At 57.0% G+C, this 102,463-nt stretch overlaps 9 protein-coding genes across 18 annotated transcripts; 4 read left to right on the top strand and 5 right to left on the bottom strand.

The window, feature by feature from the left end:
• The first annotated feature begins 8,356 nt into the window (after window positions 1-8,356).
• On the top strand, window positions 8,357-36,955 carry SULT2B1 (sulfotransferase family 2B member 1). The gene is made up of 7 exons (XM_026481914.3): window positions 8,357-8,465; window positions 25,000-25,139; window positions 30,550-30,758; window positions 32,382-32,508; window positions 32,909-33,003; window positions 35,112-35,292; window positions 36,759-36,955. The coding sequence occupies exons 1-7, from the start codon at window positions 8,395-8,397 to the stop codon at window positions 36,935-36,937; spliced, it is 1,002 nt and encodes a 333-aa protein (XP_026337699.1). The 5' UTR covers window positions 8,357-8,394; the 3' UTR covers window positions 36,938-36,955.
• A 481-nt stretch (window positions 36,956-37,436) lies between these two features.
• FAM83E (family with sequence similarity 83 member E) lies at window positions 37,437-47,175 on the bottom strand. Its single transcript, XM_026481712.3, has 5 exons — window positions 45,098-47,175; window positions 43,925-44,092; window positions 43,430-43,554; window positions 39,583-40,027; window positions 37,437-38,137 (listed from the first exon to the last, which is right to left on the bottom strand). Exons 1-5 carry the CDS (start codon window positions 45,569-45,571, stop codon window positions 37,862-37,864), a joined length of 1,488 nt encoding a protein of 495 aa, XP_026337497.2. The 5' UTR covers window positions 45,572-47,175; the 3' UTR covers window positions 37,437-37,861.
• SPACA4 (sperm acrosome associated 4) lies at window positions 41,436-41,816 on the top strand. The gene has a single exon (XM_026481713.1). The coding sequence runs from the start codon at window positions 41,436-41,438 to the stop codon at window positions 41,814-41,816; it is 381 nt and encodes a 126-aa protein (XP_026337498.1).
• Window positions 47,176-47,584: 409 nt separating the features above from the next.
• Window positions 47,585-51,342, bottom strand: RPL18 (ribosomal protein L18). The gene is made up of 7 exons (XM_026481913.4): window positions 51,237-51,342; window positions 49,976-50,062; window positions 49,551-49,658; window positions 48,982-49,080; window positions 48,284-48,407; window positions 48,132-48,201; window positions 47,585-47,700 (listed from the first exon to the last, which is right to left on the bottom strand). The coding sequence occupies exons 1-7, from the start codon at window positions 51,237-51,239 to the stop codon at window positions 47,625-47,627; spliced, it is 567 nt and encodes a 188-aa protein (XP_026337698.1). The 5' UTR covers window positions 51,240-51,342; the 3' UTR covers window positions 47,585-47,624.
• Window positions 51,343-51,530: 188 nt separating this feature from the next.
• On the top strand, window positions 51,531-59,857 carry SPHK2 (sphingosine kinase 2). 8 transcript variants are annotated; one of them, XM_048223832.2, is made up of 7 exons: window positions 51,542-51,657; window positions 52,650-52,804; window positions 55,744-56,230; window positions 57,083-57,232; window positions 57,387-57,481; window positions 57,572-57,687; window positions 58,117-59,857. In XM_048223832.2, the coding sequence occupies exons 2-7, from the start codon at window positions 52,766-52,768 to the stop codon at window positions 59,216-59,218; spliced, it is 1,989 nt and encodes a 662-aa protein (XP_048079789.1). In that variant the 5' UTR covers window positions 51,542-51,657; window positions 52,650-52,765; the 3' UTR covers window positions 59,219-59,857. The 8 variants fall into 8 exon arrangements, with proteins under 8 accessions (XP_048079793.1, XP_048079789.1, XP_044234065.1 ...); XM_044378130.3 differs by having other exon boundaries at window positions 51,575-51,657; window positions 52,562-52,804; XM_048223834.2 differs by having other exon boundaries at window positions 51,651-51,983.
• A 177-nt stretch (window positions 59,858-60,034) lies between these two features.
• Window positions 60,035-65,990, bottom strand: DBP (D-box binding PAR bZIP transcription factor). 2 transcript variants are annotated; one of them, XM_026481912.4, is made up of 4 exons: window positions 65,152-65,990; window positions 63,874-64,284; window positions 62,032-62,243; window positions 60,035-60,520 (listed from the first exon to the last, which is right to left on the bottom strand). In XM_026481912.4, exons 1-4 carry the CDS (start codon window positions 65,288-65,290, stop codon window positions 60,305-60,307), a joined length of 978 nt encoding a protein of 325 aa, XP_026337697.1. In that variant the 5' UTR covers window positions 65,291-65,990; the 3' UTR covers window positions 60,035-60,304. The 2 variants fall into 2 exon arrangements, with proteins under 2 accessions (XP_026337697.1, XP_057170519.1); XM_057314536.1 differs by lacking the exon at window positions 65,152-65,990 and adding an exon at window positions 64,716-65,126.
• A 323-nt stretch (window positions 65,991-66,313) lies between these two features.
• Window positions 66,314-72,217, bottom strand: CA11 (carbonic anhydrase 11). 2 transcript variants are annotated; one of them, XM_026481910.4, is made up of 9 exons: window positions 71,194-72,217; window positions 71,031-71,105; window positions 70,150-70,292; window positions 68,446-68,631; window positions 68,131-68,226; window positions 67,895-67,967; window positions 67,642-67,796; window positions 67,233-67,398; window positions 66,314-66,442 (listed from the first exon to the last, which is right to left on the bottom strand). In XM_026481910.4, exons 1-9 carry the CDS (start codon window positions 71,258-71,260, stop codon window positions 66,417-66,419), a joined length of 987 nt encoding a protein of 328 aa, XP_026337695.1. In that variant the 5' UTR covers window positions 71,261-72,217; the 3' UTR covers window positions 66,314-66,416. The 2 variants fall into 2 exon arrangements, with proteins under 2 accessions (XP_026337695.1, XP_026337696.1); XM_026481911.4 differs by having other exon boundaries at window positions 70,150-70,262; window positions 71,194-71,932.
• Window positions 72,218-82,498: 10,281 nt separating this feature from the next.
• On the bottom strand, window positions 82,499-89,090 carry NTN5 (netrin 5). The gene is made up of 6 exons (XM_044378233.2): window positions 88,457-89,090; window positions 85,362-85,550; window positions 85,071-85,220; window positions 84,587-84,640; window positions 84,291-84,371; window positions 82,499-82,950 (listed from the first exon to the last, which is right to left on the bottom strand). Exons 1-6 carry the CDS (start codon window positions 89,088-89,090, stop codon window positions 82,499-82,501), a joined length of 1,560 nt encoding a protein of 519 aa, XP_044234168.1.
• Window positions 89,091-94,746: 5,656 nt separating this feature from the next.
• Window positions 94,747-95,977, top strand: LOC113243340 (galactoside 2-alpha-L-fucosyltransferase SEC1-like). The gene has a single exon (XM_026481909.4). The coding sequence runs from the start codon at window positions 94,768-94,770 to the stop codon at window positions 95,788-95,790; it is 1,023 nt and encodes a 340-aa protein (XP_026337694.2). The 5' UTR covers window positions 94,747-94,767; the 3' UTR covers window positions 95,791-95,977.
• Window positions 95,978-102,463: the final 6,486 nt, after the last annotated feature.

The raw sequence follows: 102,463 nt of genomic DNA on the forward strand, positions 1-102,463 counted from the left end.
CCCCCAAATGGGACGGTGTGTCTCCAGCAGGTCTTCTCACCTGGGCACTGGTGACATTTGGAGCCAGACGACTGTCGTGGGGCCCTCTCCTATGCTGTGGGATGTTGAACCTCACCTCCACCCACTATTCCCAGTAGCATCTCTTACTCCCCCAGTAGGAGTCCCTGGTGGTCAGGCGAGTGGACACAATCCCTCCTCCAGGTACCGTCAACCCGCAGGGGAGACAGGCTGTTACACTTGGGCCCCGGGAGCTTCTGACTTCCTGGACCTGGAGACTGGCTTTTAAAAGCCTCCCAAAGGGATTCTGATGGGCGGCCAGGATGAGAACTGGTGACCCCAAGCTACCGTTAATTAAGCATTTATTGTGGGCCAGGCAATGTGCAAAACTTTTCTCCTTGAGGGGCACCTGGGTGGTTCAGTGGGTGGAGTGTGCGACTCTCCATCTCGGGGTCGTGAGTTCGAGTTCTGCGTTAAGGATAGAGATGACTTTAAAAAGTAATGAAAAAAATTTTAAGAATTTATTTATTTGACAGAGAGAGAGAGGGAGACAGCACAAGCAGGGGGAGCTGCAGGCAGAGGGAGAAGCAGACTCCCCGCTGAGCAGAGAGCCTGATTGATCCCAGGACCCAAAGATCATGACCTGAGCTGAAGGCAGACTCTTAACCGACTGAGTCACCCAAGTACCCCAGGAATGGAAATTTTAAAAAAATGAAACGCACACGCACAACCTTTTTTTCCCTTGATCCAAGCCAATGCCAGGTTCAAATCTTTGCTGGACAAGTGCCATTAGCTCTCTGTGTCTCAGTTCCTCCATTGGTCAAAAATGGGGATAAGAATGGTGCCCGCCATGGAAGGTCATCACGAGGATTCAATGAACAGCTGTGCGGATCTCTTGGCACCGTGCTGGGTGATATGGGAAACAGAGGCAGAAGAAACATTATTAAATTCCCTTACTACCTACAGCCCATTGACAAGTCCTTGAAACAGGCAGAGCGACCTTCCTTTAGGGACTCGGCTGCCTCGATATTAATACTTTGCTAAGGGCAAAGGGCAGTCCTAGCCTGACCTCCCCACCCCAATCCTGTGAGTCTGCTTTAATGCATAAAAATTCCTCTGGAAATTTCCTTTATCTCTAACCCCTCCAAGCATACGGCCCACCGATATACCTCTGAAGGGGCTCATGACTGAGGTTTTCTTAGACGGTAATAAATGACCTTTTCCCAACAATAGCGAGACCCCTCAAGGTCCTGGAAACCTTGCTTCCAAAATTCCTTAGAGACTTACCCTCTCCCTAACCCCCTCCCAACTTGAAAGTATATAATAGGCCACTCCTCATGACCCCGGGGTAGCTCTTTCTGCCTACGAGTCCTTTCCCTGGGCTTTAATAACACTGCCTTTTCGCACCAAAGACGTCTCAAGAATTCTTTCTTGGGGCACCTGGGTGGCTCAGTCGGTTGAGCGTCTGCCTTCGGCTCAGGTCATGATCCCGGGGTCCTGGGATTGAGCCCCGCATCGGGCTCCCTGCTCAGCAAGGAGCCTGCTTCTCCCTCTCCCTCTGCCTGCCAGTCCCCCTGCTTGTGCTCTCTCCCTCTCTCTCTTTGTCAAATAAATAAATAAAATCTTAAAAAAACAAAAAAGAATTCTTTCTTGGCCATCGGCTTTGAACCCTAATGTTCTTTCTTCTATCACCGGGCCCTGAGTAAGTGCGGCGTTAAGGGTTTCACAAATAAAACAGAACTGTGAGTAGGTATCTTGGTATGACTACAGCGTCCCCGGTTGTGTTTGTGTATTGTGCAAGGTGTGTTAGTTTCTCTGAGCCGGGGCAGAGCCTGCCACATCGGGGGAAGCAGTCCCGGGTCCCAGATGGAAACTGGGATTGCACCCAGCTCTCACCATCCTTCCATTCTGCCCCTTGACAGGCATGGTCCCACCTCCGCCCCTTTGCTCCTGCGGACCCTTCTGCCCCTCCCTCCCTCGCCCCCTTCCAGCGCCTGTGCAAAGGTCACCACCTTGGGTTAAAATTGCAATTCAGGGCGCCTGGCTGACTCAGTCAGTACAGCGTGTGACTCTTGATCTCGGGGTCCTGAGTTTGAGCCCCATGTTGGGTGTGGAGGTTACTTAAAAAAAAAAATTGCAGGGGCGCCTGGGTAGCGCAGTCGTTAAAGCGTCTGCATTTGGCTCAGGGTGTGATCCTGGCGTTCCGGGATCGAGTCCCACATCAGGCTCCTCCGCTATGAGCCTGCTTCTTCCTCTCCCACTCCCCCTGCTGTGTTCCCTCTCTCGCTGGCTGTCTCTATCTCTGTCACATAAATAAATAAAATCTTTAAAAAAAAATTGCAATTCAACTCCAGGCCCACTTCCAGTCTCCCAGCGCCCTGACCACCCAGTTAAAACAGTCCCTGGTCCATGTTCTCGCAACTTCACCTGACTTAATTTTCTCCCTAGTGCTTGTCACTCCCCGCCGTGGATGTAATTTCTAGCTGTTTGTTATCTTCCTTTCCTAGGACAGATGTTTCCTGTCGCTGTGGGAGCAAGTCCCCAAAGATGTAGTGGTGTTAACACAACACAAATGTGTTGTCTTGAAGTCCCGAGATCCGAAGTCCGAAGTGGCTCTTACTAGGCTGGAAAGCGAAGTGCGCCCAGGGCTGGGTCTTTTCTAGAAGCTGCAGAGGGTAATCTGTTTCTGGGCCTTTTCCAGCTTCTGGGGTCGCCTGCATCCCTCGGCTCACCGCCCTTTCTTCCATCTCCCAAACCCAGCAGCACAGCATCTCGAAATCTCTCTCTGCCTCGGACGCTCCTGCTTCCCTCTGTCACTTACTAGGACCCTTGTGATGCCATTGAACCCTCCCAAGTAAGCCAGGGTCATCTCGCCATCTCAAGACCCTTCACTTGATCACATTGGCAAAGCCCCTTTTGCGGTGCGAGGTCTTGGATCTGTTCTGGGATCATCGGGGTGTGGGGTCATTACTGAGCTCCCCAAAACGCGTTCTCAGCTTCGGTTCGCCACTGTATTCCCAGGGCCTGGCACAGCGCTTGGCCCAGAAGAGCCGCTCTGTAGGAGTCGCTGAATGAATGAATGGAACACAGGAGCAGGAAGGACAGGACAGATGTTGGTGGAGCAGGTTTTGGGGGACCGAGGGCCAAAGAGGAAGTGCCATCCCCAGGAGGAAGTGGAGCCCCGCCCCTGGCCCAAGGCGGGAGGACGATGGAAGGAGCAGGAGTGAGCAGGACAGGTCGGGCAGTCGGGCAGTCAGGAGGATGAGGCAGCAATTGGGGCACCCTGTTCTCCTGCCTGAGCCCGCCTCCCACCCACCCACTCCCTGCCCGCGCCCTCGGGCTGGGCCCAGGTCTTCCTGGAGCCACGGCAGGGAAGGGGGGGCGGTCACAGGGATGCCTGACTGGCACAGCTGGTTTGGCTGGTCCTGGCATCTTGGCAGAGGAGAGCCCTGGGGACAGGTGAAGATGTTGCTGGGAGCACCTGGGAGGACTGGAAGATGCGGGTTCCTGTGGACCCAACACTCCCAGATCCAACACCCCCACCCCAGAGGCTCACCTGGCTCTGTCGGCCCCAGCCCCAGGGACCAGGAAGCTAAACTCCCCATGCCGGACCCTCTCCCAGACCTAGGGGTCCAGGCCCTCAGCCCCCTCCTCCCTCAGACCCAGGGGTCCAGGCCCCCAGCCCCCTCCTCCCTCAGACCCAGGGGTCCAGGCCCCCAGCCCTCCCCTCCCTCAGACCCAGGGGTCCAGGCTCCCAAGCCTTGGGCTCTCACACATTGTCATCTCCTGGCTTGACCTCTGGGGAGCCCCGCTCTCTGTACACCGGTGCCCCTTAACAACACCCCTCTTCTTTTGTGATCAGGCAGCTGGTAAAGACCCAGCTTCTCGGTGCCCCCGCCAGCGTCCCTCCTCAGTCTCTGGCCAGCTACAGGACCCTGAGTAATGGTCCACAGTCGTCCACTCCCCCACTTCCCCCGCCCGCCCAGGAGACTGGGCGCGGCCGCCCCCACCTCAGCGCAGCCCCGGCCCCGCCCCAGGAGCAGGGTGGGCGGGGCGCCCGGGTGAGTGTGCGGGGTGGGGCCGGGCCTGCAGTATCGGCCCTGGGGCAGGCTCCTCCACCGGGATGGGGCAATCGGGGTGGAGAGCAGAGAGCGAGGTTTCTGCAACGCTGCACACCCCGAGATGGACCCACTGATTAGAGGGGAAAGCTGACGGGAGGGGACACGCTTCCTGTGAGGTGTCAGCTACCCTCCTCCCACCCCACCCAGCGTGATGTCTTCTTTTCCCTCTCCAAGGGGCCTCTAGAGCCTTGGGGACAAGGGCATCCCTCGCCCACGGCCCATCCCTTCCCTAGGTCCAGGTGTCTAGGTGTCCCAGTTTCGTTTCTGTCCAGGTCACGGGAGTCCAGGCCTCCAGCCCCTCCTCCCTCATCAGACCCAACAATTCCTGGCCCCCAGCCCCCTCCTCCGTCAGACCCAGGAGCCAGGACCCCCAGCTCCTGTACTGTCCCCATCCCCACCTCATTCGGATTCTTTATTCCTGACTACAGGATTTGGGAGCCCTGCCCCCAGCCTCCGCCCTCTTGGGAACTCAGCCTCTAAGCAGCCAGAGCTGGCCTGGTCCTCAGCTCTCCCACAATTCCTGGCAATTACTAGCTTTTAATGGAAAGGTCAGGCTCTGGAGGTGACAATGGCCCTGATTCTGTGGAAACATGACCTCATGACCCAGTGACCTCTGTTTGCCCACATCTGAGCTCCAAGAACAAAATGGCATAGCCTGGGGCTTCCCAGGGCCCCAGTGGGGGCCTGGAGAAATACCAAGGAATGGATATGGGGAGGACCCAGAATAGGGGGGCACCGTTGAGACCTTCCCTGATGTCTGAGGCCAGAGGGGCTCCCCTCACGGTCAGTGAACGCACACCGGTGACGTGTTCATCTTCCTGGGGGCGTGCTGGGGCGGAGGGGCATGTCCTGGCCAGCCTAGCCCGTCCTTACCTAGCACTGCTCCCTGCTATCCTTAAACCCCCAGGGACAGGTATGAGCTCCCACCCCAGGGGCCAGAAATGTCCCCTCTATCCCCAGATGCTCCCTCTTCTGACAAAGAACATCCCGTCCAGGTGTCTCTCCAGCATCCGGGCCTTCGTCCCCATCAGACCCTCCTCTTAGATGCTCAGGTCGCTCACCTGGAGAGTGTCCCCTCCTGGGGCATCCTTGTCACTGGAAAGCCATCTCTGACCTCCCACAGATGCCCAGGATCTGGAGGCAGGATACCAACCAGACTGCGTTTGCCCCCGGCCAGCAGACTCAAGTCGGCTAGTATGCTAGCCAGGCGTGTTATTTTAAGCATTCTAGTAGCCACGTTTTTTTGTGTTTTTTTTTTTTAAAGAGACATCCATAAGATTAATTTGAGGAATACGTTTTACTCAATCCAGTGTATCTAAAATATCATCATTTTGGGGCACCTGGGTGGCACAGCGGTTAAGCATCTGCCTTCAGCTCAGGGCGTGATCCTGGCATTATGGGATCGAGCCCCACATCAGGCTCTTCCACTATGAGCCTGCTTCTTCCTCTCCCACTCCCCCTGCCTGTGTTCCCTCTCTCGCTGGCTGTCTCTATCTCTGTCGAATAAATAAATAAATCTTTAAAAAAATAAATAAATAAAATATCATCATTTCAACATGGAATCCATATATAAATTACTCGGGAGATATTTTGCATGCTTTAGTTCAATTGCAATGCTCAGTTTCAAAGGGTTAAATTGGAATGTAATCTCACCAAAGCATTACTGTTGCGTTAATTAAGAGGAAAGTATTTGATGTTGTTTTGGGTTTTTTTTTTAAGATTTTATTTATTTGACAGAGAGACACAGCGAGAGAGGGAACAGAAGCAGGGGGAGTGGGAGAGGAAGAAGCAGGCATCCCACCGAGCAGGGAGCCCGATGCGGGGTTCGATCCCAGGACCCTGGGATCATGACCTGAGCCGAAGGCAGACGCTTAACGGCTGCGCCACCCAGGCTCCCCTGTTTCTATTTTTAAAGTTACGTGTAAGTTCATTAAAATTAAATATAACTGGAAATGTTCACTTCCTGGGTCACATGAGCCACATTCCCAGTGCTCAATGGCCACATGTGGCCGGGGGCTCCTGCGTTGACAACGCAGCTCTAAGCCATGTTTACTTACCTGTCTTGTTTGTGGATGCAATGCCAGGTCCTCAGAAGAGGCCTCCCCAGATAGTTGGAGGGATGAAGGATGGATGGTTGAGGGATGGATGATGAATGGATAGAGGGATGATGGATGGATGGACGGAGAGATGATGTATGGATGGAGGGATGGAGAGATGATGGATGGAAGGTTGGGGGATGGATGGAGGGATGATGGATAATCCCTGCTCTGGGAAGAGCTGGAGGCAGGGAGGCTGGGGTGAGGCTGGGGGAAGGGTGGGAGAGGAGGCCTGGGGGACAGGCAGGGGGAGGGCATGGGATGGAGAGTCCTGGCACAGGAGAGTGAGGCTGGAGGGACGATTCTGGGGAGCCCCTGAGCTCCCACTCCAGCTGGGGATGGTGCATGTCTGAGCCACCTGGGAGGGGCCCAGACGGGATGGTAAGGGCCCTCGTGAGGGGCGTCCTTCTGGGTCCAGGGGTTCCAGAAGCTCATGGAGAAGAAAGTTTGAGGTGCCCTTAGGATCCCTTAGGAACTACAGACATTCAGGTCTAGAGGTGTCTTACAGGTGAGGGGTTATTTGCCCCCATTTTTCAGATGGAGAAACTGAGGCTCAAGAGAGCACCTGACTGGATCGAGGTCACCCACTGAGCAAGGGCTGGGGATGTGCTGGCCCCCTGGATGTGGGGGAGCAGAGAGGAGGGAGTCTCCCAGGTGCCCAGGTTGGGGGTGAGGCCCCCCAGAGGTGGAAGCCCAGAGGAGAGCCCGTTGATCTCTGGAGGGAGAAACTGCAGAACCCAGAGGCCAGGAGAGCAGGAGACAAGAATGTTGAGTGGAGGATGCTGGGGTCTCAAGCAGGCCTGGACAGCCGGTGAGCAGTCTCAGCCCCAGAGACCCAGAGCCGCTGGCAGGCTGGTCCACATCACACAGCCATCAGGATTCACCTCTCTGTGCCCTGGCTCCTGGGTGAGGGAGGGGAGGGCAGGGGAGGGACCCAGACACTACAGCCTGGGGTGGCTGGAGGGGCCCAGAGGGCCAGCGGAGAGACTCCCCTGGCAGTCTGAAAGATACTGGGGTGGGGGGGGATCAGCTAAGCAGCTCGCTGTGTGCTCTTGGGCGGGCCGCCTGCCCTCTCTGAGCCTCCACTTGCTCATCTGAAAACAGAGCCACGGGGAGGGGGTATCGCCAAGGCTATTGAGGATAGGAGGGACCACAGACCCTGGGGTCAGACCAATCGGGTTAGGATCTGCTTCGGGCTGCGTGGTCACGGTCATGGCACTTTCGTGCTCGGCCTCAGTTTCCCCATCCAGAAAGCGCTTATGAGAAAAGCTTCTGACTCAACCCCAGGAACAAAAGGGTCACGCTCAGTACCCTAACCTCTCCTACGAGGGCTGCTGAGTCCAGGGCCCATCCTGTCCTCGGAGCCCCCAGGGACACAGCCTCTGGCTCGGGGACCCAGCTGCCTCCCCACCCCTGCCCACCCCTGCCCACCCCTGCCCACCCCTGCTCTCCCACCCTCCCCCGAGCAGAGCAGGTGGTCCTAACAGTGTCCCATCCCTTAGAACTGCGCCTGGTTGACCCGAGGCTTTCAATAAATATTTCTTTTTCTTTTTTTTTTTTTTTAAGATTTTATTTATTTATTTGACAGAGAGAGACAGCCAGCGAGAGAGGGAACACAAGCAGGGGGAGTGGGAGAGGAAGAAGCAGGCTCCCAGCAGAAGAGCCTGATGTGGGGCTCAATCCCAGAACCCTGGGATCACGCCCTGAACTGAAGACAGATGCATAACGACCGAGCCACTCAGGCGCCCCTCAATAAATATTTCTTGAATGAATAAATGAACGGATGAATGAATGAACTCTGAGAGGAGATTAGCTTTTCGTCATTTGCAAGCGAGACTCCGGGTGGGTATGCCCGGAACCAGTAGCCCAGAAGGTTCCACTCTGAAGTTGGAGTGGCCTCTTAGACTCTGCCCCTGGCCATTGGGGAGATTCCTGAGATGTGTCCACCGGCTCTCCTCCCCTCCCCACCCTCGGAATAGGGTGGCTCCCTCCCAGCCTCTCCCCGCTGTTGGAGGCGTGGGTAGCAGCTGGGAGAACCGGCTGGGTGCTGCCCCTCCCCTTGGGCGGGGAGGTAGGCACCTGGCGGGCTCCTCGGGTGGCAGACGCCACCGCTGCACACACCTGGTCCCTGTGCCGCCTGCTCCCGCGCGTCCTCCCCTCCCTTCCCTCACCGGCCTGCCATGGACGGGCCCGCCGAGCCCCGGATCCCGGCCCTGTGGGACACGCAGGAAAACAATATCTCGGAACTCAGGTGAGGCGCGGGCCTGGGCACGAGCCGGGGAGGGGGGGGTCCCCCACCGCCTGCCCAGAGGAGGTGGTCTGGGGGAGAGCCGTGGGCCTCTGCACTGGGGGCCCCAAGCCTCCTGCTGCCTGAGACCCGGCAGGACCCAGCGGGCTCATCCCTGCTGGAAGTTGGTGGGGACAGGGCTGTGCTGAGTTACTTGCTAGGATGCCTGAGGTGTCCCGGACCACGGTGGGGCCTCAGTTTCTCTGTCTGCCAAAGACATCTTTCTGACACAGGGCTGGGTGAGAGCGGGAGTCTGGCTCACAGTAACTGCTCAGAAACGTAAGGGCCTGTTGTCCACTTTTCATCCTGGACACCCCAGAGGACCTTCAGATGGGGGTGCTTTCCTTCATGGGGGCTTGGAATGTGGCCCCTGCTTTGCTCGGGGGAGGATGGGAGAGCAGGGGTGGGCAGGGGTGGGGAGGCAGCTGGGTCCCCGAGCCAGAGGCTGTGTCCCTGGGGGCTCCGAGGACAGGATGGGCCCTGGACTCAGCAGCCCTCGTAGGAGAGGTTAGGGTACTGAGCGTGACCCTTTTGTTCCTGGGGTTGAGTCAGAAGCTTTTCTCATAAGCGCTTTCTGGATGGGGAAACTGAGGCCGAGCACGAAAGTGCCATGACCGTGACCACGCAGCCCGAAGCAGATCCTAACCCGATTGGTCTGACCCCAGGGTCTGTGGTCCCTCCTATCCTCAATAGCCTTGGCGATACCCCCTCCCCGTGGCTCTGTTTTCAGATGAGCAAGTGGAGGCTCAGAGAGGGCAGGCGGCCCGCCCAAGAGCACACAGCGAGCTGCTTAGCTGATCCCCCCCCACCCCAGTATCTTTCAGACTGCCAGGGGAGTCTCTCCGCTGGCCCTCTGGGCCCCTCCAGCCACCCCAGGCTGTAGTGTCTGGGTCCCTCCCCTGCCCTCCCCTCCCTCACCCAGGAGCCAGGGCACAGAGAGGTGAATCCTGATGGCTGTGTGATGTGGACCAGCCTGCCAGCGGCTCTGGGTCTCTGGGGCTGAGACTGCTCACCGGCTGTCCAGGCCTGCTTGAGACCCCAGCATCCTCCACTCAACATTCTTGTCTCCTGCTCTCCTGGCCTCTGGGTTCTGCAGTTTCTCCCTCCAGAGATCAACGGGCTCTCCTCTGGGCTTCCACCTCTGGGGGGCCTCACCCCCAACCTGGGCACCTGGGAGACTCCCTCCTCTCTGCTCCCCCACATCCAGGGGGCCAGCACATCCCCAGCCCTTGCTCAGTGGGTGACCTCGATCCAGTCAGGTGCTCTCTTGAGCCTCAGTTTCTCCATCTGAAAAATGGGGGCAAATAACCCCTCACCTGTAAGACACCTCTAGACCTGAATGTCTGTAGTTCCCTAAGGGACCCTAAGGGCACCTCAAACTTTCTTCTCCATGAGCTTCTGGAACCCCTGGACCCAGAAGGACGCCCCTCACGAGGGTCCTTACCATCCCGTCTGGGCCCCTCCCAGGTGGCTCAGACACGCACCATCCCCAGCTGGAGTGGGAGCTCAGGGGCTCCCCAGAATCATCCCTCCAGCCTCACTCTCCTGTGCCAGGACTCTCCATCCCATGCCCTCCCCCTGCCTGTCCCCCAGGCCTCCTCTCCCACCCTTCCCCCAGCCTCACCCCAGCCTCCCTGCCTCCAGCTCTTCCCAGAGCTGTCCCTCCCTTCCCCCCAGTCCCAAGGCCCTCCAGCCCCTGGTGGTCTGGCCTCCTGCCTGTGTATTCCATCTATCCCGGTACTTGAGATTCCGGGGCCACTGCCTCACTGTTTTCTGCCCCAGTGCCTTTGCGTATTCATTTCCTCCATGGGGATTCCCAGAGAAGTCTTTTCTAATCTCCAGAGCTAACCCTGGCCATGCCCAGCTCAAGTTCCTTCTGTGGCTCACTAGCACTCATAGTGATGGTTTCTAAAACGTTTTAAGACACAGATTGCTTTGTCCCAGAAGAATCTTATTCTGGAGTAGAAACCCATCATAGAGTTCAAGAGGGAACTGCTCTGGTTCAAAACGGGGGAGTGGGGCTGAGGTCCCGCCACTCATCCTGCTTCTTCTGGGGGAGCTCCCCTCTGTTCCCTAAGCTCGCACCTTCCTCAATGCCTGGGCCCCACCTGCTGGCCTCCACACCCACCCCGGCCTGGATCTCACACCTTCGGGCCTTGCATCCCCGAACATTCCTTGCCCTGGGATGACCTCTCTCCCTGTCTGGCAAACTCCCGTCTCACACTATGTCAGATTCTTGGCCACCACGGAACCTGACCACACTTCCAGCTTCACACTCATCCCATGCACCACACCCGGACTGTTCACAGATCTGGCCAGAGCTGGGCCAACCTCGGGGGGCCCTAGCGAGTCTCTGAGAATGATGTCAAGGAATGAATGAATGGAGATTAGGCATGCTTGTGAGATGAGTCAGGCCCGGAAGGCAGGTGAGCAGGGGCAGGGCAGGCAGGGAGAGGGGAGAGGAGGGGCAAACTGTGGATCGGAGGGACCAACGGGGGCAATGGAAAATTCCCATGGGGACCATTATTACCCACAGTCCAGTTTTTTACGACCCACCCCCCCCGAAAATCAAAAAAGCTCTTATATTGCTTTGGGAATACAGGCATACGTGACAAAACTGCGACAGAATTTCACTGGGATAGCGGTTGTGGGGACCAGGAGCTCAGAGACATCAGCGAGACACGGGGCTCAGAAGGTTCTTTTTCGTGGGGTTTGCGATCAGTCACCCTTTATAAATTTTGTAGTGTTCCGTGTCACTGTGTAGGTATCCAATGCACAAAAGGGGGATATTAAGGGCAAAAATCAAAATTTGAAAAGGAAAACATTAAGAGCAAGCAGGAGGCAGGCCGGCAGTGGAGCCAATGGGGAGACAGGCCCAGGGGACATGAGTCCCTTCTAGTCCTTTCTTATGCGCGGCTTCCCAGCAACTGTCTGAGATTAACTGGCACAGATGATCTGCTATTGTCATCCAGGGTATGATTGAGACCACTGAGGCCCAGAGAGGTTGAGTGAGTTGCCCGAGGTCACACAGCTGCCAAGTGGGATGTCGCCAGGATCTGAACCCAGGCTGCCTGACTCTCACGCCCTGGCTGGCAAAGGGATGAGGAAGGGGAGGAAGCTCCAGCCTGGATGGGAGGCTTGGTGGGTAGTCTGTGCTCTGCCACGTTTCCTGGAGTGTGGGCATGCTGGGCTGGGCCACCACCAGCCCCTTCTGGAGAGAATCAAGGCCAGAGGAAACCAAGCAGGCATCTGGACCTGCGGTTGCCGCCCCTCCCTCCCTCTGATCTTGGAGAACCCGCTGCATAGCCCTTTCTGATCTCTCAGATTTATGGCTGAGGTCTCCAGCCCTGGTTTTAAAATCCCAGCCCCCTCCTTCCTTGGGGAGGGCAGAGCCACTCAAAAGATTTTATTGGCTAGATCCCTGCCAGTCACAGAGCTGCTTTTCCCAAGGAGAAAGGGGCCGCTAATAAAAAGGTTCTAAGCAATAAGCAAATAATAGGACATTGGACCTTGCTGCTGCCTGGGTGGAATTTGGGCAGGCGGAGAGGGGAGGGGACTCTGGGCCGCCGCTAGTAAATAAGGTGCCTTGGGAGATGCTCAGAGCCACCCCGCTCCCCAGCGATGACCCCCAGTGATGACCCAGGCTTGGAGAGCAAAGGGCAGGATGTGTCTCCATTCCCACGTGCTCTTTCCGGGCTGGGGAGTGGGAACATCCTGGAACCGCTTGGAAAGGTCTGAGCAGCTCAGTTTGCGGGGGGGGGGGGGGGGGGGGGGCGCTCTGTGGGAGGGAGAGTGGCACCTCGGTGGACTCTGGTGGCATCGAATGCCAGGGCAAGGAGGGGGGCGCTGGTGTTGCTGGGGAGGCCTGGATCAGAGGCCCCAAGAGAGATGTCAGGACTTTGCCACTGTAGGCAAGAAGGCCAGAGTCCCGAAGTCTGCAAGCAGGCAACCCTCAGTTAAGATCCTGCCCGCGTCACTCGCTGGCTGGGACCCGCGGGGCAGACAGGGGCGCTTGGAGCTGCGCGTCTGTGAAACGGGAGCAGCGGGTGCTGCCCGGGGATGGGCCAGACCCGGTGCTCTCTGCTGAGTCAGGGTTTGTGTGGTTTTTTTTTTTTTCCTTCCTCCTTCTCCAAATCCCGTGACCCCCTCCTGAGCCAGGAACTCAGGTGCCGGGAAGGGTGGGGCCAGGGTGAAGAATGGTGGTAATTAGAACCTTCCGGAGCCTTCAGCATGCGCCAGGCTCCTTGAGGGCTTTGTGTGGGTTAGCTCCTTGGATCCTCTGAACAGCCCTGTGAGGCCGCCCAGGTTGGGATTCCCATTTTCCAGATGGGGACACTGAGGCCCACAGAGGCCCCGTACATCAGAGATGCGCTCCCAGGGCCTCGCTCTGAAGCCCCTGGAGAAAGGGTTCGGACAGGAGTCCTCGGACTGCAGGAAAGGGCTGTCCCCGTGCAGGAATCACCTTCACGAGGGGACCAGTGAGTCGGTGGTCTGTCCGCCTTCCAGACCGACGCCGGAGGGTGGACCACAGAGGGCACGGTGTGAGCCCCCGAGGTAAACATTTTCTCAGGGCCACATTAAAAAAAAAAAAGCGGCAAAAGACACAGGCAAAAATCATTTTAATTCTATATTTTATTTAACCCGATATATCTGAAACACTACCATTTCAACACAGAACCAATAGAAAAAATTATCAATGAAATATTTTACATGCTTTGTACGCGAAGCCTTTGGGACCGAGTGGGCTTTTGCTCCGAGATGCCAACCTTCCATCAGGAAGAGCTGATCTGCTTCTAGATCTCACGGCGTTACAGCTCGAAAAAGCCCATCCCCATCCCCAGGTCTGAGTTGTTCCAAACCCGCCCAAAAAGATTTCTAGTAATTGGAATTGAGTGTCTGGGTGACAGTTGAAATCAATAATAAGCAAATACAATTGAAAGGGCCCCCTGTTGCTACGGCCGCGTTTCAAGGGCTCCGTGGGCCACACAGGGTCCGCAGCTGCCATCCTGGGCAGTGCAGAACGGACTGTCTCCATCATTCCAGAAAGTTCTGTTGGTTGGCGTGGCTGCAGGCTGTGAGTGGCCCAAGGGCCAGGATAGGTACATAGTAGGAGCTTAATAAATGCATGTTGGAAGGAGGAGGGGGGAGCATTACAGAGAAAGGAAAGAAAAGTCACGAAGAGCCTCAGGCTAAAGGCATGGCACACAAGAGATCTGAGAGGCGGTGGAGCATAGAGTGTGCAGGGAACAAGAAGAACTCGGTGGTGGGAACAGAACAGCACTGACCATGCTGGCGCGGGGGCCTTGGAGAGGTGGGGGCTGTGCAAGCCAATGGGGGCGCAATGAATCTGCTGGCCTTTGAGGGACAAAGCCCGGGCAGCAGTACAAAGAACTCTGAGAATTTGAAGAGAGTGATTAATTTCTTTAACTAGATTTGTCTGCATTACTATTATCCTTAGGAAAGTGATATATCAAAGTGATAAATTTCAAATTTTTTTAAAGTTACTTAAAAGTTGGGGTGGATTTGAAATGTGCAAGAAGTGCGGGAGGTGGGGGAAGGAAACGGGGGGGGGGATTTTACCCCATCAGAACTTAAAATGCATGGTTACGAAATGCAAACAATAAGACCCCCACCCTATGACTGAGCAATTCCAATTCCCGGTTATTTGCCCAAGGAAATGAGAACGTTGGGCCACCCAAAGACCGGGGTGGGTGCAGCAGCTTTCGGCATAATAGCCCGATCTGAAAACAGCCAAAAACAGGGAAATGGATTACGCACCCTGTGATTTATTCATACAGAGGAATTCGACTCAGCCACAGAAGGGAAAAAAACTCTAACCTACACACAAACACCCATGAATGTCAGGAACGTTGTGCTGAGCAAAAGAAGCCAGATGCCGGAGTACATTCTATAAGATGAAAGTTCTGGAACACCCAAGACCAGACAACTCTATTTCTGAGAAACACTCGGTACAGAGGTCACGTCTGGGGCAGGGGCGGGGACAGAATCGGAGGAGGCACCAGGAAACTTTCTGGGGCGCGGGGCTCTTCTGTGTCTTGCTAGGAGTTGGGATCGCAGGAGGATATGCGTTTGTCAAAATTCACTTAAGATTAATACGTTTTGTCAAAAGGAAAATAATTTTAAAAGGATGGAAGTGGGATATCTTGCAGCTATTTTTAAACAGAACGAGACGGCTGTAGATTGACCTAAAAAATAAGCAAGGTGCACGGTAAGGCGTAAGGTATGAAATCAATAGTTTTTAGAAGAAAGAGGAAAGGGGGAGGAGGAGGGGGAGGAGGAGGAGCAGAAGGAGGAGGGAAAGGGGAGGAGGAGGAAAAGAGGGGGAGGAGGGGGAGGGGAAGAGGGAAAAGAAGGAGGAGGGGGAGGGGAGGAGAAGAGGGAGGAGAAGGAGGAGAAGGGGGAGGGGAGGAGGGAGAGGAGAAGAGGGGGAGGAGGGGGAAGAGGGGGAGAAATCAGAGCACTCACACTGTGAATGCTTGCATGTGCTTCTATAAGCAGTTAAGTTACTCACCAAACTGGTAGTACTGGGATCCCCTGAGGCTGGCAAAGGCATTGTTGGGAGAGACCCATTAACTTATTAATAAACCCAGATGATCAAAAGATACAGAGATATGATCCAAGAATTTGTTATTTTCCTAATTAGATTTTCTAAAGAGAAAGAAAAGGACGCATGCGCCCTACTAAGGAAGGCTGGCAGACTTAAACATCCTCCCACTTGGGGTGCTTAACGCGGTAGAAATTCATTGAGGGCTCACACCCCAGCCCCAGCCACAAGCGTTTTGGGTCACGGGGCCACGTGTTTGGGGCCCCGGGCTCTGCCACCTGTGGCTCCCACGTCCCCCAAGACGTGTCTGGTCCCACCCGCCAAGGGCAGGGTCCAGCCACTTTGCAAGATATTACTTCATACCTTCTGGCCTTTTGTGATATCTGGGACATCTTGCCAGATAAATACCACCTCCTTACCCCTCCAATCTTTCAGTGTGAAAATGTCCAAACATATTTAAAAAAAAAAAAAACCCTTGGAAGAATTATCCACGAACATCCCTATACCTACCACCGCTAAAATTGTATTTGATGTGTCTTACCACGTATCTGAGCATCCTTCTGTCCGTCCGTCCATCCTTATTTGTGATATGTTTCCAAAGTAAGCTGCAGACATCGGAACATGTCATTGTAAACATTCCCATATTTGCTTAAGGGATTTTCTTCTAATAGAGGGTGTTTACGTTCAGTGTAATGCGCAAACAGGAAGGGCCCTGGGCTTTGAGAAAGAGCCGCGGGAGCCCCATCCCTCTAAAGAAATAACGCCTCCTTTTGAATGGCCGGGTTCCAGGGTTTGTGGGGCCCTGATGTATTTACCCAGTCCTGTGCTGTTTCAAGTCTTGCTTGTAAATGATCTTGCAATAAACATCCTGGTATATATTTAATTGGCACCCCCTCAAGGCCGCCGATCTAATCCGTAAATTTTGGGGGGTCACGTTCACTTGCACCTCCAACGGGTACGATGGGAGTAGTGCCCGAATGTCAGACAATGTTTCTTGGAGGTGGGACACGGTAGGAGTCCCTCCTAGCGCCCCTCTGCGAGTAGGGCCGACTGATTTTAAGAAGTTACTAGCCAAAGAAATTAGTTACTAAGTGTTAAAAGGGCTGCGAAAGAAGCAAACAGGAGGAGGAAATGAGGAACAATGCGCAGACACAGGGGGGTGTCTCCTGCTTTAGCGGAGGTGGTCGCATAATTAAAATGTTGCCAAGTGATCTCCCAAAGAGGTTAGTCTAATTGCTCTCCTGCCAAGAGCAGGCAAGTGAAAAGAGCCTGTTTCTCTGTACTCTGGCCAAGGCGTGAGTCATTGCGCTGGGATGGAGGTGCCCAGGGGAGATGCGGATGCTTGCCCAGATGCGTTCCAAGCGGAATTTCAGGAGGTGAGGGAAAGGTACTCCTGCCACGGAGAGCCACCAAAGACATGGTGGCTAGCCTGGGACCTGTACAGTGTGTTCTGGGAATGGGGCATGTTGAACCCAGCTCAGGCTCAGGGAGGCTTGGCAGCGTTCCCCAGAGAAAGGCAGGTTGACCACAGGCGCCCAGCGTGAGTCAGCAGGACAGCCGGCTGGGCTGCTAGGAGACATCCTGCAGCCAGCTTGCATTCCTGAAGGCTGGGGCCTCGCCCAGGAAGGGGAGCAGCTCCAGCCCCAGGCAGACCCCAGAACCCCAGCCGCGGATCCTGTCACCTCCTTTGCACAGGCGCTTCCCCTGGTTACTACTTCCTGTTCCATGGATCTAAACCTGCAACCTTCTCCAGATGCTCTCTACCCCCCACCGGCTCCGTGTTCCCCATCACCATCCGGCATTCCACATTGAAAACATTGGGGGTTCAGGGGCGCCCGGCTGGCTCAGTGGGTGGAGCGTGCGCCTCTTGGTCTCGGGGTTGTGAGTTCGAGCCCCACGTTGAGTGTCGAGGTTACTTAAAAATAAAATCTTTAAAAAACACACACGCGCACCCACATTAAAACATTTTGGGCTCGTTTTTGTCCATTCGAACACAAATTGCAGTAGGGCTTTTTGGTCATTTCGCTTTGCTCTTGTATCTCCCAGCGCTGGGCTCAGAGTAGGTGCTCAGTAAATACTTGTGGGCTGAACGAATCAATTTGCCCCATCTCAGGCGGAAAGGCCTAAAGCTCCCAGGGATGGAGAGCTCTCCTTGGACATCAGACTGGAAAGTCCCTGGAAAAGAGGTCCCTGTTCCCCCTGCCACTGCTCATTCTTGATAGGAGACCAGAGAGGGCTTGCGAGTAGCCTCAGGTCACACAGCAAATCCAAGGGAGGCCTGTAACATAGGCAGGCGTCCTTCTCTGCCCATCCCAGAGTTGCCAAGAGGGACACTGGCAAACAGGATGTTTTGTTTTAATAACGGCTAATGGGCATTAAGCATTTATATGAACGAGGCCCTTTAAAGAAAATTATAAAGTTGACTTTTGTGTGTGTTTAGGGGGAGTGTATAGTTCTATGAATCTTAGTACACGTGGGATTTGTATAACCATCCCCACCATCAGAACCGTCCCATCATCCCTTTGAGGTCAGGCCCCCTCATCCCCGACTGCCCTCTCCCCCCACCGCGCCCCCCACCCCCGGTTTAGTCTCTGTCCATACAGCTTTGTCATTGCGAAAATGTCATGTTCCCTGTTGTGGCGACAACAAATGACCACATGACAAGTGGCCTCAAGCCATACAAACCCAAGTCCCTACTCTTGCAGAGCTCAGAAGTCTGAATCGGTGTTGACGGGCTCAGATCTGAGGGGCAGCAGGGCGGCGTTCCTCCCGGAGGCTCTCGGGAGAATCGGGTCCTTCTGTGCATTTCCAGCTCCTAGAAGCTCCTAGAAGCCTCCTGCGTTCCATGGCTCATGGCTCCTTTGTCCGTCTCCAAAGCCAGCTGCCCGCCCGCATCTTCCAAACTCTCTGCTCTCTGACCTCGGCTTCTGTGACCACTGCTCCTCTCCTCCTCCCTCCTTCTCAGAAGGACCCTTGTGATTAAATTTAGGGCCACCCGATAATCTCCCCATCTCGAAATGCTGACCAGAATCATAGCCTCGAGATCCCCTTTTCCGTGCAGTGTAACACAGTCAGGCTCTGGGGATTGGGGTGTAGACGTCCGTGGGGGCCGCCGTCCTACGGATGGGGCTACACGGACGTGCCTTCCGGAGTCTGGCTTCTTCCCGCGGCATCTTCAAGACGCGTCCACGCGGTTGTGGGGCTCAGCGGTCTGTCTCTTGTCATTGCCAAGTAGTGTCCCCTGGTGTGGATGGACCGCTGTTGACCTGCTCACCCGTTGGAGGCTGTCTGGGTTGTTCCCAGTTTGGGGCGATTGTGAACAGTGTCGCTATGAATATGTGAGTACAGATGTTTGTACGAACATAACATTTGTTGTTCTTGGGTGAACACCCAGGACGGGAAGAGACTCTGGCTTGAAATCTGCTTGTGTTAAGATAGTTCGGGGGCGCCTGGGCGGTCAGTGGATCGTCCCCCTCTCGGTTTCGGCTTGGGTTGTGATCTCGGGGTCGTGCGATCGAGTCCCGCATCGGGCTCCGCGCTCAGCACGGAGTCTGCTTGGGATTCTCTCTCTACCTCTCCCTCTGCTTCTCCCCCTGCTCTCTTTCTGTCTCTCAAATAAATAAATAAATCTTGAAAAAATATATAGCTCAGTGAGATATATGAATACACAGTATATAATGTAATATTATTCCCCTGGGAGTTAAACACTCCCGTGACCAAGGGGAGGGAGGTGGAGATGGACTCGGAGAGGTTACGTGAGTTCCCCAAGGCCAAACCTATGTCTCCTTGACCACCGCCTACAACCCCTGCCCAGAAAGGAGCACACCTGGGGAGCCCCAAATGCAGGGGCCTAGAGGCGCTACCCCACGGCCCTGGCTGGTGACGGGTCAAACTGTGGGGCCACACTGCTTGGGTTCAAAACCCATCTCTGCCAGCTGTGGCTGTGTGACATCAGCCAAGTGACTCTGCCTCTCTGTGCCTCCATCTCCCATCTGTAAGGGGAAGATGGTAATACCACCTGTCTCCTAGGGGTGTTGAGGGAATAAAGGAAGCCAGGCCCATAACGCCGTGGGGAGTACTGTGCCAGGCAGCGCTCCCAGCATGAATCTGATTTCTTCAACAAATCTGGACGGAGGGGCTGCTCTGTGTATTGGATACACTGGCAAAAAAGACGGACCCAAAAATAAATAAATAAATAAATAATCCCTGGTCTCACGGAGCTTACATGCAAGCAGAGAAGGAAGACAATAAACAATCAAAGAGATACATAAGCCGTGAGAGCGGCCCAGAAGGTGCCCAGCGTGTGAGGAAGACAAAGCAGGGTGAGGGGCTGGGGTAGGGCTGAATTATAAACAGGGTGTCGGGTGAGGCCTCACCGATGAGGTGCAGCGGTGCTGTCTGTGGGAGCAGAGGCAGGAGGTGAGGGTGCTAATCCCAGGCCCGGATGGAAGACAGAGAGGACAGTCAGTGCAAAGGCCCTGAGGCAGGCCTTGGCCTGAGGGGTTGGAGGACCAGCAAGGAGAGCAGTAAGCGAGGGGTGGGGGTGAAAATTAAGGCAGAAGGGTCTGGGCGGCTCTTGTAGGGCCTCGTATTCATGGCGAGGACATTGCTTTTTCTCTGAGGGAGGCGGGGGGGGGGGTTGGAGCAGAAGAGAGACAAGAGCCTACTTAGTTTTTAACAGTGGGGAGAGCTGTTGCCGGGGTGCAGGGCTGTGGAAGCAGGGAGATCAGGAAGGAGGCGACTAAAGTCCAGTCTAGAGGCGGGGTGGCTTTTAATCTTTATCAAGTTCCGTCGAGGGAAGCCTTCCTATCCTCCTCATCCCGAGGCCCCAGAGAGGGTAAGCCATGTACTCAAGGTGCCAGAGCAAGTTGGGAGCAGAGCCTGAGTTCAAATCCAAGTCTATCCAACCTCAGCCCATCTTCCTTCCCCACTGTGGCCTGGGCTGCCTCTGGGGATCTGAGCTGGGCACGGATTTGTTTCTTGCACACCTATTGCGTGCCAGGCCCTGGGGCTAAAACACTGAACGTGACTGGCACACGGTGCTCTAGCCGCAGAGGAAGGGGTGGAGGCTCATTGACAAGTACTTACTGAGACCGCCTAGGAAGACTGCTGTGTGACCTTAGGGAAATATATTAACCTCTCTGGGCCTCCATTCTTTCCGGCTCAAAGTAGTGCTCTCCATACCCACTTCATGGGGTTCTGGGAGAAGTCTGATAACGTATGCCCTTGGCATAGATTTTCTTTATGCGTGGCTCCCCTGCCCTTCCTCCCCTGCTGGGGCCAGAGGGAAGTCAGACGTGGTCTTTCAGGTCGGAGGAGGCCAGAGGAATGGGCAGGCCTGGGTGACAGCGGGCCTTGAGTTCCAGGCTGACGGGCTGCGGCCACATGCCGGATGGACAGGTGGGAGGGACTGGAGGCCAAGGGACGGAGGGGGCTGGCTGGAGGGCGAGAGGGCGAGGAGGAGACCAGAGCTGGAGAGGAGAGCAGAGAGAGAGAGGGCCAGGGCTGGGCGGGGAGGCTGGAGGGTCGATGAGTTGGCCCATTCTTAGAGCCTCGCATCCTGGGGTCTCCCGAGCAGGGTGGACCAGGTCAGGCACCAATGACGGGGCTAAGCAGGTGCTCGGCCAACTTCCCATCGTGCGGCCCCAGCGCTGTCTGCAGTCTCTCCTGCTGCCAGACTCGGACCCAGCTCCATTGTCACCTTCATTCCTCGGCTCCAGTCAAGCGACAGCAGCCAGCCAGGCCCTGGGACGTGGTGTGGGAACAAAACGGGCTTGTCACCCCGGGAAAGAAAAGTCACCCTGGGGCCAGATTTGATTTACAAGCTGGGGATGAAGGCACACAGCACCTGTTAGAGGACACACAGTGAGACTGGGCCACGCAGGAATGGGGTGGGGGCACCCCGGCCTCCGCGCTCCAGCAGACAAGGGCGGGGACGGCATTCCTGGCAGGAGGACCGGCCTATGTGAAGGCCTGGAGTTGGGAAGAGTGCTCATTGCACAGGGGAAACTGCCTGCAGGGTTGAGATTCAAATCCCAGCTCTGCCTGGGACTTGCTTCATGTGGCCTTGGACAAGTCACTCTCCCGTCCTTCCATTGTCCCATCTGTAGCCTCGGCACGAGCAGGGAGGCGGCGTTCGCGCCTCGATTGTTTATTTAATGAGCAATTGGTTGTTCTGGGCGCTGAGGGTGCACTGGTAAGGTCTAGACGCTGCTGGCCTGCAAGGGGGCCCGGCTGTGGGCATCTCTAAAGGGCTGGGCAGGGGATTCTGAAGAGCGGGGTCGCTGAGAAGGGCTGAGGCAGGTGAAAGGACGTCGCGAAAGCTCTTTGACTTTTCCTCGCTTTTTTCTTGGTCAATGCCTCTGTTCCCTCCCACATGCATTCGGTCAGTCAGAAACAGGTGGCGCACCAAGGACGTGGCCCCCTGGGGTGGGGCATGGACCCCCGCTGTGGAGGCTGTCAGTGCTGGGGGCGCTGGGAGGGGGACCCCCTCGTACTTATTCATTCACGCCATCAGTGACTATTTCAGGGACTCCTAAAGGGCACGGGATCTTTTCCCTGTTGGCATCTCCCTTTTCCTCTCCTATCAACTGGGGAGGACATGTCTCCGAGCGGCTGTCAGATCAAGGACGGAAACAGCGCTGCCACCAAAGGGAGCTTCGGCTTCCCCGCTGTTTACCAGGAGCCAGGCGCCTAACTTAGATTGTCCTTTTTATTTTTATTTTGTAAAGATTTTATTTATTTGACAGAGAGAGCACAAGCAGGGGGAGCAGCAGGCAGAGGGAGAAGCCCAATGTGGGGCTCCATCCCAGGACCCTGAGATCATGACCTGAGCCGAAGGCAGCCGCTCCACCGACTGAGCCCCCCAGGTGCCCCTAAACTATCCCTTTTAATCCTCAGGTAGGATGAAAACCCTGAGGTGGAGATGACCATTATCCTCATGGGACAGATAAGGAAACTGAGGCTCAGCGAGGTGAGGAGAGCGGAGAGCGCCAAGACCAAGGCACTTAGCTGCCTATCTGTCTAATGGGAACTGACCGCCTCCAAGCACCCACCCCCTGGGCTAATCTGCCTGGCAACCAGTGACGTCACTAATTCCACGCCCACCCTCACCCTGTAGGGAAGCTGACGTCGTCACTGCGCAGTGACGTCACTACAACGCTGTGCTAAGCAGCCCCTCCTCTGGACGCACGCAATGCCCACCTTTGCCTCTATTACCGTGAATCACAACAATAATGGGAGGCGCGCCTGGCCGGCTCCGTGGTGGAGCGTGAGACTCTTGATCTCGGGGTCGGCGTCGAGTACTTTCTACGTGCTCACAACAACCGTAGGAGGTACTGATTATTACTACCCCCATTTTATGGATAAAAAACGGAGGAGGCACAGAGAGGTCGATTGATTTGCCCGAAGCCACACAGCCGGTGGGACACAGAATTCAAAACCCCATATTCTGGCTTCAGAGTTAATGCCCTTCATCAAGACACTGCTACTTCTCCTGTCTCCCTTTCACCATTGAAGAAACTGAGGCACAGAGGGATGAAGTATGGGGCCTCAGCTCGAACAGGAAGTGCCAAAGCCATGTCCAGCCCCAGGGCTGCACTCTTCCTCAGGCCTGTACCACTGTGGTTACTCAGGGCCTGCAACGCGCCCCCCACAACCTGTGAGGTGACCAACCCTCCCTCCCTGTCTCCATGGGAACTGCCCCCAGTCAGGGATAAAGGGGCCTTTGCCAGCAGGCGGTAGCCCATACACCAGCTTCTCCCCTTCCGGGCCCAGCTCGGGACACTGCCCCTGGGAGACCCCGGCTGGCTGAGCTTCCCCTGGGCTCCCCAGAACCCTCCAGCAACCCCAGGCGGAGGGTACACAGTTCTTTAGCTTCTATTCTTCTCCTCCAAGCCTGACCCTGGTGCCGGCCTTGGAGAAACTCCCCATTCCTCAGATCTCCGAAGCTGGTAGAGGTCTTCAGGAAGGATCTTGCCCCCCGCCGCCCCGGGCCAGTCATAGCCTTCAGTGGACCTCCATTTGCTCAACTGTCAACTGGGCAGAGGAGGAGGAACAGAAAAGGCGTCCCAAGCCAGCTAGGTTTTCAACCTCGTCAGGCCCCGCACTTTGCCTCCTTTTTACCAGAAACAGTTGTTTTAGTGGGAAGGCCTCCCCCCGCCCTTTAATGCCTTATCCATGCATTCACTGAATATTTTGTTAAGGTAAAACTCATAGGACTGCTGTCCACAGAGCTTTGGTCAACAACTCAAGGAATTTTGCAAAGTAGGCACAGCACGTAACCAGCCCCCACCTCACAGTCCACCAAACCCCCCAAAATAAACTGCTGCCCCACCTTCTGGCAACTTCTAGCACCTTCTAGAACCTTCTAGCACTTTTCCTGTATTTGAAGTTCCCATAATTGAAATCATGGGGTCCAGACCCTTTTGTGGCCTGTCCTTCACCCAACGTTGTGTTTCTGAGTTTCGTCTGTGTGGTCCCCAACCCTCTTTATGTAACAGAATATTAGTAATAGCCTCTTCACCATCCCAAAGTGAAATCCACAGACAATATAACCTACTTACACACATACTTTTTTTTTCCCAGTTCAGTGGGTTGTCCTCAGTGTACTTTAACGAGGCATGAACGGAAAGTAGCCCAGCGTGGCGGCTCCGAATGGGCGGCTCGGATTCTGTGGGGCTGGAAGCTTGTACCGTGCAAAGGGGGTTCTCCTGAAGGAAAAGAACGAGTGCGTGTGACTCTGGCCGCAGGGAGAGGGGATGTTTATTTAGGATGAGAAAGAGAATTATTAGCAACTTGCCTCATTTTGAAAGCTGACAAACCCTCCACACATTCCAGAAAAAGGACACAGACTAGCTTCTGGCACTTCAGACGTGGGTCTCCTCCTCCACCTCATCCTTTCCGTGTCAGGCGCCCCACGACAAGCGATGTCGTGATGTGACTCCTGCGAATTCCTGCAGCCAGCCGCCTAGAGGGAACGCAGCCATGCATGGACAGGCGTGACCGCGGACCCCATAAATACCCGGGGGAAGCTCGGGAAAATGTCTCCCCACCTCCACTTCACCTTAGCCAGGGCCCCCCAATACCCACTCCTCTTGACGCGCCAGGGGCAGGAGACCCCGGGGGAGGCCGTCATGGAAAGATACAGCGGATCGAATGGATTGCTCTTAGAACATCTCGCTTTGGAAAATTTTATTTCCGTCTATGGCTTTGTGGACCCATCGCGAGGGTTTTGGAAAGGCAGCTCGAGTGAGGGGCTTGAAACTTGAGACTGTTTCAGTTTCGGGGTGCCCGGCTGGCTCAGCCAGTAGAGCAGGCGACTCTCCATCTCAGAGTTGTAAGTTCGAGCCCCATGTTGGGCGTAGAGATTACTTAAAAATAAAATCGTAAAAAAACAAAACGAAACTGTTCCAGCTTCACGGTAAGCCCTGGACTGGGTTTCTCAGGTGCGCTCTGCCGCTCTGTGGCATTACAGGAAGGAGTGCGCAGGGCACATAACTTCTGCAGCCTCGGTGTCCTTGTTGGTAAAATGGGGGTGGCGACTTAGCCTCTTCCTCAACGGTTGGGGCAAAGAGTCAATGTGGGGAAGCACTTAGCCCCACTTTACAGATGTGAGGTGCTCCGTGTCCCACCGGCTGTGTGGCTTTGGGAAAGTCATTCAACCTCTCTGTGCCTCGCTTTCTTCATTCGTAAAAGGGGGCTAATAATTGTCGTGACCTCATAGGATTGTTGTGGGGTTTGGGCAAACCATCCCCACCTTGCAGATGAAGAAATGTTGTCAGGGTTCCACAAGGGAGTGGGGTGCCCCTCACCTGCCTCTTCCTCACCCTCCCTCCTGCCCTGAGATTCCTCAGCACCCTCCAACCCTCCAGAAATGACTCCTGTCCTCACCTCCTCCCCGGTCCTCATGGTGTCTCCCCCACACTCCTACAGCCAGAAGTTGTCAGGCGAATACTTCAGGTACAAGGGCATCCCCTTCCCCGTCGGCATCTACTCACCCGAGAGCATCCGCATGGTGGAGAACGCTGATGTGCAGGACGACGACATCTTCATCATCACCTACCCCAAGTCAGGTACCTGCTGGGCGGGGCGGCTGGGGTGGCGGCCACTGAGCCTGAGAAGGGTGTGCGGAGGGGAAGGGGAAGCGGAAAGAGCCGGGATGGGGGTGGGGTGTCTGGATCTGCTCAGAACTGGGATGAGCTTGGCCTTTGCACCAGCGGGTCCCTCCGCCAGGTGTCGCTCCTTCCTCCCCGCCCCCATGGGCTCTCCTGTCCTCAGAGAAGCCTTCCCTGACCTCCCAGCTAAAGCAGCGTCCCCACCTTGTCCCTCTCTATCCCCTTAACTAGCTGCTACTTTCCGTCCTAGCACCTGTCGCCACCAGCCACCATACTGTGTTTTAGTTTGTTGATTTATTCTCTGTTTTCCCCACTGGAACATGAGCTCTTTGAGGGCGGGTGGTTTAGTGTGTCTGGATCACTGCTGTGTTCTTTGAGCCTAAAACAGTGCACGGCACATAATAAAATATTGGAGGAAGGAAGGGGGCGGAGAAGGAGGGAGGGGGAAAGGGATGCTTTTAATTTTCTCCATTCCATCACTGAAAAGCTGCTTATTGGTCATCGGCCATGTGTGGAGACACACCTGTGACTAGGGGAGACATTTATCAATTTGCTGGGACGGACAGATTTCATTTCAATATGCAATCACTTATATTACTCTATCATTAGGGTTGGGGTGGGTGCCCCCAAGGAAGGGTACAGAGAACATTGAATGTAGATAATAAGAGATGGTCTGGGGGATGAAGGCAGGCTTTGTGGGGGAGAAGATGTTCATGTCCACAGACCTGGAAGCTGCAGAGGGGTTTGAGTGGGAAAGTGTGTCCTACACAGAGAAGCTGCACATGCAAAGGCCCTGGGGTCAGGGGGAGGCTTAATGAGATTGAGGGGACAAGAGAAGGTCAGTGAGGCTGCGATGAGGCTGAGGGCACATGGGCTGATGAAGCATCCCCTTTGGAGCCAAGGTGAGGCTCTGAGGTGACTTAACTCAAAGTCCCTCGGGGAGCTTTTAGCAAGAGAAGGGACAGACTTCAGCTTTTTCTTCTCTACAATGATGGAGATCGACTACTTTATTTCTTTTTCAAAACATTTTTGAAACATTCCAAAATACGATATTCACCCTCTTCAGCATAGAGTTCTGTGAGGGGTATTGAGATAGAGTTCACACACCATTCGATTTACCCATTTTATTTTATTTTTTTTAAAGATTTTATTTATTTATTCGACAGATATAGAGACAGCCAGCGAGAGAGGGAACACAAGCAGGAGGAGTGGGAGAGGAAGAAGCAGGCTCATAGCGGAGGAGCCTGATGTGGGGCTCGATCCCACAATGCTGGGATCACGCCCTGAGCCGAAGGCAGACGCTTAACCACTGTGCCACCCAGGCGCCCCGATGATTTACCCATTTTAAAGTGTACAATTCTCCGGTAGTCATATATTCCCAGGGTTGTGCAACCATCACTACAATCCATCCCGAAACAGTTTCACCCTCCCAACAAGAGACCCCGTACCCATTCGCCATCACTCCCCAAACCCCACATCCCCGACTCCAAGCTATGGCCACCATTAATCTGCTGTCCAACTCTATGGATTTGCCCATTCTGGACATTTCATATAAATGGAACCCTACAATGTGTGGTCTTTTGAGTCTGGCTTCTTTCACTCAGCGTAATATACTTTGGATTCACCCAGGCTGTTTGGTCTTTGTTTGATTGTTTGTTTTTTTTTTTTTTTAATTTTTTTTATTGCCAAGGAGTATTCCTTTCTCTGGATAGACCACGGTTTATCCATTCATCTGTTGAAGGACATTTGGGTTGTGTCCAGACTGGGGTAGGTAGGAATACAGCTGCTATGCAGCTTTGCATACAAGTCTGTGCATGGAAATATGTTTTCATTCTTCTTGGGTAAATACTCAGAAGTGAGATTGCAGAGTCTATGGGAAGTAGGTTTGCCTGACTTTAGAAGAAACTGCCAAGCTCTTTTTCCAAAGTGGCTCTACCATTTTGCATTCTCACCAGCAACATCGGTGAGCTTGCCAACCAAGTGTTCCTTGCCAACACTTGATATTGTCAGGGGTTTTTTTGTTTGTTGGTTGGTGGGTTTGGTTTTTACGCCGTTCTAACAGGTATGTATTGCTATCTCACCGTGGTTTTAATTTGCCTTTCCCCGCTGGCTAATGATGGGGAACATCTTTCCATTGGCTCATTGGCCAATCACATATCTTCTTTGATAAAGTGTCTATTCAAGTCTTTCCCCCATTTTAAAATCAAAACCATTTGTTTTCTCATTATTGAGTTTCGAGAGAGTTCTTTTTTTTTTTTTTTTAAGTAAGCTCCGCGCCCAACGTGGGGCTGGAACTCATGACCCTGAAATCAAGAGTCAGATGCTCTACCGTCGGAACCAGCCAAGCCCCCAGAGAGTTCTTTATATAATCTGAGTACAAACCCTTTATCAGATATGCCTTTTGCAAATACTTTCTCCCCACCTGTGACTTATCTCTCCAGTGTCTTCTCAAAGCAGAAGTTTCTAATTTTGGTGAAATCCAATTTGTCAATGTGTTCTTTACTGGGTCAGATTTTGATGTCATAGCTAGGAAATCTTTGCTTAACCCCAGGTCATAAAGACGTCCTTTGGGGCGCCTGGGTGGCACAGCGGTTAAAGCGTCTGCCTTCGGCTCAGGGCGTGATCCCAGCGTTACAGGATCGAGCCCCACGTCAGGCTCCTCCACTATGAGCCTGCTTCTTCCTCTCCCACTCCCCCTGCTTGTGTTCCCTCTCTCGCTGGCTGTCTCTATCTCTGTCAAATAAATAAATAAAATCTTAAAAAAATAAAATAAAATAAAGACGTCCTTTGTGTTTCCCTGTAGAAGTTTTATAGTTTCAGATTTTACACTTAAATCGATGATCCATTTTAAGATAATTTGAGTATATTGAATGAAGTGTAGTGTGAGGTTCTTTGCCCATAGATGTCCAATTAGTTCAGCCTCTTTCTTTAATTTGAAATGTATTGATTTTTTTTTTTTAAGATTTTATTTATTTATTTGATGGAGTGAGAGACAGCCAGTGAGAGAGGGAACACAAGCAGGGGGAGCGGGAGAGGAAGAAGCAGGATACCAGCCGAGGAGCCTGATGCGGGGCTCAAACCCAGAACGCAGGGATAACGCCCTGAGCCAAAGGCAGACGCTTAACGACTGCGCCACCCAGACGCCCTTCCTTGTATTGTTTTTAGAGGGGGGAGGGGCAGAGGGAGAGAGAGAGAATCTTAAGCCCCCAATGTGGGGCTCGATCTCATGTCCCGGAGATCTTGACCTGAGCCAAAATCAAGAGTCGGACGCTTAACTGACCGAGCCCCCCAAGCGCCCCTCTTTTTCCTTGTATTTTGACATCATCTCGTCTTAGGACTGTAGACAAAGAACTTCCTTGTTTGTTTAGTCTGTTTACAGTTCCACGGTATTCCATAACCTGGGATGTGCAGGAGTTCTTGTTTAAACAGTTGCTGCCTGATGAGTATTCACTAGTTTGCAACCTTTTGCCTTTAGACACAGTGTAAACTTCACGCACAATGCCGCCCCAGGTGCGTGTAGCATTTGTACACCTGTGCATTTATCCGTAGAAAAAAACTCCTAGATATGGAATTGCTCGGTCAAAGGGTCTGTGAATATGCGATCTTGACGGCCACGGCCACATTTGCCTTCATCGAAGTTGCAGAAGCCTCTTGCCGGAACAGCGGGCTTTCCTCAAAGCCGCTTGGAGCCGGATGGTGATGGTTGCACAACCTCCTGAACGCACTTCGCGCCCCTGAGCTGGACCCTTTAAAAATGGTTACATCGGTACGTTTTGCGTTGTGCGTGTTTTACCGCACAGCCGCAAAAAAGAGTTTGTGAACTAGTCACGGAGGATTAAATCACCAAGGGGGTAAGGAGAACCCCAGGGGATACAGGAAGAGCCCATACAGGGATCGGCCAGCCACTTCCCCTGGGCGGAAGCAGAGCGCCCAAGGAAATCTGCTGGGGGCGCGGGTTGGTGGGGGTGGGGGTGCAGAAAGTGTCGCCGGGTCCAGGGCACTGCCGGCCGCTGTCCATCACGGGAGCCAGAGGGGAGGAGCGCGCGGCAGCCGCGAAGGGAAGCCCATCCTCCCGCAGGGTTCCTCCGGCGCCCTCTACCGGCAGAGGTTACCACTGCGCTGGGCGCCGGAGGAGAACCTGTTCGCAGGGTCCGGCTCCCAACTCCCAGAACAGGGCAACGCAGAGTGGATTCGGAGGCCAGGGGCAGAGCATCGAGAACCGGGGCAGGGTTATTGTTAGAATCCAAGGCAATATAGGGGCGCCCGACTGGCTCGGTTGGTGGAGCGGGGGACTCTTGATCTCCGTGTCGCGGGTCCGAGCCCCACTTTGGTCGCAGAGATGACTTAAAAGCAGACAGACAGGGGCGCCTGGGTGACTCAGTCGGTTAAGCGACGGCCTTCGGCTCAGGTCATGATCCCAGGGTTGCAGGATCCAGCCCCGCATGGGGCTCCCTGTTCCTCTCTCTGCCTCTGCCTGCAGCTCCCCCTGCTTGTGCTATCTTTTTCTCTCCCTTTCTGCCAAATAAATAAATAAAATCTTAAAAAAAAAACAACCAGACAAACAAGACAACAACAAAACAGAGAATCCAGGGCAATATAATACTAATAATAGGTGACTGTTAACATGATGATTATTATTATTTCTCATCTGACTTGCCTATAGTCTCCTGGAATCCGGACCTGAGAATGGGTCATTGATGAGGTCCCTTCCTGCTACATGACATTTGTGGCTCCCCCCAGAAATCAAGGGGCAGTGAAAGGAGCTGAGATTTTTAAGCCCAGACGCCTAATCCCAGCTTCCTGTATGACTAGCGGAATGCTTCTGCCGCACACATAAGCCTCAGGATCGCAGCCACGGAGCCTCCTAGAGCCCTATTTGTCATTCCTTTAAACACCAGTCCGTGCAGGATGCGTGGAGCGAAGTGGGGGGAAATCCATGCAGTCTTGGGCACTCTGGCTCTTTCCGTTTTATGGCTCCGCCATCCCCGGGAGCCCCAGATTGCAGGGGCATCCCTGCATCCAGCCACAGAGAGGGAAGAGAGAGTGGGAGTGGGGGTGGGGGACACGTAGGAGGTGTTTATGGGCCAGGCCTGGAAATGGCTACATGGCATTGCCACCTGCACTCACTTGGCCAGAACTCGGTCACGTGGTCCCTGCATGCACCTGCAGGGGAGGCGAGGAAAGAGTGGTCCCGTCGTATTCCTGGTAGGGAGATGAAATGGGGTTGGGTAGACAGTGAGCCAGTCCCCGCCACACGCGTCTCTTCCCAGCTTTGCCACCTTGGCCGCCTTTGTTTCTTTGAGCCTTGAGTTCCTGCTCTGAAAATCCTGATCTCTTCGGATATCATTTGCCCGATATCTCCCGACAGGCACCAACTGGATGATAGAGATCCTCAGCTTAATCCTGAAGGACGGGGACCCATCCTGGATCCACTCGGTGCCCATCTGGAAGCGGGCACCCTGGTGTGAGACCATCATGGGTGCCTTCAGCCTCTCGGACCAGCCCAGCCCCCGCCTCATGAGTTCCCACCTCCCCATCCAGCTCTTCACCAAAGCCTTCTTCAACTCCACGGCCAAGGTGCAGGAGGCGGGAGGGGCGTTGGGGTGGGGGAGAGAGCATGCGAACTGATGGGTTCGGCACGTGTTTATTGAACACCTGCTCTGTGCCTGGCCCCGATCTAGCTCAGTAGTTAATAAGCACACGGTAACGTAAGCCCACATGCTAAGGGGTAACAGGCAGACAATAGATAAGGACGCTCTTTAAGACGCCAAGATGATAAATTCACATCGGAAAGGAGCAGAGTGTGGGGGTGTCCGGGGGAAGAACATTCCAGGCACAGGAATGCAGGTGCAAAGGCCCCGGGGTGGCTGTTGCGCGCCTGAGGCTGGCAAGGAAGCCTGTGTGGCCAGAGCCAAGTGAACGAGGGGGAGAAGGGGAGAGGTGAGGTCAGGGAGGTAACAGGGTCTCAACTGTGCAGGGCTGCGTGGGCTGTGGTGGGAACTTCGCTGGTCCCCTGAGGGACGCGAGCCAGGGCAGGGCTCTGAGCAGAGAAACAGGAGCCCATTCAGGGTTTCACAGGCATCCTCTGGACGCAAAGTAGGGAACAGACCGTGGGGGTGAGGGCAGGTTAGTCCAGGCGGGAGGCGACAGTGGACGAGACCAGGGTGGTGGCCGTGGAGGCGAAGGAAGCGGGCTGGGTTTGGGGTGTGTTTTGAAGGTGGATCTGGTAGCCGGATTTGGTGACAGATTGGGCGTGGGTGTCAGACAGATGAGTCAAGGGTGACTCTGTGGTGTTTGGCTTAAGCAGCTGGGAGGATGAAGCTGCCATCCCCTGGGATGGGGGGCTGCGGGAGGGGAGGCTCAGGGGAAGGTGGGAGCTGTGCTGTGGCCCATGGGCATCCGGGTGGGGGTTGCCAGTGGGCAGGGAAGTAACTGAATCAGGATTTGCTAGGACAGATCTGGGCTGGACACGCATCTCTGTAATTTGCTGATCGATGCAGAGATGGAAGGAGTAATTAAAGCCAGGAGACTGGTGTGATCACCAAGGAAGTGAGTGGCTGACCGTAATCTTGGGGAAGGAGACGGTTGCCAGGGAAGGACATATCCAAAGGGGCTGGAGGGGGCTTGGTTGTGGAATATGAAGCTGGTGAACACAGCGGTGGCAGGTGATCAGGACCTTGAATGCCAGGCTCAGGGGCTGGGACTCTTCCCGGGGGTGCTGGAGAGTCAAGGAGGGCAGGGTCAGCACTGAATGTAGAAGGACCCTCTGGGGCCATGTGAGGCTGGGAGGCTGGGGAGGAGGCTGAGGTGAGGGACCAGGCAGGAACGGATGAGCTAGGGCCTTGGCTATGGGATTAGGAAGGAGGGGCAACGCCTCTCACCCTGATCTCCCCCATCCTGAGCCCCATGCCTTCCTCCTCCAGTGTTTCTTTATTCCCTGAAGCCAAACTGTCACTCTGCCTGGTCCAGGAACAGTCCCTCTCTCCTCCTAGAATGTGTTTGCAGGGAACTCTCCCCATCCTCTGGGATGAGGTGAACTGATCTAAGCTTAGCGGGGCAGTCCCCTGAGAAGTCTACCCTGAGTCCTTCCTGCTGTGGGATCAGAAGAGAGAAGTCTTGGTTGGGGACCATGCAGCCTTTGGGGCTGGGGTCCTGCCTGTGTCTGACGCCTTCTCGCCTCTCCCCAACATCCACACACAGGTGATCTACATGGGTCGGAACCCCCGGGACGTGGTGGTCTCACTCTATCATTACTCCAAGATCGCTGGGCAGTTGAAGGACCCCGGCACGCCTGACCAGTTCCTGCAGAACTTTCTCAAAGGCGAAGGTGAGGACTGGGGCAAAGTGAGGTGGGGGGCGCCCCTTGGGGACCCAGACAGGAAGGGGGCAGGGGAGGGGTAGGAAGGAGAGAGAGGCAGAAATACAGGGTGTTACTCACAGTGATGGAGATAGGAGAACAGAGAGAAGGAAACAGACAGACACACAGATAGAGAGAAAGAGGGAGAAAAACAAAAAGAGAGAGACAGAGATGCAGAATAGGGACAGAAACAGAGAGATGGGGAGACAGGGGTTTTCGGGAAGCCAGGTGTGGGAGGTTTGGGGGAGGTGTCCAGCTCTGAGGGGCCAGGCCTGGGGCCACGTGGGCCAGTGAGGCCCCCCTGAGCCCTGAGCTCCAGCAGGAGTGGTCTTGCTGCCCGGCCCTCATCCTCCCGCCCCTCCGCCCGCAGTGCAGTTCGGCTCCTGGTTCGACCACATTAAGGGCTGGATTCGGATGCAGGGCAAAGAGAACTTCCTGTTTATCACCTACGAGGAGCTGCAGCAGGTAACCCCCCACCCCGCCCCAGCCCGGCCCAGCGCCCCCCACTCCTCCCCTGCTCACGCCCGCTTCCCTTCCCGCAAGGCCTGGTCTGCTGCCCAACGCACCAGGTACTGGGGGCACAGCAGTGACAGAACAGAGTCCTGAGCCCCTGAGCCGCAGAGGGGGCCACGGACAGATAAATAAAATAGACGCAGAGCGAAGGAGAAAAGGCAAGCCGATACAAGCCGAGGATAAGGAATGTGTGGGGGTGCAACTCTAAATAGGGTGTCAGGGAGGCCTCTGGGAGAAGGTGACACTTAAGCAAAGATCTAAAGGAGAAGAAGAGCCCTGGAGGTATCGGGAAAAGTGTCCTGGGCAGAGGGAACCTAACGCCAGTACAACGTATGCCACAGCGTTAGTATAAAGTAAAGTACAAGTGACTAGGTTCTGAGCAAGGGCCAATCTGATTAATAGTAACAATTAGTGTGGCAATTAGTAGTGTCCCCTGAGGGTGACCTAGGCGGTGGATCAAACACCACACGTGGCTTATCCCACTTAATCCTCGCCAAGTATGGACAGGTGAGTTACCTATTAGAGCGAAGCACGTAAACTTGCCAGTATTTGGCCACATTTTATATGGTTCACCCCAATATTGTTATTACCCCCATTTTATAGAGGAGGAGAGCCTGGGGATTTGGAACCTAGAGAGAGTTGGCAACCTACCTGAGGTTTGTTTTTCTTTTTTTCCCCACCCTGGTAAATCTCTGGATGTTGGAAGATCCAGAGAAGATTTCGGCATTACCAGCCCCCCACACCCACTTTTTTTTTTTCCACCTAGCTTTATTCTCCAAACCAAAAACTGGGCCATGCAGCCTGACAGAGCTTCTGGGCTGCCCCTGGGTGTGAGGAACTGCCAACATGTTAGAATTTCTGGGACACGCCAGTGGTTCAAGACGATAAAGGGATGGAGGGTTATGAAACCAGGAATGACCTGGAAAATCGGAGCCATGGGGTTGGTGGAGCTGACCAGAAGGCTGATTGCATTTCAGGGAAGGCAGAGAGATAGAGGGGGGCGGGGAGGGGTGGGGCTTCGGGCATTTAAATCTGAGCTCCTCCCTAGCTGTGTGACCCTAGACAAGTGTCTTCCCCTCTCTGAGCCTCCATTTTCCAATTGGGGTAATGACACCTTTCTGCAGGGCTATTGGCATGCTTGGCACAAATATACATGAGAGGCTTGGACCAGAGCTTGGTACACAGCAGGTGCTCAATCCCCAGTGGCTTGAACCGTTGTTGTCAGGAGGGAGTGGATATTCGAGCTGCGTCTGTGTCTGGGGAGGTTTGCCAGGTGGAGGGTAGCGGCACGGGGCATTCTTGGCAGCCCATGCCGAGGCTGCAGGGAGGAAAGTGCAGGGAATGGTAAGTTCTGGAAAGACAGGATGGGGGAGGCCAGACTTCTGTCCTTAAAAGTCAGGTCTGGGGGGCCGGGACTCCTATCCCCGGACACAAGGGAGGCACATGAGGACTGGGAGTACGGAGAGCTAGGGTCAGCTCTGGATATGGGGGCCTGGAGGCAAGGAGGCCAGGGAGGAGGCTGCGGAGGAGGCTGGGGTAAGGAGTCCATAGGGAGAGGACTAGGCCTGACCAGTGCTAGGGCTGAGAGCAGAGGAGGAGATGAGCGGAGACAGGCGACAGGGGTTTAGGGGCAAGGGGAGAAGGGGGGTGAGGCCGGGCTGGGAGTCTGGCCTGGGACTGGCTCAAGGAGGCCACGGTTGCGGGATGGGGACGTGGGGGTGGGGGTGCAGATTTGGGGCACAGACAGGCTGACTCCCACTTCTAACCTGAGTGAGGGTGATTCTGCATAAGGGTACCCACCTCTGCTCCCTGCTGTGACCTCCGCCCCGTCCCTCCCGCCCACAGAACCCTCCAAAATCCCAAACTGCAAAAACTCTCGGAAGCCATCGCCCAATCCCTCAGCTTGGAGGTGGGGAAACTGAGGCAAAGGAGCAGAGTCACCCGGACAGGTCTGGGTTGGGACTCAGACGTCCAGAATCGGGGTCTGGTTGGTGCTCCTTCCTTGCCTGGGGTCCCACCTCCGTCCGCCTGGCCCCGCTGACCCCTTGCCTTGCCTGCAGGATCTCCACGGCTCTGTGAAGCGCGTCTGTCAATTCCTGGGTCGGCCGCTGGGTGAAGAGGCGCTGGGCTCCGTCGTGGCGCACTCAGCTTTCGGTGCTATGAAGGCCAATGCCATGTCCAACTTCACGCTCCTGCCCCCCAGCCTGCTGGACCAGCGCCACGGTGCCTTCCTCCGGAAAGGTGCGGGGGCTCTGGGGTGCCACTGCCTGGCTGTGTGGCCTGGGCCAGTCATGTAACCTCTCTGAGCCTCAGTTTTCCCGGCTGAAACATGGGGTTGCTGCAAACAGAACCGCCTTCACAGGGTCGCTCTGGACCCAGGATTGACCCCACACACAGGGCTTAGCCTGCGGCCGGGCACGCTCCGTGGGGCTACATTCGAGTCTTCACGCATCTTTCTTAGCATGAAGGGTTCACCCCAGAAATATCCAAGTGTTGGATTATGGGGTGCGGGTGGGAGGGCACTACTTCCCGTTCCTGCTAAAATACCACAAATGTAGCGGCTTCACACAAGCCACGTTTATTCTCTTATGGTTCTGGTCAGAAGTCCAGAATCAGTGTCCCTGGGTTAAAACCGAAGTGTCAGAAGGGCTGTTGCTTCCGGAGGCTCTAGGGGGGGAATCAGTTCTCTGCCTTTTCAGTTTCTAGCCCCGCGCGCATTGCTTGGCTCGTGGCCCCCATTCGTCTGAAAGCAGCAGCGAAGTATCTTCTAATCTCTGACTTTGACCCTCCCACCTCCTCTTATCAGCACCCTTGTGGCTAAATGGGGACCCCCTGGATAATCCAGGATCCTCTCCCCATCTCCAGGTCTTTAACAAGGACACCTGCAAACTCCCTTTTGTTGTGCAAGGTCACATAGGCATAGGTTCCAAAGACTAGGACAGGTTGACGTCTGGAGGTGATTATTCAGCCTACCACAGGGAGCCCCCCCAGACCTCACAAAGGGCATCATGTAATTTGTGGGGTGTACGCTTGCTAAGATTCAAAATACCACCATCTGAATGACATTGGCCCCAGGATTCCAGGTTAATGCCCCATGATGAAGTGAGAAACGTGAGGCTTGGAGGGATCCCCGCGCCTACCTGGGCACATGAAAGGGGCAGAGTTCATGCCCCTTGCCTGCCCGGTTGCTGTGAGTCAAGGAGTGAACCCCACGAATCCAGGGTAGCCCTTCGGTCCGTCCCCTGGCACCGAGTGTGGGAAAGCATTCATTCCCACTGTCAGGGCCATAATGGAGGTAGTGTAGCGTGTTGCAGGAGCCCTGGGGTGAGGAAGCCCTGTTCTAGCCAGGAAGGTGAGGGACGGGCCATAGTGACAGGGTCACACAGGTGACACGGAGGCAGGAATGCTGGGTGGGGAGACGGATGATCTGGGCAGAGAGATTTAAGGGGTCAAGGGGTAAAACAGAGCAAGGCAACAGGTCTACTGGGGGGACAGGTAGGATGGGGGGAGCCAAGGGAGGGAAGGCGCAAAAATGGGGGGGTGCAGAGGCAGCCACCATAGGAGGTAAAGGAGGGTAAAATGGAGATGAAGGGGGGTGGGGAGGTGCTTCTGGCAAAGGCCCCAGGGGTGGGAAAGGGGGTGCTGGCACGTTGCGGGCGGGGAAGGTTCCCATGTTCCTCACCTCGCCGTCCCTCCCTCCCCTCCAGGGGTGTGCGGTGACTGGAAGAACCACTTCACGGTGGCGCAGAGCGAAGCCTTCGACCGTGTCTACCGCGAGCAGATGCGGGGGCTGCCCACCTTCCCCTGGGACGTCTCCGAGGACGCCAGCCCGGACCCCGATCCCAGCCCCAGCCCCCCGGAGGCCTCCGAGCCCCCCAACCCGTGACTCAGAATAAACGCTGCGCTCCTGCCCCGACTCTCGCTGCGCTGTGGAGGGGGCTTGCCGCGGCCGGCCGGCAGGGGGCGCGCGAGGGAAGATGAGGCTGGGGGTGGGGCCCCGCCGCTCACCCAGGGCCTCCGGAGAGGACCTGGTCTTCTTCCGCACCCGGCACGCCAGTGGGGTCGGTGACTCAGAAGCCCCGGCCGGAGGCGAAGGTGCTGCGGGGAGGCAAGCGCTGGGCACCTGCCTTCCCCCAGGGACGGGGCGCTGCAGTCGGGACTTCTGGGTGCGAGGGAGGAGGGGGCCAGGACTGCATTCCTGGGTCGTCTGCTAGGCTGTGGCAATGCAAGGTTCCGCCATCAAGCAGCTTTATTCTGAGCAGAGCTAAAGGGAGACCCCAGCAACCCAGCCCTTAGCACCCACAAAACAGTCCCAGGGCCCCTGGCCCTGACCCATTCCCCACCCGCTGTGTGCCCCCCACCCCCCACTTCCAGGCCCTCATTATTCCGCCGCACTCCCTGGATTGGATTCTCCTCTGCCAAGCTGTTTATCCACAGCTCCTGAGCATGGTGGGTACTGAAAGCTCCCCTCCTTTGTCCCAGGGACTCCCCACCTTCACCCCACACAATTCCACCCCGGGGGGCCGCTCAGCCAGGCCTGGTCGCAGAGAAGTTCTGACCAGGCCGCAGTAGGATATGTGCTGTTCTAGGACCCCAGCTACTCGAGACTTTCTGCCCGTTTCCTAAACTGTGACACTGGCCACTAGAGTGGGCCCTGGGCTTGCCCCGGTTCTAGAACAAAGAGAAAAAAATCCCTTCCGCTTCCCAGACAGACACCCAGGCCAGAAGCCTTGTCTAAGCCATGACACACAGAGGCAGGGGGCTTGGAGCTGCCTGTGGACAGGCCGACCCGGTGCGGCTTTGGCTCCTGTCAGGGTCGCCCCCTGAGTCCTGCCTGGGCAGCCCGATCGGGCTGCTGGACGCCTCGGGGTTCCAGAAGTTTGGAGGCAGCATCTTCACCAGACCTCCTTCGGGTCGGGGACAGATAGTGGAGGCGGCTTGCGGGGAGGAGGGGCAGGGGGCCGCCCCAGGGCTGGGACCGGCTCAGAGGACGGGGTTCTGTCTCACCCCTGGGGGCCCCTCCAGTGCCCCGCTGCCTCATCAGGGCCTTGGCTGGGGTGTCCTTGGAGCCCCAGGACTTCTTGAGCTGTGGAGGGAAAGAGGAGGAGGTGAGAGAAGGCCCTGGGGACTGAGTCCAGGAAGGGTGTGTGGTGTGTGTGTGTGACTCTCAGGGCAGGTGAGAAGGCCCCTGAGCCTCTAGAATGGGGAAGGGAAGTGAGCCCGGAGGCCTGGGGCCCCCAGACTCTCGGAAGGCCGGCTGCTGTGTTCCCCCCTGCAGCTTTGTCGTTGGGGAGGAACAGGAAGCTGCCAGCAGCTGTCTGGGGGGAACAAATATTTGCCAAGGGAGGTGATGGTGGGTGAGGGCAGCTCAGGACCGGATGGAGGCGAGAACCTTGCCCCTGCCCTGCCCATCCCCCTTCTCCCCTGGACTGGAACTGAGGGAGGTGATTCCTGGGACATTTCTCCCTCACCCTCAGAAAAGGTCCCCACTAGGTCCCACGTAGCAGATGGCGAAACTGAGCCCGAGAGGGGCACAGCTCACAGAGCAACTGTACCCCGGGTCTGCCGACATCCAGGGCGAGGCCGCCTGCGTGTCCCACATGGCTCTGCTCTTACCCTCTCGACAGCCCACTTTACCGCTGAGGGCACAGAGTTTCCGCCCAGGGTCCCAGAGAATTAGGGCAGGCTCTGTGGGAACCCAGCGTCTCAGCAGCTGAGAGGAGGGGCGCAGAGACCCCTCGGAGCTCGCCAAACCCCCTCCCCAACACCCCGACGACACTCGAATCCGGGAGGCCAGGGGCAGAACATTTAAAAGCTGCACCATGGAGGCCACCAGGGCCGAGTTCCAATCTCTCCCTCGTGCCTCAGTTTCCTAATCTGTGAAACCGGGTGGGTGGAGAGCTGTAATAATAACCACTTCAGAGGGTCGTGGCAAAGGTCCATTTCAGCCACCTCTGTGAGCGCGCCTGGCATGTGGCACGGTGCCCACGATAGATGGTTGTTTTGACCTTAGGCAAGTTACTTGACCTCTCTGAGCCTCAGTTTTCCCATCTGTAACCAGGAGCGTGAGAAGAGTATTACCTCACTGACCTGGGATGAGGATCTCATGAAAGAAATCCAGATAAATTCCACAGCGGGGATTTATTGTAATGCTTAGTGTTCTAGTTAGTTCCTCCTCCCCTCACTGACTCCTCCTTCCCACAGAACCGAGACTGGGCACAATTGCTGGGCCCATTTGCTAGATGAGAACACAGAGGTTCAGAGAAGGCAGATCTCTGCCCGGCTCTCCCCATTAGTGGGTCATGCCAGGATTTGCACCCAGGGTGGCTCTCGGGGTCCCTGCCCCAAGCCACCCAGCACTCCCCTGCCCAGCACGCAGTAGGGCTACAGGAAATGGTCACTGGGATCATGGACTCAGGTGGAGTCCCCCGCCCCCACCCCCAGCCCCGTTCTGGGGCCTGGCCCATAGTACGCCCTCAGCTGCCCCTTCCTCTTCCTCTTGTTTCTCCAAGGCCAGCCACCAGCTCTCACCTCGCTGTCACCGTCGCTGGAGCTGGACAGCTGGGACAGGCGGCTCAGGTCCCACAGGGAGCGGCTGGGTCGGGCTGGGGGACCGCTGGGGGTCCGGGCGCGCTGGACACTCCTCAGGATGTCGCTCAGCGCTGGCCCTGGGGCAGCTGCAGTCTCCCGCCTGTCGCCCTCAGAGACCTGGCAGGTGGCCAAGCGTTGGGCCAGCGGGCCGTCGGGTGGCGGTGGTGACATGGGGGCCACAGAGCGCCGGCGGGCCACGCGGTGGGGGTTGTGAGCCAGCTGCAGCCCCCCCACGGTGCTGACGAAGGGACCCTGGGTGGGCGCGGACGGGAGTGGCCAGGAGGCCGCGTACAGTGTCCGGAACTCTCGGCTGAAGGCGTCGGCAATCTCGCCGGTCAGCAGGGTCACCAGGCCGCGGTGCAGGCGAGAATCACTCCATGTGAAGCTGGGGCATGCAGTGAGGGGTCAGGATCTCCGGGCAGCCCCGGGGGCCCGGCCTGGACCCCATGACCCGTCCCCACCTGGTCCCAGGACAGGCTGTGTGACCTCGGGCACGTCCTGCAAACTCTCTGGCCTCAACATCCCCCTCTGTAGAATGAGAACCACCCAGGTATCTCCCCGGAGGGCTGACATGACAGGAGTTAAGACACTTAGGGGCTCCTGGTTGGCTCAGATGGTTAAGCATCTGCCTTTGACTCGGGTCATGATCCCAGGGTCCTGGGATTGGGCCCCGCGTCGGGCTCCCTGCTTGGCCTGCTTCTCCCTCTGTCTCTACTGCTCCCCTTGCTTGTGCTCTCTCGCTCTCACTGTCAAATAAATAAATAAAACCTTTAAAAAGAGATTTAAAAAAAAGAGTTAAGATACTTAAATTATCCTCTGGACCCGGCCTGAGCTTAAACAGGGACGCTGCCCCATACCCAGCAAAGGAGGCGTCACTGCCTCAGTTTCCCTCTCTGACCCCCGTGAAGCCTGTCTTAAGACTCAACTGCTTCCTATATAATGACTGCTGTTTATTAAAGGCTTGCCGTGTGGCGGGCACTGCCGCTGGTGTGCCTCAGTTTGCTCATCTGTAATACGGAGCTAAGATGTAGGAAGATTGGAAAGAGAGAACAAGGGGTTGAGCTGCCTGCAAGGCACCTGGCCCGCGCCCAGCTGGCGGTGGTGACCAGGGCCCCTGCTGTCCCTGTCGTCACAGTGCTGGCATTTAAAGCATCTAGCTCACGCCTTGACACACAGCAAGTGCTCTTGGGAATGAAATGAACCAGGACTCTAATCCTGGCTCTGGGGACCGTGGCCACATCCCCTTCCCTTCCTGAGCCTTGGTTTGCCCATCTGAAAAACGGGCTCACCATGGGTTATGCGCCCCAGTGGGCACGGCGCCCGGAGAACTGATGCGTCAGCCACCAGGATGGCGAGTGCCGGTTCAAGCATCCTTACCTTGGCGGGGTAGCAGTGTCCTCGCTCCCTGGCAGGTTGGCGAGCCCGTCTGCCTGCAGATTGTGACACCCCTCCCCCCACCTGTGACCTCACCCCTGGAGGGGCCAGTGGGAGCCCCGAGGGGTCTGTGAGGTCACCCCATTCCGCTCCACAAAGAGTGTTGTGGGGTAGCGGCCGCTGGCTTGTCTCCGTTCTGGGGAAGCTTCTGAGACCCGAGGACTCGAGAGCCATAGTCACGACGGAGCTCCTGAGAGGGACACGGGGCGTTGGGAACAGAGGACCCTCTGAGCGCTGACCCTGGGAGGCCCAGACCAGGGGCAAAATTCTCGCGGGTGTCAGGAGCGTCATTCGGCAGTTCCGGGAGGCCCAGGAAGCCCACGGCCTGGCTTGGGCACCGTCACCGCCGCCAGGCCACCATGGTCCTCGGCTGGCTGCTACTTCTGGTAATGGCTCTGCCCCCAGGCACCACGGGCGCCAAGGACTGTGTGTTCTGTGAGCTGACCGACTCCAAGCAGTGCCCGGGCACCCACATGCGCTGTGGTGACGATGAGGACTGCTTCACGGGCCACGGGGTGGCCCCGGGCGTCGGCCCTGTCATCAACAAAGGCTGCATGCTGTCCACATCCTGCGGCCACGAGGAGCCGGTCACCTACATGGGCGTCACCTACACGCTCACCTCCACCTGCTGCTACGGCCACATGTGTAACAGGGCCCCCAATCCCGCAGGCGGCCGGACGGAAGGGGTCGCCGCCGGCCTGGCGCTGGGTGTGCTGCTGCTGCTCCCACATTTGCTGTGACCAACCCGACGGGCAGGGCCTGGGACTGGTCTCCCGGCTCCGCTGCTCCCCGAGCCCCCTGCCTCCACCCCTCCCCCCCCATTAAATGGCCAGAGGCCCTAGACAACCTCTTGTGGCCCCGGCTTCATCCATTCCAGGGCTGTCCACCTGGAGCCCAGGGCTCGGCGAAGCATCCTCAGGCCTGACTCAGTGGTGGGGAGCCATGCTTGGTGGGTTTGGCTGTACCCCTACTGTATTTCATGGGTTCTAAGACGCGTTATCTTTTCACATGTCAATCAGGATGCTCTTTTCCACCGGTGGCACCTTAGAGTCGATGAAATATGGTCAAAATGAACAATGACGATAATAAATGACAGCTGACGTTTACGGAGCGCTGCTTCTGTTACGTGCCAGGGCACCTGGATCTCGCTGAACCCCCAAACAGAGCCGGGAGGGAAGGTAGATGCTTTCTGAGACAGGGCCCAGTCTCCACGGTAGCGGTTCTCCCAAGTGTGGTCCCCGGCCCAGCAGCACTGGTATCGGCCGGGAGCTAGCTAGAAATGCCAATTCTCAGGCCCTCTCCCCAGCTGGCTGAATGGGAGCGGTGGTGGTGGAGGTGGGAGGGAAGGCGCCCGAAATCTGTGTTTTTAAGGAGTCCTCCATGTGGTTCTGATGATGCGGGCAGGCCCAAGATTGAAAACTGCTGGTAATCCACTGGGCATGTCCGCCACCCCACCACCCCGGGGGGACAGGTGGCAATGTCTGGAGACACTTTTGGTTGTCCTAATAGGGGAATGGGGGTGCTACCGACATCTACAGGGTGGAGACCAGAAATTCGGTGCAGCCTTAAGGTGCCCAAGGAAATGCCCCCCCTGCCCCCCAGCACAGATTCATCCGGCCCCAAATGTGAGTAGCACCTTTGTCCAGAAACCCTGCTCTAGAGGCACTAACCGTATCACCTCGTTCTGTAGAGGGGGAAGGGAGGCACAGAAAGGTTAAGTCAGTTGCCCAAAGTCACACAGCCAGTAGCCGGTAGAGCCACAGTTCGAAGCCAGGCCACCTGACCCAAGTCCATGCACCGCGCACCCTCCCACGCCATGACCCTGTGAGGCAGGTGCTGTCATTATTCACACTTTCCAGAGGGGGAAACTGAGGTACAGAGCAGAGGGAGGCACCGGCCCCGTGTGTCACAGAGCTAAGAAGTTGAGGAGGCAGGATCCAGGGTGGGGCAGACCCCAAAGACAGGAGAGGAGGGACGAGGGCCAGTCTGAGGGCCAGGTTCTTTTCATACCAACTCTTATTTTTTTTATAGATGCTTAGAGAGGTGTTGTTAACTCAAGGCAGAGCTAGGACTCCCATCCAGGTCGTCCCGGTTCTGAAACCCACACACAAACTGTGGGCCCTGTTTTCCAGATGAAGAGACACAGGGTCAAAGAGATGAACCCCTCCCCAGGCCACAAAGCTGGCCCCCGGGCAAGCCTGGCTCAACCCCAAGCGGGTTCTGCCCCTCGGTACTTCCTTTACCAGTGACCCATTTCACAGACCAGGAAAGAGAGGCTGGTAAAAAGGGATGCCGACTGCTCTCTGAGAGCTGGGGATAGGACCCGGGGCGGGGGGGGGGGGGGCAGCCACACCTGTAGGATCCAGAGATGACCCTATGGCCGTCCAGCAGCACAAACTTCTCCCGCACATTGCCGGTCACCTGCCGTTGCCAGCGGCTCTGGAAAGTGCAGCCCCGCACAACACGGATATCTAGGTTCTGGAGCAGAGGGGGCACACCCTAGCTCAGGCCAACCCCACACACCTCCACTCACTGCCCCAGGCTTGGGGGGGTCCCTCCAGGCTGGTTAGGGCCTGGGTGGCCCATGGCTCTGTAGAAAGGTCTGTCCCAGCTTCCCCAGAGCTACCAATATTGGGCTTGGGGGGTCTCTTGGAGATACCCCTAAGTCAGAGGGACTGCGTGGGAAGGCCCACCTCTAATTCTCCCAATGCCATGGACATCAGATCTCAGAGGACCCTCCCAGCTGGCATCCACCTCGATGAGCTAGGATGCTGTGGAAGGGTCTGCCCCCCCGCTGGCCCCAGCGCCAGGAGAATGGGGACTTGGGTCCCTCCCTCCAGGCTCCTACCTCGGTGGCCCAGGGGTTCACCCCCAGCTGCTGGGCCAGCATCAGGAAAGCAGGCAGCTGCTGGCGGTCCAGGAGCAGGTAGACAGGCACCCAGCGGCGTGTGGCGGTGTCTACCAGGTCCAAAAGCAGGTCTGGGTCAGTGAAGATGTCCATGACCACGGCCACAAGCTGGGGGGTGGGGAGAGGGGCTGTGGATGGAGCCTGGAGCTCTGGGGACATTCAAGGGGTGGGGCCCTGGGGGTGAGTTTAAAGGCCCGGCCTCGATGAGATGCTCAGGGGGGCTGCAGGAGAGACCCCCAGACACGCACTGCTGTGCATACAGAGCCTACAGGTGAATGAGGAAAAGACCGTCCTTCCTGGAGGCCGAGGCCTCTGCTGTTGGAAAAATTCTCATAATCACGTCTGCAATGGCGAACGGTGTCCCGTGCACTGTGACACGGGGTGGTGGCCCTGCTCCAGGGCACTCTGGACAACTGCCCAGCTGGGTCCTTGGGGGTGCCCTGGATACCGGGGTGGGGGAGAGAGGGGTGACCTGCTCAGCCACGCAGGGGAGCTCTGGGGACTGGGGGTGCTGAGGGCTGGATCTTGCAGGCAGAAGAGTGTAGCAGTGATGACTCCTGACCCACTGGCCAAAGAGCCTTGGTTTGGAACCCCACTCAGCCACTTACTGGTGAGAGACTTAACCTCCCGTGCCTCAGTTTCCCCATCTCTCCTCACTTGGTATAGTAAGACTCTCTTGACGATTATAAATGTTAACCCATGTAACGCACTGAGCATGGGAGCTGGCAGGACAAAGCTGTTAGATTAAGAACAGTCTCTCTGGGGAGCTGTAGGGAGGACTTCTGGGCCCTCCGTGGTAGGGAGGGTTGGAGACACCTACCCTCGGGGTGGGGGGGAGTGTGGTGGGATAGATGATTGAGACCAAGGGGTCATAATTAGGTCCAAGGGGCATGGATGCCCAGGGGGACCCAGGCCTTGGAGAGAGAGTGAGGGTGAGGTCTAGGGGATGTGGACACTTGGAACCTGGGGGTTGAGAGGTGTGGACTCACGAGTCCCAGGGGGGCATGGGGGAGACGCCTGGGCCCCAGGGATGCGCCACTCCCAGTTTCGGAAGCTGGCATGTGAGGATGTCTGGGTTTGATGAGTGGACAGCAGGCCCCCTGAGACCCCCACCTTGCAGGCGGCCTGGATTTCCTGGCGCACAAGCTCCTTGAGGGGCGGGTGGCCCTCGTCGGGTGGCTGGGTATACAGCTGTGCCCGGGTGATTCCCTTCCAGGTCGGGTCCTCTGGCCAGCCCAGCCGCAGCGTGGGCGCCAGCTCGTCTGACCTTCCGGGCCAGTAAGTCAGGCTGCCCGAGTCCCGATCGGTGGCGGTGGCTCCCTCTGCCGCCCTGCCCGGCAGCTGCTTGCATGCAGTCCAGTCCTCGGCCGCCGCCGCCAGGCTCCGGAGCTCTTCCCCGCTCAGGAAGGGCCGCAGCCCCTCACGCTGCACGCAGGCCTCGAACGCCTCCGCGCCCTTGCTCAGCAGAGCCTCCAGTGCCAGCCGCTGGCCCTCGGAGTACAGGAAGCCGGGGCTGGCCTCGGTCAAGGGCAGCCCCCCGGCCCCCGACTCCTCTCCTTCCAGTGCCGCCAACTGGGAGGCTGCCATGGGGCTGCTCGGTGGGAGGACCGTGAGGCTGGCTGGACGAGGCTTTGGCCACCTCCGGGGGACTGACCATCTGCGGGTCTCCTGACAGGCAGATTCTATGTGGCCGGCCGCTCCGTGAAGGTCCGGGTGGCTCCCTGTGTCCCTGGCTCACCGTCCTGACAATCACACTGTCCAGGGCGTGGGCTGCTCAGACCGACCACCTGCCTGCCTCTGGCCGCCACGCCGACAGGCTGGCCATAGGAACTCCCTGCCAGCTGTCTCGGGTAGGCCGGCTGACCCTGCCGCGGGCCCCGCGTGTGGCTCAGGCTGTCCCTTCGACACTGTTGCCGGCTGTGGGACCCATCAGCTGCTCCTCTGCACACTTCAACCTCCAGCCTCCTGGCCCCTCGAGGCCCCCACAGACCCGTTCGCTGGTTCAGTCTCGGTCAGGCTGAAGGTCCAGCTGACTGGCCAACTGTCTCCAGGCAACAGCCACAGGCTGTCCGCTTGTCTCCTACCACCGGAATGTTCCTAACTAAAGGCAAAGTGGGCTGCCTATTTGCCCCTGACCGATAGCACATATAACTGACCCTCTCCAGTCCTCTTCTTGCTCATTTGGCAGACATCGTCTGCTTCCAGCTGACAATGTCCATATCTGACCGCCCAGTGGAGCACGCCGCCGGGTCCAGCGGAACTTTTTCCTGACAACTGGTGGCTGGCTCACGGGCTCTCACAGACTGACCATCCCGGGCACCTCCCCTTTGGCCCTGCTCTCTCAGTTTGGGAAGAATGGGCTCCAGCCCGAAGTCTGGGCATCACCCTCCGCAACCAGGGAAGGAGGTCTGTCTCTGTTGCTTGGGGGCTCTGCCCCTGGGGTTTCACACCTACTTGGGCTGCTACAGTGAAGGATACACTCAACAGGGGCTTTCATTACCATGGAACTGGCCCATGACCTCAGCGGCGCATCTAGATGGAGGGCCTGACTAGCCACTGCTGTTCCTTGGACCGGCTGCCTGCCCAGTCTCCCAGCCAGAATTGTCTTGGGCTGCCCTCGGATCTATGCTGATCCCTGGCAGAGCCGACCTGTCCGGGTTTCTGCCTGAATCCCACTAGCTCCTGCTAGCTGACCATCCATCCACCTCTTCCTGGCCGAGGACCACCCTTTGAGGCTCCTGACCCACCCTCTGGCCTGTGGACCCCTGATCCCTGCCAACCAGCAGCCCTTCCTTCCAATCACACACCCAGACAGCTTTCTTCCTCCACAGCACAGCGGCAAGGCCTACAAAGAGAAGAGGAATAGACCCAGGACTCCCTCTCACCCCATCCAGCTCCCCCGTGTCCAGACCCCCTTTCCCTCCTTGTCTTGCCTTTTTGGAGGTCAGAATAGGGGTCTGGAAACCTCCTGCTTTTATTTCTGCTCTTCTTCCTGCCGTCTGGCCTCATTCATCAGGTTTTAGCCTGGGATCCGGGGAACCCAGCCCCTTGTGTAAACAGAGGAGGGCCCCACACGGCAGGTGCCTGGGAAAGGCCTAAAGTGCAGGTACGGGAAGGCCCCAGCCCGGGGAACACACTCATCGGGTTACTGGCCCAGGGTCCAATAGCCCGCCAGACTCAAGCTTCGGGGAAAAGGGGAGCAACTCACCTGTTCCCACGTACCCCTCCCCCACTGCGGTCCCGCCCCCTCTGCACTTCCCGGTCCACACCCCGCCCACCGGCCCTAGCTGAGAGTAGCAGGTGTAGCTAATCCGGGGGGCGGAACAGGTGCGGAAACACCTGTCACCGGCTTATTAAGGGGGCGGGACTTTGGCCATAGGGGGACCGCAAGGGTCCAAGAGTTCAAGATGGACAAGCACGCACCAAAGCCGCCAGAGGGCGCCTGCAGGTAGAGTTGGACTCCGCCCCGGCAGAGGGAAGGGCTCCTCCCCGCTGGTCTCCATGGAGATGGACACTGCGTCCTACTCCCCGACTCGCCCTAAAGCTCCCACCCCCTCCCATCCCCCCTCCCCCCTCCCCCCCTAAACAGAGAGAACCATCAGCATTCAAAATCTTTTTAATAACAAGGCAGGATCTGGGGTTAGTTTTTGTAGCCGCGGCTGGCCCTCCGGCCTCTGGCGCGCTCGAACTTCCGGCCCTTGGATCTCACGTAGGGTCTGTGGGGAGGGAGAAGAGGGTGAGAGTGTGCCCGCGCCAGAGTCACGGACAGGGCGGGCTCACAGGCTGAGAAATTCCTAAGCAGCTCTCACAGAGCAGTACAGGGTCATGGGGGGAGGGTGACACCAAGTACGCTGCTGGGAAAGCTGGGAAGGGCAAGAGGCTGACTCCATCTGGGAGATGCAGACCGCAGCCTGGCACAGGCCCTGAACACTGCATTTATAGGGCTGGCCGTGCAGACATCTCAGCAACAGGGAGGAACAGCTTTAAGCCAAGCCTTGAGGAAAATGCGGGGAAGATGAGGTGGGGAGTTCTAGGGAGGGCTGGGGCTGGGCCAGTGTGAAGGGGCCGGAAGCGTGGCAAGGCCGAGATCCACAGGGTGGGGTCCCGGGAAAAGCCAGAGCCAGACAGCAGGGCTGGGCATACTCACTTGGTGTGGCTGTGCGGGGTTCCCGGGGCCTTGCCGAAATGCCTGTACACCTCTCGGCCCTTGCGTGGACCTGGGAAGAGGAAGGGAAAGATGGGATCAGGCAGGGACCCAACTCCAAGAAGTCACCATGGGAGCCACTAAACATCACTCACCAGAGAGCAAGACAGTGCCACAGCCCTTGGGGGAGTCCAGGGCCAACTGGTCAAAGGTGAGGATCTTGCCTCCAGCTTTGAGGATGCGGCTCCGGGCACGGCTGCTCACGCGCAGCGCGCACACCTGGGGGACACACGGGACAGGCACGGTCAGACCCCCCCCTAAGGCCCCCCAGGGGCTGCTGGGCCTTCCTCTCCATGGCCCTGGCCCAGGAAAGGCATCTAGCTGCTTGTGGAGCCCAGTAACACCACTAGAGAGAGCTTCCCCAGCTGACAAGAACTATTCTTACCAACTTATATCCAAAACCCCCTTTGAGGCTCCAACAACCCGAACTTACTACGGATAAGGAAAGAGAGACATTAAAAAGCTTCAAATCGAGATTTCTCGGCCAGTTTGTGTCAGGCTGTTAAGGCCTGAGAACCAGCACCGCCATCAGGGAGGGACCCAGAAGGGTCCTGCCCGGGAACACCCACGACGGCTAATGCCAAGGACTATCTCCCTCCAATCCTGCGAGCCACCTGGACTAGTAGGTGTGATGCCTGCCGCGCCCAGAGGAGAGAGGAGACTGGGGATGCACAAGCCTCGTGGCACCTCTGACAGGGGCGTCAGCAGAGTGACGACATGAGCAGGTCCACAGACCCCGCTTGTGAGCCTGGGCTCCTGCCCACCACCACGCTCAAGCCCCCTCCATGCTCACCTTCAGTTTGGGCACCTCCTGGACGCGCACGTCGTCGGTGATGGTCCCTACAACCACGGCGGTTTTGTTTTCCCGGCCCGGCAGCTTCATCTTCCGGATCTTTGGGGGGGGGGGGGACAAATACACACTAAGGAAGCTCCTTCTGGTGTTTAAGTCCAACCCCACTGCGTCAGGCTTCCCGAGGATGCAGACGGTTGGGCCCTGAAGGGGATAAACCCACCCACGCCTCACCTCTCAACCAGCACGGGCCTAATCTCGGGTCCAGCCCGGGAAAAACTCCGGAGACAAAATGCAAGCACAGTCCCTTCAACAGATCTCTCCTTCGAGAGCTTAGGACATGTAAGACCGGCCTCAGTGACATGAAGCCACCACAACCGCCCCACTTCACAATGAGATGAGCTCAAGCCACTCAAATACCCACTGCTGTTCAGCTACAACCCCAGGGTCAAGGGTCAGAGCTCTGTGTCCACCAGGGGTGAAGTAAACCAGCTGATGTCCAGGCCCCAAGCCCCCCTCCCTGAGCCCAGCTCTAAGACACAATCCAGTCGTTCCCCCAATCAGCCCCTCACCATCCGGGAAAGGGACAGAGGTGGCCGGTTGGTACGACTCATGAACAACCTCTTCAACACGACTTGGTTAAAGGTAGAGTTGGTTCGTCTGGCCAGAAACCTGTAGAGCTGGAGGAGAGAAAAGGAATGGGAACCCAGGGCAGCCCACACCCCTCCCCCACAACCTTCAATTGAAAGACAAACATGGTTTGGGTTGGCAAGGTTTTTATGGCTTTCCCCCCATCCCACTGAGCCGCAGAGAGCCCCCCAAATTCCCTCCCCCGTCCCGAGCTGTATGCAGCCCAGAGGCTGAAAACATTGAACCTCCAGAAGCCTTGGGCAGAACCACAGATGTGCGCCTGCCCCGCAGGCCCCTGGAGCAGCCCGGGGCCCAATACAAGAACGCCAGTTCTCGAAGCTGCAAGGGTCTCAGGCCTCAGCCTCACCTTGACCAACAGTCTCAGGTAGATGTCCTGGCTCTTGGGCTCCTTGCGCCGGACCTTTCGGTCCTTGTTGTGGCGGATGTCGACTCCCTGCAGAGTTAAGAAGGAGAGACCATGGACCCAACTCTGATCTGGCAGCTCACTCGCCCCCAAAACGACTGTATTCTTCTTCTCCGAGGAAAAGCTAGGGCCCCAGTTCCCAAAGAGACAACAAATCCCAGGTCCGCCCGGAGAAGACGTAAAGCCACTTAAAAAACTTTCTGGGCCTCAAATGACCCCAATTTAAGAAAAATATGAGTTCTACACAAAAAGTCTTCAGCACATGGCACCCTGAAAATCTTTAACACAGCAGTTGCGTGAACTAAGAATTTTTAACTCTTCAGAAGGTGTTTTTTGATAACACAGGCCAAGAGCAGACTCTACCTAATAATACAGCAAAGAACCTTTATGTGGAACTTACTCCACACAAAACCAATACTAGAATCTTCCATGCACGACTTCTTTCAATCCAACAGCCTTATGAGGCAGTTCCCCACTTTAGCTGAGAAAACCGAAGGAAGCCACAATTTCCACCACACCCAGCTGCTGTCCTGAGATTCTCTAACAGGCTGTGTTAGGAACTGTAAAGAACTACTAAACTCTTCGTAGCTCCCTTCTCTCCGGCACTTAACGTATGCAGTAATCTCTGATGTGTGCTTCCTACAACTTCTTCCCCAACGCACATCTGTGACAACAGGATTATCGCGTCCCCAATGTACAGACCAAGGAACTGGGGCTACAAAAAGGAAAAGCAAGATCACAGGCTGGACAAGGAGCCTGGCCGCAAAACCCGGCCACTGTACGGTGGAGACCCTCCCCCCCCCCCCCCCCGTCCCCCGAGAACCCAACGTTCCAGGCCAGGGGAGTGACAGGTCCAGGTAGAGGCGACAAAAGACAAGAGGTCAAGATGTGAGGCCAGGCTCCGAATCCCGGCTCTGCTATTTCCTGGCATTGTGACCCCGGTCGCACCACTTAACCTCCTTGCGCCTCTATTTGGTCACCTACTCAACTGGAGCTTTAATAATAAAAGGGGACGGGAGAAGCCGGAGGCTGCTAAGACTGATCCATCCCTGGTCTTCGAGCCCCAAAATTGTCCCCTCCACCGAGGGAGTCGCCCCCTTCGAACTCCCCTGACATCCCTGCTCGCCTCCAGGACTCCCCCAGCCTAAGAGCGCGACGGATGGCGGCGGATAGTCGACCCCGGAGCGTCTCAAAGCACGCTCACCATGATGGCGCCTCCTGCTCAGCCAGGTCCGGAAAGAGAGAACAGAACCCGGCGTGGGCGGGGAAAGCCTTCAGCTAGTGGCGCCTGCGTGACGTCACACGGCCGCGACGCGGCGCTCTACTCGAGTCGGGCCTCTCTATGGCGAATCGCAGAGCGGCGGAATGGGCGATTCCGGAATAAGTGGAAGAACAACCCACCAGGAACAAGCGCTACGTCAAGGACTAGGGGTGGGTGGAGAGCCGTCGGGGGCCTCTCTGGCCCTACCCAGTCCCTGTTCTCGATAGTCTTCCGGAAAAAAGGGATTTGGGAGCTAGAGAGATGTCGCTCGGCGCCAGGAGGTCGCGGCGTACGGTGACGCTCTGGCCCGACGGCGACGGCCTCTCTGTGGCTCCTGGAGGACCCGGCGGGCCGCGTATTGGAGGTAAGGAGGCGGAGCTGGCGGGGCTTGTCAGGACCTCAGGAAACCTCTGACCCCACGCTTCAGGCGTTTCCTTATCAGGCTCACCTCTCTTATCTCGTGCGGCGCTTCTTAGGCGCAGCCGCTGCTCTGGAAGTCCTACCTGAGATCTAACCCGGGAACTTCTTGCTGCAGCCCAGTCTATAGCATCCTCTATTTCCAATTTTTATATTCGTCTTCTCCCCCTGCCCCTTCTCTGACCCCTCCTCAGCCTCTACCACTTGAGGGCTGCTTTTCCCTTCCGGAGAGATTCGAGTGGCCCCGCGCGCTCTGTGTGAGGGCTTTGCACGGTACTGGAATGCGAAGGAGGCGCACTGAAGCCGCAGGCTTGGGGTGTGGGGTGCAAAGGGAATGGGTAAAAGGCTCCTGAAAGAGAAGGGAGAAGAGACTTGGAAGGAGATAAAGATTCAGAGGGGAGGAGGATTGGAGGCCCAGAGCGGGAGTGGACAGAGATGGAGAGTGAGGGGAATGGAGACTCGGGGGGTGAAAAGGAGACCTAGAAAGAGAGGGAAGATGGAGATTCGGGGAGAAGCACAGACATAGAAAGATGGTGAGATGGGGTCTTGTCGGCTGTAGCCAAATTCAAATTCTGGCCGTGCTAATTACTAACAACAGTGTGACCTTGGGCAAGTCGCTTAACCTGTCTGTGCCTTATTTCCTTATCCGCAAAAAGGGGATAATAGGCTTGGCACACGGAGTATTTTCCAGCTTTACATAAGTTAGTATAAATGCTTAGAACAGTGCTTTGTATATAAGTGCTCAGTACAAATTAGCCTCCACTCCTATTGTTAGCCTATCTCGGGTAGGACCAGATGGACTGGCTGGGCCGTAGCGAAGCCGACCTGTCCCCTCTTTTCTCCTTCCTTAGGGAAGCCCTGCCCCTTTGGCCTCCAACACATCCAGCCCGGCCTGCAGTCTGCTCCTGATGCTCATACTTACTCACCTGTCCTCCACAGAGCCTAAGGCCAGGTCCCCGCTGTGAGGCCTGACTTCCTGCCCGTACCACCCTCCCATGGCCTGCCACCCAGGACCAGGGTCTTGCTGATGTGGTAGCACAGCAGAGAGCCAGCAGATGAATGGACACCTTGAAGCAGAGGAGCAGCGGGATCAGGTAAGGGTCCCTCTGAAAGTTAAGATCTCCACAGCATGGGACACAATTTCCTCCTTGTCTCTGTTCCCTTGCCTTGGTGACTTGGTCTCTGTCTTTGAGTCCCAGCATCTTTGTCGGTCCAGTGTGACTGCTTTTCTTTCTCCCAGACTAAGGTGTGTATTTCCCTGTCTCTCCTTCCTGGGTTTCTGTCCCCACCCGCCCTCTCTGGGTATTTCTGTGGCATATATTATCTGGTGCTGTTGCTACTCTGGGTTGAACACAAGGTATGTTGTTTGACAATAAAAGAACGTCCTCCATTCATCGCTTTCTAGCAAATTCTGTCCCTGTCTCTTTCTGCATGTGTCTTTCTACCATTCTGTTTCTTGGTCTCCTGACATTATTCTTGCCTTGCTTTCTTTCCACCTCACTATGTCTTTGCCTCTCTATGTCTCTCTGTCAACATTTTTGTTTTCTGTCTCTCGGGCTCACTTCCTCTCAGCATTGTCCTCCTCGAACATTGTCTTCCTCCCTTACCCCTGGCCTAGAAGTCTCTCTCAGATACTGTTTTCCCCCATCTCTCTCCTTGTTTCTCTGTCTTGCCATGTTACTGGGTCATTCACTAGGCAGATGTCCATGTTATGCTGCCTCAACTCTGGTTTGAGTCCAAGGCAAAGAGTTGGTGAATTAATGGGAGCCTCTCCTCCCTGATTTTCATTCCAGAAGTATCTGTCTCCATCTCTGTGTCCATCATTTTCTGGGCTTTCTTGTGTCCTTAACCTTGCATATTCTCAATTCTATTGTCTTTGTCTCTTTGTATATATCTCTGTTTGTCTGACTTTCTGTAACTATCTGAAAAACAGACAGCACTCTCTTTCTCTAAGTCTCTCACTGCCTATGATTCTGCTTTTTTGGGTCTCTTTTACTAACTCCATTTGCATAGCTCTGGGTCTTGTTTACCTGTGTTAGGGTCAGTCTCTGTCTGCAGCTGAAGATCTCCTCCGTCCTGCCTTTTTTCTTTTAAAAACTCAATGGATGGGGCAGGGCTACCACTTGCCCTCCACAAAGATGGAGCCAGCGGCGCTGGCTGTGGGGTCGTGACGCCGCCTCTGCTGCGCGTGTGCCCTCACTTACTATGGCAGCTGATCTCGCGAAGCGCGATGCCCCGCCCAGTTCTCAAGCTCGCCCTGGGCAGGCCCCTGCGCCAAGCTCGCGAGCTGGCCGGCCCCGCCCCCCGCGCGCCCTCACTGGCGCGGCTCAGACCGGCCGCGCGCCCATTGGCTGAGCGGATGCACACCCTCCCCCCACCCCTGGGTCTGATGGGGGCGGTTGGTGCTGATTTGAGGGGCCGCCTGGAGGAGGACTCGGCGTGTGAGGAGGGTGCGGGGGTAGGGTCAGGGACCTGAGTCTGGGGGACCGCGGGACCAAGAGGAACGGAGACGCAGGCCGGGACTGGGGTATCAGGGGTGTGGGATGGAGATGGAGAACCAAAACCGGGACTGAGGGATCCAGGAATGGAAACCCAGGTCTGGGACTGGGTTCTGGAAATGGGGTGGGGATGGAGGGACCGGGATCGGAGAAACCGGAGACAGAGACTCAGGCTTATGGAGTTGGGGGGGCGGGACCTTCTGATGGAGACCCAGGCCCAGGTCTGGGGGACCAGGGTGGGTGGAGAGAATGGAGACCAGGCCAGAGATTCGAGGACCTAGGGACAGAGGCTCAGGCCCAGGACTGGAGGAGATCTCGGACTTTGTATCTAGGCCTGATTAGAGCTCAGGGATGGGGGCGCTGGTCAGTGCAAGCTTAGGGGCGGGGCCCGAGGGAGCTGCCCAGGGCAGGGAGCAGAGGTGACTCCTGAGGGTGAGTCCACAGATGGGGGTGTGTCTGGGGCAGCACTGGGCCTGGGAAGGTGAGGGGCAGGACTGGCAGCTGGCTGGGTGGGCGGGGCGGTGGGGAACAAAGGTGAGCTGGAAGGAGACAGAAGCTGGGCAGAGGGCAGGGGGAAGGCCTCTGGGGAGGGGACCTCAGGCCCGGCTCCCACCCCCTCCCTGGAGAGCAGGCTGCCAGACGCCCAGGTCAGTGCTCGGGGTCCAGCTCTTGGCCCCTGTCCCTCGCAGGCGCCTGCATGTGGCTCCTCTAGCTCTCTGACTCCCTAGTTCCTCCATGTCACATGCCTTTCTTGGTCTCTCCAGCCGTCTGCACCCCTCCGTCCTGCCCCTCCTATCTGCTCTTTCTCTCCTTTGTCTTTCTGACCCTCAGAGGACCTCCTGGAGCCCCTGAACTCTTACTCTCATCATCCTGGGTTTCATCTCATTGAAGCTGGTTGTCTCCTTCTCTCGGAGTTTCTCTGGCTCTTAGACCTTATCCCTCTCTTTCTTTGTGTCCAAGTGTCTCTCCCGTGTAACTTTCTCCATCTGGAGATGACCGTGCGCGCGTCGTGCATGCGTGTGTGTGTGTGTGTGTGTGTGTGTGTGTGTGTTGTGTTCTCTGTCTCTGCGTATCTCCACCATCCGGCTCTCTCTCCTCTGCCTTATCCTTCTCCAAAGCCCTTACTATCCAGCACACTATATATTTGACTTCTTTCTCTTGTCTTTCTGTCTTCTGACGAGAATATGAACTCCATAAAGGCAGGGATTTTTGTCTGTTTTGTTCCCTGCTGTGTTTGCTGGGTCTGGCACTGTGATTGGCACATAGAGGGTACTGAGTAATTATCTGGGAAATAAATGAATGAACATGTGCATGCCTGGCTGTCCACCCTCCAGGATGCTGGCCTTCCTGTTCAACGGGCTTCTGCCCTGTGTCCTCAGGGTCTCCCCACACTTGTCTGAGCCTGTCTGTCTCTGATGCTCCCATCTCGCTGTCACCACCCCTTGTTGTCTCCTGTCCACAGGCCCTGCCCCTGCTTCTCTCTACCTGCCACAGGGGTCTTGGACTCTGACTCCTGCCCTCCTCCCTCCCCACAGAGGCCAGACCAGGAGCTGACCTGGAGCTGGGGCCACAGGCCTAGAAGCGCCCTGGACAGGGCTGAGGCCATGGCCCCCCCACCACCGCCGCCATTGGCCGCCAGCACCCCGCTCCTGCATGGCGAGTTCGGCTCCTACCCGGCCCGGGGCTCCCGCCTCGCGCTCACTCTCACACCACAGGCCCTGCACATACAGCGGCTGCGCCCGAAGCCCGAAGCCCGGCCCCGGGGCGGCCTGGTCCCGCTGGCCGAGGTGTCAGGCTGCTGCACCCTGCGGAGTCGCAGCCCCTCGGACTCGGCAGCCTACTTCTGCATCTACACCTACCCGCAGGGCCGGCGCGGGGGTCGGCTCGGGGGCCGGCGCAGAGCCGCCCGCACTTTTCGGGCCGACGGGGCAGCCACCTACGAGGAGAACCGCGCTGAGGCCCAGCGCTGGGCCATTGCCCTCATGTGTCTGCTCCGTGGACTGCCACTACCTGGGGACGGGGGTGAGGCACCACGCAGCCGCTCTGTCCTAGGGCCACCTTAGTGTCTCTGTGGATTTCCCTCTGTGGACACCTCTGTCTCTTCTCTACTGTGTGTCTGTCTGTGCTGTGTCTCTCTTGGTCCGTATTGAAAGAGTGATAGACACAGGGATGGGGTAGAGAAGGAAGAGAAACCACAGGCAGAGAAAAATGATTTGTGTCTGCTGCTCTCATAGATTTTTGTCTCTGTCCCCTCCCCCGCTTCCATGAGCCCTGACCACACGGATGAGTCAGAGCTCCACGTCTGGTGAGAGCAGCAGACTGAGACATGATTAGTCACCACCCAGGGTGACAGGCACTCACAGAAGTCCCCTGAAGCGTTCCAGGAGCCCAGAGGTCGCATCTAATCCAGCCTCTGAGGGTGGGGGGGAGTCAGAGAAGGCTTCTGGGCAGAGGCCCCCACCCAGGCTCCTCAGTTGAGCCAGGAGGTAAAGGGTCAAGGGTCTGCATCTGGACCCTGCTGGCTGTCTGGGGGCCCTTAGGGATGGTGACAGTGAGGGAGCCTTGCACAGCGGAGTAACCTGATCCTGGATTCCAGGTGTTTGAGGATAAAGTGGAACCCACAGCTCCCCTTCCTACTCCCACACATGGGTCCAAAGGGCATGGGGATTAGACACGCGAGCCCTGCCTTTGTCTCAGCCCCTGGGAGAGGGGGGCGGGGCTGCACACCGGAGCCTGGGCACCCGAAGCCCTGGAGAAAACCTGAATTCCCAGCAGGCTGCTGTGCCTGCTCCACTGGGCTGTTTGCAGTTCCAACTTCCAAGGGGAGGGGCCTGGGTCTGTGGCCTCTGTAGACTCCTTCCCCTCTCTTTGCAGAAATAACCCCCGAACTGCTGCCAAGGCCCCCCCGATTGCTCCTATTGGTCAACCCCTTCGGGGGGCGGGGTCTGGCCTGGCAATGGTGTAAGAACCATGTGCTGCCCATGATCTCTGAAGCTGGGCTGTCCTTCAACCTCATCCAGACAGGTAAGGGCCATGTCAGGATGGAAGTAAGGGCCAGGCCCGGGGCAGGGGTGGGGGGGTTGCGGGCAGGGGGCAGGACTCCTGAGTTCTGAGTCCTGGGGAGTGGTGGTGGGACAGAGTGGAACAGCCTGGCTCACCACCTTGTTCCCCACATTAGAGCGGCAGAACCATGCCCGGGAGCTGGTTCAGGGGCTGAGCCTGAGCGAGTGGGACGGCATCATCACAGTCTCGGGAGACGGGCTGCTGTTCGAGGTAGGGCAGGGGCACCCTGCCTGAGCCCTGGGGGATTCTGGAGGCTGGCTCTGGGACCAGGACCCAGGTGGCCGGTGTCCCACCCTGCAGGTGCTGAATGGACTCCTAGACCGCCCTGACTGGGAAGAAGCTGTGAAGACACCCGTGGGCATCCTCCCCTGTGGCTCAGGCAATGCCCTGGCTGGAGCCGTGAACCAACATGGGGGGTAGGTGGGGTCCCAAGTCCGCCAGCCTGGGACCTGAGGGGAGGGATGAGCCCTCCTGCAACCTGGCACGGCTATCCCCACATCTCCCCCAGACAGTCCACGGTCAGTCAAGTCGATCAGTCTTGACTGGGCTGCTCCCCTCACCCCCGCCCCCGCCCCAGACATGTCTGCCTGTCCGCTCCCAGCTGTATGCCTAGTGCCCAGAACTGTGCCTGCCTCACAGGTGGCACTGAGTGAATGCTTATGGACGAGAGAACAGACAGGGAACCTGGCTCAGTAAGACGAGTCCATCTGGAGGTGGCCAAACGGTCCCCCTGCTGTCTGCGCCCCCACCTTTCCGTGTCTTTCTCCTGCCACCCTGCGCTCCATGTCTCTCATGCCACCCCGTTTACTCTTTCCCCCTGTGTCCGTCCATCTCTGGATGTGAAGGTTTGAACCTGCCCTGGGTGTCGACCTGCTGCTCAACTGCTCGCTGCTCCTTTGCCGGGGTGGCAGCCGCCCGCTGGATCTGCTCTCTGTGACGCTGGCCTCGGGCTCCCGCTGTTTCTCCTTCCTGTCCGTGGCCTGGGGCTTCGTGTCAGACGTGGACATCCAGAGTGAGCGCTTCAGGGCCCTGGGCAGCGCCCGCTTCACACTGGGCACGGTGCTGGGCCTCGCCAACCTGCACACCTACCGCGGACGCCTCTCCTACCTCCCTGCTGCTGTGGAAACTGCCTCCCCCACCCCTGCCCATGGCCTGCCCCGTGCCAAGTCAGAGCTGACCCTGGCCCCGGCCCCGGCCCCGGCCCCGCCTGTGGCACACTCACCCCTGCATCGCTCGGTGTCTGACCTGCCTCTGCCCTTGCCCCTGCCCAAGCCTGCCCTGACCTCCCCTGGCTCACCTGAGCCCCTGCCCATCCTGTCCCTCAATGGTGGGGGCCCAGAGTTGGCCGGAGACTGGGGTGGGGCTGGGGATGCCCCACTGTCCCCAGACCCCCTGCTGCCCTCACCACCTAGCTCCCCTAAGGCTTTACTGTCACCCATCACCGAGGGGGTCCCAGAAATGCCAACCACCTCTGGGCTCCCACCTCCCACCCCTGATGCCCCGGGAGCCATCTCTACCAGGGGCCCACCTGACCACCTGCTCCCTGCTCTGGGCACCCCACTCCCCCCAGGCTGGGTGACGCTGGAGGGGGACTTTGTGCTCATGTTGGCCATCTCACCCAGCCACCTGGGGGCTGACCTGGTGGCAGCTCCCCATGCGCGCTTTGACGACGGCCTGGTGCACCTGTGCTGGGTGCGTGGGGGCATCTCGCGGGCTGCGCTGCTGCGCCTTTTTCTGGCCATGGAGCGAGGTAGCCACTTCAGCCTGGGCTGTCCGCAGCTGGGCTACGCCGCGGCCCGTGCCTTCCGCCTGGAGCCTCTCACGCCTCGCGGCGTGCTCACTGTGGACGGAGAGCAGGTGGAGTACGGGCCACTGCAGGCGCAGGTGCATCCAGGCCTCGGTACACTGCTCACTGGGCCTCCGGGCCGCCCCGGTCGGGAGCCTTGAACCTAACGAAGCTTGCAGCCCGCCGGGGGCGGGGCCGACATTCCGAGGAGGCGGGCCCTGATCTAGGGGCGTGGCCTAGCTGCTAGAGTTAGGGCGAAGGCCTCACACGCAGGGACCCCTGCCCCGTCTCAGGATTGCGCCCGCCCCCAGGGGACCAGAGGTAATGTTGGATGGAGTGTGGCCGGAACTCCAGGGCGTCGGGGTCATCACGGTTACCGACAAATGGGCTGGCCCCGAGGATAGTGCCTGACCAATGAGGGCCGGGCTCGGTCCAGGCCCTCGCTTCCGGCTCTTGGGGGGCCAGGTCCGTTGAGGGCGGAGACTGTCCTACGCGTTGTCCAATGACGGGACCTGGCATGTACGGGCTGGGGAGGCCTTAGTTAATTGGCCAGTCAGGGCCCGGGTCTCGCCCTATCCACTCCCGTGCCTCCACTTAACTGGCCAATCAGCCCAGGAGGGGCAGGTTCCCCCGGGCCGACGCTCGGATTTGCACTAATGTTCCTCCCACCACCACCCCCCGCCGGTGGGGGCGGGGAAACAAATTTCTCCTGTCTTCGGTCTCTTGTGCGTCCCCTGATCCCAATCTTCAAAGCAATTGAAAAGGTCTATGCAATAAAGGCAGTCGCTTCATTCCTCTCAGACCGTCGCCCCTTCTGCATCCGGCAGCCCGTGGGAGGGATCCAATTCTAGGCGCTTCCAGTAGCTCCTGCCTTTTATGGACCGAAGCCCAGACCTGCCCACAGACCGCGGCCAGTGTGACCCAATGGCCTTGAACTGGGGCCAGGGAGCTGCCTCCTCCCCCACAACAGCTGGCTCTGGGGTTCTCAAGATTTATTCAGGATGTGTTAACGGAGGCGGTGGGAGGATGGGGTCCCCGAAGTGGCAGGGGCACACACACAGGACCCTCCCCGCCCCCGCGAGGGAGGGGGGAGGCTCGCTTTTTCTTAAAAATATAAATGTATTTATCTGCATCATCACGTCCCTGGGGCACCCAGCTGGCCGGCCGGTGGGCCACAAGGCGGGGAGGGAAGAGGGCGTCAGGGCGCAAGTCTGAGCGAGGCCGCCGGGCAGGGGCGGGGGACGGCCTCACAGGGCTCCGTGCTGGGCCTGGTAGCGGGACAGCACGGCGCGGTAGTGGGACAGCTCCTGGCGCACGGCCACCACTTCCTGCCGCAGCAGGGCGTTCTCCTTCTCCAGGAAGGCCGCCCGTACCGATATCTGGTTCTCCTTGAGCCGCCGGGCGTCTCGGGACCTCTTGGCTGCCTCGTTATTCTTGTACCGCCGGCTCCAATACTTCTCGTCCTGAGGGTGGGGTTTGAGAAGGCACTAAGGGCCAGAAGGGCCAGGAGGAGCAGCTTTCCTTGTGCCTTCAAGGACCAGGGGGCAGCTAAAAGACCCTCTGGAGTGCTTCTTGCCCAGCAGTGGGGCCCAAAGAATACCAGGGCTCTCCTAGGATGGGTACCCAAGGGCCTGGTTGCTAAGGAGAGTAGGCCCCTAGCAACAGCTAAGGTGTGAGAGAGTTCTCCCCACTCCAAGCAACTGGGCTTCAAGTCTCCACTGTGCAAAGCGGACCCCACCACTGCTTGCTTGACAAAGGGCCTACAGTTAACCCCTGGTTGCTAAGGATGCTTGTTCCCTAGCAACGGGGCCTTCAGGGTCTGAGGGCTTCTCCCAGTAAAAAGCACTGCTTTATGCACCACGTTCTCAGATCCTGGTTGCTAAGGAAAGCCTAGGCTCCCTAGCGATGGGGTTTTGTGTCCCATAAATCCTCCCTGAGCTGGAGCCTTTTGACCTGGTTGTCAGGCAACTTCATCCTTCCCCAGCAATCTAAGCGGTCCCAATAACTGCTGCTAGTCTCTGACCCTCTGGCCTTGAATAGAGGCCAGAGAGCTGCCTTCTGCCCCACAGGCCCTGATTGCTAGAAGCGCTGTCCCTTAGCAAAGGAGCCCATCCTGAGACCTCCCCACACCATTACACTTAGGGTTCCCCAGTCCTAGAATCTGGCTGTGGAGGAGGACCACTCCTTAATAACAAGGACCACCCAGAGCTCAAAAAGATGCTCTCCTCCCACCCCCATTCCATTAAAGCCTAGTTCCTGCTTACTAGGGTAAATCCCGTTTGGGCCCTGTGACAGGAGAAACCACTGGTCTAGACTGGGTTTACAGGTCAGTCCTCGGGGCTTCAGGTAATTATGGTGAAGTCTGGTGAGAGGAGCCCAGGCACCCCTTACTAGGGGAGACCCCAGAACTGGCCCAGGAAAACAACAACAACAACAAAAAAAAAAAAAAAAAAAAAAAACGGTAACTGCCCCAAATCAGAACGCGGCTCTGGCTGCTAATGGGAACTTGAAGGCTCTCACCCAGGAGCAGCCCAGGCCCAGAAAGCAAGGCCCAGAGGGGCTGGCAAAGTCTGCATCCTAGGCAGATCCAAGCACCCCGAAGAGTGCCCCAAATTAGAGATCAAAGGACCAGCCCCAGCCTGGCTAGGGGCTTAGAAGAAACAGACTGATACTGCTGCTCAGAGATGCTGTCCTTAGCAACAGGGCCTGGTCAAAGCTCCAAGCCTATCCTAGTGGGTCCAGCAGGGCTAGCTGAGTCTGCACCTCACAGTGATACCATCTTCATAAATCTCAAGCCCAAACCTTGGCACCTTGGCACCCCATGGCTGTGGACGACTGATCCTTGGCTGCCGGTTTCAGAGAACCTGAGAGCTAAGCGCAGTGAGAAGCCCAGGCGTGTCTATGAGGAAAGGGCCATCCCTGGCTGTGGGACCTGTAAGGGCCATGCCTGCATCCTACATCCAGCAGTGCTCACCTTCTGCTCCTCTGGCACCTGGATCTTCCGGGCCTTCTTCATGATGGGCTGGGGCTTAAGCTCCTCCTCTGAGAAGCGATGTCTCCGAGGGTCAAAGGTCTCGTGGCCAGGAATGCTTGACAGGGCTAAATCGGCTGGGTCGGGTTCAAATGTCATCAGCACCTCCACAGTGTCTGGATCCACCGGGCTGGGTGTGTCCCGAGAGGTCAGGCCTTAGGGAAACAGAATGTGCTGCTTGAATGTGTATTTGGGGGAGGAGGGGTTCACAGAGGCTACCCCCTGCTCAGGTATCTCTTCCACCACAAGGAAGCCCCTTATGAGGTTTACCACAGAGCCCACCAGAGATCAACCTCTCTAATATAAAATATGAAGGTTCTCTAAGCTACAAAGGTGCTCAGACATCATGGAACCAATTCCACTTTTACAAACAGGGAAACAGGCCCAATTATAACTGACACACCATAAGTAACACCGGAGCCTGCTCTATTGCTTCTGAAATCTCAGGCCTTCAGATTCGCAGTTAGCTCCTTCCCCATTATCTAGCCTGAATTCTGCTTACTGAATCCCTGACCAAAGCCTAGATCCTGGGCTGTTCAGGGAAAAGAAATCCAGTGCACTGAAAAGACTTCAGGTGAGCCGCTTAGGAGCTACCGGCCCCGAAGAGTAAGGGAAGAGAAGCAGAAATGACTGAAGTTTTTGGAAGGTTGGTTCAAGAGAAGGGGCAGGGGCGGCCTGTGCCTTTAAGAGCGAGCAAGCCGGGGTCAGCTGAGGACACAGGTTCAGGGCCAGTCACGTGCGGGCGCCTGCTTTCCCGCCCCGCCCCCCCGCCCCCCTCCCAGCCGCCACGGGCGCCCTCTAGCTCCCCAGGCCACGCCCCCCTTCGCGTCACCGCGCGTGCGCGAAGTGAGGACCAGGGAGGAGGGAGGAGACGACTCACGTGGCGCGGGAATGTGCGCTGGGTACCGGAGGGCCCTCGTTCTGCCCCGAGGTCCGGCCAAGGGCAGGTGTGTCCAGGAATCCCCAACCTGCAGTCCGCCCGTGGAGACCCCTAAGTGCCCGAGGGAGCACACTTTTCCTTTTGCTCCCTGGGGTCTCTCAGCTCCAACCTCACAACTTCCAAAGATCCAGGCCCTCCTGGTCTCTGGGGAACACGCTGACAAACGGACCCCTGGACCTTCTCCGTCGCCACTGGGACACACATGATTCTGGGATCCCAGGCCCTTCCTCTCCCAGGAACATAGGAAGCTCTCGGTCCTCGCCTCAACGGAAGACCCAGAATGAAGATCCCCGACTTTTTCCCCTCCAGCAGACTCCGGGACGGACCCTAGCTCCTTTCCACTCGAGGACCCAGCAACTAGGGCTGTCAGTCTCTTATATCCTGGTGAAACAGAAGTCTGTGCCCGGACCTTGCTTTCTCCCCTGCAGAGGTCCTAGGAGCTACGGTCCTTCCCCACTCCACCGATTCCGGGCCCAGATTCAGGAGCGCAGTTCACTCCCCAGTAAATAATTCCGGTGTTCTGGAATCCCAATCCCGGCTCCTCGAGTATCCGGACCCTCAGTCACCAAGTCCCACAGCACAGTCCACACTACCGCCCGACGGGGCAGGCTTCCTGGAATTTGGGATCCCAAGTCCCTCATGTCCAATGGATCCAGGAGACCCAGTCCCTGATGCATTAGGGACAAAGAATCCGGACTCCTCTCCCAACATCTCGCGCCTAGGTAGACCCAGAATTTGGGCGCACAACCCCAGCCCCACCGTCCCGGGACCAAGTGCCGCACAGCCCTGCCCCTGAAGCTCAAGCCCCGCCCCGCCAGGGCCCTGCCCCGCCCCTGCCGTCGCACCTGCGCGGTGGCCGCCCGCGGCCCCGAGGGCAGCCCGGGTGGGGGCGTGCCCTGGGGAGGAACGAGGGGAAGCTGAGCCGCAGGAACCGGGCCCCGGGGAGGGTGCGGGCGTGCGCACCGGAGAGGGCGCCGGTGATGGGCCGCCGGGGGGCGGCGGGCTGGGCGGAAGCCCGTGCTCCAGCAAGAAGGCGTCCAGGTCCACGTACTCCACGTCGCCGAACGGCAGCGTCCGCTCCCACAGCAGCGGCGCCAACAGACCCGGGCCAGGCGCGGCCCCTGGGCGCCCCCGCGGGGACCCGCCGCCCACCACCGCCCCAGTTGGGGCATCCGCCGGGCCCGCCGTCTCCAGGCCCGGCCCCGGGACCGTGGCTGCCGGCAGAGCCGCCTTGCGCTCCTTTTCCTTCAGGAGACCTGCGGGCCAGGGAAAGACCGGGCGGGGTGGGAAGGAAGAGATGGAGAAGAGATCCCGAGACAGAGATACACGAAGAAAGGGGAGATAGAGTCCACGGGGCGGAGATCCAGAGAAAGAGGGGACAGGCGGGGGAGAGGGAGAGATAGGAGGGAAGGCAAGGACCCAAAGAGAAGAGACAGAGACTCAAGAGAGGGAAAGAGACCCAAAGAGAAGGTACAGACGGGGGCGGCAGAGACAGAGAGAGGGGGACAGAGACCGAGAGAGGGACAGCGACTCAGAAAGAGGGGAGGACAGGGACCCAAAGAGGGATAGGACACAGAACAGGGAAGGGATAGACAGAAGGGGGACGGAAGTTCAGACAGAGGTAGGTGGAGGGTTGAGCAGGTGAGAGGGAAAAAAATGACAGTTCTGTAATTTCTCTGTAGCCTACCCTCCAGCTCACTGTAGCCTCTTCTCCCCACCCCCACACTCTGTAAGGGGCAGGAAGGGGCTCTATTCCTGGGGCACATTCCTCATCCCTAGACTCCATGTGACCCCAGGAGGCCCCGCCCAAGCCCGTGTCACTACCGTGTGAGCATCCGACACACCCCCTCCCTCCTCCCTGGACCCCAGGGGTCCAGACTCTCAGGACCAAAGGAAGCGGGGGCTGGGGCCCAGACTCTTGGGTCCTCGGAGAGGAGGACTCTGGGGGACTCCTGGGTCCTCCTGGTGGAAGGACTTGAGCGCGGGTACTTGGATCCTGGGTGCTGAGGGATCTACCTAAACGCCTTAGTAATTGGGTAGACGACGATTGGAGGATGGACTCTCCGCACGTAGGAGGTAGCCCCCCGCCCCAGCACTTGGGATAGATGGGGGCTAGAACTCACAGCTGGCTGGCTCTTTGGGTTTGCTGGTCCCCTGCAGAAGGCTCCGCAGCCCAAGCAGCGCTCCCCCGCCAGGGGGGGCCCCGGCTGGGCCGCCCAGCAGCAGGGGGGCCGGGGTCCTGTCGCTCACGGGCCGCGCCATCACCGGGCACCTGCCCGCAGGCTCACGGGCTCATGGAGAGGCGAAGAGCTGGCCTGTCAGTCAGCGGCACACTCCAGTGGTTCGGGCGAGTGCCTGCCCAGGGACGGGCGAGCGTAGCTTGCAAGCCTCCAGTATCCAGAACACTGCAAATCCTAGGAGTGACGGGGATTTGCAGTCCTCAGTGCAGAAACGTGCAACTCAGGAGGGTCCCTGAAGACCATGCAGTCCGAGTGAGGGGCTGATCAAATCAGGCAGCCGGCTCTTTGCAACCCAGAGTTCAAGGGGACACAAGGCTCCTTCTACAAGGTGGGCGAGCCTGGCTCTTGCAAAATCTGCAGCTCTCTCAGCGGAAGGCGCTTTGCAATCTGCACCAAGAGGTGTGCGCGGAGGGGCGGGGGAGGGGGCAAGAGGAGGCGGCCGCCTTGAGGCGTGGCCAACGCAAACTTCTTTCGCGGAAAAAAAAAAAAAAAAAAAAAAAGCCAAACCAAAACACCCGACGCCACAGCGCGCACCCCTCCTCTCGGCCCCCGCCTGCCTCTTGGGCCAAGCACCCCAGCCGCGTGCCTCCCTCCGGCTGAAAGCGTGGGCCAATCGCGTCTTGACCCCTCGAGACGCACGGCCAATGGGACCCCTGGATCCGCCAAGGCCCGGGAGGGCGCGTGAGGGGTTCAGTGCGTGAAGTTGCAGTGCCTTTAGGTGGGAGGCGGGACCCTGACCTACATTTGCCCAATGGGAGACGGCACTGGGGGCGGGACCGTGACCCAGTTCGGGCCAATGAGGCAGGCGGGAGGGGGAAGCACATGGCTCTGCGCGTGCTGCCCGACGGGGAGGGTGAGTTGGGGGGGAGTGAAAGAGGCACCGCTTAAAGGAGCCGCCAGTCTAAATGACGGTTTTGGGAAACAGGAAGCCAAAAAAAAAAACCGAGCAGTGAGGTTTAGGAAGAGGGAGACTGGTTTCTAGAAGAAGGCTGCTTCTTCAGTACCCAAATGTTTCCCCGCCGCGCCTAGAATCAGACCACTAAGAAACAGGAAGTATTCTGTCCCTTTAATAGCTTTGTTTTGGGGGTGACTCCCCTCCCCGTGTGGGGAGACTTGGAAAGGACAGGCGCAATCCTCGATGGGGAGTCTCAGCGACCGTGGGGGGCACCATCCACTGTAAAACAGACGACACCGGTGGGGGAGCGTTAGTTTAGGGCACGATAGGATGGACCCTGCAGAGGGTTTGCAGGGGGCGGGGGCTGGGCCGCGTAGGGCTCCTACCACAGGGAGGCCGCGAAGGGGGAACCCAGCCTGTACCAGGTCGAGAAGCTGGGGGGAACGCTCAGATTCTGGACCGGCACTGGATTTAACCAGCAGGAGGCAGCAGGAGGGTGGAATAAGGACGTCCAGCTTCAGCATCGGACCGAACTACGTGAAGGTATTCATGGGGTGGGGGGGTCTGGGCCAAACCATATTGAGAAGCTAGAGAGGTGGCCGTGAGATCACAGGGTCGAACCACAGGGAGGCAGTAGAAAGGGAAGGGGATTGTACCATGTTGATTTTCAGGAAGGGTGTGTGTGTCAGATTATGGAACAGCATGAGATTGTACCACATGGAAACAGGGAAGGGATCCGGGCTGTACCATTTTGGAAAGCCATCGTGATAGAAACCACGGCCCAGTAGGAAGCCAGGGAGCTCGCGTTATATACCAAGTTACAAGTTGCAAGCAGTGAAAAGGAAAGACAAATCACGGACCAGCAATGGTCTATGGCTTTGAGGTGGACTGTACCATTTTGACACATACGTAGAGGGGAGAAAGCGAGTGCGAGCTCAGGAGGCTGGACCATACAGAAACAGCAAAGGGGTGGGTAGGATTGTATCATATTGAGAAAAGAAGGCGAGACACATAGGCGAATTAGACCAAGACGTGCGGGGGAGGGGGGATGGTGCAGACTGGACCATACCATGCAGTCGGTAATTGGGGCCTCGGCAGCGCCTCTCGGGGTGCCGCGGGTCCCTGTTGCCCCTCAAGGCCCTGTGGGCCAAGGGCTGCAGGGGCCGGCCGTTACCGCTGAGGCTCTGGAAGATCTGGGACGGAGGATTCTGGCTCAGGAGTCTCAGGGAGTGCATCTGCCGCGGAACGGGGTGGGAAACCGAGAGTGAATAATGCACGGTCCTGGCGAATGGTCACAGAGGAAGCCCCGCCCCCGGAGCAGGTGGGCGGGGTCTTATTCGGCCCCCGCCCAACCCCAAAGGTTGTGTGACCCTCCTAGCAGCCAGACAAGGAAGGAGGAGGAGCGTGGGTGAGGCCAAGAGGGATGCCCAGGCCAGGGAATGGGTTGGCCAGTCTGGAGGGGGCAGACAGAGGGTCACCTGGAGGGAGGTGATATTGAGGGCCCGGTCAATGAGGATCCAGGTGACAGTCTCTGAGCAGGGGGGTGTGCTGAGAGAGCCCTGATAAGTGATGAAGCCAAAGGATTCGGGGAACAGGAGCTCCAGGCTCAGGTCTTGAAGAAAGTAGGCATCATCTGCAGGAATACCAGGCTGGAGTGAGGAGCAGTACCCCCCTTGAACTCCCCTCCTGTGCACACACTGCTCCCCCCCCACCAATGCACCAGGGACTTACTCTTGTAGGAGATTCGGGTGATGGTGTCCCGGTTAAGGAGGCGGCTGAGGAAGGGGTTCGAGCTGCCAGCCACCTGTGTGGGGGTACGAGGTGAGGAGGTAGGAATCCAGAAGTCCAAGGCCCCAATCCCTTCCTCCCCCAGGACCCAGGACTCTGGGCCTCCCACATTCCCTCTTCCCCAGACCTGATTCCAGGCACCCAGCCCTTCCCTCCCTCAGAATCTTGCCTGGGCTCACATTGACAAAGAGGCTGAGAATGGCCAGGCCATTGGGGCCCCGGGAGGCGGCACTGAGGTTCCCGTAGAGTTCTTGGTTGAAGTGGATGAGCTGTACCTGGGAGGAGAGTACAGAGTGGGGTCCCCTAGCAGAAGGGGAGGAGAGAATGGGTGCAGCTCTGGACCCCTGGGGTCCCAAGTCAGGTTAAAGATTAGTGCTTTGGGGGGGGGCAGTTCTGTGAAGGAGGGTGGGGTGAGGCATTAAGAGAAAGGTCAGGCGGGAGGAATTGGGTCAACTCAGGGTGAAGGTCAAGGGTCAGAGGTCAGTGGCCACCACCTCAGCAGAGAAGCCCTGGTGGTTGATCTGGTGTTCAGAGCCAGCTCCATCACGTGCTCCAAATAGCAGTCGCAGTTCACTGAGTCGGTGGCTATAGAGGAGGGGACCCCCAGACACATTGACCACGGGTCGGGGTGCAGGCAGGAAGGAGACATGGCGGCCGGTGTTGTACAGTGTTCCCCGGAGCTGCAGGAGAGGTGGAAGCCGTCACAGGGACAAAGAGGGAAGGTCTTTTGCCTCCTGTGTTCCACTCCTACATTTCCTGCTTCCACCAATCATTTAATCATTCAGCATAGTTGGAACACCAGTGACTTCCCAGGGTCTGTTCTGGCCCGTGACAGGTGCTCGGTATCGGTGAATTTATTCAACTAACAAATATTTATTGAGCTGCTACTATGTGCCATGGATGCCAGGAGGAGAGCAATGAACAATTAGACAAAAACCCTGGGCCTCATGGAACTCGCGTCCTAATGGAGCAGAGGTAGACAATAAATAATGAACCATATAAGTAACGGCTTAATTAATTACATCTTATGCTCATGCGGGGGAGAACTGAGAGCTCTGAGAAGGTAAAATGGGAAACCCAGCCTAGATTGGGGTAGGGGGTGGTGGGATGAGGAAGGGCCTTCATGAGAAAGTGACATTTGAATGGAGACCTAAAGGATCAGTAGGAATTCGTTGCAAAGAGCAGGGAGAAGGGCCTTCCGGGAAGAGGAAACAGCAAGTGCAAAGGCCCTGAGGTAGACTGTTTCAGTGCTAGTGAAGGGGCCAGTGGGACCAAGATGATAGGAGCCAGATGGTACAGGGCCTTGTGGGCAATGATGGGATGTTCTGTATTCTTATTTAAATAATTATTTGATTATTTAAATATAGATATATATAATCTCATACCTGGCACAGTGCCAGGAACATAGTACTTGCTATTTAGGTGTTTGTTAGTATTACTTATCCCAATAGAAAGGTTTTGAGCAGGAGAGTGGCATGATCTGCTTTGTGTTTTTAAACATCTCTCTAGCTGTGGGGTGGAGAATGGATTGCAGTAGGCAGAAAACCAGGCCAGCTAGCACACTCTGGCATCCATCCAGGTGCAAGGTGACGGTGGGGGCAGTGGAGGAGACACAAAGTGACAAGATCTGAATGATATTTAGCAGGGAGACTAAAAAGGACCCAGGCTGGACATGGGAATGAGGGCGAGAACGGGTTGGGAATAGCACCCGGATTTTGGCAGGGGCAGCTGAGTGAAGAGGGGTGCCAGCTCTTATAGGAAATGGGATTGGAAAGTGGGCAGGAGCCTGGATGCTAGGACCACACTGCCTGGGTTTGAATCCCAGTGCTGACACTTCAGCTGTGTGACCTCAGACAAGTAACTTAATCTCTGTGCCTCAGTTTCTGCAGCCTTAAAATAAGGTGAATAGTAGCATCTATCTCATGGGGTGGTTGGGAGGATTAGCAAGCTGATCAAGCTTTAAAAACCCTGCCTGGCACGGGGAACAGTCTGTTACCATTGCTTTTACAGACACGGAAAAACTAGGAAACCACGTTTGGGGAGGAAAGAACAGGTGATCTATTTTAGAGTGTAAGGAGCCTCCTTTCCACCCAGTGTGTACCCCTCCTTTCCCCAGGCAGGCCTTCCACCTCAGCACCCCACCCCCACTCATGCCCACCCCCAGGGGATTCGGTAACCCCTCCCCGCAGGCCCCTTACCTTCTCTCCCCCAGTGCTGAGTCTCAGTGGGGGCAGAAAGGGGTCATAAAGGACCCTCTTCAGCTCCACATCCACGGGGCTCTGCCGCTTCCCCACAGCACACAGACTCCAGGCTGCATTCACCAGGCCCCAGAAAGGAGGCCCTGGAGGCAGGGGTGGGGCAGAGAGGAAAGGGGGTCAGAAATAGGGACTGGATCCCAAAGCTGGGATCCGCTAAAAAGGCTGTGTTTTGGACTCCCAGATCTCAGGAGAGGAAGAGCAGGGGATGGGGGCTCCTGGGTCTGAGGGAGGAGGGGGCTGGGATGCAGAATCCTGGGTCCTAGAAGAATCCTGGAGGAGTTTCCAAAGACCATCTAGCACCCTTCTTAATCAAACCGATCTTCAATTAAGTCATTGGGGGGAAGGAACTACAACTCCCAGCAGCCCTGAGGGTAGCCAGCCTACTCATCCGCAGCCTGCCTGCCCCAGAGCCCATGGGAGTTGTAGTTCTTTCAGTCTCCCTTGTCCCACAGCTGGATGATGAATGTACCGGGGAGAGGAGTTGCAGGAGAAGGCTGGACAAGGCAGGGGACCCGGCCAGTGAACCTCTGGTTCCCAGCAGCAGCCAGACCTACCTGCCTTTTTCCCTGCAAACCCACACACACGCTCTCTCTTGCACCCCCACGCTTCTTCCTTCCACTCACTCCCACTCACTACTTGAAATGCGCATTTATAATGTCCCATGGTGAGCTGCTGGGGTTCAGAGGCTGGGCCCAACTCCGGAGGGAGGGAGGAGGGAAGGAAGGGGCTGGGACTCCTGGGTCCTGAGAGGAGAGGGCTCCTGGGTCTGAGGAAGGAGGCACCCGGCAGCCCCGACTCCTGGGTCCCCGCCCTGGCTGCACCTGGCACGAAGTTTCCCTGGAGATTATCCTTGTAGCTCCACCAGTCCTCGGGGTCAGGTGCAGGTCCAATGTGAGCTGGGGAGAGAGCAGCCTGAACCCCTCTCCTTGGCACCCCACCCCCACCTCTCCGTCAGGAGCTCCCGCCCCAACCCCCGGGCCTTACCTGCTGCCCCCAGTGCGGCCCAGAGTACCAGCGCTCGAGGGGCGCTCAGACGAGCTGCAACCCCCATCCCTGGGAGGCCTCTGAGCAACCCCTTCCCAATGCCCTGGCCCCCTCTCTCAGCTCCTCCTTCCCCCCTCTGTGGGACCCTGTCCCTCCAGGACTTCCAGCCTGCCTCTCCTCCCTCGAGGGAGTCCCGTTCCCCAAACACCGAGGCAGCGGGGGGACTGAGACCCCCCAAATCCACTCCTCTCTGCTCTCCCCGCTCTCTGTGCCTCTCCTCCTTCCTCTCCTCTTTTCCCCAACCCTCCAGTCTCCCTCTACCTCCCGATCTTCCTACTCCTTTCTCTGCCTCCTGTTCTCCCCGGGGTTACCTCCTGGTTTCTAATCCACACCCCCTCTTCGCTCTCTTTTCTTCCAGCTCCCCCGAGCCACCTAACCCCATGTCTCCATCCTGCTTCTCTCTCCTCCTCCGGGTCTCCCCCGTCTCCAGCTTCTTTCTCGCCCAGTCTCCCCACCTCCTCCTCTTCTGCCTCTCCTGTTTCTCCGTCTCTCTCTTCCCTCGTCCCTGCTCCCTCCTCCCCCTCCCTCTCTGATCTCTCTCTGGGTGTTATTTAATTTTTTTTTGTCGTTGTTGTTGGGGGGGGGGTGATCTCACAGCAGCAAACACTCCTCGGACTGGTGGGAGGGGGGTGCCCAAGGGGCAGGATGGAGGGGTCATCGGGGGCTGATCCCCAGCTTCCAGCTGCGCGGGGGTGAGGGGCGGGGAATGGGGGGGTGGCCCGGACACCTGGGGCCCGGAGCTGGCAGTTCCCATCCTCCGCGGAAGGGAGAAGGGGGGGCGCTTAAGGTGGAGCTGGGGGAGTCCTCCAAAGTCTCGGTGCCCGGGGCCGCCGGCGCCGGAGGATCCGGGGTCCTCCGGCTCATGGGGACCCGGGTTGGAGCCTGCCGCAGCACCTGCAGCCCCCGCCCAATGCTCCAGTCGGCCTCGGCTGGGGGCCGCCTTAACGGGGCTGAGGGATCCCCTGGGAGACCAGGGTGCGGTGCGGGCAGCTGACCAGGAGGGGGAGGCAGAGACCTGGAGAGGGACAGAGCGCCGGGAGGAGGAGCCGGGGAGGCCGAGGCGCGGCCGCCGGAGATGAGGTCGGAGAACTGCAGAGGCTCAGGAAGGGAAGGGGAGCCCGAAGTAGATGCGGGGTGCCATGGCGGAGGGAGAGGTGGGGGGGTCGGGGACGGGGTGTGGGCGAGAGAGACAGAGACACACAGTGAGAGAGAGATACGGGTAGAGTGATAGAGAGAGAGGGAGAGATACTGATGGAGGCCGAGGGAGAAATACAGAGACACACACTTAGCCATAGGAGCAGAGACACCCAGCCCGCGGGTCAGAGACGCGAGAACAAGCTGCCAGGCCCGGGGGGTGGGGGTGGGGAGAGACAGAAACCGAGAAGAGATCCAAAGACAGAGAGACACAGCCAACCCTAAAGAGAGAGACATAGAAAGGCAGAGAAAGAGGCAGACACACACACACACACACACACACACACACACACACACGTGCCCATCTCTGAGTAGAGACCCTCATGTAGAGAAAGAGATCACCAGAGAGGAAGAGATGGCAGGGACCCAGAGACAGGGAGAGAGAAACAGACCAAGGGACATCAAGGGAGAGCACAGAGTCAGAAAGACAGGCATTCAGATAGAGAATTGGGACCTAGAGATGGAGGGGACAGAGACAGCCAGAGAGAGTCAGAAATGGACAGAGACAGAGAAGACTCAAGAACGAAAGGTATGTACTATGTACTGCTTATCCATGGCCGCAGAACAAATTACCCCAAAACTCAGTGGCTTGGACCAACAAGCATTTACTGTCTGTGAGTTTGGGAGTGGCTTAGCTGGGGGGCTCGGTTCAGGGCCTCACGTGAGGGTCCAGTGAGGCCCTTGACCAGAGTGCAGTGACCTGGAGGCTCGACTGGGGCTGAGGAGCTCTTCCAAGCCTCTCTTGAGGGCTATAGGGGTGCTGGCGTGACCTCACAACATGGCTGCTGGCTTCCCCCAGCGACTGATATGAGAGAGAGAGAGAGAGAGAGATGTCTTATATGACCTCATCTCCAGAATCACACACCATCACTTCTATTTTACTCCGTTCATCAGAAACGAGTCACTAAGTCTGGCCCACACTCAGAGGGAAAGAGATTAGGCTCCTCCTTTTGATGAGAAGAGTATCCAAGAATTTATAGGTTTGTTTTATTTTTTATTTTTTAATTTTTAAAAAAGATTTTATTTTTTTTTTAAGAGAGAGAGAGGAGAGAGCACAAGCAGGGGAGCGGCTGAGGGGAGAGGGAGAAGCAGGCTCCCCACTGACCAGGGAGCCCTATACGGGGCTCGATCCCAGGATGCCAGGATCATGACCTGAGCTGAAGGCGGACGCTTAACCGACTGAGCCACCCAGGTGCCTCTATAGGCTTGTTTTAAAACCTTCACAGGTTGGGGCCCCTGGGTGGCTCAGTCAGTGAAGCGTCCGACTCTTGGTTTTGGCTCGGGTCATGATCTCAGGGTCATGGGATCAAGCCCCTCGTGGAGCCCCGTGTCGGGGCAGTGGAAAGTCTGCTTGGAATTTTCTCTCTCCCTCTCCTCCTGCCCACGCCCCCCCCCCCATGCTCACTCCCTCTTTCTCTCCAAATAAGTAAATAAATCTGAAAAAAAAATCAAGATTTTACTTAAAAAAAAATCACAGTTGAGAGGGAAGAGGGAGACAGAACAATGGGGAGAGACAGACCCATGAGGCTTACAGGTCAGTGGGACACTTACTCAGAAATGCAGTAACATATGGAGAGAGAAGTCTGGAGAGGGAGGGAACTGTGGAGATAGGGAAAAGGGGCAAGACAAAGAAAATAGCAATAGCATCATCGTCGTCGTCATAAGTTACAGTAATACATAAAGTACCCAGGCAAAGTTCTGAGCGCTTTCTGTGAACTCACGCCTGTCAGCCTCACAGCTGCCCGATGGAGGAGAGGCTGTTAGCCCATTTCACAGATGGGCAAACCAAGTGTCAGAGGGCACAGGTGACTTGCCCAGGGTTATACAGGCAGGAAGTGGCGGGGCAGGGGAGGAGAAGAGAGCAAAGGGGCATAAAGAAAACACGACCGAGGCGTCCGTGCAGAAAAGTGGGGAACCTGTCAGGAAGAGTGGCGGGGAGGGGGGGGCAGCTCTGATGGAGAAATGCATCAGGAAGAAATGGCAGCCATCCTGAGCAGAGGTTCCTGGACACAGGGGCCGTGCCACCCGCTCCATAGGCTTTGTTTCAACCCTCAAAGCAGCCCCAGGAGGTGGTGGGGTGAGGATTAGCCCCATTATACAGATAGAACACGGAGGCTGGTCAGAGAGGGACGTGACCTTCCAAGAGGGAGTAAGTTGAATGGTGCCCCCACCCACACACCAAAAAATGCACCCAGAACCTAATGCACCCAGAGTGGGACCTAATTTGGCAAAAAGGTCTTTGCAGATGTAAGTAAGTTACTGACTGTGCGATCGGATCATCCTGCATTAACTGGCTGGACCCTAAATCCAATGACAAGTGCCCTTATAAGAGAAAGGCGGAGGGAGATTCGAGACAACGACGTGAAGACAGACGCAGAGGCTGGCGTGATCCTGCCGCAAGCCAGGGAACGCCAGGAGCCACCAGAAGCTGTGAGATGCAAGGAAGGATCCTCCCCTGGAGCCTTTGGAGGGACTGTGGCCCTGCTGACACCTTGATTTGGGACTTCTGGCCTTCAGGACTGTGCGAGAATAAATTGCTGTTGTTTTAAGCCACGAAGTTTGTGGTCATTGTTTACGGTGGCTGACCCCAAGGGTTAGGAGAAATAATGAGAAACACACGCAACTTTTCAGAGACAGAGACAGTGAAGGAGCCAGAGATACATGGAGGGGGAGACAGACAAGACTGACAGTGCACGAAGGGCAGGTTCTACCTACAAGTTGGCTCTCCTCCTCCAGGAAGCCCTCCCTGACTCCCCCCCCCACACACCAAGCTGGGTTGGTGCCTGCTGTGCACATTCCTAATGCCCTGTGCTACCTCCATTAGAGCACAGATCCCATTAGGGGAGGGACTGTGTCCTCTGTGTCTTCCCTCAAGGGCCCAGGCCTGACCCATCTCTGGGTCCCCAGCACTGCTCCCCAGAGGGCACCCGGGGGTCCTCAGGAGAGAAACCAAACAGGATCCACCGAGATGATGCTCCCAATGTCTTTCCCCAGAGACTCTGGCCCCCTCCTGTCTGCTGGGAGACAACTGGATTTCCTGCAATGCCCATCGAGGGCCTCACCTCCTCCAGGAAGTCTTCTCTGATCTAACAGGCCAGGCCCCCTGCTGCCTCCATTATTACACATCACACCAGATGTGACTGTACATAGGTCTGTCCCCTAGCACAGCCTCCCAGACTGGGAGCCCTGCAGGGCAAGTCTTGGGTCTGACTCAGGTCTCTATCCCAGCATTCCCCAGGGAGACCTCAGGAGAACATGTTTTTTACGTTTGCTTTCTTTTGTTTTGTTTTGTTTTTATAAGTAGGCTCCACGCCCAACGTGGAGCCCTGTATGGAGCTCGAACTCACGAGCCTGAGAGCCACGCCTGAGCTGAGCTCAGAAGTTGGACCCTTAACCAACTGGGAAACCCAGGCACCCCAGGAGTGTATGCTGAACAAATAAGTGAGTGAATGAAGTTAGAATAGAGAGACGAGGGCAGTCAGAAATGGGTGAGAAAAAAATTTTTTGCACGGGGGTTAAGAGGAAGGCTTTCCGGGTGTAGGTGACATTTTCCTAACTCTTTTTCTGGCCCCATAACTGGGGCCTCAGCTCAAAACTCATCCTTTCCCCACCCTCCGCCTTCCCCTTCCAGGCTCTCCCATCCCCTCCAGTGTACCCCTCACAGATCCCAGAGTTCACCCTGCCTCTGCTCTAGCCACTGGTGTCCCATTGATGCCCAGCTCCCCTGGACGGAGCGCTGGCCCCTCAGCCTTTTTCCTGGGGAACAAATCTTTCATCTATCCTTCAAGACCTAAGAGACGTTTCCTGATCTCCAGGCTAGGTTCACAGCCCTCTCCTGGCTGTCCCAGTGAACTGAGCCACCGCGGTGACTGACTCTATCACTGTGGGGGTTTTGTTTGTTTGTTTTTTAAGTTATTTATTTATTTATTTATTTATTTATTTATTTATTTATGTAATCTCTGCACCCCATGTGGGACTCGAACTCACAACCCCCATATCAAGAGTTGCATGCTCTTCGAACTTAGCCAGGCGCCCCCATCACTGATTTTTTTCTCACAGAGGACTGACCCTCCCCCTCTGGTGCTCAGAGACCTCCTATGGTTCCCCAGTGCCCCCTTCCCCCCCACCCGCCCCGTGCAGGGAGAAACACACAGGCCCCCAGCCTGGCCTTAGAGACTTCACAAGCCTTGGCTACCACCAATGCCCAGCCTCATCTCTCTTCTCTTACCATACCAGGCCCTCGAGCTTCTAGACCTTTCCACAAGCTGTTGCCTTTAGCTGGGGTTTCTCTTCTCTGCGGGGCAAATTCTTACTCAGGCTCTTACGTACTTCAGGAGTCTGCTTTTCCAGAAAGCCATCAGCAGTGGTGAGGTGGGCAGGAGCCTCCTCGGAGCTCTGGGAGCCACCTGACCCTGAGCCCCCATTATAGCACACAGACAGACTGGGCTCAATGCCCAGAGGCGGAGGGAATGGCCAGGCGGGAGGTGGGTCCCAGATGTGGATTTCATGCTTATTTGTCTCGGTTGCTGGGAACAAAGTTTGGGTCATGGGGAACATATGGGGCTCGCCCTGTTCCTCACTTTCATCTCCTACCTCCCTGGCCCCTGGGTGGGAGGCAGGAGGGCCAGGCCTCTCCAGGCCTGGGTGGTTCCCACAGCCCCTCTTCACCTCCTCACCTTGAGAGCAGGGAGAGACCTGCCCTCAACTTCCACTCCCTCCAGGAACCAGCAAATTCTGCAGATCCCTATTCTCCCTTTCTGGGCTCTGCTCTCCTGGGGGAGGTGTGGCCACCAGATACTTAAATAATAACAAACTCAAATGGCTCTTCCCCTGTGCCAGGCACTGTTCTAAGCCTGTTAAACCACATAGTAACTCTTTTAATCCCCATAATATGCCCTGTGAGGCGCCTGGCTGGCCAAGTCAGTGGAACGTGCTACTCTTGGTCTCAGGGTTGCTGGTTCAAGTCCCATGTTGGGTGCAGAGATTGCTTAAAAATAAAATTAAAAAATAACAATAATAAAATGCCCCGTGAGTTACTTCCTATCATCATCATCATCATCATCATCATCATCATCATCATCATCCCAGTTTTACAGATGAGAGAACTGAGGGACACGGAGAGATTAGAACCCAGGCAGCGTGGCTTTGGAGCTGACGTTCTTCATGAAAATGGTCTCTAGAGCAGTGCCGTCGAACAGAACTTCCCGCGATGGTAGAAAAATGTTCTATATCTGCTCTGTCCGCTGTGCTAGCCACCAGCCACTTGAACTGTGGCTAATGCAACTGAGGAACCGAATTTTAAATTTTATTTCATTTTCATTAATTTAACTGTAAATAGCCCAGCATGGCTAGTGTCAAGAGCTTGGTTCTATAGAACCAATGCCGGGGGCTTGCTGTGTGACAGTCGCTAAGACTCCTCGCCTCTCTAAGCCAGTTTCTTCATGGAAGAGATGGCTAAGAATGCTGGCCAAACCCAAACACACCTGGGTTTGAATCTCTGCCCTCACCTCAAGGTGGAGTCCTCCCGGGAGCCTCAATTTCTTCTTCTGTATAAGGGGATAATAGGACCAGCCTATTTATTCAACAAATATTTGAGTACCTATTAGGTCCTAGGGGCTGCGTTTGCAGCAGGGGATAAAACAGACACAAATCCGGGGCGCCTGGGTGGCACAGCGGTTAAGCGTCTGCCTTCGGCTCAGGGCGTGATCCCAGCGTTACGGGATCGAGCCCCACGTCAGGCTCCTCCACTATGAGCCTGCTTCTTCCTCTCCCACTCCCCCTGCTTGTGTTCCCTCTCTCGCTGGCTGTCTCTATCTCTGTCGAATAAATAAATAAAATCTTTAAAAAAAAAAAAACAACAAAAAAAAAAACAGACACAAATCCAAGGTCAGGAGAACAGGAGGTAGAATGGAATGTCATGGCCAGACTATTTTAGTAGAACATCAGTCTCACTTTTCCCGGGAATACCAAAAGGCTGCTCTGCCTAGCACTTCATGATGTCATAGTATACTCGGGGTTCTGATTGGCTGAGGGCCTGGCATAAAGCCAGGTTGGCTAATTTTCCCAAACGTCCTTACTTTTCTCTTCCCTTAATATCAACACACCCTATCTTGCTTAAGCCCACTGTTATTTGGGGTCTACTGTGACTCTTAATAATACAGATGGTTGAGGTACAAGTTCCAGTTCAGTTGGGCTGCAAGTGAGACCATTTTTGTTTTGTTTGTTTAATTTTTATTTAAATTCCTGTTAGTTAACATTGTAATGTTACTGTCAGGTAGGGTAGACCATTTTTTGATCAGGTTTTTCAACAAGTGTTTATTGACCATCTACTATGCACCATGCACCTTTCTAGAGACAAGGGGTGTACGGAACAAATCAAAATCCCTGCTCCTGTGGAGTTCGAGTTCCAGTGAAGAGACAGAAATAGAAACCAGAAAGACAAGTATTTATTATATCACGTGGTGATAAACGCTAAAAAGGATAAAGCAGGACAAACAAATGAAAAGGATTTTTTTTCAATTTGCAGAATCTACTTAAACCCAGTGTTTAATTTAATGCACCACTATGTTTACCCAGCCCAAAATGTAATGCCTCTGTTATCTTTCCAAATAAGATAACTTATGAAAGAAATGCTCTTTAAGATTCTCAAATTAAAGGGCATGTGAGTGACTCAGTCGGGTAAGCATCTGCTTTCTGCTCAGGTCATGATCTCAGGGTCCTGGGATCGAGCCCCACGTTGGGCTCCCTGCTCCGCAGGGAGTCTGCTTTTCCCTCTGACCCTCCTCCCTCTCGTGCTCTCTCATTCGCTCTCTCAAATAAATAAAGAAAATCTCTTAAAAAAAAAAGATTCTCAAGTTAAGGTGTGCCGGGGTGGCTCAATCAGTTGAGCATCTGACTCTTGATTTCAGCTGACGTATTGATATCAGGGTGGAGAGTCTGAGCCCCACATTGGGCTCCACGCTGGGCGTGGTCTACTTAAAAGAAAAAAAATTATAAAGCGAGAAGACTTCTTATCATAAAATAGATGAAGTCTCCATGACTTTCTTTTTTATTATTTATTGTTTTCCTTTACATACAGAAACTAAAAAGAAAAAGAAATTGTGCACACCAATTCACGGGAAAATCTACTCTATTCTAACCTTATCCATGTATGCTTTTCCAGTGGCACTGCATCTGCTTATGTATAAATTTATACCCCCCGATTAAAGAATAATTGGAAGGAGCAGCTATTTAGAGTCAAGAGGGAAGTTCTTTCCGATGCTGCGAAATTTAAGCAGAGCCACATGGTGGAAAATTCTAGTGCTTGCCCATATCCAGTTGTTGGAATAATGGTCCCCCAAAATGTCCACACTCTAATCCCTGGAACCAGTGAATATGTTACCTCCCATGGCAAAAGATGCTTCTGTGGATGCCATTAAGGTTAAGGACTTTGAGATGGGGAGACTTTTCTGGATTATTTGGATGAGCCCCATCTCATCTCATGGATCTTTAAAAGCAGAGAACCTTTCCCAGCAGGAGGAGAAAAAGATGTGAGGACAGAAAAAGAGGAAGGAGAAATCTGAAGTGTGAAAGGGACTTGACCCACAATGGCTGACTTTGAAGCTGGAGGAAGGGGCTGTGAGCCAAGGAATGGGGGTGGCCTCTCCAAGCTGGGAATGGAAAGGAGACATTCTCCCCTAGAGGATGCAGAAGGAATGCAGCCTATCAACACCCGGATTTTAGCTTCGTAAAACCCGTCAGGCTTTTGACCCATAGAACTGAGATAATAGGGGCACCTGGGTGGCTCAGTCGGTTAAGCGTTTGACTCTTGATTTTGGCTCAGGTCATGATCGCAGGGTGGTGGGATCAAGCCCCGTGTTGGGCTCCCTGCTCAGACAGAGTCCGCTTGTCCCTCTCCCTCTGCTCCTCCCCCACTCTCTCACTCTTTAATTAATTAATTAAATCTTAAAAAAAAAAAAGAACTGCAGGATAATAATCTGTATTGTTTCACCCGCTGAGTTTGTGGTAATTCGTTGAGGCAGCGATAGAAAACTGAAACACTGGTTCTTCTCTCTTTCCAGGCACGTAAGAGAATTCTACTTCCCCACCTTCAGGCTATTAGGTGAAACCATGTGAGTATTCCTGACCAATAAGCTAGGAACGGAAGTGCTGGGGTCGTTCCTGAGCCAAAGCATTTATTTCTCGGGTGGGACCATTCAGATCTCTCTCTCTCTGCTGCAGTGATCAAGATGCCATAGGTTGGACTTGGTGCAGTGATAAAACAGTAGATGTCTCTCAGCCTGAGTCTTTGAATGACTCTGTGGAGAACCATCCCTTGGTGACTTGTATGGGACACATACACGACCAAGAAATCCATTTTCATTGTATCATTCCCACAGAGCTAGCCGAACCTGATTAATGGAAGGTCTCAATGAAGTGAGGGCACTAGCTTGCTATTATATGAGGAAGTGCATCCCAGGAAGAGAGAACAAGCGCAAAGGTCCTGGGGCAAGTGTGCCTGGTTTTTAAGGAAATGGGAAGGAGGTCAGTGTGGCTGAAGAGGTGCGAATGGAGGGGGGGAGTTGTAGGAGGTAAGGTCACTTATGTGGTGGGAGTAGATCACGTAGGGCCCTGTAGGGAAGGGCAAGGACTTTAGTTTTTATTCTGAAAGAGACAGGAAGCCGTTCGAGAGTTTTGGCATAATAGGATCATGATCTGACTTGGGTTTTAAAGCCAACATCCTGGTTCTGTATGAAGAAAACTCTAAGGGGATAGAGGGATAACCAGTATGGAGACTACCGTAATAATCCAAGAGAACAATGGTGGCTTGGACCAAGTGGTATTGTGGGACATGGTAATAAGGGTTGAATTATGAACATATGTAGTCCATGGAGTGTACAGGATTTGCTGATGGACAGGACATGTGGGGAGAGTGGTGGGACAAATGCCCCACTAAACTGGCTTCAAGAGAGAACAGAAAAAGACAAGATAAGGAATATAGTTTTGCTGGAACAGAGAACGCTTCATAGAAAATCCCTTAAAGAGGGGCGCCTGGGTGGCTCAGTTGGTTGAGCATCCAACTCTTGGTTTCGGCTCAGGTCATGATCCCAGGGTCATGAGATCGAGCCCCGCCTCGGGCTCCACACTCAGGGTGAGTCTACTTGAAATTCTCTCCCTCTCCTTCCCCCTCGGTCCCTCCCCCCATACTCTCCCTCTCTAAAATAAGTAAGAATCACTCAAAGTACTCCCTCAGTGACTCTCCTGCAAAGATCACCCAAATTTGAAATGGCGTTGTCCATTGTGGCTGCAGGGGGCAGAGGTCAGGGTGGCAAGGAAGGTCCTAGGCCATGACAACCCTCCATGCCATAGTACTTACTGCTCCTTGTTTTTTTAGCTCCATCCCTCTGGCCTGTAGGTATCCAGCTGTTGGGTGGGAGTAGACTTCTGCTCAGCACCAAGTGACGCCATACTACTCTGTGGCTCCCGATTGGTTATTCTCTCAGGAAAGGGTTTAGGTCGCACCTCAAGACCAGATGAACCTCGGTCAGAACCCTCTTTGGATATTCACACCCAGTCCTGTTATTCCTTTCTCAGAGACTATCCTAGGACCCATCAGGAACACAAAGTGCCTAAGTGTGGAACTTTCTGGAAATCTGGCACTGCTGTCCTTTCCTTCGGCGCATTTCCCGCCTTTTCTATCCACCCTCCCTCCCACTGGCTTCTGGCCAATCGTCAGGCAACACAAATCGGACCAGCACACAGTGATGTCATACCAGCTACTTGATTGGATTAGGCATCTTGTTGGGGAGCATAGCCGTCCTTCGGCTGCGTGGGTTTACTTCTTTTGCCCCTCCGAGACCCTCCCAACACATATCAGGTGTCTGTGGCGAAAATTCCCCCAAGATTTAAGACTTTATTGAGGGGACTAGCCGCACAGGTCACAGGCCAAACGTCCCGGCCAGAGACCAAAAGTCTTGCTGGCGTTTTGCCGCCTTCACGGGCGTCCCTCGGGCCGGCACGGTGGTGGCGCGTGCCAGTGACGTCAGGGGCTCCGCGGCTTCTGATTGGCTCGCTAAGGGACGCGCCGTCGAAGTGGAAGGCTCAGCTCACGGTCACTTCCAAGTTCCTCTGTCGGCGGTGGAGGCACCGAGGTAGGGCTCAGGTGCTCGGGCCCAGTGCTTGGGGCGGGGGGCCGCAGGCCGCGGCAGCCCCCGGCGCGCTCCTCCAGCTGCAGGCGCCGCAGAGGCCGGGCCCAGCGTGGCCTCCAGGGCAGCGCGAGGCCGTGGCGGTCGAGGACCAGGCGCGCGGGGTCGGGGCCGCCGACCGCGCTGCCCAGCAGCAGGTAGTCGGTGTCTGGCTGTAGGCGCAAGCAGCCGCAGGCCAGGTCGGCGCGGGGCACCCAGGCGTCCTGGCCGCCGCGGCGCACGGCCGGCGCCCGCTGCTTGTACACGGCCAGCACGCGCACCGCCAGACGCTGCCACGCCGGGCCCGCCGCCTCCGACGCCAGCACCTGCGCGCGGAGAACTGCGGGGAGGGTTGGCGTCAGGCCCGGGCTGGGGGAGCTTCTGGGGTCGCGGGGGATCAGTCCTGGTGGGGAGGGGGGCAGGACCCGGGAGTGGGCTCCCAGGATACCCTCAGGGAGGAGAGAGACCTTGAACGTTTTGAGGGTGAGAGGTCTGGGGGTCTGGCCCCGTGTGGTGAATGCTGGAGCCTGCTGGAGGAGACAGGGTAGAAGCGAGGAGGGCAGGGCTTATGGAGTGTGAGGTGGGGTTCTAGGAATGTGATTAGGAAGGGTAGGGCGATGGAGGACTCCTCCTGCGGAGGGGAGGCCAAACAGAGAGAGGAGCCTGGGAACGTGGGACATGCCATGTGGGACGCTTTGGTTGGGGTTCATACAGGGAGCAGCAGATGCCAGAATGACTTAAAGTGTGGGGAGGGATGACTAGGGGGACCCTACAGTGGGTGTGGCTGGGAACAAGACAGAAGAGGCAGGTCCAGGGTCTCAAATGTGGCAGAATCAAAAGATGTCAGAAGCAGAGCCCTTGGAAAAGGGTATTGCTGAGGGAGGGGCTCTGGGACAAATTTGGGGGCCCGAAGGAGGTCAGAACCTAGAACCTGAGGGTTGAGGTCAGACGGGGGGGTGATTCAGAAACATATGCTCTCTGAAGGGCTGAGGTGAGACGTGTTGGGGGCAGGACTCTGGCTGGCATGCTAAATCTATGGGGCGGAAGATTTCGTCCTGTTGGCAGGCAGGACGAGAAGTTTCCATCTTCCAAGTCCTAGGATACCAGTGGCCAGATGATGATCCTCAGGGAGGAGAGGCCTGGGATCTTATACCATTGAGGGAAGTCACAGGCTGGTCTGGATTCAAAGGCTGGGCTGAACTCCTGAGTATCTAAGAGATCTGAGTTACCTGAGGGCATAGGCCCTGAGGTCATGGGGCTGGTGTGGACTGGTGTGAACTGATGAATTAGTGGACTTTAGGGTGAGCCTCTGTGGGAGTGGGGCTACAGTTCAGAATCTGGGACCCTGATAGGAGGAGGAAAGTGTCTGAGCTAGGCAGGACCCTGCATTCAGCCAGCACCCCTTTGTCCTTCCATCCCCAGGAGGTCCCCTTTCTCCCACAAAGATGTCCGGCTGAAGGAGGCCAGGAAACATGGGGAAAGAGGAGACATAGGAAGATAGGAAACACCCCCACTCCGCTGCCCCTGCCCGCCTTTGTCTTCTGTTCCATTGGGTCCTAGGTCAGGAAGGGTCGTTTAGAGTCCCCCTTCCCATTTAAGATGAGAAAGCTGAAGGTGGAGAAGGAGGCAGTCATCAGAACACCTGAATAGCCGCCGGCCATTTTTCTCCCCAGCACTCACCATAGTCCTGCTGGCAATATCTCCGAAGGCTCATGTGTACCCTGGTGTCCGAGACATTGCAGTAGTTTTGACATTGAGGGTCTGGGGAGGGTCAGGTGGTCTGCAGTGGGCTCCCAAGGCCTGGACCTCAGCGTCCCACCCCTGCCCATCCCCATATTCCATCTTATGGACAACTGGGGTGCCCCACCCCTTGGGACTGGGCTCAATGGGCTGCCCCTGTATCCCCACCTAGGGGCCCAAGCAGCCCATCCCTGATCCCTCTTGCTGTCAGGGTTCTCCACACCAGCCTGTCTTACCGGAGCTGTAAGCACCAGGGGTGGTAGCAAGGGGGGTTGTTGCCTCTGGAATTCCTGTGAGAGACCAAAGAAGAAATTTAACCTTAGTGCCCCCTCTCCTGTGTTCCCCACCCCAACAGGAATCCAGGCATCCAGACCCCATGTCTATTCCCTTAAGGCCCAAGAGTACGAGCACCCTTTGCTCTCCTCCTCCCAGGACCTGGAGTTGGTCCCTAGTCCCTTCTTCCTTCAGATCCAGGAATGTGGACCCCCCCAGCCCCCTCCTCCCTCAGACCCAGGAGTCCAGGCTCCTACCCTCTTCCTTCCCAAGACTAAGAAGACTGGAATTTGAGTCCCCACCTCCCCCAAGGGCCCAGAGTCTGACCTCCAGCCTCTAGCTCCCACCTCCCAGGGACCCGGCTGTCAGCATCCTTGCCCACTGGAGATCTGGGATGTCCCCTTCCCATCCCACTTAGGACTTGCGGCCCTGCCCCTTGTGACTCACGCTGGCAGGGCATCCGGGGAGAGCGGCTCTGCTGGTAGCCGGGACCGCAGCGGTTGCATGTGAGGCCGGTGACCCCTAACTTGCAGGGGCACTGCCCACCGGTCTGGTTGCAGACGCCCCCCGTGGCCCCGATCGGGTGACACCGGCAGGCTACATGAGGAGAGGAGCTGGGGACCTGGAGTGTCTGGGCCCCAGAGGCTCCTTCCCAGTCCCCCAGCCCCCACCTCCTTCGGCCCCAGGAGTCTGGCCCCGCCTCCTTTCCTCCTTGGCCCGGCTTCAGGCCGCACTCACCCCTGCAGGCCTTGCGGCTGGTGATGGGCTGGCTGGGGTCCCTCCAGAACCCCGGCTGGCAGTAGTGGCAGTGCCGCCCAGCCGTGTGGTGGCGGCACCGCTCGCAAACGCCCCCACTCCGGCCGCCCGACAGCCGGAAGAGCTCGGAGTTGAACCTGCAGCGTCGGGCGTGCTGGTTGCAGGAGCAGGCTAGAGACAGGTCGGGGCAGCCGGGTCAGGCTCCGACCTCCCCTTCCCCATCTCTCCCCTCTCTGCCCTCCGAGAGGAAATAAACCATGCGTGCAATGAGGAGGTTGCCTGGGGTCCGTGGGTAATCCCGGGTTCCCAACCCTCCTCATTCTCAGGATGGGTGCACTGGACTGGAGTGGGTAAGCCCGAGGGGCTGACGGACCCTGTGAATGTCTGCATGAAACTGGGGGCTTAGGGAGGAGTGGCTGCTCCGGGGGCACAGGCTCTGGGATCAGCCCCCAGCTTGTCCGCTCCCCACTGTGCTCCTTGGGCAAGTGACTTCTCTCTGTAGCTCCGTGTCCTCCGCTGTAAAACAGCAGTTACAGTGCCTACTTCGTGAGGCTTAAAGGAAACCAAAAGGCTGTAAAGGGCTCGACCCAGGGCCTGACAGCGAGCTGGCCCTCGCCCCTGGAGCCTCGGCACGCGGGGTGCTCACGGTAAGTGCTCAGCGTGTTTCGTTCTCAGAGCGACTCTGCGAGGCTCGTGGGGTCAGCAGCCCCATCTTACAGATGCGAAAATGGAGGCACAGAGAGGCAAAGGCAGCGGCCCTAAGTAGCGCAGCTGAGGGGCGGTCAGAGGCAGGCTCAGAACCCAGGGCTTCTGGCTGCAGAGTCTCTGCCCTTGGCACCCACGCTCCAGCGTGGCCCGCAGCTGGCGTGAGGGTGCTGTGCGGCGGACGTGTATGCGCTCCTGGGGAGCGCTGTCAGTGAGGCCGTGGCTCTCAGACCTTACTACTTCCCAGAGTTACTGGGAAATGTGAAAAAGAAACCACACAGCTTCCAGGGCCCACCCCCAGGCCTCCCGCTGGGCCCAGGGATCTGTATTTCCAGCCAGCGTTTCTGAGCCAGATGCCGCAGGAGGGGGTTCATGGACCATTCTTGGGAGAGGTTTAAGGAGTTTTTGCCTGCCAAGGGGTCTGGGAGGCTGGCAGGTGCCAAGAACACAGAGGGGCAGCAGCAGGAAGGTCAAGAAGCCAAGGCAGCTGTGTTCTTGGAAAAACAACTCGCCTCCCAAAACCTTGTTTTCCTCCCATGCAGTGGGGATCTCACTCCCTCTCTCCCGGGGTTGTCGGGGGCCTTAAGAGGTAGTGGTATGCTTCGGATTATCGGTGGGAAGCATCAAGCTTTGGATTCTTTCTGACCTGAGGGCGATCACTTCACCTCACTTCCGTCTGGAAGACTCAGATGGCGGGAAGGGGTTCAGAGCAGCGTGTCTGTAAAGCCGGCAGCTCGGCCACGGGACTCAGTCCCACCCCAGCCAAGACCCTGCTTCATTACAACACTATCGGCTTCTTACCCAGGTTCAGAGCCCAGCGCCACGCTCAGCCTGGGGCAGCGAGGTGATCCTCAGAGGGCCGGCCTCCCCAGCTCCCAGGCCCTGTCCGGGCCCAGGATGAACCAAGTCCCACCCCCAGGCAATGTGAGTCTCCCCCACCCCCTGCAGGGGCCTCGGATCTGGCCGCTGGGAATGGACCAGAGGTGGTGGGGACAGAGGGTCTAGGAAGACCCCAGTGGGGATGAGGACAGAGAGGGGAGCCAAGGATGGTGAGGTGTAAGTTACTCGACCTGACATGGCAGGAAAAACGAGAGGAGGAATGGGGTAAAGAACTGGAGGGTGGAGAGAGGGGAGGGGTGTGTGTGTGTCTGTCTGTCGGTCTGTCTGTTGGTAGAGGAGAGGTACTTCCCAGGGCCTGGTAACACACTCAGACCTTCTAGCCAGGCTTGCAGGCTGGCATGGAAGGAGGAGGGCTGTCTCTGAGGTGGGCTGCTGGAGCAACGGGGAAGGGGCCAGACTCCGGAAGCTCTGGGTCTGGAAACACCGTGGAGGGAGAGGGGGAGGAGCGGGCCTGGGGAGCGCTGGTCTAGCTGGATGGCCCAGTGGATCGCCCATTAGCAAGGAAGGTCTGTCTCCCTGAGTCCAGTCCCAGCACTGCCCCTTGCTGGCATTGAGCTTTAGGGCAAGTGGTGCATCCCCTCAGGGGTCCCCCTTCTTCATCCGGGGAATGGTAACCTTGGCAGGTGCACAGCAAGCGCTTCGGTACCATACTGGGCTTTATTCTAAGGACCTTATGCGTATCGACCCATTGGATTTTCACTACAGCCTGTGAAAGAAAGGCTGTTACTATCCCCACTTTACAGGCAAGGAGGAAGTGGAGGCACAGAGAGGTCAAGTCACTTGCCTGTGGTCACACAGCCGGGAAGCCGAGGAGCTGGGATTTGAGCCCAGGCTGGCTGGCTCGCTGCCGAGCCTGTGTGCCTGCCTGCCACCCTAGAGTGCCTAGCGTGACGGCCCCTGACAGGAGCTTGGCAGGGACAAGCCAAGACCCCCAAGCTGGACTCCCTGAGCTCAGATTCGGACCCTGCCACTTACTAACTGTGTGTCCTTGTGCAAGGGACTTCTCACCTCTAGACTCAGTCTTCTCATCTAGGAAATAGATGATGATAAAACCCGCCTGGTACGTAGCAGGTGATGGGTACATATGTACTTAATGAGTAAGTGCGTCCCCATGTGGTGGATCTGATGAGTCAGGAGAAGTCCAGCTGTCCTGTTCCCCACACTCATTCAGGAAATGTTATTCATAGCGGCAGCATTGTAATGGGTAATGGCGTGTGGGACAGAGACTGGAGCGCCTTACTGGGCAGCTGGAAGTCAAGGCGGCCGGGACTGGGGCAGGCGTGGCAGGTGGGTGGAGCGCAGGTGGGAAGGGAAGAGGGGACCGGCTCAGGAACAGTGGGGGTGAAGCAAGGAGTATGGGGCTCTGGGGAGGGAGAGAGCACACTGCCCCGTGGGGACCAGCTACCGGCTGTTGGAGAATGGGGAGGGGTTGGGGGAGGGTGAGGGCGGGAAGAGGGGGGCCCAGGACTCACGCAGGCAAGGGTGGGGGTGCCAGGGCGTGGCGGGCCGCCAGGGCCAGTCTCGATGGGACGGGCGGCAGCTCTCGCAGCCGGGGCCGGTGGTGTGATGGCGGCAGCGACAGCGGGGGGGCTGGGTGCGGGCGGCACAGCGAGCTGCGTGGCCGTGGCATTGGCAGCGGCCCCTCACTCCAGCCGCCGCCAGCCCCGCCCGGCCCCCGAACTCCACGCGGAGGTGACTGACCGCCACGCTGGATTTAGGGCCTGGTGGGGCTCGGAAGGTCACCTTCTCGGGGCCCCCCAAGGCCCCAGGCCAGGCAGGTCTGCGCCACAGCGGTCTCCAGGGACCTCCGGTGGCCCAGGCAGCAGACAGGACCAGGGCTGGGGATCCCGGGGTGCAGAACCGTAGGCTGACCGACGTCAGGAGGAAGGGGCCACCCAGGGCCAGGGTTAGACTGCCATTGCAGGTGGCCCGGGGGCTGAGGTCTGCCCCCAGGGAGAGGGCACAGGCCTGAGGACAGGAGGCCGCCATGCCAGCCAGCCGGGTCACTGGTGGGAGGCAGAAGCGGGGGCGGCCACCTGGATGGTAACACGGGTCTGCAGTGGTGGCCCGGCTCAGGAGGAGCAAGAGGGCAAAGGTCACGGGCATGGTCCTAGCAGAGCAAGTACCTGGAGAGGAGAGGAGTGAACAGGCTAGGGGCCTCAGGCTGCCCTGTGGGTCAGCCTCTACCCCACTCCTCCCGCCCAGGCTCTCTGAGGAACCCCCGGCATTCCACCCCCAGCCCTGCCCAAGCCCCCTCCCCGGCTGCTTCTAAGCGAGGAAAATAGTTCCATCTGGGGAGAATTACTGTTTACATAACCCAAAGGGAAAAGAACGCAAGCAAAATTGAGAATTTTGCCTGAACTAATCCGTAGCTTAACACCCCAGAGCTATCCTCAGTGTCGAGGGGTGGGGGCCCTGGGGAGAGGGCAAGGGGTGGGGACAGATGGGGAAACCTAGACAGGCCACAAGGGGGAGGGGGACTTAAAGACAGATAAAGTGCAGAGACAAAGAAATAGAGAAAGGGACAGAGGCAAGGACAACAAAGACAGACAGGGAGGAGGGGACCCAAGTCTAAGGAAAGGGCCAGGTGCAGAGAAGAACCATGAGGAGAGAGGACCGGAGATAAGGGGGAGGCCGGAAGGCCCAGACGGATTATGGCTGGACACCCAGATCCACAGTTAGTTGGGGGGGGGACGGAGTCCCAGGGAGTCTGGGGCCAGGACAGATAGACAGGCAGACAGGCAGACCTGGGGGCTCAGAGACACACCCAGGGAGCAAGAGGAGAACAGAGGATCTCACTAGCCTGGCCGGTGGGGAGGTGGGGAGGCAGGGAGGGAAAGCGGAGGAGGGGCTCGGCGGGGCATCAGGAGCGGGGAGGCCAGGCCCCTGGCCCACGAGGATCAGAGCAGAGGCCTTTTCCCACGTGGGGCCCTAACCTTGTTCTCCACACCCAGGGCACGGAGGGGGATTATCGCCAAACAACCCAGCGGCCTCCTCCACCACCACCCACCCCCAGCCTCCACCAGGGCCTTAACCCTTTCCCACCCAGGTGTGAAGCACGAGAACTGTGCTTAGGAACCGGAGGGGGTCACACGGGGACTAGAAGCCTGGGTCACTCTGGAGCTGGAGAGGGGGGTTAGGAAAGCAGACGCCTGAGTCCCCCTTAGAATTCAGGGTGGGAGGACCCTGTCCTTGGATTTCGGAGGGCTTTCTGATAATCTCAGCCCTCCCCACTCCCGCCTGCCACCCTAGGCCTCAGGGTCTGGAGAGCAGAGCCCCCACATTCTCTACCCACCCTAAGGTCCCCAGATTAGAAAGGGGAACAGATGTGGGGGGTGGCAGGTGGTGGGGGCAGAAAGACAGGCAGGGCCGGGCAGGGCCAGATGCCAGGGCGTCTGAGGGGGGCCGGAAGTCCAGACCCTGGGATGGCAGGGGCTAGGAAGGACTTGGTGCTGAAAGCCCCCCCCCCTTTTCCCCTTCCAAGGCCAACAGCCCCTAATGAGAAGCTGCCTCAGATTTGGGGGCCTTGGAGCCTTTCTGGGCCCCACTGTCCACACCCCTGGGAGTCTGTGAGGCATCTGGGGGTGCAGCTGGGGTCACAAATGCCCCCAGCCTGATTTCACAGCCCCCAGTATCCCCACTGCGGTTGCCGCGTGCAGAGACTGCCTCCCCGGGCCATCACCCTCCGCCCCTCCCGACCAGCCTGGCGCCATTTTGCGCACTTGCGGCCCGGGCATTTGCCCTGTCCCTTAGCGCCAGCCTCGTCAAGGACCTGGCCCCCATCTCCTACCTCTCCTTTCTTGCCTGGGTGGTTCACGGGGTACCATTTTCTGGCCCTTAGCACCTTGGACAGCCAGGCCACGAGTTCCCCGGTGTTCCTAGGGGATCCAGAAGCCAGCCCCTGCCCACCTGGGAACCCAGATGTCCAGCCCCCAGCTGCTACCCCTCTGGGAGCCGGAGCCCACTCCCACTCCCCCTTTAAGGAGCAGAGTCTAGCTGTGCTCCCACCAGACCTATCGTTAGGCCCCCATGCCTCAGCGGTGAAGGGGTCCATCTGGGACCCAGGCTCCTTTTCCCCGGCTTTTTTGCACGCACCCTGCCCTTTGCCCCTGACGTTGGCCAGACCTGCACCCAAGAAGAGAGTGTCCTCTGCAGTCAGCTCCTCGCGTGCTCTTTCCTCCCGCAGTAGCCGCAGCGGCCTGGGCTCTCAGGAGTGAGTGCCGAGTGGCTGAGTGGCTGTTGTCAGGCCCCAGGCTAGTGGGGGTTCTGGGCGGGAGCTCAGAGCAGAGCCCGCAGAATCCAACACCACCACCGCTCCCCCCCCACCCCCGCCCCAGTCCCTTCGCCAACCGCAGCCACGCTCTCCCCACAGGGACCCCAGCCAGCCACGCCACCCAGGACTGTGTGGGATGCGAGGGACGTCGCCTCAGGGGGGCCCAAAACCAGGCGGCCCCAAGCATGCTGGCCCAGGAGGCTCAAGGCAGGTAGGATGGGACAGCGGCCCCACGGGCTTCCCGGGTCTGGGGTCCCCTGCTGCATTCACACTCAGACCCCTGCCCCACCGACTCCCCATGGCAGGCAGGCAGGAGGCAGGCGGGTGGCGGGGCTCAGCCCACCACGCAGTGGTGTGGTCCATCGGGAAGGGAAGGGGCTGACCTGCCAGGTGCTGGGACCCTTCAGCCAGCACCTCCTCCCCTCTGGACCTTTCTGTCAGCTCGGGTAAACCGAGCGTTAAGACAAGTCACTTTCCTTTTGGAACGATCTGGGCGGTCACTGGGAAACCCAAAGAATTGGGCCGCTTTCTAAGAAGGTGGAGAAGGCAGTGAGGAGGTGAGAATCCCCGGGCCTCCCTCCTCCTGCACTGCAGGGAGAGAGCAGGGACCCCGAGGGGGACGGGGACAGAGCTCAAAGCCAGCCTCCCCATGGCCAGTTTCCCCGAGGCCTCGACATTTCAGTCGCGAAATTTTCATGCAAATATGGCTGTCTACCATTACAGACCCACTGGTTTTGACCCTTTGCTGAGAAAAGCAAGGGTCTCAGACATCTGTCACCTTGGCTTTGCGTGCATTTATTGTGGCGCTGCGTGGACCCGACCCTGACAGGGGTTTGCCCCCCCACCTGCTGTCGGGAACCAGGACGCAGCCAGGACAGTCTGTGATTGCGGTTCCAGGGGACCTTCCCTGCGCCACTGTGGAGGGACCAGCCTGGGCAGGAGCCGGGACAGGGACATCAGATTTGAAATTAGGCTGTGGGGAGGAGTCGGCTGCATGAGAAGGGGGTTGGGGGCGGAGACACCCCCAAATCCAAGGGGGGCATACCGCGCTTCGGGGACAGGCGGTGTGAGCGACAGGGTAATGCCATGCAGTATTCACCGCCCGCCTCCCTCCCTCCTGTGTGCCTGCCACCCCCTCGAACTTGTCCATGACCCCCCCCCACCCCGCCCTTATCAGGCTTACAATCTAGAGGAGAGATCGCTACAGAAAAGTAATGAGTAATTCTGTTCTAGAGAATGGCGCTTTGGAGCAAAAGCAAGCAGGGAAGTGGGGGCGGGGGCGGGGTTCTGGAGGGGACATGTGGGCTGAGACCTGAAAGCGGTGAGGGCAAGCCACCCAGGCATCATCAAGGCAGGAGCAACCGGAGCAGAGGGAATGACCAGAGAAAATTCGAGAAGGTTTAGGTCTCGCTTTATTTTCCTCCCAACCTGGGGACAGGAAGTTTCTTAAGCTAATGTGACCTGGATGGAGGCTTTCTTCCTCACTTTTGTTTTTCACAGCCTGAGCTGCTTGAGGTGATTCGCACCCCTGAAGGTGTCTTGCGGGGCGGTGTGGGGGGAAGGGCAGAAGCTGCCGGAGCTGAGAGGAAAGAATTCTCCAAGATGGGAAGAGACTTTTTTTTTTTTTTTTTTTTTTTTTTTTTGGAGAAGGACGCTTTCCTCAACTATTGGGAATCTTCCCCCTCACGGTGCCCCAGAGAGGAGGCAGGACCTCCCTGGGGCACAGCTGCATGATGGCTCAGCAGGGTGGGACCCCCAGCTCTGGGCTTACGGAGACCTTTCATCCCTGCCTCGGTGGCCCAGAAATAACAGAGGCCCCACAAGGCAGGGCGGGTCGTCCTCCACAGATCACTGGACCGAACGTGTGTATCCGAGCGCTCTCCCTCGGGAAGACTCGAAAAACCCAGGACAACGACGGAGAGCACACATTCCTGAGCCACACTGCCCGGGGTTCAGATCCACGTGCTCCTTTCCTAGCTGTGTGACCCAAGGCAGGTGTCTGAACCTCTCTGTGCCTTAGCGTCCTCATCCGTTAAATGAGCGTAACAACGCGCGCCTTCTCGCGGGGGAGCACGAGGTCTAACCGAGCGAAGACAGGCCCGCAGCCTCATACCTGAACCTCTTCGGACCAGACGTGTTTCAGAGCTTGTGCGTCGGCCCCGTGGTGGGGCGCAGGGTCTGGGCAGCAGCCCATGATGCCCCATTACGGTTTCTGCAGCAAAACACGTGGGCATCACATTAAGTCAAGTCTCCAAGTAGCCGCAGGTCACTTGAGGCCACATTTTGTCCCCCAGCGAGTTCAGTTCAGATTGGGGTTGGCCACCAGTCTGCAGGAAGGTGGCCGGTAAGGAAGCGGGGACTGGGCGGGTAGATATGCTGGGGCCCGCGCTGCAGCCCCAGCCCTGACGCGCTGTTGTTCTGGGACTTTCCTGACAAAAAGCCAGGAGAGGGAGCTCTTGAGACTCCAGGACGGAGGGTGGCCGCAGGACCGGCAGCTGGATTCGCAAAGCCCAGAAATGAAAACACGGGGTGCCTTATTTAGATGTGGTGATAATTTCTCAGTGGTGAGAGCAGAGCATTAAACCAAGTGCAGCCCCCCCCTTTTTAAAGTAAACTCTACACCCGACATGGGGCTCAAACTCATGACCCCGAGATCAAGAGCCGCCTGCTCTACTGACAGCCGGTGGGGTGAAGCGGAAGTCCTTGTGAGTGTGGGCCGTGGGCAACTGCACGGGTCACCCACCATGGGGGCTGGTGCTGGGCAGTGGGTTACCTTTGCCCTGAGCCGCTGCTTCCCCCGCCTAGCGCGGGCTCCAGTCCCTGCTCAGCTCACCTGCCCTGGCTTTGGGACCGGGCCGCCCCACAAGCTGGCCCCAGGCAGGACCTGAGCTGAGCAGGCAGCGTGACAAGGATTGGGACAGAGCTGTCACCAGCTCAGGGAGAAGAGGGGCTCGTTCTTTGGCAACAAAAGCAGCGGGCAGGGCATTTCTTGTACCTCCCCCCCCCCAGTGGAGGAAGGGTGATGTCTTACTTAGGCCTGTTGTGGAGGAGCCAGCTAACCTCGCAGGGGACCCACATTGAACAAGAGACATTTGAGGAGGGCCCAGAACTGTTCAGATTTCCCAAAGGGTCAGATTACTAAAGTGAGGAGCCCTGGAATATTGGAGGAGGAGGAGAGCTGAGGCAAGGCCCACGGAACCCTGCCATTGAAGGGGGCTGGCAGAAGGAGAGATGGGGTGCCTGCAGGGGCGGGGACAGAAGGCAGAGCATGAAGAGTGGGGGTCCTGCCACCCAGTGCTCGCTTCTGCACGGGCCCACGAGACTCCCAAGCTGCAGCCACAGGGAAACCACAGGTAGAGGGGGGAGCAGAAAGCAGGTCAGGACGCGCTAGACACCCCTAGACTTGCTTGGCGGAGCTGAACACGGGAACGAATGATTTGGGGGCGAACGAGTCTCAGGTGCCCCTAGCCGTCACCCCTGACTGTGTCCTCTCTCCTCTCTGCAGCCATCATGGGATTCCGGGCCACTTGCCCTTCCTTCTCCACCATCTACTTCCTCTTCATCCTCTTGGTGGCGTCCACCATCTTCCACTGCCATCACCGCCTGGCCCTGGTGCCCGCCCCCTGGGCCTACTCGGGCCGCGTGGTCCTGGCCCCCAGACACCTGCCCCCGGGGGGCATGTTCACCATCAACGCCATCGGCCGCCTGGGGAACCAGATGGGGGAGTACGCCACCCTCTACGCCCTGGCCAAGATGAACGGGCGGCCGGCCTTCATCCCGGCGCAGATGCACGGCACGCTGGCACCCATCTTCCGAATCAGCCTCCCGGTCCTGCACGGCACCACGGCCAGCAGGGTCCCGTGGCGGAACTACCACCTGAACGACTGGATGGAGGAGCGCTACCGCCACATCCCGGGCGAGTACGTGCGCCTCACCGGCTACCCCTGCTCCTGGACCTTCTACCACCACCTGCGAGACGAGATCCTGCAGGAGTTCACCTTGCACGACCACGTGCGGGAGGACGCCCAGAGGTTCCTGCGGGGTCTGCAGGCCAAGTGGGCCCGGCGGGCGACCTTCGTGGGGGTTCACGTGCGCCGGGGGGACTACGTGCGCGTCATGCCGCGGGTGTGGAAGGGCGTGGTCGCCGACCGGGGCTACCTGCGCCGGGCCCTGGACTGGTTCCGGGCCCGCTACCGCCGCTCCGTCTTCGTGATCACCAGCGATGACATGGCCTGGTGTCGGGAGAACATCAACGCCTCCCGTGGGGACGTGGTGTTCGCTGGCAACGGCCTCCGGGGCTCCCCCGCCAGGGACTTCGCGCTGCTCACGCAGTGTAACCACACCGTCATCACCGTGGGCACCTTCGGGATCTGGGCCGCCTACCTGGCGGGCGGGGACACCGTCTACCTGGCCAATTTCACCCTGCCCGACTCCCCCTTCCGCTGGATCTTCAAGCCCCAAGCCGCCTTCCTGCCCCAGTGGGTGGGCATCGCCGCTGACCTTGGGCAGGCGGGAGAGAACTCCAGGTCATGATGCTTCCCCGCTGCTGGGCAACCTCAGAGAAGTGACTTAGCCTCTCTGGGCCACAGCATACCACCTGCAAAGTGCCTAATACAGAACTTACCTCCGCAGCCTCCGCAGCAAGTTCATTGAGTGTCGTTTAGCAAGACATTTTAGTGTCTCGGGAACCCGCCAGAAGTGCTGGCGGCAACCAGGCACGTGGGGGGCGTGCCCTGAACTTTCAGGCCACTTTAAGCTGGAAACGCACTTTTTTTTTTTTAAGTTTTTATTTATTTATTTATTTATTTAGTTAGTTAGTTAGTTAGTTGACAGAGACAGCCAGCGAGAGAGGGAACACAAGCAGGGGGAGTGGGAGAGGAAGAAGCAGGCTCCCAGTGGAGGAGCCTGATGTGGGGCTCCATCCCAGAACGCTGGGATCACACCCTGAGCCAAAGGCAGATGCTTAACGATTGTGCCACCCAGGCGCCCCGGAAACGTACTTTTTGCCCTCTCCTTGTCTGTAGTTTGGGGAGTAAGTCCAAATGTTTTGCCCTTGCCTCCTGGGAGGGCTCGGTGAAGCCGTTCCTACCCTCAAGTCAAGGGGAGCCAAGTGTTTTGGGCAGCTAAGAATTGAGGCTTGGGGTTTCATGGGGCCTCATTATGAAAGGGAGAGAACCCAGGATCTGAGAGAATGAATCTCGGGGCCGTGCCCTCCGTGGGGAGGTGAGGTCCCTGGAAGTGGGGGTGGGGGCCTCACAGTGCCGACAGGACTCAGGCAGGACTCCACACCACTCGGCCCGCGGCAGCAAAGACACCCAGAGTCCAATGTCCTAGGAGTGGCGGGCGGACCTCAGGGGGCCCCAGAGACAGAAGCAGGACCATGTCAGCAGCCACGTGCGCATGCATGGCCTCACCCCTGGGCACTGCCTATGCCCCCAGGACCCGGAGCCACTCGGAGAAACCCCCCTGGGGACAAAAGTTGGATTAGGTGATCACAATCAGGGTTTCCCTGTGTTCAGTGCATCTGGAATTATGGAGATACTGGTATTTCTATCGGTGTCATCTTCCTTTTTGGATATTAAATCTTTTTTGTTTTTAAAGATTTTATTTATGTATTTGACAGAGAGAGCAGAAGCAGGGGAGCGGCAGGCAGAGAGCGAGGGAGAAGCAGACTCCCCGCTGAGCAGGGAGCCTGCCTAGAACCTGACTCCGGGCTCCATCCCAGGACCCCGGGATCATGACCTGAGGCTCCGGCAGACACTTAACTGACTGAGCCACCCAGGCGCCACCCCCCTCAAAAAAATCTTAACATACAGTCATTTATGTTCATTGAAAATTGCCACTGGGCATAAGCAAGCACACTGGTGTAGAGAACGTTTCCGTCCCATCCTCTTTCCGAGTGTCTTATTCATCTGAACGCCCATTTCCCAGCATGCTTCTGAGGTCGGGCACCTTTGTTTCCCCGTATCAATAATATTGTATCTCCCCAGAGCCACTTTGACCCCAATTTACTTCCTGAAGTCCCGATGGAATCAGCATGGGCTGCGGCTGCGGGTAGGGGGGATGTTGGAGAAAGTGCCAGAAGGGTCTGGAAGGAAGGGGAGGGGAGCCGGGAGGGAGGTTCTGGGTGAGCTAACCCCAGCTGCTTGGCAAATTACTCCAAAATTTAGTATATTTATTACCTCGAATAGTGTGTGTGGATCAGGGATTCGGGCGTGGTTTGGCTGCATGGTGCTGCTTGCTTTATCCAGGGAGGTTGGTCCCTCTGAAGCCTCTCCTGGGGTGGGGGATGGGGGATCCTGCTTCCGTGGCCGGTAGTTGTGACGGCTCCACAGCAGCTGGGTGCCTCCCGAAAGAGAAATCCAAGAGGCCAAGGTGGAAACTGCCGTGCCTTCCTGGTCAAGCCGGCCCTAGTCACAAGCAGTCATGTCTGTCATATCCCGTCCATCACCCAGAACAGCCCTGGTCCGCTGTGGGAGGGAACGCATGGGGTGTGCACGCCAGGAGGGGGCGGTCACTGCGGGCCACTGGGGCCACCGAAACAAGCTACCACTGATCGGGGGCTTAAGCCACAGACATTGATCACTGGAGGGCTCCTGCAGAGGCTGGAGGTCAGACCCACGTTGGGCAGGGTTGGTCCCTTCCGAGACTGTAAGGGAGGGTCTGTTCCAGGGCCCTCTCCTGGCTTGCAGATGAGAAATTTGTCTCCCCCAAGTTCTTCCTCTTGTGAGGACACCAGTCATCAAGGATTCGGGCCCCCACTTAATGCCCTCATGTTAATGTAATTGCATCCCTAAAGATCCTTTCTTCCAAGAAGGTCACATCCCGGGGTGCTGGGGGTTAGGACCTCCACACGGGCATTTTTGTGGGGGCGCAACCGGCTCCCGGCCCTCTGCCCTCGCATCAGGCTGGCTTTACCTCCCTTCTGTTTTTCCTCCCTCCTCTCAGGGCCAAGTCCCACCTCCACAGGATAATTTACCCGAGTCAGGGTCTTTTCCCAAATTGTCCCTTTGGGACAGACTCAAGCGGGAAGGGCAGGGGAACCTGGGCCGTAACCTCTGGCCCTCGGGCCAATTGCAACCATATCAAAGTACAGAAGGGAATGGCAACCATATTTCGCATTTCAATAAAATACTCCCCTGCCACATCCCTCCCCGGGGCGCTCCAGATCTCCCCAACTTTCTCCGCCCTGCTCTGTGCTCTGGGAGCATGGCAGATGGCATCCCCGTGGACCGAGCGTGTCCCTCCAAAGTTCATGTCTGGAGCCTTGAACACTCCCATATGCCGGCATCTGGAGGTGGGACTTTCGGGAAGTGATTAGTTAGTGGGTGGGGGTGGAGGAAGGAAGATTCAGAAGATCATCCTTCCAGCCGCCCTCCCACGTTGTCTGCCGGGGAGGTCCCCACCAGGAAAGGGCCCTGCAGGTGCACAGGCAGGCGCCGCCGGCTTCCCGGAGCTGGGTGGAGTAGCGCAGTTAAGACCATGTTCGTTCTATTTAATCTCAAGGCAAAGGGGACCCAGCGCCGCTCCTGACGTTTGAAGGGCCTTGTTTGGAAGAGGAAGTGAATGACTCTTATTTCATGAAGGCCGAAGCAGAAATTGGCCAGCTGTCAGCCATAAATCACACTAAATCGGTCACAAATATTTACTGAGTTCCACCCTGAGCTCGGAGACCTCCCCCTTGTCCTGACTGCGGGGGACAGAAGGAAGCCCACGACAGGAGCCACTTAGCGCTGTATTCCAGACCGGAATGGAGTGCTCCGTAGTTGTGCCCCCCAGAAAGCTCGGTGGAAATCCGCACGCCCAGGACCTTAGCATGGGCCCTCATTTGGACATAGGGTCTTTGCAGGTCAGTTAGTTAAGATGAGGTCATGGTGGAGGAGGGTGGGCCCCGCCTCCCACGTGGCAGGTGACACAGACCCTGGGTGGGGGGGGGGGCAGAGAAGGGCTTCCAGCCTCCAGGCTGGGAGGGAATAATTATCTATTGTTTAAAGGCTGGCAGTTTGCGTCCTTGTTACAGCAGCCCCCGAGAACTGATACAGTTTCACGCCGATCTGTTGAATGGCTTGGACAAGCGTTGAGCCCCCGCCAAGCCTCTCAGCACACCCGCCGATTAGAGACACGGCTGCTGTGTTCCTGGCCGGATAGGAAACCCAGTGGCCAGCAAGGGGAAAACACGGGGTGTGAGTCAAGCCGGGTGTGACCTAGGTTGAACGTGGGGAGCCATTGAGGCTATAGGGGCGCGCCACAGGGGTGACCCAGCGGCCCTACCCCCGCTTGTGGTTTATAAGTCCCCTGAAACCCTCAGAGGCCAAAGAGCTCTTTCCAGAAGAAACTCAGGCTTGTCAACCAGATGCCTCTACCTGAATTGGGCCAACCCTGCTGGGGGTCTGGGCGCCTTGGCTCACGACCGGGCATTGAGCCCAACCAGAAAGGAACTCCCCAGTGGTGCCATCATCCTCTCTGGCAGCCTTGGACTTGAACGCAAGGGAGGTGGGGTTTGCTGAATAAGGTTCGCGTCTCAGCTCAGCAGATGCTCATGAGATTCTCAGCCCTCTTGGTCAAAAGTTCCAGATCAGTCCCCTTCCTCATGGCAACCGAAAGCAAAGCCTCCGCTCCCTAAGCCCAGCTCGGAACACGCTTCGCACAGTGGCTCGGAGAGAACCCATGGCTCCGCGGCCAAGTGCACAGGCCGGTCACAGGCTGAGGCTGTCAGGCTCCCACCCTCGCTTGCTGGGTGACCCTGGGCAAGTGACTTCCCCTCTCTGAGGACAAACACAGGACCCCGCTGAAGAACCACGAAATGTCCAGAAAAAATCGATAGGGACAGAAAGCAGACTGGTGATCGCCTGGCTAGCTTACGGGTTCAGGCTTGCTCTTTTGGGGGGGGTGACGATGTGCTTCAGTGACTGTGGGGATGACTGCGACCTCTGCGGCCACTCTGGTTCCTAAGCCACTGGTCTGCAGGCCACTACAAATCAGCCAACTGTATACTTCGAGTGATCTGTGTACTTTACATTTTATAGTATGTAAAGTCTATCTCAGACCAAACTGTTATAAAAAATCAGTCTCGCCCGGTTCATGGACACGTGTCCCGAGTGTTGGCTATTATCACACACAAAGCAAAGGGAGCTGTTATGCATGGGCGCGGGGGCAGGGACCCATGGATTTCCATTGTTACTTGAGGGAATGCTGCTGGAGGTTGAAGGAAAAAAAAAAAGGCAGCTTTGAGACCATCAGGAAAATCATAATTTGACTGGGTATCATATGCTAGTCCGAGATGATTAAATTTTAGGGCTAGTAACAGCATGGTGTTTGCTATACATCATTAAATATTCTTTTTAAAAAAATATTTATTTATTTATTTATTTATTTATTTATTTATTTATTTATTTATTTATTTATCAGAGAGGGAGAGCGCACAAGCAGGGCGAGCGGGAGGCGGAGGGAGAAGCAGACTCCCCATAGAGTAGGGAGCCTGATGTGGGGTTCAATTCCGGGACCCTGAAATCATGACCTGAGCTGAAGGCAGGCGCTTCACCGACTGAGCCCCCCAGGTGCCCCCATTTTTAAATATTCTTATCGGTCCGAGGAACACACTGACATGGGTACAGATTGAGCGAGAAGGCAAAGGACAGAACAAGCCGGACTGGCAGCAAGTTGAAAATCGATCGATGGGTGTATGGGGCTTTGTCGTACCAGTTTGTCTACTTTTGGGCGACCTGTTGGATTCAAATTTCATACTATATTTTAAAGAAATTCACCAACGCCCCTGGTTTCCGCCCCCAAGGGCTCCCAGTCCGATGGCAGAGGCCAGTGCCCAGAGCCGTCACGGGGAGGCTGGAAGCAGGTTAGAAATAGTCCTTTAGTTCACACCGAGTGTCTCCTGACTGATGCCCAGCCTGTGGATGGCGTGAGATGGGGACTTTCCGGCGCGTCGCCCTCCACTCTGCCATGTGTGGTCACCGCCAGCATCCCACCCACGCGCCCACATGCGGCCCTGGGACCCTTGAACCCCATGCTAAATAAGCAAAAACACTTCTTGGACTCAGATATGCATAAACAAGTTTTGTTGTTTTTTTTTTTAACCTACATACGGGTCTGGCAAAATATTCCAAAGCCATGGGGTTGCAGGACAATTCTTTATTAGGTAACAGATCTTCGTTCTGAGATCCCCAGCCCTGGTCATGGAATGAGGTAGTAAGTACCGTGTATGATACGTACACCCCCCCCCAAACACACACACACACACACACACACACACACACACACACAGAGGCTGGTGGGGAGTGACCAGCTTCACCTACGTATCATGGGCATCATTCCAGGACATGGAGTTCTGAAGAACCCTTCCCTCCCTCCCCTCCCTTCCTCCCTCCTCCCTTCCCTCCTTCCTTCCTCCCTTCCCTCCTTCCTTCCTCCCTTCCCTCCTCCCTTCCTTCCTTCCCTCCCTCCTCCCTCCCTTCTTCCTTCCTTCCTTCTTTCCTTCCTTCCTTCCTTCCTTCCTTCCTCCCTCCCTCCCTTCCTTCCTTCCTTCCTTCCTTCCTTCCTTCCTTCCTTCCTTCCCTTCCACAAATATATATACAGCACCTGCCAACCGCCAGGAAACATTCAAGACAGTGGAGACCCAATAGGGAGCAAAACAGACATGCTTCCTGCTCTCAGGGACCTGTCACCTTAATGTGAGGTGTTTCAGCTAGCTAATGCTGTGTAACAAGCCACCCCAAACTGTAACGGCTGTAAGCACAGAACTGATGACTTCTCGCAATTACGTGGATTGACTGGGTGGGTCTTGTCTCCGTGTGGCTGGGGAGTCTCTCCTGCAGTGGCACTCAGCACGGAGCTTGGTTGGGATGGTCAGGCAGCCTCCGTGTGGCCTCTGCCCTGCAGGACGGGCTGGACTTCCTCTGAGCACTTTGGCTGGACTCCAAGAGGACAGTGCTCATGGAGCTATAACACGGTTTGATCAGGACCTTGTATTGGGTTTCGTTTTAGGACACTTGGCAGACACCGCAATTTTTTTTTTTTAACAAACCGAAAGTTTGCGGCAACCCTGCACCGAGCAAGTCTATAGGCACCATTTTTGCAACAGCATTTGCTCACGCGGTGTCTCTGTGTCACATTTTGGTAATTCTCGCGATATTTCCAACTTCTTCATTATTATTATATTTCTGTTGGTGATCTGGGGTCAGTGATACAACTCACT

This window comes from Ursus arctos, unplaced genomic scaffold (genome assembly GCF_023065955.2).
Source record: "Ursus arctos isolate Adak ecotype North America unplaced genomic scaffold, UrsArc2.0 scaffold_19, whole genome shotgun sequence".
NCBI lineage: Eukaryota > Metazoa > Chordata > Mammalia > Carnivora > Ursidae > Ursus > Ursus arctos.

Bases quoted from the DNA above. Each gene is read 5' to 3' on its own strand.
- SULT2B1 (XM_026481914.3), top strand. From the start codon at position 8,395: ATGGACGGGCCCGCCGAGCCCCGGATCCCGGCCCTGTGGGACACGCAG. The intron at 25,140-30,549 runs GTACCTGCTGGG...ATCTCCCGACAG, and splicing joins CATCACCTACCCCAAGTCAG to GCACCAACTGGATGATAGAG. The intron at 33,004-35,111 runs GTAACCCCCCAC...CCTTGCCTGCAG, and splicing joins CCTACGAGGAGCTGCAGCAG to GATCTCCACGGCTCTGTGAA.
- SPACA4 (XM_026481713.1), top strand. From the start codon at position 41,436: ATGGTCCTCGGCTGGCTGCTACTTCTGGTAATGGCTCTGCCCCCAGGC.
- FAM83E (XM_026481712.3), bottom strand. From the start codon at position 45,571: ATGGCAGCCTCCCAGTTGGCGGCACTGGAAGGAGAGGAGTCGGGGGCC. The intron at 43,555-43,924 runs GTAGGAGCCTGG...CCTCTGCTCCAG, and splicing joins TGAACCCCTGGGCCACCGAG to AACCTAGATATCCGTGTTGT. The intron at 40,028-43,429 runs GTGTGGCTGCCC...TGCATGCCCCAG, and splicing joins GTCATCTCTGGATCCTACAG to CTTCACATGGAGTGATTCTC.
- RPL18 (XM_026481913.4), bottom strand. The intron at 48,408-48,981 runs GTGAGCATGGAG...TGTGTCCCCCAG, and splicing joins AGGAGGTGCCCAAACTGAAG to GTGTGCGCGCTGCGCGTGAG. The intron at 47,701-48,131 runs GTGAGTATGCCC...CCCTCCCCACAG, and splicing joins ACCCCGCACAGCCACACCAA to ACCCTACGTGAGATCCAAGG.
- SPHK2 (XM_048223832.2), top strand. From the start codon at position 52,766: ATGAATGGACACCTTGAAGCAGAGGAGCAGCGGGATCAG. The intron at 52,805-55,743 runs GTAAGGGTCCCT...CCCTCCCCACAG, and splicing joins CAGAGGAGCAGCGGGATCAG to AGGCCAGACCAGGAGCTGAC. The intron at 57,482-57,571 runs GTAGGGCAGGGG...CCCACCCTGCAG, and splicing joins GAGACGGGCTGCTGTTCGAG to GTGCTGAATGGACTCCTAGA.
- DBP (XM_026481912.4), bottom strand. From the start codon at position 65,290: ATGGCGCGGCCCGTGAGCGACAGGACCCCGGCCCCCCTGCTGCTGGGC. The intron at 62,244-63,873 runs GTGCGACGGCAG...TGTTTCCCTAAG, and splicing joins CGCGGGCGGCCACCGCGCAG to GCCTGACCTCTCGGGACACA. The intron at 60,521-62,031 runs GTGAGCACTGCT...CCCCACCCTCAG, and splicing joins AGGTGCCAGAGGAGCAGAAG to GACGAGAAGTATTGGAGCCG.
- CA11 (XM_026481910.4), bottom strand. From the start codon at position 71,260: ATGGGGGTTGCAGCTCGTCTGAGCGCCCCTCGAGCGCTGGTACTCTGG. The intron at 67,797-67,894 runs GTAAGTCCCTGG...GTATTCCTGCAG, and splicing joins CACCCGAATCTCCTACAAGA to ATGATGCCTACTTTCTTCAA. The intron at 67,399-67,641 runs GTGACCCTCTGT...GTTCCGCGGCAG, and splicing joins TCAATATCACCTCCCTCCAG to ATGCACTCCCTGAGACTCCT.
- NTN5 (XM_044378233.2), bottom strand. From the start codon at position 89,090: ATGCCCGTGACCTTTGCCCTCTTGCTCCTCCTGAGCCGGGCCACCACT. The intron at 84,372-84,586 runs GTAAGACAGGCT...GACCCTCCCCAG, and splicing joins CCCTGGTGCTTACAGCTCCG to ACCCTCAATGTCAAAACTAC. The intron at 82,951-84,290 runs GTGAGTGCTGGG...CCCTCCCCGCAG, and splicing joins ATATTGCCAGCAGGACTATG to TTCTCCGCGCGCAGGTGCTG.
- LOC113243340 (XM_026481909.4), top strand. From the start codon at position 94,768: ATGGGATTCCGGGCCACTTGCCCTTCCTTCTCCACCATCTACTTCCTC.